The sequence below is a fragment of the Lepidochelys kempii genome, chromosome 9 (assembly GCF_965140285.1).
Source record: "Lepidochelys kempii isolate rLepKem1 chromosome 9, rLepKem1.hap1, whole genome shotgun sequence".
Taxonomy (NCBI): domain Eukaryota; kingdom Metazoa; phylum Chordata; order Testudines; family Cheloniidae; genus Lepidochelys; species Lepidochelys kempii.
This window is the reverse complement of record NC_136388.1, coordinates 16,632,434-16,735,773: the sequence shown is the minus strand read 5'-3', so window position 1 is coordinate 16,735,773 and position 103,340 is coordinate 16,632,434. Positions and strand designations below refer to the sequence as shown.

General features: G+C 43.6%; 1 protein-coding gene and 1 long non-coding RNA gene across 3 annotated transcripts; one reads left to right on the top strand and one right to left on the bottom strand.

Moving 5' to 3' along the window:
* Positions 1-5,325: 5,325 nt before the first annotated feature.
* On the bottom strand, positions 5,326-69,879 carry SLC7A14 (solute carrier family 7 member 14). Of its 2 annotated transcripts, none has more exons than XM_073359405.2 (8): positions 69,413-69,879; positions 44,614-45,070; positions 25,914-26,150; positions 22,227-22,444; positions 18,489-18,635; positions 17,333-17,541; positions 16,088-16,965; positions 5,326-8,688 (listed from the first exon to the last, which is right to left on the bottom strand). In XM_073359405.2, the coding sequence occupies exons 2-8, from the start codon at positions 44,912-44,914 to the stop codon at positions 8,366-8,368; spliced, it is 2,313 nt and encodes a 770-aa protein (XP_073215506.1). In that variant the 5' UTR covers positions 44,915-45,070; positions 69,413-69,879; the 3' UTR covers positions 5,326-8,365. The 2 variants fall into 2 exon arrangements, with proteins under 2 accessions (XP_073215506.1, XP_073215507.1); XM_073359406.2 differs by having other exon boundaries at positions 69,799-69,875.
* Positions 69,266-101,617, top strand: LOC140917178 (uncharacterized). The gene is made up of 3 exons (XR_012160734.1): positions 69,266-69,381; positions 100,134-100,210; positions 101,160-101,617. It is a non-coding gene; the product is annotated as an uncharacterized LOC140917178 (long non-coding RNA).
* Positions 101,618-103,340: the final 1,723 nt, after the last annotated feature.

The window sequence follows — 103,340 nt, the reverse complement described above, 5'->3', positions numbered from 1 at the left end:
TTTCTGTATGAACGCAGGTGTTTGTAAAATCAATTAAAATTAAATATATTCTATTGGACCCAATCCTCTAATAATTAGTCACATGAGTGATTCTTACTCACATAAGCAGTTCTATTGACACTGAAAGGCTAGACTCTGATTGCAGCTATACCAGTATATAACTGAACTGACAGGAACTCTACTGAGATCATTGAAGTTATTCTGGATATTTACTGGTGTAACTGAAAGCAGAATCTGGCCCCCAGGGACTACTCATATGAGTAAGAACATAAGAGCGGCCATACTGGGTCAGACCAAAGGTCCATCTAGCTCAGTACCCTGTCTTCCGACAGTGGCCAATGCCAGGTACCCATTGGGAATGAACAGAACAGGTAATCATCAAGTGATCCATCCCCTGTACCAGGGATGTAAGGGTTGCAGAATTGGTCCCATTGGTTTCATTGAGGAAGTTGTTGTGAATGAATGTGTATGTGTGTATTAAAACATGGCTCCCATGCACTTCGAGTGCATGTATCCAAAATCCTTTAGGGTTTTTATATGAAATTTGTTTACGGTGCAAATACAGCAACTTTCAATTGCCTAGGTGAATTTGGTACAGGATACAGCACTGAACTGAGCCTGGCATAGCATGGGCAAGTGCTGTGCAGCCTTCACACACATCTGCCTTTGAACCTCAATCCTGCTCTACAACCCCCTCTCCTGGCATTCTAGCTCTGGGACTCTGTCTCCAGCAGTTTGTCAGTTGGGCTGTGGACAGATGCTGAACAGGGACTTGGATGAGACCACCACATTCACTTTCCTTTGTTACCTATCCCAGGATTTTAACCTAGGTCTCAGGAGGATAAAGGCTAGAACATAAGATTGTCCATATTGGGTCAGACCAATGGTCCCAATATCCTGTCTCTGACAGTGGCCGGTACCAAATGCTTTAAAGAGAATGAACAGAACGGGGCAATTGTCAAGTGATCCATCCCCTGTCGTCCATTCCCAGCATCCGGCAGTCAGTGGCTCAGGGACACTCAGAACATGGGGGTTGCATCCCTGGCTATCTTGCCTAATAGCCATTGAGGACCTATCCTCCATAAACTTATCTAATTCTTTTTTGAACTCAGTTATAGTTCTGGCTTTCACAACATCCCATGGCAATGAGTTTCCTAGGCTGACAGGGCATTGTGTGAAGGCTAGTGCATTAATGCACTGCACCATTTCAACCTTTCTGACATACACACCCTCTCTCCCCCACTAACTATGATTTAAACAACATCATCACCACTGCAGTGTGGTTACTCAAAGGCACTTACCCACATTATGGCAGGAGCATCAAAATCTGTATCTGGAATTCAGCTATTCCACCAAGGCTTTGTCACTCACTAGGTAGTTGAAATTGACCAGTTGAGGGTAAGAGCCTGTTATATTGGAAAATCTCATACTTCGTTAATTTTTAAAGGCCTCTCTGAACCGACAAGTGAAAAGTTTTAGAGGGTGAGTAAAAGTTTTGGCAAGATCAGTTAGTCAGTTTTGCCCCCAGAGTTTTATTTTTATTTATTTATTTTGCTAAAAAGTAGCAAAGTAACTAAAAGAAAGAAAAGAAAAGCTGTTGTGTCCCAGAGATACCACCCAGAGACATTTTTATGACCAGTTGTTGAAATAGGGGATTAACACAGAAGCTGTAACATTCAAATTCCACCCAAATTTGAAGATATTTGGACACTGAAGGAATTTGGTTGAAGTCCGTCTCTGACAGAACCTTTCATGGTGCTAGTGAGCTCAGCTGTGCAATTGTAAAGGTAACATTGGAGGCATATTTGGGCTTCTAAAGTTAGAATTTGGCCTTTCTAATAAGTTCCTTGTCCTAGTTACCTTTTTCAGTGACCTCTTTTTGCTTACTAACTACAGCTGAGTCCATAATTGATTTTTTTCAGTTTGGTGACCGGTGTTCAGTGTAGCTCAGTTTAGTTCATTTAGTTTTCAGGGTTTTTCTTAATTATTTTTTGGGGTGTTTTTGTTTTTTAAATAACTAGCTAAATTTCTAAATGAAATGGAAAATCCAAACATCATTTTGAAAATGTTGAAACAAAATTCCTATTTTGGGGGGCCAAAACTATTCACCTAGTTCAACCCAAATTTGTGAATCCATTTGGTTGACCCGAACCTGCATTTTTCAGTGAATAAACTATTTGCTTGAAAATTTTTACCTAGTTCTACTCCCTACTGTTTGATCAGCCACTTATAACTAATGGACCAAACCCTGAAGACCTTCCTTAGTTCTCATTAAGTCCTTATGCCAAGAAAACTCCCTCTGACATCAGTGTTTTTTCTGTGTGTAAACTAAGGGACACAACCTCCCTTCCTTTCTCCCTGACCTTGTGGAAGCCAGTGGGTGTTCTGCAGGGTTCCAGCACCACAGAGTTTATTATTACTGTGTATAAATTGTTTGTATAGCACCCTGAGCAAATTGGCCGGGAGTCACATTATAAATAAATGTGTTCCTGTTTATGGAGAATACTAGTGTTATTTAATTTCTTCTGCCGCCATCAAGAAAGGATCTATTCCTCTTTGCAGTTTCTTGCAATGTGTCTTAAGTTTTTAAATGTGACGGCCGGTGGCATTCCAAGGTGTCCCATTTAAATTTCAGCTTAGCTGTGTGCTGATGTTAGAAAGTCATAATGGTGACTACAGTCTGTGTCCAGCTGGGCTTTCATCTCAGAGGGAAAAGAGAGATAATTACTGCAGTTTAACCTGGAGGAGTGGAAGCAAACCACATGCTCCACAAGAGAAAAGTGTGACTAGTTAGCTGACTAAGGTCTACCAGGAATGGGGTTAGAGCTTGTGCCACACAGTTGCGGAACAAGAACTTTTGTGATCTGTGCTGCATTGAGGCTGTGCCGCCTTATTGCATTGCATGGAACCTGTCATCTACTCTTGTGTTGGTAGCTGAGACAAGTGGTGTAAAGCTAGCTGCAGGATTTGCTGAGTGATCATAGCAATTCCTCTGCCTCTGTCTAGAACTCCATCTTCCTTGACAGGAAAAGGGGCTGGTTTTAGTGCCCAGATTTTACAATGTTCCTTTTTATCCTGCATGTGTAATTTTTCAAAGGGGGAGGGGAGAAAAATACTCTAATTAGACCCTTCCTCTGGCTTTTTCCAAGCATTCTGTGTTATCCACCTTTTCCAGCTGCACACTCTCTGGGGCAGGGACTATGTCTCCTACAGTGCTGAGCACAGCTGGTCCTTAACAAATCAATTATACTAACCAGCATGAAAATGGTAAGGAAGATTATTTAAAGTCCTATAATAAGTAGAAAGAACCTTCACAGCTGCATATGTACTTAGTAAGCTATTTAAGGTATGGATTTTGTTCTGTGTTTGTACAGTGCCTAGCATGGTAGAGTCCTGCTCCATGATTGGGGTGCCTAGATGCTATGGCAATACTAACAAATAAATAATAATGCAAAGGCTACTAATACTGGCCCAGATCCTAGGTATTTCTCTCGCCTTCAAAGGAGATCAGCCCTGGCTTAGGTCTGGGAGATCAGGCATGAGAAGCAGCTGATACATGTTTTGGAGCCCTGGAGCCACCAACCCCCACAAATGAGTTCTACCCATTATCCCCCACTGGTCACTTGTGGATCTTCTATCTCCCCTGCACATGGTCTGCAGAACCTGCTGCAGATCTGGGTCTGCAAAATGGTCTGTATCAGTGAAAGAGAGAAGGGCTCAGTCAGAACCCTTGAGCTACTGGGGATGGGATGAAGGGCTCTGTGCTGCCTCCTGGCCCCCACCCATGACCACCTGGGGGTATGTTTTTTTCTTTTGCTGATGGGCACCCTTCTGTTTTGGAGACGTCAGCCATCTCCTGTATGTGGGTGGAGGTAGGGGGGTGCTTAGTGCCCTCTGGCTGAGCTCCTCAACTGTTGGTCTGCAAGCAAGATCTGCCCTTTATGCAAGGACATGGCCTCTTCCTAGCACCCTTACTGCCTTACATGGCAGGAGGGCGGTGGAGTCACAGGCCTTGCCCCCAGAAGGAGAGGGTGGATCTGGGCACAGCTTTATATTGATCCGGAGGGTGCTCTGGGTGCAGTTCTCAGGCCAAGCTTCACACAATCAGGATCTGGTGCAGTGTATCTGCTGGGCATAAAATCACCCCTACTAGAGGGCCTGCTCCTAAACTCACCCCAGGAACCTCCCTGATTTCCATGGAACTACCTATGTAAGTAAAGACTGTTTACACACGTGTTGTAGTGTCAAGCCCTTACTTGTCTGAATTACTGTATCTCTCAAGCCCCAGCATCATTTACTCTGATTCCATCTGAGCGAAAATTTGCTAAATGCACTACGTTCATGCTAATGTGGTGCGAACGTCTTCCTATTCGAATGGTAAAGTGACAGGAGTAAAATTCACCTGACTATGCACCATGTCGTGACTTTGCTAAGCATTGGTAGGAAATAGCAAGGGGAATTGTGGTCCTGATTCTCTTCCTGATTACACCAGTGTACATCTGGAGCAATGCTAATGAGGTCAGTGGAGTTCGCTGGATTACCCTGGTGCAATTGAGGGGGCAGAAATTAGCCCTGTAGCTTTCAGCAGCTAAGAGACTAGTCATTCTCATGTATTTGATATGAGCTCTGTTAATTAAAAATAGGTTTTGGATAAAAATCTTTTTTCATGTATTGCAATAATTTAAAACCAGATCTGCTATATGGGCCATTGAGCTAGGAATGGATCATCTGTAAGGAAGTTGCTGATCAATAATTTACACTAGAGATGCCACCCCACGCTCTGAGTGTTTCTAGCCTGTTTGCCAGAAGCTGGGAGTGGACAACAGGAGCAGGGCTAGATTAACCTTTTGTGGGCCTGGTGCCAAACATAGTTGTGGGCCCCCATTGAGGCAATGGAGCATGGCGTGGGGAGATCAGTCCCCAGACCAAGGGGCCAGCCAGGGGCATGGCATAGCATGCTCCGCCCAGCTCAGTGTGAGGGCACTATTTACAAACCAGCAGTTGCCACACACACAGTGGCCCTGTGATGCCAGCATGCCCCTTCCTCTCGGGGGGGGGAAAGGGGGGTGGCCCATGCCACGCCACAGAGCCCTCTGCCCAACACCCCCCCGACTCCCCCTATGACCAGAACCCCCCCAGACCCACTATGCCCAGTGCCCCCCGACCTCCCCCAGAAATGCACAGCACCCTGCACAACACCACCCCTGCCTAGCACTCCCCTGCCCACAGCCCCATCACAACTGCCCAGCACTCCCCCTCCGACTCTCTATTGCCCCAATACACACTTGTTCCCTGCCCCCTTACAGCCCAGCACCTCAATCCCCCGGACTCCCCAGAGACCCACTCCCCCATGCCCTGCCTCCTGGCTGCACTCACCGGCCCTGCTGGGAGCGGACTGTGTCTGCTGGGCTGAGCTGGCAGCGCAGCCAGGGCTGGTCCCGGGGCCGGGAATTGCTCTGTCCCTTCAGGAGTGGTGCGATCAGCCAGGCCAAGGCCTGCCCCAGATGCACTTGCCTGGAGGGGCCCAGCCAAGCCCCCGACACTGTCTGCCCCTCCCCCCCAGGCTGAGACTGGCCAGGCGGCTCAGCTCTGGGGAGACAGGCTGGGCCCCACAGGCCTGGAGCCAGAGGTGCACTGGGGTCCTGCCAGGGGGCAGAAGGGAACAGAGAGGTGGAGTCAGGGGTCATGGAGGAGTCCTCGGCCAGACAGCAGGCCGGCCAAGAAGAGCAAGTGGTGGGTGTGGGAGGAGCGGGGTCTCAGGGTGCAGTGCAAGTGGAGTAAGCCGGGGTCCCTTCTGAGCATGGGCCCGGCTCCATGGAGCCACTGGTGCCATTGTAAACCTGGCACTGGACAGGGGATGGGTGACTGTGTGATTGACTGTGCTGTTCATTCCCTCTGAAGCACCTGGCATTGGCCACTGTCAGAAGACAGGACTCTGGGCTAGATGGACCATTGGTCTGATCCGGTAGGGCTGTTCTTATGTAAATACACAGTGTGATAAGAACCATAACAGGAGTTTTTTAAAGGGAAGAGACAATAAAACGTTTCTCCTTGGCTCTGAAAGTTGTTAGAATCCAAATATGTTAAGAAGAAGACATTAGTCCTATATGGTATGGGTGTGAGCTCAATCAGAGACAAATGGGTGAAATCCTAGCTCCATTGAAGTCAATGGCAATGCTCCCATTGAGTTCAATGGGGCCAGGATTTTCAACCAGACTCTCTGCTTCTGCATTCCACACCTCAAAGTCATCCAGGATGCTCCAGTTGATAGTTTTGTAATTCAGGGGGCTGGTGGCAGACTGTTCTCAGAAAGGGGGCTCTCAACCCTGGAATGTACTGCTCTGCTGGTCCCTGAGAGTTTCAAACCTGCCTAAGGGATTGAGAGACACAACTCATTAATTTCAATTTGAATTGTGCATCTAAATCCCCAAGGCTGCTTGGAAAATCTCTATCTCCGGCTTTGTTCTGGTGAGGTGAGTGCCAGTTTGGGTGGGTGGTGTTCCACTAGGACTCTGTATTGCTTTAGGGTTTAATGTGATTGAATATTGTGTACATGTGCCTAGTAGTACTGATAGGTGCATTGAGCATATTGCAATTAAATTACTAAATAAACAAAAACATGGATGGGAGAAAGTGACTCAGAAATGTCCAATTTCTTTGTCAGAACAATTCCTACCAGAGTTTAGTTAACTATGTTTCTTTTATATATTAAAAGGAAAAGACATAGCAGGCCAAAGTCATCCCTGGCTTCAGTGGAGTTACACCACAGGTGAGTTTGGCCCAGTATGCTTGTGATTAGATATGAGGAGGCTGTGTTATTCCTATTGGGTCTGATCCTTCAGTCCTCACTCAGGCAAAACTCCCATTCACATTGCTGGGAGTTTTGCTCAGGTGAGAGTGAGAGGATTGGGCTAGTTCTCTACTAGTAGCCAGTGGATTAACTCTCAATAAACATTCATCTCCTAAGAATCCCTACCTTGTGTTACATGAACTCCCATCTCCCTTTGCCTATTCCATCTGGTTTCAAAGTGAGGCGTGATCCTATGGAATTTCATTAACTACAGTCACTAGCTGCACTTCAGTATTTTTCATAGTAGCACCCAAGAGTCCATTGGTTAAAAATCTCAAAAACATATACAAGGTAAGGATCCTTAATACAAAGTATAGTTTACGGCAAGGAATGAGATTTCAATGGCCCCGTTATCTACAGTTGCCACAAATATTGTCCAGTGATGACCTAAAGTTAATGACTGAGGTGACATGAAGTAATAGAAACTTTATCTGAAGAACTGAAATCTGAATGACAATCTGGACTGTGCCCAGTGGGAACTATTATGGATCAGTGAATCAGTAGAAGACACACAATGATGGAAATGGAGTCCAAGCCTTGGTACCTATGGTGCCAAGAGAAATGGAGTTTGATATTTATGAGTATTTATAGAGGAATGAATTAAGTCTAGATGAGGAGTGATTAAGGATGGGCCCAAACCATAAAGCTTAGATCCAGATCTGAGAAATTCAGGTGTACTGGGATCTGAAGTTTTGATTTGGTCTGTCCTAGAGTGTGGTGCAAGCAATGAAGATTGCATTTTAATCCCAAAGCTTGTGGTGTTTGGATTCAGGAGGTTTGGTTCAGGCTCATCCCTAGTCATGATGTGTGCAGTGACTGCCATGGTACTGAAATGGAGGATGAAAATGTTGCTCTGTGAGACTAAGATCCCTGGATCCACTTTCAATCTACTCCTGAGATTCCCTTGGGAAATGTTTTACTGCTTCAGTGTGCTTACACCTCTCTAGCAAAGGTTTTCTTTCTATAGGTTCAAGGAAAAAATATACTTGCTAAGAAAATGCCAAATATGTTGCTTCATGCCAGCATAGTCATGGGATAAATATTCTCTATGGAAAGCACAGAGAATATGTCTCATGCCCCCACCAATCAGCTGGTCATGTAACTGCTCACATGAAACCCACCCTATTTGGCACATCTCTCATTTAAATCACATTGTCAGTGCTGCCAAAAGAGGTCAATAGGATGCTTAATAGACTTAGAAAGAATCTGCCAGTCAGCCAATCCATCCACGTGCTGGCCCTCTTGGTAACATTCACCAAGATAGGCCGTGCTGGTGGACTCGGAATGGGTCACTTGCTTGTTTTGATCAATGTGACAATCTCAGAATTCAGGATAAACTTTTTTATAGAACTATCCTGAAGAGTAAAAAAGTGAGTGAGTGAGTAAGTGATGTGATTCCGGGCACTGAAATTTTAGGAAGGATGGAATTTAAAATGAGAGCCAAAGAAGCCTTCACATTCTAGCCCAAGGGTTAGGTTAGTGAGAAATAGCATTGTGGTTTTGTTTGTGTTACGCCTATTCTGGTGAGTAGTCGAGCTCATCATTTGCAATCAGGGCCTCGAAGTTCTGTTTGTGTTTGCCTTTGCTTTTCGATTTGCTACTCGTCCGACTGCTTTCCTTTGCCTCCGACATCTGCTGGTAAGAGAAGCCTTTGTCTTCTGAAGGCTGCCAGTCCTGGTAGTTGTCACTCTCATTAGCATAGGAAAAGCCTTCTTCGACCGAGAATGGGTCAACATCCACATCATAGCGCTGGTATGTGCTCTGATGAAGGACCTCTTCCCGGGCGCTGATCTCCAGTGTGCTGTTCCACATACCGTAGCCAAAGTAAATGAGCAAGCCTGAGGGAGGTGGGGGAGACACAGAGGGGTACAACTGTTAACCATCTGAGAAAGGAAACACTGTGGAATAAATAAATGGTGTGTTCTAGCTAGTCAAAGATTAAACAGTTAAACACAATGATCTTATAAAATTGATACTGTGATGTTACTGCACAGCTCTTTGTCTCTCTATTAGCAATATGGAATACATATATTTTAGGAAAAAGAAAAGGAGTACTTGTGGCACCTTAAAGACTAACCAATTTATTTGAGCATAAGCTTTCGTGAGCTACAGCTCACTTCATCGGATGCATACTGTGGAAAGTATAGAAGATCTTTTTATACACACAAAGCATGAAAAAATGGGTGTTTACCACTACAAAAGGTTTTCTCTCCCCCCACCCCACTCGCCTGCTGGTAATAGCTTATCTAAAGTGATCACTCTCCTTACAATGTGTATGATAATCAAGTTGGGCCATTTCCAGCACAAATCCAGGTTTTCTCCCCTCCCCCCCACAACCCCACTCTCCTGTTGGTAATAGCTTATCTAAAGTGATCACTTGTTAAACCCTGGATTTGTGCTGGAAATGGCCCATCTTGATCATCATACACATTGTAAGGAGAGTGATCACTTTAGATAAGATATTACTAACAGGAAAGTGCGGGGGGGTGGGGGGGAGAGAAAACCTGGATTTGTGCTTGAAATGGCCCACCTTGATTATCATACACATTGTAAGGAGAGGTTTCAGAGTAGCAGCCGTGTTAGTCTGTATTCGCAAAAAGAAAAGGAGTACTTGTGGCACCTTAGAGACTAAATAAATTGGTTAGTCTCTAAGGTGCCACAAGTACTCCTTTTCTTATTGTAAGGAGAGTGATCACTTTAGATAAACTACTACCAGCAGGAGAGTGGGGTGGGGGGAGAGAAAACCTTTTGTAGTGGTAAACACCCATTTTTTCATGCTTTGTGTGTATAAAAAGATCTTCTACACTTTCCACAGTATGCATCCGATGAAGTGAGCTGTAGCTCACGAAAGCTTATGCTCAAATAAATTGGTTAGTCTCTAAGGTGCCACAAGTCCTCCTTTTCTTTTTGCGAATACAGACTAACACGGCTGTTACTCTGAAACCTGTCATTATGCAAGGCAATATATTTTAGAGTGGCGGGAAGAGAAGAATAAGAAATCCTGTATAGTTGTAAAGACACAGTCACTAGAGTTAGGCACCATTGCTTCCCCCTGGGATATGTAGGTCACATATTTGGGCCAGATCTCCAGCTGGTGTAAATCAGTCTAGGTCAAGGGACAACATTGAAGTCAATGGAATTACACTGATTTGCACCAGCTGATGATCTGGTCTATGCAATATCAGACCTCCAAAACCATGAGATGGGTTTATAAATCATGAGATTTTAAAATAATACAATTTGGATTCTTTTCATTTGCCTTCTGGTTTTTGAACCTTTGGGGTTCATGTTTTCAAGCTTCTCTCTGCAAACACAAGGGCTAGAACTATATTTATTGTTTTAAATGCAAGGTGAAATTCTCACATAAACACTCGACTCCAGGATCTGGGACTTGAAGAAAAACATCAAATATCATCAGACTCATGATAAAATCCCCAAACTGCATTTTCATACCTTTATCCACCCCAGCTACCCTTTCTCTTCAGTCTGTTCAGTGTTCCCTGCATTCCCACTGTCTCTCTCATACCGTTCATTGCACAGAGCCAGTATGCTTCACAGTCATAAGGTTAAATATGTTTGATGCTAAAATGATACAGAAATCCTGCCCTCCTGTTGCTGATAGGAGTTTCTTTTCAAGCTTTTCTTTCTCACTCTCTTCTCATGTGACAGTACACAATCTCTGCATCCCACCTACCATGAATGTTTTTTCCAGAAGCCAAGGTATATGGAGATTTAAGATCCTTAATTGGTAATGGATTCAAGAATCTATCTACTGCAGATGTGTTCCTGCAAGAATTTCATCGGCTCAGGTCTGTCTCAGCTCTGGCAGTGGTTGACATCACCATGTGAGATAACAGAGTTCACACACCACTACTGCAAGTCTCACACAACAGCAGAAGTAAAACAAACTCTACCCACTTCAGCTCTTTACCATGGAAACTGCAGGGGAAATAATTAAATTTAAGAGAAGCTGCCTTTCTTTAGTAATTGCCTGTGGCTGGTAACTGAACTGATGCCATGTAAGCCACAGGGGAAAGTTAATTAAATCTAGCAGACTTTGTTGCTGTTTTGAAGTCACCCTTGATTTAAAGCTGCAGAAGGAAGTCATTATATTCCACAGCTTCTTAAGTGACAGGGTACAGTGTATGGCTATTTCTCCTGAGAGTCAACGAACATTTGTGTGTGTGACCTCCAGCCTCAAAATCATGTGTAGCAGCTACTGCAAAAGAGCTATATTTTGTAAAACAGGCTCCTCTGAGATAGATGTCTCATGTTCCAGGGTGTGAACTGCCTGCAGAGGTCAGGAATAAATTATCTCCCATGAACAACTGAATATGATCACAGAATTTCTGAAGCAACTGGGTGTTGGCCACTGCCAGAAGTAAAGTACAGTAGAGTAGAGAGGATTGCCAATCATAAGTGTTCAAAAACAAGGAGTCAAGTCCATGAAAAAAGAAAAGAAAAGAAATCATACAATTGACAATCATACACTAGACTTAAAACTTAATAATTTGGGAGTTCTTTTTATTTGCCTTTTATCTTATAATTTTTGAATCTTTAGGTGTCATATTTTCAAGCTTTTCTCTGCAACTCTGAGGCTAGAATAATAAATCTTGTGATATTTGGTGTTTTTTCTTAAAGCCCCAGCTCCTGGAGTCAGGTGATTATGTGAAAAGCTCAGCTTTCATTTGAAAAAAAAAAGAAAGTTTCTATCCATCATGACTGTGGAGAGAAGCTTGAAAATGTGAACCCTAAAGGCTCCAGCACTACAAGGCAACCCAAAAGACCCCAGAATATATTATTTTTCTTAAATCTCATGGTTTTTAAGCCAATCTCATAATTTTAGGGGGCCTGACTCATGCTTGGGGTAGGTAATACTTAAAATACTGAAAATTCCACTGACTCCTGCTTGCATAAGCTCAGAATTTGGCTGTTTTTACTAAAATGCTCACATGAAGCAAAAAGGCTTTCTGTTCCTGCCACTGAGTTCCTCATCCCCAGTCAGTCTGGAGTATTAAAAAATAGATGAGCCAGGGTCCTGGAAATCTCCTGATATGGTTTAAAATTATGGATCCTGCACCACCAGATGGTCTGTTTGTTCATAGAAATTTAATGAAGCTGCAGGTCTGAGCCCTGGGAAGTGCTAGTCTGCACTCAGTCCAATTAAATCCTAAAAATACATCTTGTGAAGCTCTTTTGTGAAGCCCTCTGCTTACTTTACTGCTCAGCTGCACAGGGCTGCTTTGAAATAAAAAAGCCAAACAAATTAAATTGTTTATCACTATTTAGATTCTGGGTGAGTGCTGTGGAGCTACAGAATGTACTGCACTATTTCTGGAGTGCAACAATTACTCAAGTGTGCCTGATTGGGAAGTAGGGAGAGAGAGCACCTTTGGGACAGGACTGCTCAGTTCCCAGGGCTCTCAGGACTCAGGGGAACCTCTGGAATTTACGTAATTGACCTCTTTTCCAAAGATTCTGTACAGTTCCCCCTTTCTGAAGAGTACAGAGCAAGAGGGCGCTCTCTCTGCACAATACACTCCAGATCCTTAGGAAGAAGTTGAGGTTTTAGGATTGTCACCTGCCCTCATCTTGGCTTTAAAGCTGAGGTCTTTTTCTTTTCTTTTTTTTAAACCAGAGCTCAGCTGGAATTCCCATCCAGAAGCTGAGAGCGCAGGTCAATGCTCCATTGGCTCTGCTGGGCCTGAAGAGGATGACACATCCTCATCTGATGCCAGAGAGAATCAACTTCATCCAGTGAAACTGAATAAAGTCTCACATTGTAATTAGGAACATAGAAGACACAGGCACTGCCGTATTGGATAAGACGAGTGGTCCTTGTATCCCATTAGAGATGCTTCAGAGGAAGGTGCAAGATACCCCGTCTCAGAGAAATCATGGAATAACCTGCACATAGGAGAAGTACTTTGCAAGCCCCAGGCAGTTAGTGGCTGTGTTATGCCCTAAAGCATAAAGAGTTATATCCCTTATGCTTATTTTATCTTAATGTAAGGTAAATGTGGCTGTTCTTGTTATTCATACCAATGTCTCATTCTTTTTAGATACTGTTAAGTTCTTGGCTTTGGTTATGCACTGTGTAAAGCAAAACAAGTATTTCCTTTCCCAGTTTTAAATGTGTTTTCAATTATTTCATTGGTGTTCTTTGTTTGAGTGTTATGCGGGAGCAAATAGGAAGCATCTAATGCCCTTCTCTGCACCTCTCGTTAAATGCTTCTATAACGTTACCTTTTATTTGTCTGCTTTCTAAACTATAACGCTGCACATGGCGGTCTTTCTGTTCCTCTAGCCATTTCTGCTGTCCTTCTCTGTACCCCTCCTGTTTCTGTTACAACCGTTTAGAAATGAGTGACCAGATCAGAATACAGCATTTTCCTATATCAAGAGCAGAAGGGCTTGTCTTCACTGCAGAGGTAACTTGAGTTGTAAGTTGAACGGAATATTACTCCTCACTTGAGTCCTGTCCACACACAAAACCCCTTAGATCAAGCATGGTGGTGCTTTCAGCTCTAACTGCCTGGCCAGTCAGTGGGTATAGGCTAAAATGTCTTAGTGCTAACTTGACTCCTTTATAGCACGGATGCAGCTTAGCTCCACTTGAGTGCTGCTAGTCCTCCAATGCCTTCCAACAAGTTCTTCCCCGATTCATCAGGAAAGGCTCAGGGTCCTGCAGAACCATGGGATGTACCCCCAGGAGTCTTAGAGCCATGCACAAGTGATTGCAGCATCAGTGGAAACACAGCAGCATGAGCGTTGTTTTGCACTGTGGCTGCACTCCCATGAGCCAGGCTAACTCAAGAGGAGAGACTTGAGCGTAGCTAGCTCCCGTTAACTCTGCAGTGAAGATGTACCCTAAATGGTGCAGAAGTCTGGCCTGAGATAAGGAATGTTCAATCAACTCCTGATAGCTTGGGAGTGGGCAGAATATACTATTGGTGAAGCTAATTCTTTGGCTTGTTACTTAGGCCTTTTGGAAAAATTGAACCCAAATCTGGGTTCAGTAACTCTTGTGCTGACTATGGTCCTGATCCTGCAATTTGACCCACATGATCCCTTGCGCCTATGGAGAGTCCCACTGAAATCAACAGGACTTTGCAGGCACAAGGGGCCCATCCACGTGGATCGGGGGCTATGACTAGAAATGTTGGAAATGAGCTGTTACACTAAGTAACACAAGCTTATCAATTCTGCTATGTGAGTTACCCAGCTATTCTGCAATGAAGAGATCAGGACAGTGCGTAGAGCCAGTTTAATTTGGCTGTGCCCTTCAGCAGCTATACAAGGGAGAATAATTCATTTCACTGAATAAACCAATTTATCTCTAGCCATCTCTCAGGTGCTCTTCTCCTGCAGGACATTCCATCAAACAACTTCAGGGGTTCATTTATGAGAAACCAAAATTTGAACAGGTACCCAAATTATTTTTGGAAAAAACTATTAAAAACTGGATTTAGTGCAAGGTCTAACTCCTAAAACAGGCTTGGGAAAGCAGCCTCCAAACTATGCAGTGCAGGTGAAAGATCAACTGCTGAAATCTGCCCTGGCCCTGCAGTTCTGTGATGACAGATAAGGGAGTGAGACCCACACAGCTTTCATGGTGGGTGGGACAACCGGTCCCTCTGGATTCTTTTATAAACAGGAAAACCTGCCTGCTGCTGATAACATATGTGGAGGGGGTTTTCATTGTTGATTGTTTTTCACTTTTAGTCAAATGGAGTAAATTTCTACCAATAAGAGCCGTTGATGAGGCCAGGTTTTGCAGCTGCCAGCTGGAATGGAAATGTTCAAGTGGCACCCAGCGGCATCACTGTGGTAAATGCTGAGCTGCTCTTCTTTCCCATCACAACCCTTGGTAGGGATGATGATGATGAGAAGAAGACTACTTGAATTTGGATTGGGCTGACACATGGCGGACAAGCCATTGGCTCGGATGTCAATCATTGTTCCTCTTTAAAAAAGGCTTAGTCTTGTAAGCAGAATAACACTTAGCATACAACTTCCCAACTCTCGCCCTGTGCCATATGGCCACAGTTGCAATCAAAGTAGGATCCTGAGCTCTGATTGGATTGGGAAGGGGCTGTTGGCAGGACATTTGGGGCAGGAACAGTCTTTTTGTTCTGAGTCTGTACAGCACCCTAGCACTATGGGGTCCATGACTGGGCCTCATAGGCCCTACCACAGTACAAATAATAATATTCCCCATGAGGGGACCTTGACTCTGGTATTCTTATCCTGCTTTGGTTCTCTATGGCCCAGATTTGTTAATCTTCTGGACATGCTATATGGCCTGGTTTTTTCCCCTGGACATTTGGAGAGGGTGGGCTGGTGGATGTGGGACTGTTCTTTTGATTATGATGATAGTCGGGGGTACTTATAGGGGGGACAAATGTAAATATTTCAGTGGTGGGAGAGGAGTTTATTGCAGAGATGATCATTTTAATGTTGATACTGAATGTCTGAATGTTTGTAGATGTGCCCGGACACAGAGTGGGAGGTGGAAAAAAGCAACCATAAATAAATAAATACAAACATAAACATGAATGCTAACCTTTAAGTGCTGGCTTTAAGAGAAGGTGTTGTACGATGGTTAAAGTGGGAGACTGTGAACCAGGTTTCCTGCCTTCTAGCCTCCAGCCTGACACTGGCTCACCCTACAGCCTGCATAGCTGGAGTTGCAGTGTGGTTGGCTGCATAGATGGTCGGACGGCAAGTAAGACCTGGATTCTATTCCGGATTGTGCCTCTGCCCTGTAGGGTGACCATGGGCAAGGCACTTCACCCCTCTGTGCTTCAGTGTCTCTGTTTGCAATATGAGGATAATGATGCTAGGCCACTTCCCGGGGGTGCTGAATTAATTTGAGTTTTGAAAGTGTTTTGGGATCACAGCTGAAGATGCTGCAGAGAATTGTACTATACCCTAGCCGCAGCTCAGACTGGTTAGAATGACAGCGTGGCCCAATTTTTCTAATTAGTAAAGTTCCCTTTTTGGATTTTTTTGGGGGGAATTTATATTGTATTCCAAAAATCTCCCCCAAATAAGGGGAGAACATGGAAAAAAGAAAAAATGGGGACAGAAGAACAGAAAGTAAAGAAAAGGAGGGGAGAGGCAGGAAGAGTGGGAGGGAGGAAAAAGGAGAGTGACATCTAGGTTTCCGTCTGCCAGAGAAGTTACTTTTACAGCTCTTTTAAAACAGAGTTACTTAAAAGATCCAAGACTTACCCACAAAACACCAGACAGCAAATCGGAGCCATGTGATTGTGGAGAGCTTCAGCATGAGATAAATATTCACCAACATGGCAAATGCAGGGACGAAAGGGAGACAAGGTGCCATATATGGCAGCTTTTTGGGGTTTTCTGGCTGTTGCAAGATCACAAATACCAATGCAATGATGAGCAGGACCATCAAAACCACCAGGAGAATAGCCCACCAGCTCTCGTCATAGATATAGTCTGCACCGAAAATTATGAAAGAGCAGAAGATGAACATCAGGATGAAAAGTAGGAGCACACAGGTGGTGACAGTGCGGCCAGTAGCTGCAGTCGGGCGATCCATTTTCCCTGGCAGTCCCAGGTGAATCCTCATTGTGTAATAACGTGGCCCTATTAATTTCTTCAGCTTGATGAGATAAATGTTTTCAGACTCATCTGCCTCGATTCCTGAGGTCATGTCAACTGTGCCATAGTTGGGGTGGTTGATGTTGTAGGTGGGTTTATCTGCTTTCCCAATTAGCATCTCATTGTCACCCAACGACGGCAGATTTTTTGCACCGCACGTGTTGGTGAGTGGGCCAGTAAACTCCTCCCCTTCGCTCACTGGAGAGCAAGCCTCCTTCTCACAGTCAGCTAGAATCCCTTCCTTCTTCTTGGTGTGTTCCTCAGAGAGGAATTTGACAAAGCCGTCAATGTCGCTCTCTGGCTGGTATCGGAGAAGCAAGACACAAACAGAGACCAAAGTGTAGGCCAGGAGTGTGCCGATGGACATCATTTCTATCAGGTCCCTTAGGCTGACCAGCAAGGAGAGCAGTGCTGCTAGAAATCCTGAGACAATACAAGCCACCACTGGAGTCTCCGTGTAAGAACTCACATGGGACAAGAATCTAGAGTGTGAAACAGTCACAGAACGTTAAAACTGCACACAGTGGAGGCTCCCTGTGACAGTAACGCTTACCTGGATGCAAAGCCGCGGTACTGGGGTTTGGAGCTAGACTAAGCTCTAGTATAATTGCTTCTCTGGGTAAAATTCCAGTGCCTGACCCTCCCAAAGAAGTGGCTATAATGACAAGGGAACTACCCTGAATTTTGGGTAGCTTGTAACTCCAGGCAATCTCAGTATAATCTGAAGTGCACATCAGATAATTTAGGGTGAAATTCCCATTGACTTCAATGAGAGCAGAGCCTTTAACTTGAACTCAAGTCACAAAGCATCAGGGGGCAAAAATAAATGACAGCAAAAGCATGACTCACCTGAAGAGCAGCCCATCACCAGCCATGGCATAAATGACTCTAGGCATTGGGAAAAGGGAGCCCAGCAAGCTCACTGTCAATCCTGCTACAGAGCCAATGGCAACGATGAATTTAGCGGCATAGAATCCGTGGGCTACAAACATTTCCATCAAGGGGGATTCAGAATCAATGGCAGAGTATGGCACCATCAGAGTTAAGATTACACTCACCTATCAAAGACAAAAGAAGACACCGAGGTAGGAGTGGAGGAGTATAGAGGGTTGTTCTTGACTGCAGCTTATATTTCTGCCGAGGACCCACAATGGACGAGATCAGTTTCTCAGTGATGAAAGTCAGAAATATTTAAAATGTGGTTTCAGAAATGGCCACACATCCTATGTTTCTTATATAGCATACTTAAACCATTATTTGCAAAGGACAAAATATGGCCTTCACTGCAGAACAATTATCCAAATGAAAAATAAATGAAGGGACTTGGCTGGTAACTGCCATGATTAAGGAAAGAGGATAGCCTGGTGGCCTTTGGATAGGTTTTAGGTAAACCAGTTAGAACAATATTTTCCCCCTATGACTCACTCAGTTTTGTTCCATTACCCTGAAGACAGATGTGTGTTTATTTGGATGCCGAGAAGCAGAACAATGCTTCTGCCATTTCTATGCTTGCCACCCACACCCGTTACTGCCTATGATCTATGGTCTATGCTGCCTTGGGCAGTGTCCCAAATTTGTAGCAGTGGAAGTGGTTCCTCTTCCAAAGATGCAGCTTGGGAAATGTGTCCTGCATCTCTGGTGCTCTTCTTTGTTTTGCTGCAGTCTTACACACTGAGCTCCCCTTTGTATCGGATGATGTAGATTATGCATGGGGAAAAGACAGGCTGTCACATGCTGTCACATGCTCCATGTAGCTGGCACAGGAAATGGGATCCCCATCAGAATGAAACTATCTGAATCCTCCGCCTGGAAACAACAGCTTGGGAGGTCAAAGGGCAGCCACAGAAAGACATTGATATAGTTAGACACATCCACAGCTGATGTAGTCATGCACATTCACCAGAGAAGGAAACATTTGTTACATGATCTCACTGGCACGTTATCTCACTAAAGAAAGCAGCACAGAAGCCACAGTAGAGAAACGTTGTATGTATTTGGTACTTACAGATACATATGCTGTCAGGCACGTGACCAATGAAGCCGTGATAGCATAGGGAATGGAGGTGTTGGGACTCTTAGCTTCTTCTCCGGTGGTGGCGATTATGTCAAAGCCAATGAAGGCATAGAAACAAGTAGCTGCGCCTTTTAGCACCTGCACAAATAATTGATTTAATCAGACACATGAAGGAAAACTAGTAGAATGAGAGATGCCTCCTTGTATTCCCCTCCCCACCCCCATCAAGGGCTGGAGGATCCACTGTACTTTTACATAGGGGTGAGGACAGAAGGGTCACCAGGGCCATGGAGGCCTCCAGTAGCAGCCATGGAGAAGTTCCATTACCAACCCAGTGGCCTAAAGGGAGGCTTTCCCTTAATACTTCCTCCTACAGAGTTTCCCAGCGCCGAGCCGAATTATTCCTGCTGGGGAGTGGATTTTGGCTTCTGTGAGAACATTGAAATTAGTGCCTATTGGACCAAATCCTACCCCCCTTTAACGTGAGTGGAAGTCAATAAGCCTATGTAAAGCAAGGCAGATGTGGCTCAGAGCGTATCTAAGTTTTCAAACATGGATGCTTAAGCTAAGGAACCCGGTTCCATTTCAACTGGACTTTTGGACACTTAAAGGCTGATCTGAGTGCCCAAACTGAGCCTTCTAATTTGGGGCCTGCACCTGGGAGAACCAAGAATCCAATAATTTAATCTAGTGCTTCTCTTTCAACATGCAGCTTGAACATCATGCCATACAATGAAATATCTAGAAATAAAAGAGCATTCAATAAAATTAAAACAAAAATGTTAAACCAAGGCTAGGAGAGCTACTGGATTTGAGAGTACTCAGATTGTTCTCCACCCTTTGAGGCAGGAGGCCCTGTGCTGTTTGCAGGCTGGTGGGGTTTGGGTTTTCACTAAAAGAGAGTCATCTGCAACTGACTAACGCTTGACACAGATCTGTAGTTATGCAGCCCCTGAATCTATTGACAGATCCTGACAGTGACAGATGAGACAATTAACCAGTTTTATATAGTCACTTGCTTTCATGCTATTAGAATCCAAATCTGATTAAATTAATAGGGATTTGTAACATTCTCACACAGTACATATTAGCAAACTTTTTAATGTGACAGCAAAATGTGCTGATAGATGGACCAGAATAGATGTAATCAGATGTGTGGAGCTTTCAAAATAACTTCTGTTTTGTATGGAAACTGCAGCTGGGCTAGCAGCACCCACTGGGAACCCTTGGATGAAGAATTATTTTTACTGTTAAAATATTTTGTGTTTATTTTCTTTAAATATACAATATTATCAAATCAAGGAAACAAACACTGAAGCTTGTTGAAACATTGCAAGCTTGTGCAATGGCTGAAAATTACAAATAAATGGCGAGTTGTGATTCAAATGGAGAGCAACTCTTTATTTAAATACAGACATGGAAAGAATTTGCCTTGGCTTTCTGTAAGGTATTTTATGCAAGACTGACAAAAAAGGTAATGATTTTAAAGTGTTGGTATCTCAGATAGACACAAGAAGCGGGTTAGTTTGCAATGTCTATTTATCTATCTATCTATCTATCTATCTATCTATCTAGCAGTGCACTAGAGGGTAAAATTCACCTCTCTGCAGAGGGCCTCTGCACCACTTAAGCCTCATTTAAATCCTATTTTAAAGGACTTAACTGGCCTCATTGAGGCCTCATTGTGGCCCTCTGCACAAGAGTGAATTTCACCCTAAACACAGAGACTGCATGATTATTTTTACAAAATCTAAATTGGGGGCTCAAATTTAAGCTGATCCAAAACCCATTTAATGGGAAGGTTCCCATTGACTTCAATGGGCTTAGATGAAGCCCCTTATCCCTTTAAATTCTGTACTTTTGCCTTGAGTCTTTCATAGGTTTGAATACAAGAGAAATGGCTGTTTTTTCTGTTTCTCTTTGTTTATTGTTCCTAATATGTGGTGTAAAAAGGCCAAGCAGCTTCAAAAGATAAATGTAATATATGCTCTCAAGGGGACTTCTTTCTTCTCTTTAGGTTTTATCTAGCAGAAAATATTGATTTATTTAAGAGAAGAGGGAGGAAAAACATCAGACAGCCCAGGATCCTCTCTGATAACCAAGAATCTTGGTTTACTTTACTTTCTTGCTTATTTTTCTGTACAAAACCTTATGGAGTTGAGCAGTGTAAATCTGAGAAATTATCTTGGCCTTAGTCCAGCTGAGATATTTTCAGTCTCTGCTCATCCTTGGATAAAAAACAGTTCAAGCAGGCTGAAAAAGCCAAATCTGTCCAAATTCTCAGTAAGCTGTGAGCTAACATCCATAAAATAAGAACTGGCAGGTGGCATTATGAAGTGCACAAAACAAACAGCTTAGAACATTTTTACTAAAGACCAACCAAAACAAATATCAGTATGTTTCCCCCTCTTTATAGAAACTGCACTAGCCCTCCCTTAACTCCTTTTCTATCCATGGCTACTGTATTTTGGAATAACATTATAACAACATATCACTTCAAATGGCTGGCTCTCGAGCTTAGAGTTATGAAAAAGTTCTAAGCTGATTCTGATGGAGTGGGGGAAGACTGGACCACAAGTGACTTTTTCAAAGACAGGCAAAGGTTGTCATTTGGGATTTGGTTATGCAGATACAAAGAGGGTTTGGATCTAGATCCCAATATAGACCAACTCACCACATTCAGCTGGGAGAGAGCAGGGCTTCAGTAAAACACCTTGGGTAAAAGGTTCAAAAGCACTTAAGTCACTTGGATCCTGATTTCCATTGGAAAAAAAAAATCAATGGGATTTTGGTTCCTAAACCACTTAGGCACTTTGGAAACTCTTACTCTTCAGTTTATTGCTGTCAGTCTAGCAGTTTGAGGTGGGTCAGGGTTTGGTCTCTGGATCAGAGCTGGGACCTGGATTCTGTATGGTTTGGACTCCCACGGTTTGAGGGGGTTTGGAAGAATGGTCCCCGTTTTGGCTCATCTTTTTAATCTTTTTGAAAGTCCTTCAGTTATTGCCCTGTAAATCTGTCTCTGGGAGTTCAGTATACAGCAGCGCTGGCACTCCCTTTAGAGAGCTCAGACAGCTCCCTCCCCACCACTGACCAGACTTCCCCTCTTTCTCAGATGTACCCACAGTGCACAGAAACTACCTCAGCTGCTCCTATTTACCTGTGCTCTACCCCCTCTGACTGTGGTGGCCCTCCCCAGACTCCCCAGTTTATCAGGCCTTGTGACCTCTCTCCATGGCCCAAGGAGCTAGGAGATGAAACCAAAGTGGTGCTTTCTAAGAAGGAAGCAGGGGAGGGGAGGGTGGCTAAAGACTTCTGTTGTTACATAGTCTGAGGAGCAATATGGGCCAGTGACTAGAGCCCTGGACTAGTTGTCAGAACACCTGGGTTCTGTTCCCAGTTCTGCCACTGACCTGATGTGTGTGACGTTGGGCAAGTTGTTTCTCCTCAGTTTCCTCTCCCAGCTTTTGTCTGTTATATTTTGTTAGTGCCAGCTCAGAAGAGCTGATAGTCTACCCTGGGGCTCTGATCTAGACTACACTGGGGCTCTGATCTCAGTTGGGGCCTCAATGTGCTATGTAATACAAATAAATAATGATGACCTGCTAGCACAGCAGATGGGAATTGGAGTGGTGTGGCTTATATGGTGCGGGCACTATATGACCAGCTAGGATGCTTCAGTTGAAGGCCACTGATGACCATAGCATACCAGATTGTGTGTAAGACACTTACCCCAGACCATCCAAATGGCAAGAACTGCCCTTCAGACCAGTTGTCGCCATTGACAAAGAAAAGCCCAGCGATCATGATAAAGATCCACACTACCAGATTAATTGCATTGAGCATGTTGTTAAATCCCACAGAGTTCTTCACCCCCATGGCCACAATGATGGTTACAATGACAGCAATAACCAGAGCGAGAAGATCTGGATATGATTCCTCTCCATTCCCTGGACAAACAAAACAAAATACATGTGTAACTTTTCACGCACAGTGAGAGAGAGAGACAGAGACAGAGAGAGAGAGAGAGACAGCGAGGACCTCAGGAAAATCCCCTCCCCTGCCTTCTGGATTCTGGAGCAATATAAAAATGTGTAGAGCTGCTCTGATCCTAATGCAAAGGATTAACGGTTATCAGTAATTAATGTGCAGCAGCACCTCGGCTTACATTAGCTATGATACGTTTCAAAGGCGTTCACCCCCAAGCTTATAAAATGATTACTAGCTAGGGTCAGGAAGACATTTACACCATTTCATAGAATGGCACAACAACCAGGTGTCTTGCCGTGTTTTAGAACCTTCCTGGGAAGCATTTTGTAAGAACCAGGATACTGGCCTATTGGTTTCTTCTAAGTACAGCATTTCCCAGTGCTTTCAGTCATGTGTCAAATTGTTTACTGTGAATGGATTACCATTTTTCATTCAGGATAAAGGACACACCTCCATTCCTTGCCCTGAAGTCAAAGGGAATTGTGGGTGAGCAAAGAACGAAAGTTCAGATCCTAAACTGTATGACCATGCCTCCATTTTCCAAAATCACCTAGTCATCCACTCTGCGAGCCTCCAATTAAAAATGAATCAAACATTAATTTTGTATGAAACATTTATCAGAACTGTGATCTATTGCTACTCATTAGCATCTGCCACAGAGTAGTACTGGGTCTGCTAGACAAATAGCGAAATCACTGAAATTAACAAGCAGTTACTAGATTTTTGTGCTCCAGGCAGCTGGTCGGTCCCTGTAGAAGGAAATCTAGAAGGTGATGATTAAAAATGGCTCTGCAGCATGGTTCCTGTCTGCGGAAGCCAGGTTGCTGAATCCCTGAACCCTGAAAGCCCTCCACTGGCTTCACAGACTGCCATCTGCGTCTGGTGAGTCACTCGGCATTGATGATAACAGGGGAATGTAAAATTAAGTAGCATAATGTATATATTATGATTTAGCTTTAAGACTGCCATTGGCTGGGTGCTCAGAAGTGTTTGTTTTCATTACCTTACAGATGCAGCCCATCTGATTAACCAGGAATTGGGGTTTGGAGCAGTTGCTTTGATTGCCAGTCTACTAACACTGCATCTGTGTATGCACTTTCTCACCTGCTGCTGTACTAGATTGGAAGTACACTGCTTCAGTTAGCAGTTATCTTCATCAACGTGTGTGTACGTGTGATAGGCACCCCCCTGAAACCATGTAGTGTTCTTATACCAGAGTAATCAGAGAGAACTTTAGCAAATGCAGAGAATAAAACACAGGTTGTTTTCCATCTGATGGGTATAAATTAGAGATGGGCTTAGACAGAAGCCCCAAACCTGTTTCCCGCCCAAATTGCAGGGAAGTTCCACTCCAGATGCAGTTCCCAGCTTCACCCCTTGAGCCTGTCTCTAAGACAAGCTGAACTAGAACCCTGGATTGGAACAAGCCAAGCTTTGAGACTGTTTGCATTTAGAGCAAAACATGCTGCTTCAAACCCATTGCTAGTACCAATAAAATGATTTATTCTGGCCCCCTGACTGCATCAAAGAATGCTCCCTCCTGCCAACGAATGTTTTCCAATTGTGTCACCAGATAGAGAACTCCTCAGGGGTGAGTGAGCCAGGCTACGAATTCCATCACTAGCGCAGGGCAAAGCAGCCTACAAAATGCTGTGGAAAGAGTGGAACGGTGAGCACTGCAAACATCAGCTGTTGATCAAACGGGGCAGTGAGAAGGATCCAGGATGAGTGGCACTTGGATCACGTGTTGTGTATTTCAGTGGGTGTGATCATGAGAGTGCAGCACTGTGCCTGCTTGTGGGTCAAGAGGACCTTTGCTATAGTCAGCCTGAGCCTGTGGATCATGTTCCCTGGAGGCACCTTCCTCAGTTTATCCAACTCTTCTTGTAATCTTTAGCATTCGGGGAGTTTTGGAGCTGGAATCACTAGCGACCCCAGGGCATTTGCAAACACCAGACTCTTTTGAGAGGATCCCGGACTGTTTGGCTTTTTAAATACTGTCTCCACTTTTACACTGTGTTTTGTGACTTTTTAAACTGCCCTGTGTCTGAGCAGCATCCCATGTATATCAGCAGGAGAGAGTCACTGTGTGAATGAAGGGATTAGCAGCAGTATTTTGACATAGTCACTTACGAAGGTCTTTAACTCCTGGATTAAGGTTCCTCCATCATGAGCCAGTGAAGAAACAACAGGCTCCCACTTCCACCTGTTTATCTGCATTAATCAGTAAGGGTCTGATCTTGCAAAGTGCAGATTTCAGTGGAAGTTGAGGGAGCTCAGCACCTTGTAGGATTAGGCCTTAGGTGAGGAGGGAACACTCACCAGGATTGGTTGGCCGTTTCAGACATTCCCTCCTGAAAACCCACCTGTCACAAGACAATCTCAAAACCAGGCCAGGATGAGGCATGGGACAATGTCAGGGTCAGGCCCAGGCCCAGGTTCCATCTGTGCCTGGTTTTTCTCCTAGGTGACTCTATGCTACAGCAAGGCCTGATGGGAAGGGTGAGACAGAATAAAAGACAAGCCCTCCTTCCTGGTGTAAAGAGGGAATGGGACTTGGGTGGCTCCCCCGTACTTAGGGCCTAGTGGTCCCCTGCTAATAGGAAGGTGAGGAGAGTCAAGGGAAGGACAGCAGTGGGGTAAGGAAGCTCTCCAAGGCTGGTGACCTGGCCAGTGCTGGTGTCATTCCCTGCTGAGAAGAACTGGGAAGGGAGTCCAGGAAAGATGCTAAGAAGGTCCAGGGTGAGGTAGGGAAAGTTGGATGGAGGAAGCACTGGGAATTGTGAGCAGGGCAGTTTGGAGCGGACAGGCAGTTTGCATGGCACAGGGTCACAGGGCCTGAGTCTGGAGTAGTAGAGAGCCTGGGCTCCCTTACAGTGCCCTTGGGGTGATGGGAAGCCCCTGAAATGAAGGGAAAGGATTCAGAGAGAAGTCATGGCCTTGTGAGAATAAAGGATGGGTCAGCCCCTGGTACAAGAGGAGAAAGTGATGCCTGTAATCAAGGAACAGGACTTGCAGGTGGCACAGACCCTAGGCAGAGGGCTGCTGCCCAAGGAGGGGGAGGGACTTGTTTTGGGCAGCTATTAACTGGGCTTTCTTTTGAAAGACTTGTGCTTTAGCTATGGTGCCAAAAGCCCAAAAAATAGCCAGAGGAGGGCTCCCTCTAGAGGAGAGAACCAGAACCACAGAAGGAGGGGACCTTGGGCATGGCAGCACACCTGATGTCAGAAAGGTAAGCTGCCACCTCACTCCAACTCTACTGGGATGCCCGCAAGTAACTACAATAGCAAGACTGCCATTGACAGAGGTAATAGTGAACAGAGCATGCGATCCTTGTCTGATTTCCAAGGAGGTTCCAGTTGCCTTTTAGGTCCCGATTAACACACGTAACTACACATTACATGACAAGAGTATTAGTCTAATTCTTACCCAGTCCATTTAATGTTCCAACGCTGTCAACCATCCAGCGGCTGATGGTGTGATTTGCCAGGGAGTCAAACATGCTGCTCAGGGCACTTGCGCCAGCTGCTGTGCCAATCAGGTACTCCAGGATCAGGTTCCAGCCAATGAAGAAGGCCACAAACTCCCCAACGGTCACATAGCTGTAGGTGTAGGCAGAGCCTGTGGTTTTCGGGACACGCACTCCGAACTCAGCATAACAAACACCTGTTCAGAAAGCACAAATGGCCATGAGAAAATACAGAGTGCTGGACAAGAAGAAAGAAGTTAACTATGGGCTGGGCTGTGCCCAGCCCTTACATGGGTATTCAGTGTAGGGTGGGGAGGGAAATGAGCATAGCCTGCGTAAAGACCGTGGGCGCAGTTATCGTCCCTCTGTTCTGCGGAGTGCAGGGACTACTCCTTCCCTAATCCCCTCTGGTGCAGAAAGGAGTAGGAAGGAGGTTGGGCCACAGCTTCTGGCCTGCAGAGCAGGAACATGCTTAGCATGTTCTGGGCACTGTCACACGCTACTAATATAACAGAAATAATCCTCCTAGGCAGCTCAGTCTGGCCTCTGAAAGGGTTAGGTGCAATTTTGTGTGCATACTCTCAGCAGGCTTTAAGGCCAGAAGGGACCAGCCAGTCTGACCTGCTCCGAACACAGGCCAGAGATCTCCACCCAGCTCCTCATGATCTCAGGGGCACATGAATTTGGATTGGGGTGGGCAAAGCAGGAGGCTGGCTAGCAGCTGAACACCTGCAAATGCAATCTGTGCGTACATATCCCGCATATGTGTGCATGCCAAACGTGTCCTATCTGAGAGAGTGTGGCAACTCCTGGGAGCTCAGAACTGAGTCCATCCATAAGTGCTGCTGGTAAACACACAGCATGGAGGGTCAGGGTCCTAGGCTGGCTCCCGAGACAGATAAATATTTCCACGCATGTTATTCAACCAGGCAAAATTAGATTAAAAAAAAAAAGCGAAGAAATCCAGTGGTAACCATCTGCTTCTCCCTTTAACTGTGGGCTACAATAGCTCTGAGAGCTGGGTAGTAATTTACTATGCTGTCTATTGCTTGTATTGAGAATGAGTATCTGGGATAAAGGTCCGAGGAACAGTCGTCAACCCCTACCATCTGCGAGGAGCTGAAAGAGGATATGGAAAGTCAGACGTTTGCCAAGCCCAGGTCTTGGCTGCTGCTGTTAGAGTAATAATAGCCTTAGGCTTTTTAAATCAGATGCTTCTCATGCAGCTTTGGATATAACAGGGATCAGTCAGTCAACCATTTCTTGCTGTGTCTCAAGAGGACTAATAATTATGTTGTGAATAAGGGAGAGATGAGGCGGGGAAGAGGGCAGTGGGAGCGACTGAGCAAGTCATGCTAGAACTGCATGACTGTGTATTCCCGTTATTTATTGCGTGATGACGGAGTGCTAGCCCTGTAAAAAACTGGCAGAGGACATGGTCCCTGCCAGGAGCTTCCAGTCTAAGGGCCTGATACTCAGAAGTGCTGAGCACCTCAGACCTGATGACGTCAATAGAGCTGGGCTCCCTTCTAAGCAGCTGTGACTCCCTTTGTGCTTGTTTATGAGCATCAGTAAAAGACAATGAGTGAGAACAAGGAACCATTTTACTCACTTTCCATGCAGCTCATGTGGTGATGGATCTGGAACTGCAGGGGCAGGCTCTTTAAGAGAGTCCTTGCTCTTGCCGCAACTATCTCTATTCAGTCAGGATGGTGTAACAGAGGCAAGGAAAGTCTTTGTCTCCAAGGGGTGTAAGCATTTTTAGTTAAAAATCCATTTTCCATTTTTTTTTTAAAAAAGGGGAGGGGGAGGGAAATTCAATGGAAAATTTTCAGCCAGCCCTAATAAACAGTTCAAAACACCATCAGCAAACCCATAACTCCTCCACAAGCACATTACACATGCTGCCAGACCTTGGTCACATGGTATTCTACCAAAGACTATGATGCTCTGAGGCTTGTGGAGGGTTGTTCTTCAGTTCCTCTAATGTGGGTAAGATATTACTGACATGCTGCACTTTATGTGCAGCAGCCCGGCTGTTAATTGTGGGCTATCTCAGATGAGCCATGTACCATGCCAAAGAAAACAGAGGTTTAAAGACCAGCTGCCTTGTAACCCAGGAATGGGAAGTGCTATATAAAAGCACTTCCCATTCCTGGGTTACAAGGCAGCTTTATATATATCTAAAGCGGCTCAGTGGTGTCTTTGCATGAACCGTATGACAGTGTAGTCGTTTTGGTGGAGATAGAATTCTCCCTTCTTCCTCATCCAGCCCCAAACCATGTGGATTCTACCTTCCCCCCAAAAGTCTTATTCCTAGACTCTATTTCCTAAGTTCTTTTCTGTATATTACTAACCTTAGCAATATACTGCAATGCTACCAGTACCTGTGGGCCTTAAATGTGTACACAAATACTAGTCAAGCTAACCGGTGTCCTGTTTGTGCACGAGGGCAGAAATGGTTTATTTGTATTTCTTACAGGCCTTTACCACCATGGTACTGGAGGTGCCCTGTGTACGGTTAAACAGAGACCAAGGCCTTAGACAGATCAATATTCCATGAGAACCAGCATCCCCTTCAGAAGGAGGAAGAGGAATGCCATTGCCAGCAGGCTAGGTGAGAGGGGAGGCAGATTCAGAAATTATGAAAAAGCCTGGACAAAGCAGTGCACTTTATGGTTCTGTCTGCAAGTGGCCAGGTTTGGGCTCAGATCAGTTTCTGAAGGGAGCAAATTCCAGAGAAGAGGGCTTGCTGCTGAGGATGCCCTAGGCCCATCCGAACAAACACAGGTTGAGTGGCGGTCTCTGACATTTAGGGCTTTGTAGACGGTGACCAGAACCTTGAATATCGATGGAGGGGTTTAACTGTCAGCCACCAATGGAACTCTGAGCACAGACATCCCCCTCAAATACATGTACAGGCAGACACAGAGGGTGCATGTGTGTCCTCTATGGCAGCAGATTACTGGGGCTATCACCGATTCAGTGCTATTCTCTCTCTGTTACAATGGGCAAGCTGTTATTAACTCTTGCTGCCAGAACCTTACTGCTGCAGAACATACTTCCAACTCAACTGTTTTATTCCACCGTTTACTGTTTCATTAGTAGTTACATGCCCTTGGCCAAACACTGGCCAGGCTGTCTGTCACAGGGTACTCTTGGTAGCACCGGGGGCACTGAAGAGGTTGCAGTACTGGGAAGACTGTAAGCTTGAGTGAAATTAATTGACCAGTTTCTCTTGGCATTGCTGACACCTGGGTGGTAGTTGCTGGGCTAATGAGACAAGTGACTCAGTAATTGGGAGAATATATAACGGGGAGGAACAGGCAGTAAAGGGGGATATTCTGAGGAAAGAAAATCATGTGGTGGGTCCCTCTTGTGCTGTACTCTGTGCTAAGTCCTGCTGGGAAACTAAGGATTAAAGGTACCTATAGTTGAAAAGATACAGTGTGCTTGTGACAGGCTAGGCAGGGCTGCTCAGTGGATAGCTGATGAGATAGTGTTGTATTTGGGCACCTGCTAAGGACCCCAGCCACTGGAAAGTCAGCAGGGAGACAGAGGCTGGGATTTTCAAATATGCATAAGAGAGTTAGGAGCACAAGTCTTATTTCATTGACATGCAGGCTCTCTTGAGAATCCCACCCAGCAGTTTCTGCTTCCTGTCTGAGTTTTCTCCAAGCCTGCAGAAAGGCCAGGCCAAAGAGCACTCTGTAGTGGGAGCCAGGGGGAGAGGCTGAGATTAGGGGGCATGGTGTATGACCTTGCGTATGCCCAGGACCTGGCAATAACCACTGTGTGCTGCACACCCAGGCAGGCAATTATTCCTATTGAGCAAGAATCTGCCCAGGCTGGAGCTGAGTGTGAGAGGAGTGTACAATAATGCTGCTTTTGCAGGGTTGTGTTCTATTGTGCTTCATGCTAGAATGAAAGATAGTTGCTAATGGTTCTGAGATTGCTTAAGTATCCCAAGGTGAATTTTGTCAGGCCCTCCTGAGTTGAATACATCTAACGTCTCTAATAATATTCTTTAACCTGTTCTTTCCCTGCTTTCGCTTGTTCCTTCCCCCTTACTAATATTTGTTTCCCACCCACCCCCATCTGTTATATCTAATTTGACTGTCAGCCCTTCTGGGTAGGGACTGTCTGTGTTTATACAGTGCCTAACACAAATGGGTCCCAATCTCACCTGGGCCTTCTAATGCTCTACTACAACTAATAGTAATAACTAGACCCTGAATAGGGTATTTGCATGAGTGTTCTTCAGGTCTGACAAAACTGCAGTTAAGATCAGTGAACAAAGGTCTCCAAAGTGCACCAAAGTTACACCCACTGGAAAAAAAAAATCCACAGACCAGAATCTGGTGGATTGCCTGTCTGAAGGATTGACCTCTGTAGTCCTGAGAATGCCTAAAGTGGCTGGATGCTGATTGGTGGGAACTCTCTTCAGCATCTTCCCAAAGTGTCTAGACCCAAGGACACAACTTATTTATTTTTTTTTATTTGTACTACTGTTCTGCCCTCTGTTTAATGGGAGTGCCATGGTTGTGTCAAGGGCCAGGGTCAGACTCCAGTGCAGTGGGGACCTTTTCCAGTGATCAGAAGGGATTTTCCTGCACTTTACAACTTCCCCCAAAGTAATTTGTACCAACTTAACATTTGAGCATGACTTTATTTCTGTTTAGCATGAACTTTCCTGCATAGACCTTGCCAGGTGTGCAGCTGCTTACAGCAGTGATTCATTTGAAAGAAATCTCTTGGAAGGAATGCTTTATCACTTTCATCCATCACCTCCATGAATGGAAACAGGGCTACCTCCATATAGGGTCATAGCATTTAAAATCCAGAAAGGCACAGCTGCTGGAACGAGGGGTTCTGGGAGTGCTCCTGCACCCCCTGGCTTGGAGTGGTTTCCATCATCTACAAGACTTGCAGTTTGGTTCAATGGCTTTCAGCACTCCCACTATACAAATTGTTACAGCACCACAGCAGAAAGGACAACTGGATCTAGCTGGGCCTCTGATATATCACAGGCCATTAAATACAGTACTACCCCTGCACGCAGCCTCTCAACCAGAATTTTAGAGCAAAACATTACAGCTGTCAGGAGATTAAACTATTGTGTGCCACAGGCAGAGAACAGGAGGGACGAAACTGCGTCACCGCCTGAGGCCTCTACAGTGCCAGGGAGCTGAACAGGTTTTGGCGAAGGCCAGTTGCGTAAAGGGGCATGTGGAATTGTTGGCCAATCAAGTACAAGTAGTCTGATCTTCATAAGGGATGAATTTCCAAGTCCGCCCCACTAAAACAGCTCCCCACATTCTGCATATCCAATGACAGCCCAATCCTGCAAGCCCTCAGTTCAAACACTTCTTGTTGACTAGAATTGGCGTTCTGAGAGCTTATATGGTCAGGCCCCAAGTGCCCATCCAAATTACACAGAATCATTTTAGAGCTTTCCCGTATCTCTTTAATGTCACAGCTGTGAAATGATACTGCTGGCTCTGGAAGGTTACACAAGAGTGGTAGGGCCTGGGGGCATTTTGTCTGACCTGGTGCTGAGACGGCTGGAATGCCTTTGCTGGCATGGGAGAACCACTGCTAAAACCAGAGGTCAACACCTTTCACAGGAAGGAAGTTACCCTTTGTGTCCATAGCCCAAAAGCTAGTACAGATGGGAACACTGTCTTCCCTGAGGGCAGCTTGGCTTCACTCCCACTATGAGCATTAGGAGCCAGTGGCCATTGTGAAAGAGGACAGTTTTGTTTTCCACAGAAGAACATTATCTGTTAACAGAGGCTGAGGAACAATAAGCTTTCAGTTATGAAAAATAACTGACAAATGGCCATTAATCACAAAAAGCAAAAAATCTTCAAATGTAGCCAATGTAGGAGACTTCAGTGAGCTTTCACATATTCTTCAAGCTTCCCATATTATTGTTACATTAAGATCACTGAGGACCAAAAAGAGAGAGACCTGAAACATGGTGCTGAACTTTGTAAAGAACTCATTTAAAATTTGTAACTCTAATTAACAGATTTACTTTTAAATTCTTAGAACATTCATTCTGTACTTAGAGTAAGTGTTGTAATTTTAGGAGGGATATGCTGTATTCTTCATATTTAACAAACCAAGTTGTTGCTTTAAGTGTAAAATTCACCCCCCCTTAATTGTGTAACTGCCACCTGTGCTTTCATAATAATTGTAGTACCATGTTTTATTTGAGCAGTTTAACAAGTAAAACATGATGTATAGCCATTATTGAGCATTGTGTAGGAAAAGGTATTTAATGTTTTACCAGAAATTACTTTTCTTTGCAAATTCAAAACAGTGTTCTGTTTTTAATCAGTTTGGGATCTGAAATGAATTTGTAATTTTATAAAGCCAAAGCTCTTATAATATGTGCAGCTTTTAAACATTCAGTGTGAACAGAAAACTCTTGAATCTTTAAGTTACATGCAAGGCACTTGTTCTTGCTATTGGCGTTCTTGTATGTTTCATACGCTTTTTAACTTGAATAGATAATAGTGCTTTTGAAAATGACACTTGGTTTTTCTGAAATGCAGGCCAAGTTGCAAGAACGAGAAACCCTAATCATCCATCCACATATAAAAAGTCATTATTCAAAGCTGATTAAAAATGCATGCAATCTGCAAATGTAAGACATTAACAGATTACTACATGCCTGAAAGGTTTATGAAACAGATGAGTTAATGGGGCAGGTATTCTGTTTTGCTCTTTGATGGCTTTAAAAATCATAATCCTTCTTTGAGGTAAGCCAATGAAAAGACAACATTCAAGGAAGATTGTGCCAGTATGAGTATGTATCAATAGGAGTGATGACTTCTTAAGATGACTAGATTTGAGGTTTCAATTATTCCACTAGAGTTGCCATATGGAATGATGAGAGATTCTTCTATGCATTAGTTGTAGGCATCATAGATATACTGCCATTCATAAATACCACCCCCCCCACACACAACTCATTGATTTCAGTGGGAGCAGGACTGGACCTATATTTATAGTATATGATCTAGCGGATAAGATACTGGAGTGGGATACAAGATCTGGCTTTGCCACTGGCTTTCTCGGTGATCTTAGGAAATTACTTCACCGCTCTGTGCTTCAGTTTCTCTGTGCATAAAATGAGGCACATGATATATTTACCACCTTTATATGGGGCTCTGAAACCAGTGGAGGAAAAGAATTAACTTTCTATTCTGATTTTGTGCCTCTACCTTCTACTGGATAGAATTGGAACTGATCAAGCATGTATCAAAAGCCCGAGGCTGCCCTCTGGCTTGAGAGGTAGAATCCTGTGCATTGAAGCAGAAGGGTCTGAGATCTAACTCTGGTGTGCAGCAGACTGGAAATGTCAAAGTCCTGATTGGGTTCATACAGAATGTCAGCTCTAGTAGGTGGATGAGGCAGCATTAGTGTGATCTGTTGGCTATTGCCAACCGCAAGAGATCAAAAAACATGAGTCAGGCCCCCTAAAGTCATGATTTAGCCCAAAGAATCAAGAATTTTTGTAAAGATCATACTTTTGGTCATTTGATTAGATTTTTTTAACCCCCCCCCCATCCTCAGCATCTGTGTGACAATTAGTATTGCAGCATGGTCCCCTCTCCCTTTGTAGGCTGGGTGTGGCAGTTCTAGGGGCTCTTCATCCCCCTCTGCCCCATCCCAGGCAGATGTGGGAGTGGGGAGGAGCAGCTGAGCTGTCCTGCTCCTCAGAGGAGGGGCAGGAGCAGAGCTGCACTGGGCTCTCTGCTCCTTCCCCCTGTGAGAATGGTGAGCGAAGGGGAGCTGTCTGCTGGCTTCCAGCAAGGCTGAACTTATGAGATGCTCCATGCCCATCGCAGTCATCGCCAGAAGAGCTCCAGCAATCTCTGAAACCCTGTTACTCATGGAAAAAATCACAACAGTTGGTAATACTGTGTGTCACCCGACGCACAGATGGGCGTCGGCAGCCAAGTGGCTCATATGTTTGACCATATCTGAAATATATGAAAAATGATGGGGACCCCAATATGTGCATGACTCCAAACACACTCTTCTTGCCACTTGAATGTAGGGTGTGAGCACTGGCAGTTCCAGAGGAAGTGGAACTAGTGCCCAGGGGAACCTTTGGAGTGGGGGGAACCAATTAAAATCTGCTGTGCTCCAGAAGAGGCTGCCTGCAATGGCTGATGTTTAAGGAGTGGCCTGACTGGGGACCATCTAATAAAATGGTTTCTAATAAGCTTCTTAAGAGAAGTGCTGTGCAAAAGTCCTTAACACCCACATCTGTTCTTTCCACTAGGAAAGAGCAACTATAAAAAACGTGCTCCTCTACAGGTTGTCCTGCCCCCCTTCCACTGATGCCATGGGAGACGATGTGTCAGTAGGCTTTCCTGCTGGCTCCCTCAGCAGATGGAGTGGGTGGGTTGGCCAACTCCAGAAGATCTTGGCAGGAAAGGATTCAAGCCATAGGCAACCCAGAAGACAGCAACAGGTAAGCGAAAGTCTCTGGGGCTTGGCGAGAAGATCAGGAGGGGAAGAAACGGATGAGGAAGTGAAATCGGGGGATGTCATCAGGTTTGTTAGGAATTATTGGGGTTCTTATCCCTCTAAGTCTCCCTCCCTGCTAAATCTCCCAGTGACTGTAAAGAGCTGAGAAGTCAAGTGACCCAAACATGCTACTTCAGCTTTGCAAAATCTATTGCAGGCAGAAGTGTTTTACATAGGAGCTGGGTCTGCCAGTTAAACATTGTGCAGTGTTGTTCTTCCCCCAATGTAAATCAAGAGTAACACTTCTGAAGCTAGTTGAATTACACTGGTGCAAAAATGGTGTATAAGAAGATTGGTTCCCCAACTTCCCCTAGTAGTGTTCTCTCATTGCACAGGAGGTCATGAAAGTTGTGTTTAGAAGCATTCTATCAGGACAACTTAAGCCGAACACTTCAGTTTTGTAAAATCCGGGTCTCATAACCCAATTTCTACAAATACATTAATGATTTTTTCAGTTTGTTTTTTTATTGTACTTAACCTAGACATTGCAACATCTTTCTAATGCAGGAGAGCCAGAAAGTGAAACTGACTAGAAACAAAAATCCTTTTAGATCATGTGTTCCATAAATATACTCAACGAGAGGATCACTTATGCCCCAGTCTTCCAGACAGTTGCCATATGGTTAACTTTACTTGCATTAATAGCCCCACTGAATTCAATAGGACTCTTAAAACTGATTCCCAAGTGTAAGCATTGGCAGGATTGGAGCCTTGTTGTTTGGCTTTTTGTAAATCAAAACAAAATTACTCTGTTACTAAAATAAAAACTGCTCTTTGCAAAACACCTCCCTGAAATCAACCTAGTATCTCCATTAGATGCTGTTTCCCTTCTCATTGCTAAACAAGGTTCTGAGGGTTCCCAGTACTGGTGGATTAAAGACTTTCCACAAATCCAATTATTTTGCTCCTAAGCCATTTTGTGTACGTGGCAGGAATACAGTACTTTGTTTAGTGACATAGGAAACATTCATGCAGACAAAGCCTTACTCCAAATTTGTAAATGCTCCAAATGTTTGCAAACAGAAGACACGGTACATCTCCCTGCAATATTTCTTTGAATTCTGAATTACATTTTTTTCCAATGGGGAGTGATTGCTGGCTTTCTACAGAAAACCAACTCACAAAACAACTGGTTGGGAGAACAATCTTTTTCACAGAAGACCATTTTTCTTCCAGACATTTTTTCTTTTCCCCTTGAATCTCAGCTGCAGCTTGTAATTAGTATAACAATCATTACACTGGTATAATTATATGGTTACTAATATTATTCAGGAGCAAATAAATACAGCTGAGTGGTTCTGGTTTTCAGCAGACAGGCTATTTAAATAAATTGTATAGCTTTATTTTAAACCTCCATTCTTTGACTTCTTGTTTGGGCTAAACCTTACATGAGGCAGCCATCAGCTTCACATTGAGCATCAGAGGTACTTGGCCTTGCAGTAAACAGTGGCTCAGGATGGATCTGAGTGCCTTGAGTAAGAGATAGCATCCTGCTTTGAGATGTTGAGGACAGGATGTGTCTGGCACAGGTGACTTCCTGCTTTTCAGCACAGAATGGCTCAGGGATGGGCTGTCTCAGGACTCAGCTAAGGTGCTATCCTGCTTCTGAGTTGGAGCTGTTTGACACACTGCTTCTGTTGCTAGCAATTCCATGTGGCTGCTGGAAACAAACACGTGTTTAGCTGGCTTGTGGGCTAGACAAGTAGATGATGCTCATGGATCCTGCTGCCTTTGAAATGTGTCCGCCTTCCTTGCTTTGATATGGGGGATGGCCTGAGTCAAACAGTCATTCAGATCTAAGCACTCTGAAGAAGTCACCAGATAGCATCCTCAACCTGAAGAATGTCAGGGGATTTACTGTACAGCTTCCTGGGTGGTTGGGATATGTTTATAAGCTGTAAGTGAGGACATAGGGATAGCCACTCATCATGACTTACAAGGCACATGATTTACAAGGGGAGGCTGAGGGAACTGGGGTTATTTAGTCTGCAGAAGAGACGAGTGAAGGGGGGATTTGATAGCAGCCTTCAACTACCTGAAGGAGGTTCCAAAGAGGATGGAGCTCGGCTGTTCTCCGTGGTGGCAGATGACAGAACAAGGAGCAATGGTCTCAAGTTGCAGTGGGGGAGGTCTAGGTTGGATATTAAGAAACACTATTTCACTAGGAGCGTGGTGAAGCACTGGAATGGGTTACCTAGGAAGGTGGTGGAATCTCCATCCTTAGAGGTTTTTAAGGCCCAGCTTGACAAAGCCTTGGCTGGGATGATTTAGTTGGTGTCGGTCCCACTTTGAGCAGGCGGTTGGACTAGATGACCTCCTGAGGTCTCTTTCAACCCTAATATTCTATGATCAGCTATCCCACCACTCTGCATGACAAAAGATGCATCATAACTGAGACTTACCTGATTTTAACTGGTATGGATGCTGAGAGCTGAATGCTCAAAAGAAATTAGGCTCCTAATTTCTATTTAAAGTTCAGAACCTTGCTTATTAGAAGGTGGTAGCCTCTGTTGGCGCTAGTTAAGGGGTGTGTGCACACACTTTCTGGTGGTGTCCATACTAGCAGATTTTATATACACATGAATCCCGTGGAACCTATTACTGGTTCAGCAGATCCCATGTTAACATTGGTGAGAGCCCTAGGAGTAGAAGAGGTTCCTGGCTTCCATGAGACAGTGGCAAAAAATCTACACCCTGTGTATACACCAGTATTTATCTGGTTGCTGCCCTCAGTGCAACTGCACTATTGCTGATGGTGGCTGTGATGTGAGCACTAATTTTTCCAGTGTACAGAAAGCCTAAGACAAACTCGTTGGCTCTGAGGCCAGGCGCTGACTACTTTTGATATGAAGAAAGCGATGTTTTGGACAGTGCTGGACATGTGAACGCTTTTAGAACGTCTGCTTTTGCTCACCTGACAGTTACTCCTCTTGACAAATGGGAAGACCAGCCACAGACACTCATGGTTCAGTATGAATTTATTGCCAGCAGCGATGGAGGAAGCACTGAAGTATTTATGCTACCATATTTGTTTTGTAATTGGTATGTCTTTTAGCAAGCAAGTGCAATCCTGGTACATATGGCTGGCTAAACACTTAAATCCTGCTGTAAGGATCCATTCGAGCAACTCCTAACTTACTCCTATCCAAATGGTCACTGCACTCTGATTCCCAAGAGGGAACTCTATAAATAAGAAATGCATCAAAGAGATCTCCATCCTGCAAAGACAGGACAAGTGTTGCTAGGCATATTAATACCAATGCAGATCCGTCAGATAACTGGCTCTAACAGCTGCAGGTAAAGCATGATACAGCCTAAGTGGCACTTGGAAGTATGAAACTCTTCCTTACTTCTGAATGCAGCAGAGTACCCAGCTGTGTTGAGCCAACACTGGCTGTTAGAAGTCTTTGCATGATGCAACTTTATGATGGGTTTGCTTTTATGGGGGTATTGGGTAGGAACCTGCATAGTGGAGGAAAGACTTTAATATGGCACAGTGACTGCAGATACAATTAAATCTCACTCAGTTTTTAAAAAACTAAGGCCTTAAAAAACGAAACAAAAATACCCCAATTATTCTCCAAGTGCAACTGAACTCTGAGCTAAATTCTACTCTCCCTTATATTCTCCACTCAAGTTCACAGGAGTTACACCAGTGTAACAGAGAGAAGTTTCACCCTACATTGTAAGGTGTTCCTAGAACCACCAGAGAGGAATAACAGACCTGGGTTCCGGCTTCTTAGCATCATTAGAACCAAGTTCTACTCTGTCCCTCTGGTTTAAATCCACAGTAACACAGGTGGTGATACATTTACTTCTAATGTACACTCCAGTCAGTGTGGGGTCGTCTTTTGTGGGGTCGTCTTTTGTATAAGCAAAAGGCTGAACCATTTGCTCTAGCAGGCTTTGCAAACTAAGGGGTTGTCTACACTAGGGATTGTTGCACAAGTGCCGCTGCGCTAATATAGATGCCTAGTGTAGGTGCGCTGCATTGATGAAAAATAGGCCTTGCAGGGGTGCGATTTATTTTAGTGAGGGAGAACCTGCACCTTTTGTCGCAGGACTGGCTTGTAACTTGAGTTACTGTTGGTTATAGGAAGCCATTTAGCATCTGTTGGAAACAAATACACTCAAAACCCAGCAGGGAGCAGCCTGCTGACTAGAGGATGAAATACTAGAATCATAGAATTTCATTGCTGAGCCAGCTGATCCACTTCACTAGCACATACCATATTTGGGAAGTGCCTTGAGGTCCCTGGATAATACTGCTCTATATGGGCAAAATATTACTATTATTTATCTGTCACCCATGAACATTAGGAATTCTGCTAGATGGGACTGGGTTCAAAACCAAATCAGTCCTCTATCTAGAGAGACCTCAACCAAATCCCTTGTATCTGATCTGACCAGCCTCCGCCTTTGGAAAAGTTCAGATTCTACCACTTTGAAGCTGAACCAATGACTTTGTATCAAGTGGAACTACACTGATTATGGAAGAATTCAGGGACTTTAGAAGGGCGCCAAAGAAGAGGAAAGTTCCATGAGATATTTTCAGAGATCCTTCCAGTCCCATGAACAAGAGAGGAAAGCAGAAAATACTGGAGATGAACCATTGGCTGTATGACTGGCGTAAAGCAGAAGGTTTTGGTTTTGTGGTGCATTAGGCCCTTTTCCAATGGGAGAGAAGGCTTTTTTTTTTTTTTTTTTAACCTGCACCTTGTAAGTAGGGGGTGGGTAATCTTCTCAGAGGGAGAGTAGCAGGGGCAGCCAGAAGGGTATTAAACTAACAATACCCATGGAGGGTGTGAAGAAGACAAATGCAGTTCAAACTCAGCATGTTCCAGACAAACTGATTCAATGTGACAGAATGTGAAATGTTTCAGTTGCTTATTCACCACTGCTAGGAGACTTGGTAACAAGCAAGAAGAGTGGACCATTTCACTGAGAAGAAATCTGAGATGACTGGCATTACTTAAACCTGGTGGGACAATTTGCATGATTGAAATGTTAAAATCATTGGTTATAACCAGTCCAGGAAGGATAGAGTGCATACGGGGTGTGTGTGGTGGGGGCACTCTGCATTAGAGTACCTCTTCTAGAGTTTCTGATAACTCAAAAGTGCAGGATCTTGAATGCATATGGATCAATGTACTGACTAACAAAGCCCAGGAGGAGTACTGATGGCAGTTTGCTACAGATCATCTAATCAAGCTGGAGAACAGGATAAGTTACTACTTAGACATCTGTCCATAAGGTGTGGAAAGATACTGTTATTGGGGGGGGCTTCAGTTTAGGAGACATATGCTGGGGCCCTCATACAGCCCATAGTAAAATATCAGGTTTTTAAAAGTATAATTTTCTAGCATAAAAGGTTTTACACCCAACATGAGGTAACTATTTTAGACCTTATGATGAATAAAGATAGTGGCTGCTTAAGGACCAGTGATCATGACCTCATGACATTCAATAAGGGCAAAGAACAGTCAGTTCCAACAGTAATATATTTGGTGCATCAAAAAGGGTTAACCTCTCAAAGCAGAGGAAAAATTTCAACAGAAAATGAACAAAAATTGGCAGCTCTTTAAAGAGTTGTAGATGGTCAAAAAGCCACAATTTCTAAATCACAAAGGACAACTTTGGCTTAAACCCTATCTTGATTCAGTAGTGAAGTGAAGGCAGCAATTAGAAAAAAGTAATCTCTATTTTCCCCCTTTGTTATATAGCAGTTGATATAAATTTCAAGTTAAGCATAGAAAGTTGTTAAGGGAAGCTAAAGACATCGGGGGGGGGGGAGGAATCTATGGTTAGTATGGCTAAGGACAAGAAGAAAGCTTATGTATATTGGTAATAAAAATCCTAGCAATGGTATAGGCCTTGTATTGGATTGAAATGACAATTAATGATGCAGAAAAGACAGCAGTGTTTAATGTTTCTGTTCTGCATTTGGAAAGAAGCAGGAATGTTGTATTTGTATCATATGAGGATGATTAAGTACATGCCAGTCAACTGGTAACCAAGGAGGGTGTTAGACACCTACATTAAACATTTTAAAATCAACATGTCCAGACAACTTGTGCCAAAGAGTCCTAAAAGAGTTAGCCAAGAGTTCTGACCTACTGATAACTTTCCCAATATTCCAAGATTTATTCAGAGTTCCAGAAGACTGGAGGAGTGGTAATATTCAAAAAGGGCAAGCAAGATCACCGAGGTAACTATAGCCCATTTAACCTGACATCAATTCTAGATAAAATAATGGAACAACTGATATTGGATTCAGTTAATAAAGGATAGGAATATAAATAGTTCACTGAAAATTAAACACAAATGTCTGAGTGCAGTACCTTGTACATTTAGAGCACTGCTAAATGTTAAGTGAAAACTGAACCAAAATAACCAGCTACATGTACAGCCCTTTCTAGCTTCTTTGCCCTGATGCAGTTTTACTTTCCAAGTTTGTGTTGCTGTTATAAATAACAGAACTGTCAACAATCAAACAAGGAAATGGCTGAAGAGACTATCAAAATATATTCATATTAAGAAAATGTTTTCCCAGGGCTACAAAAGCAACTCAAGAAGAACAGCAAATATGGCAGACTACATGCAAGTAATATTAAGGTTAAGACATAATCCCCCAGAAAGTTGCAAGATGCTGCACTCTTGTACCTAGGGGAGAAAACCCACTTTGAAGCAAGCATTACTTTCACTCTCCAAACAGACTTATTTCAAGCTCTCCAGGCTTTTAAGTTTACTGTGGCTGAGGCAGCATAATTGAACAAGTCCGAAGAAAATGTGGACGTCAGGAAATAATAAAAATGTCAAATTCTAGCTGCTATCTCTGAGAAAAATAGGTAGTAAGCTTGTTGTTTTGTTGTGGTTGGGGGAATTGGAGTCTTGTTTGATCTCCGATAAACATTCAGATCTTCCAAGCAAAAAGCCTGCATTTAATCATGTCTAGTTTTATATTTGTTCTGGAATCCCACCATTTATTTATTTATTTATTTGGTCTCCGCTTTCCATTTTTAAGGGAAGGAGAAATGCTAACTTCCAGAAAGCACTGCACTTGAATGGAAAGTTTTTATTCACATTAGTATCTTGTAACTTTTTGTCAGCAGACAGGGAGATAATAGAAATGAAATCTGCATTGATGGTATATGTGAAATGAAATGGCTGACTTCAGTGCAGTTTCTAGTGGGACAGAGTCACAAATATCTTCACAGCAAAGGGCCTTAAGGCTAGACTTTCAAAAGAGGTCAGCAGGGTGGGTGCTGAGCTCTTGAAAAATCTAGCTTCAACTATGGATATAAGGCAGCGGTGGGCAAACTATGGGCTGCAGGCCACATCTGGCCCATGGGACCGTCTTGCCTGGCCCTTGGCCTCCTGGCTGGGGAGGCTAGCCCCTGGCCCCTCCTCTGCTGTCCCCCCTTCCCCACAGCCGCGCCATGGTGCGGGCAGCGTGACTGGCTCTGGCCAGGCAGTGCGGCTGCCAGTCTTGCTGCTCTGAGTGACATGGTAAGGGAGTGGGGGGATTGGATAATGGGCAGAGGGTTCCAGGGGGCAGTCAGGGAGCAGGGGACGGTTGGATGGGGCAGAGGTTCTGGGTGGTGGTGGTCAGGGGACTGGGAACAGGGTGGTTGGATAGATGTGGGAGTCCCAGGGGGCCTGGCAGGGGTGTAGATAGGTGTCGGGACAATCAGCGATTGGGGTGGAGGGTCCCAGGAGGTGACGTTCAGGGGACAAGGATCAGGGTGGGGTTGGATGGGTCGGGGGCTCCAAGGGGGGCAGTCAGGGGGTAGGAAATGGGAGGGGGTGGGGGCCAGACTGTTTGGGGAGGCACAGCCTTCCCTACCCGGCCCTCCATACAGTTTCACAACCCTGATGTGGCCCTCGAACCAAAAAGTTTGCCCACCCCTGATATAAGGCATTTGAAAATCTGTTCCCTACAGGGCCTGCTTGTTAGTCTCCGTATTAAGGCCAAGGAATGGATGAAGTATGAAAACTAAGGAAAAAGGGCACTTACAGGGGTAGTGCTGGTGAGGACTGATATACATTGGCAGACACAGTGATGGGGGATATTGCAGGAAGTACCCATGTGGCTGTCCTTCCGTGTTCAGGCCTGCCAAGCTGACACCCTTCACGAACAGTAAATCCACACACACAATTTAATACTGATATTGTTGTTACATTTCCATGACCAATAAGAGTTCAATTTGTGGTTCTTATTTTGGGGGGCTGGGGTATGTGCATGTGTCCACAACACTCCCCCCTGCAAGATGGAATTGTATCTGCTAAGTGTGCATAATTGTTGCCTGCTTGAGTTAGACTCCCAAGGGGGACTTAAGTATTGCAATGCCTAGCTTTTAGGTACCCAATGCTTGTTGGCATTCATCACCCCAAGTTAGGCACCCAGGCTCTCCATATGCTCTGTGTGTCTAAAAAAGAGACTCTCCAAAGCTGGCATGCTGAGTATGGTTAGCTTGGGCAGCTCCCCAAAGAAATACTGAGAGAGGTGCAGCCAAAGCCCCACTCCTGAAAAGGATTTAGTCCCCTCCATCTGGCCCAAATTTAGATGCTATCTCTAGTCAGGGTTCACAGCTGTGAGTCCTCATCTAGAGCTAGACATGGAAGTAAGGCTGTAGAGGCCTGTGAGTTCAAGTGTAATTTACATACCCTGGTGTAAATCAGCAGTAAATCTGTTATTGTGGATTTTAACCAGGGTGACAGAGAGTAAAACTTTGCTGTAATGTTAAGAAACCAGAACTCAAATCTGCTATTCCTCTATAATGGTTCCAGGAATGCCTGACAACATAGGGTGAAGTTCTTTCTCTAACATTGGTGTAATACCCATGGCCTCCAGTGGGAGCTGCAGTCTTATAAGGAAGAGGAAAACTTAACTCAATGTGTAGTTGTAATGGAAGAGAATAAAGCTATTACTATATTTTCTAAGGCTTTAGTTTTAAAAGCTCAGTGAGATCACTTTAATATGACAGTAACTGTAAATACAATAAGCCTTTGCCCCTTCTTGCCATTTTTAACGCAACACCCATATAAAAACAAACCCATCAATATCCGATTCTGCTATTTAATGCAGAGACTTCTCTTAACAGCAAGTGTTAAAACATCTTTACAGTTCAGTGGTACTGAACAGACAAGGACAAATGCCAAAAATAATGAGATCATGTGGAAAGCACAGATCAATCCATATACTTGGCTGGATTCATTCACTTCGTTCTCTTCCTCCTTGGAAGTATCCAGCCTTCTTTGGAAGTGTTTAAATGACTTATTATGGGTTTGTTTCTGCTTTGTCATTAGTCGGTGCTTGGTTTATGAATTATGACATGTAAAATTCCAGCTGGTCTTTTAAATGTAATGGCTGAGGACTTCAAGTCTACTGTACATACAGGCCACCAGCCACGTATCTAAAGGGAATTAAGGTTGGTCACTACCATCTTATTCAGAATGTACCCCAGCAACCTAGAGATTAGATGAGACGATCTCTTCCTAGCAATTCCCCTAGCTCTTCAGCCACTCTAAAATACTTTCAGCTTGAAAGTCTGCTTTTGTTACAGAAAAAGCCTAAACATAAGGGTTAGTATTTATTTTCATGTGGTTCTTGTCCCACACATGGGGAGACAATGGATGTTTTTGGTCAGATTTTCAGAGGTGTATGCCTAATTTGCATGCATACCTGAGATAAATGGGCATGCAGACACATACCAAACAACCCATAGGCTTGTGCAGTTGCCGAGATGGGCCCACGCTCCTAGCAACTGTACGACAAATGCATGGAAAGGGTTCTCCCCCCACATGAATTCTGACAATCTGGATCTTTATCTCTTGGTGACCTGATCCTACAAAGTGAGATGAATGCCCTCATTTGCCAGTGGTTTCAGTGAGAGTTATCTATGCTCAGCACCTTGCAAGCTTAGACCCTCTGTTAAAAATAATTGCATCCTTAATGCGGAAGGCAAAACATGCACCATTAAATTAGGGGATCAGCTCTCCCTGACTGACTTCAATGGGACTACACACAGGAGTAAGGGTTACAGGATAAGGTCCTAAGTAGAAGCCACCATTTATTTTTATCTCTTACAACTGATCTGAATGACTCACCTGACAAAATGGAGGCAACTGCTGCAATGATGAAGGAAACAATGACCCCAGGCCCAGCCATCTCCTTAGCAACCAGCCCAGACACTACGTACATTCCAGTGCCAACGCAGCTTCCAACTCCGAGGGAAACCAGGTCCATTGTAGTGAGCACCTGGGCCAGCTTGGTCCCATGAGAGGTGGTGGTGCCCGTCCCCTCCAGCATTGACTCCACAGGTTTGGTGCGCAGGATCCTGGAGTGCATGGCATTCCATGTGGCACCCCACTGGATCCTCCTGGGGTCCAAATAGGAGAAGAAGCTCATTGTAATGGTGTGGTATTGAGACAAGATAGACTTCAGCAGGGTTCAACAACAAACTTCAACAGCATCAACTTCGGCTAATACCAGCCCTTTTCAGAGAAGGTGTAGCACAACTTGAAACCGCATTCTTGCATACAAAGCTTAGTTTGCTTTTTGGGTCTGCAAAAGAGAAGAAACATGTACTCGCACTAAAGTTTAGGGGAGCTCCTATTAAAACGATAGGATCAGCCTTCTCTAGGAGTCAGATTGGGATTCAAGAAATTGTAGTTCAACTGGAAGCTGTGCTATAGATTTCCTCTGTGACCTGGGGAAAGTCATTTAGAGGGGGAATTTCAGAAGTGCTCAGTGTTGGCCTAACTGCTCCCATGGAACTCACTGGGAGTTTTACAATTCACTTTCATGAGAGCAGAGTTAAACCAACACTGAGCATTTCTACAAATCCCACCCTTAATGCCTCTGTGTTGGTTTCCCTAATTGTAAAATGGGAACAATACTACTCCCTTTATCTGCCCTGTCTATTTAGATTGTACACTCTTACTGTGTATTTGCAAAGCACCTAATGCAATGGGGCACTGATCTCATTTGGGACCTCTAACTACAACTGCAATACACACTAGTCAGTGCCTGAGAATATATTTTGTGGACCGCTGCCTTCCAGTGGATGGAAAAAGAACTGCTCAGCTATGTTTCCTAGATCCAGTTCTGCTAATAGAGAGTCTCTCTCTCTCTTAGCTCAAGAGGTAGAGGCCTGTGCTTTTGCAGCAGGTGTTTTCATCCATGTAGTCACTGTGAAAATTCCTAGCAGCCACAGAATGGAGCTAAGTGATAACCGAGCATATGTAGCTGGCTATGGATTTGGTACACCATGCACCAGGTGGTGAAGAGGATTAATAAATGCTGCATCTGAACATTATGATGTTGTGTCTTTGATCATCTCATGGGGTGCGATTCAATATCGTGTGCTCATGACCCTGTAAGACTGGAGATGGCCAGGAGGTGTCTTTGCTCCACATATGCCATATTTTATACTGATATATGTGACTGGCTGAAGCTTAGTAATGTGTCTGAGCCTTAAATGGACAGAACATGAGTTTGTTTTCCATAAAATAAAGAACTGCTCCTAGAAATTGGACCGCTATCCAGGCATGAGCATTCTTGCTTGGTCAGCTTCACTCAGATTTGCCTGCTGCGGCATCCTTACTGAGCCTAAGAAGAAAATATTTTAAGTGGACACTGCTGGATCAGCTTAGGCCCAAAATTTAAGTTTTGTAAAAACAAGTTTTTACAAAACCCGTCACTTAAAAACCTCTTCCTGAAACAGTTTATTTTTTAAAAGGGATAGTGTTCTCTTGCAAACCCAAAGATTGCAGCATCCTGCATATGGGACTCTGCAAATGAAACTGAGTATAAACAAAAGTGAAATTAACTATACTAGTTCTGATGTCCAGCCTGAGAGTAAGCAAAGAGCACCAATGATGGCTAATGACATTTTTAAAACTGCGCAGTGTTGCCAACCCCAGGTGCTCAAAACTCATGAGTCAGGCTTCTAGTTTCTGAGCCTCAGGTTGTAATTTAAAGCTCTTTCCCACAACTGTGTGTGTAAAAGCTGAGATTCTCATGCAATCTCAATTCTAAAAGCTCAGACTTCCAGAAAAACACCACAAGTCACGAGGCTTATGATAAAATTGTGAGTGTTGGCAACTAGGTTTAGTGATCTAAGGTGTTGTTGGAAATCTTTTTATAAATATGAATTTTAACATGATAGTGTCCTTAAATGTGCTCAGGAGACAAGGCAATTGTGTTTTCTTCTACATATCCAAAATAAACTTTTTCTTTAGACAGCCTATTTAATAACACCACATGGCTTATTTAATAAACATAACCCAGCATTCATTTTATTTTTTGGTTGATCTAAATTCAGAATTTCCTCAAATTTTCCCTCTAGCAATAGTGACCTGAAAAGAACTCTCTACACAATCTAAGTAAATTAGATTTAAAAAATCACCCCTCCCACACTTGAAGAAATTTTGTCTTTTGGGATGGGAGTTAAAATTGAGGTTCTGGCCCTGGTCATTAAAGAAGTTGTCGCTACTCTGTGTGGGCCAGATTCCAGGCTAGGTAATTACATTCTATCTGAATTCCCCCTTCAGTTTCTGTTGGAAATGACGGGACAGTGCCTCAACTGGTGTAAGTCAGCATGGCTCCATTGACTTCACTGAAGCTAGACTGAATCCACCAGCTGAGGATCAGACATAATCTTCTTCTTTCCTTGTTGTCCCAGGGTTTGATCCTCAAACTGCTGAGAACCTCCAGGTCTTCTCTCAGGAATGGGCTCCTGAACTAAAATGTTGCTGTGTGACATGGAACAGCTACTGTGTTCCACCAGGCCTGCATTTCGGTGATGGGTGAAATTATTCCTGTAAATATAGTAACTGCTGTTAGAAAGTCATTTACCAAAAATCACCACTCTGCTTTCTCAGAGAGACAGCCATAATGGCCTATAAGTTCAGCAATATATAGCACCCTCTCGGATACTAACGTGGTAGGAAACACACTGACTTATTACAGCTACGGTCTGTAGCTTGTACGGTGCTTCTGCCAGGATTTACCATGTCTGCCTGGCACAAGCTGCAGAAGCAAGTCCTGTAGGCCTGCCCTGTGTGTCCTTCTTGTCCCCATGCCCTCTGCCCAGAGCCAATTTTTCTCATGCTCCTTCTTCCTATGGTTCTCTGTCTCCCACTGCCTCCCTATGCCGTGGTTTTGCTGTCTACTTCCCATTTGTATTCAACCACAGTGGACCCTCCATTTTTTGGCTGCCCTCCATTCACTTTGTCCCATATCCTGCTTTCTTCTCCCCGCTGCTCCCTTACCAGGTCATTGTTTCTCAGGAGCATGGAGGCTGCTCAGGGCTCCTTGCACTGCCTTACATAGTACTTCCACTCACTGGTTTCTCTCTGAGACATTAGCTGGACCTGCTGCTGAAGCTGGTACACGTAGTGATTGTTGCTTCTGCACATAGGCAAACACAGCCCAGGCATGCTGCAACTCAGACCCACCATAGAGGCCATTGCCTCCAAGTTTTCCCATCAGGCTCAGGAACAATGTCCTGTAATGTCCCACCCTGTTGTTAGCCCCGTCTTTAGAGCCATCTGGGCTCCTTTGGGCTTATAGACTCCTTGGTTTTAAGGCCAGAAGAGACCATTAGCTCATTTAGTCTGACTTCCTGTATAACAGAGGCCATAGAATTTCATCCAGTTACCCCTGTACTGAGCCCAGTAATTTGTGTAAGAACACTGTGTACATCTAAGTTATGTTGTTTATGTAATTTTTCCTTGTCACAGACTTTTGAACGCTGTTCTTGGCTCAGAATAGATGCCATGTTCCACCCCAGAAATTGCCACACTTGTATGGTGTGGGGGAGGTGATGCCTAGTTGAAGTGCTTTGGTATCCCCAGGGTGGAAAAGTATTGCTATTATAAATGTATACACAGCTGGCTCTTAAATCCAGTTATACCTTCAGGTATTTTTTTCTGCACTTCTCTTCGCCCATTGTTGCTGTTTATCAAACTATTTTTGTATAAATAGAGGCTGTTTTATATCCCCAGCCACCGCCACCTCCTGCCTGACTTGAGGCCCAGCTATGCAGAGTGCTGAGCACCCTTGGTATCTATTGAAGCAAGAGGGGTTGAGGTGACTCAGCACCTCACAGGAGCTCATCACTTCACTTGATGAGGTCCTATTTTGTAATCCACAATGCCAGGGTTGCCTGTATTGCAGTTGGGAGAGTCCGTGCCCTCTGCGCTGTGAAGCATAGTCTCTTTGTTTATTTGCACTGCTGTGAGTGCTGAAGTGGGCTCCTAGTCTTCAGATAACTTTTAAAATCTGAACTGGGTGTTTGTCTCTCTCGCTCTTCAAATGAATCTTCTGGTGGTCTTTGTACAACTCACTCAGTCCACAGCTCTCCACGCCTTTTATTCATATTGAAATAGTAACTAAAGCCTGCTCTGCACAGGTAAGTTGCACCGTTTTAACTGAATCGGTTTTCAAACTGGTGCAATCTCTCCTGTGGACAACTGTATTTTAGCTTAAGAGTGGCTTATTTTGGTTTAGTTTATGCTTGTTCCTAATTAACTTAAGCTATACTGAAAAAGAGACTCTTAAACTGAAATAAGGGTGTCCACACAGGGTTTTAGATAGTTTAATCTAAAGGACAGATTTAAACCAGATGCAGTTCTCATGTAAACAAGCCCTCAGCCTCAAAAAATCCCCTCTGGGTAAGTAAATACTGCTATGCCCATTTTACAGAGAGGCAGATTGAAACACAGAATGGTTATATTTTCAAAAGTGACCACTCATGCTCTGTTCCTCAGTTTTGGGCATCAAACTAGAAGGTTCCCAAGTTGGGTACTCGAAAATGAAGCCATTCAAAATCAAAGGCCACTTTTGAACTGCTTGGCCAAAGTGACTTGGCTCAAGATTGTACTTCATACCAGTGGCAGAGGAGGGAGTAGAATCCAGGAGGTAGGCTTCAATTTTCCCCTGCCTTAATAATCAAAAGTGCTGTTAACAGTAGAAAAACAATTAATTGCTCAAAATACATAGATTCTGCATGTGAATTGTTTTAAGACTATCTTTCAAAGGATTGGGTTGGTTTTTTGGAAACACAAAGGTTTAGTAAGAAAATCGGTGAATAATAGTAACTGATTTCATTTCCTTTTTATAACACTATAGTTGGATTTAGTTGCCGAAGTGGCTGTGTTTAATATTTCTGCAAAAGTCTTCCTTTTCAATGGTTTATAAATCTTCACATAGACTAATTTTGACTTCCTGTTGCCCAAGAGAGCTTAGTTCCTTTACAGGACAAAAATTTGGTTCTCCATGAAGGAGCAACTTTTTCTGTGCCCTATTAGTTAACTTTCTGCTGGATAAATATTGATTTTTTTTTCTTCCCCCCCCGCCCCATGCACAGTTTGGATTTCCAAACCATATGCTTTGGCAGACTTCTGGGGGGGGAGGAATAATTAGCTAAGTAATTTTTAAAGTCAACAAGCACTGCCTCCAGCTCTAGTTAAGTTTTGTTTTCTCTTTTCCAAATGCCTTGCTGCTTTCATGCTATAGCCTATGCTGAAGCCAAAGAGGCTATAGGGATATTCAGTTATAGACTGGGAAAGTACAGTTGGGCCTAAAGTTTGGATCTGAGCCACCCTGTAAGACTCTGAGGAAGTTTGGATTCAACCTGAGAGTCAGACTGTGCAACTCTTATTCATGAGTGGCACCTTGCTCCAGGAAGAGTCCTATTGACTACAGAGGAAGGTGCTATTCAGCATGAGTAAGGATGGCAGAATCTTGCCCTCACTGGCTGACTTTCTCTCTCGGGCTGAATGAAACCCCTGAGACAATATCTTCAATTTGTAGCAATGTTTGGATCTTGATCCCAACTTGCAGACAGGCCCATCATTACCTGAAGGTAAAATACACGAGACTGATTCAAGGTCACAGAACTTACTGGGATACCCTATGAGCAAAGGATTGCACAATGACTTGAACAGAAGTTGGAGAGGGTGAAGAGAAGAGCCACAAAAAAGATCTGAGGGCTGGAAAAAATGCCGCCCAGTGAGAGTTCAATCTGGGGAGCTCATCAAAAAGAGGATGGAGGGGTGACTTGACCACAGTATAAAGCACCTTCACCAGGAGAAGAGTGCCACAAGGACTCCTTATTGTTTTTTCTGATATCAGCAGAGAAAAGCATAAACAAGAACCAGTGGCTGGAAGTTAAAGCCAGACAAATTCAGACTGGAAACAAGGAGCACATTTTTAACCGTGAGGGTGATTAACCATTGGAACAAAGTACCAAGCGAAGTGGTGGTTTCTTCATCCCTTCATGTTTTCAGACAAAGACTGGATGTCTTTTCTGGAAGAAATACTTTAGTCAAGTTATAGGGTTTATACAGAGATAACTGGGTGAAATTGTGTGGCCTGTGTTATACAGGAGGTCAGATCTAATGTTCCCTTCTGGCCTTAACATTTCTGAATGTTAGAGTGTATTTGTTTTGGGCTGGCCAAAGCCCCTAAGCTGTGAGTTGTAGCTGCATAGGCTGCTCTTCATTCCAAGGTGCAAGTATCCCCTTTCTAACCAAAACAAAATGCCGGCTTTGGTATCTCCTGGCCGCCTGGATCTACCTCCTTGTCTGGGATGGGGTCTGTGATTCTGTCCAGCCCAAACACAGTATATTGCAAATGGGTTTTTGGGAATGTCCATGGGGACACAGTGAGCATGCTCCTAATGTTAGGAGCAGGTCCTTCTGTGGCTGAGAATTTTAAGGGGGCTATGACTGAATATGGCTTTATGTAGTCCCTTTCATACTCAAGAGAATTACATACAAATTTGTTACATACTAATGTTGCAATGATCTCCTAGGTGGAGACAGTGGCCTTGTCCACAAAGTGTTTTATGTTGTTACTATAATGAAAGTCCTGATGAAATTATATTCAAGTGATATATATACAGACACTGTAATTAGCTGTCTAGTATATCTATGTTGTGTTTGTAGGTCTACACCTGGCTTTTCCTGGATGGAATCAGAACTTTTCCACTGTGTTTCATAGGCCCCATAGTGATTTCAGCTAATAGTAATAGCAATGATAGAATTTAGGAGAAACTAAGTCTCAGCCATGAAGTTCTACACAGCATCAGATTTTTTATAATCCTTTTAAGAATCATTAAGGAAGGAAGTCTCAAAGTACTGAAATGCACTAACTTTTGATAACTGCAGTTACGATATTGAAATATCTGGAAGCGTTTCAGATAAGCACTTTAATTAAACTATATCAGTACACTGTTTCTTTGCAGATTTAAAAGCTTCCCTTTTGTCCTACTTGAAAGCCTAGGGAAAAAAAATCTCTTGGACGTAAAACACTATACGAAGCAGTGACAAATAGCTCATTTCTGGTCTGCTCTGCTAATTTCTTATAGCCTGCTATTACACGTTAAAGTAACAGTCTGGGAAGGTTTGCTTTGCTCTGTGTTGTGCTTTGATCATTTCTGACTGGCAGAATCCCCTACCTCCAAATAAGGCAGATCAGCATACTATATATATTGGGTATATAAAGCTGTAGGCCTTAAGAGACTTCTCTTCATCCAGAGCCAATAGGAAAGATAACAGCCAGGAGTAAAATCCTGCCATCTGAGCATCTTTTCATTATAAAACCTGAAAGCTCAGGAGAGCCTCTTTCAGTGTCAACACCAATAACTTGCAGCAGAAAGCAAACTCTCATTCAGTGAGTTCTAACTGGATTGCCAAGCCATACGCCATTAAGCAGAATGTCTGCATTGCCAACCAGTCTGAGTCAATTCTTCCAGCCTGCATTCTTATGAGCTAACATTTACTGCTGCAACCACATGCTTATTAGCAAGTGGTGTTTGTACTGCAACACTCTTCTTCATTAGGGTAAATTGACTAAAACAGCAATCAAATCAGCACTATCGGTCTAGGTATTTACAGGCACAAATCTTCTTTACCTTATGGATACATTTGCTGAATTATTCATAATGCAAACCTCATTGACACCCTCATTAACTGTCTTGTCTGTCCTTTAAACGCTTTTGATCTTATCAAAAGGGGTGGATTGTGCCCCTATGGGCCCCTTCTACATATGGGTCTGTCCCTCTCTGGCAGAAAGGGGTTGCTGGTTTCACAGCACCACCCTTACCTTTGCCCCATGCCAATACCCCTCTATGGGAGCTCTGTGCAGACTGAGTTCACAGTTCAGGGGATGGGGTATTTCAGGGGAAGCTGCTCTTTTTGAGGGCCCCAGTATTTGTGCATGAAAATCGGGTGGTAGTGTAGAATCTCCCCCTGGGTTCCTTCTGGAGCTGTATTGCTCAGCATCAAGGGGACCCACCCCATGGTAGCAGTCCGCTGAAAGGGACTGTAATGCCAAAGAGCAGAGGAGGCAGCAGCCATCTCTGATGAGGGCCTCTTGTTACAACATGGAAGGGAAACCCCTTCCTCATAAATCCCCTACATTCACGGGGTTGGGATGTGGAGAAGCCACCAAAACCTGCAGCCTCAAACCTCTCCCACCAGAGAGGATGCTTTAAGGACCATGCCAGGAGCTGAAACTTGGAGTCTTCCCATGTTCCCGGCCCCATGTATTTTGCTTGGCGGGAGGAGAGGCAGTCTGAGCGTGTGTGACAAACAGGTTCAAAGGAACTGGTACAGAATGAATCTAAAAAAGAGAAACTCAACAGCAATAAAAGCATCAAAAAGCAAAATCATCGGGGCCTTACTCAAATTTTTTTTACACTGAAGCCAATTTTGAGTTTGCCTGAGTAATGTTGGAAGGTGGGTTTATTTTCCTCCCTGTCGCTTCCATGAATGGAAGGGACCCTCTGCACATCTCTCCTCCCCATCCTGTGCAGAAGTGGGGCTCAGTTACCTCCAAGACACCTTCCCCTCTACCACTCTCTCCCCCTGCAAACTCCATAGAGGGTGCTCTGGGATCTGCCCTGTGGGATGAGGAGGGGATGGGTTGGAGGCAGAGATGAAAGGGTTGGGGGCAGGGATGCATATTCTCCATCTGGCCCTGTGGAGATTGCCAGGAAAGATAACAAAGCCTGGGGCTCTATTTCTTTTCTTCTGGGCTTCTTCCCAAGGTATGTCCACACTAGGAAAAAGGGTGGTTTTTACCACCCTGATAACTAACACGAGGTAAAATCCTAGACAGCTTGCAGTTTTAACATGTATTAATAGGTTGATGTAAAGACTGGGGCAGGGCAAGGGGAGCCTGGAGTTTGCCTCAACCAGCTAACACATGTGAAAACTACAACTGCCTTGTTCATACTAGGAGTTACCATGTGTCAGCTAATATGTGGTAAAAATCCAGCCTTCTTCCTAGTGAAGACAAGGCTCAAGTGGCCTTATAAACAGTAGTGGCCAGGGAGAGCACATGGTAGCCTGGCTCCATTTGAATCCCATTGTGCGGGGCCAGAAGGGGAACCACAAGGGGCTACAGCCAGTGCGGATAGATGAGGCCAAGTGCTATGTTAGCCCTGGCATCTCACGGATTCTGGGAGAACGCTGAGTGTTAATATCCCCCAGAGAGTTCAAATGGACCCTCAAATAACTCTTCTGGTGGAGTTCTATAGAATGTAGTAGAAAATGATAACCGTCCTGTAGAATTTTTTGAATCACCTACTGCATTTAATAAGACTTTTTTCTAATCCCTGCTATAGAATTCTTTAGGATGGTTCAGTAGTTGACTAGAAGGATATAGTTCACTAATGAATTCTAGCCCCTTTTACCTTTGATTCTCTGTCTCCTGCTCTCAGTTGGGAATGACTGGGGTTTCAATGCCACGCTTCCTATGTTTCCCTCGTCCCAGTGGGGCTGTCAAAAAAACGACTATACTCCGCACTTGTGAGAGCTGGCTTCCATAGCCCCGCCCAGTGCTGAGCGCTGGCCTGCGGACCGTGGAGCGAATTAGGAAACCGTTGTCTCCGGCACTGAAGGAGGCTTGGGCTTCCAGCCCTGAGCTAGCTGGTGCAGACAGACACTGTTCCGGAAAAGAAAACCTGTCCACTTCCCTGCGCAAGAGCAGGCCAAGCTGCTCAGCCAGGAAAAGCCCTTGCTTTCTGCCATGCTTTATGTCAGCTACTCCATCTGTGAATAGTCACAATAAAATCAACTTGCTTCCCTTGCTGGGGGAATGTCTGCTAATGTAAAGCTTGATATATTGTAAGTGCGCAGCTTCATTATTAGTATCCTCCAGTTGTTTGTGATTCAAGAGGTAGGGAAACAGCAACGTAGGGACTTAGACCATAGCAGGGCAATAAATATGTTCCCCCAGCGTGGCTGGGGCAGGGGTTGGATCACTATTCAGGCCCCAATCCTACAATGAGCTCCAGACAGGCAGACTGCCATTGGTTCCACATGGGGCAGGGACCTTACTCATTGCAGGACTAGAGTCTTTAAATTACTAAGACAAGAGGCGGACCGTATTTATATTGTTTTTCAAATCTAAATTCCCCACCTCTCCCTTAATGCTGGTGATTCAAGGAAAGTAGAACGTGGATCCAAACTGCCTGGTTCTGGTTTTGCAAAACTACCTGCTAGTCTATCTCTGGCCCTATTAACCCTGCCACATCGGCTGCCATTACAGTAGTGGCTCGAACAGTGGCTTCTCAGGGAGAAGTGCCAAAAAAAAGGAAGTTCTTGTGTGACTTTGAGCCTCAAGACGACATGTAAATATGAGGCAAGTGAGAGTCTTCAGTGCCTTGCGGCTGGCTAATAGCAATAGCCCGATGAGAGCTCTTTAAGGCTGGGTCTCTGCTGGTATTTTACTTGAACTCTCCCACTGTTGCACTAGAATTAGTGCCACACCACCAGTGGTAGCATTGGTGGGAGCACTAGTATAGACCAGGCACTGGCATTTTTAGCACCAGGTCATCTAGGCCTCCCCACAGCAGGTTTAAACGCCACAACGGTTAAACTACTAGCAGCCCGTCCATCCGAGCGCTTCCTTCGTTATTATCATCAGTGGAGCTGCAACAATGGGAGATTTTAAGGGGGGAAAGAATAGTGCAGACAAGGTTGTTAGTTCCTGTCACAACAGGCACTGAAGTAGAGGGGCTTTAAGAGGACTTTTTTGTTGTTTTTTAAGTGAAAAGTATCAGGGATGCAAAAACAAAGCACCAAAAAGAAACCCACTGACGGTAAACTAAACATGACAACTCTCACTGCAATTTCCCCACTAATCCTAGCAGGGAGCCAACCAGGGGCTCGCTTTAAGATAAAATGGGTTGGATTTCCCCTGGGTTTGCACAATCAATCGTGTTATTACAAAAGTAATTATAAAAATCCCAATTGCACTACACTGTAGCGAGATCACCACCACAAACACTGAGTGCTTTTTAAAGAGAGACAGCTATGCCACAAATATTACCTGTAGTCTTCAGACTACCTAGTATCAGAGAGAGATGTGCTCTGCACCATGGTATGTTGCCATTTTGTCATGTGCGGGGGTTTGCAAAACTCATCTAAAAACTCAGAAAGACAGCTCTGAAGAATTTGCACAAAACACCATGTCCGTATCTTAGGGCTATTTTGACCTCTGGTGCTAGCAGCAGCTGACCGCATTTGGATGAAACAGATGGTCCAGCATTAAGACACAATGGACCCCAGTTGCTACGAAAGCACTAGCCCTGACATGAGGCGCATCAGAACACAGGAAATGGAATTAGCCGGAGTCGATAATCATAGACTCTGGGCGTGCCCCTGACATAGGAAAAACTCTCCCTCCTGCCAATGGGCGTTTTGCCTGCCTTAGGACTACAGGAGGAAGGCAGATGCTTTTCCCAGCCTGCTCTCAGACACAGCCTACACAGTCTGTTGAATTCAACCTTGCCCTTTTCCTGGATCCTAGTTTTATTAACAGAGATTAACACTAAAATAACAAAGTTCACCTCAAACCTTCTCCCTGGGCTTAGCTGGGAGTTGACACTAGCTACGGACTATCCATAAATTACAGAACACATTTTTTGGGGATTTTCAAGACCCACCCCCTTGTCAAATGTAAGAAATGGAGGAAGCCCCTCACCCCTAATGCATTACGTAATTTATGGACAGCCCCTTAGCATCTGACAGGATTGCAAAAATGAAACTGCTGAGGGGTAGTATTACCCTGATCACTTTGCTCGTATGTTGCAACACTACACCACCCTTTGTCTCTTTAGATTGTAAGCTCTTTGGGACTAGACCTCTCCTTTAGCATTGTAGTGCCTGTCTGCTTGTCTAGGTGCCTAGCACATTTTGGGTGCTACTAGAATATAAATATTAATAAGGGCTTTATTTTTCCCTTGAGAAGAATGATTTGCTCTCATGGATGTCCCTTATAGCCTTATCTGGTGGGGTTTTTTTTGTTTGTTTGAACCATTGACTTCACAAGGAATGCGAGCTTGACATGTTAAACCAGACTACAAATGGACTACACACTGCTTGCTGAGTTAGCACAGCTAGGACCTGAGATGAAAGACAAGAGAAACAGACATGAAGAAATGCACCAGCTTGGCTGCTCTCCTCTCTTTATTAATTATTAGCCTGGTGATTGTGATGCAGGCTGGTTTGAATGAATAGAAGCTATTGATTTTAATACATCTCCTAAAGCAGGGAAAGTAATGACGTCAGTAATGCAATTCAGTTTGCCTACAATAGAATTAAGTGAGTCAGACAGCAGTTATGAGCCACTGTAGATAAGGTGGAATGCTCCTGTTGAAGGATCTCGTCAAGTTAGTATTTTCCCTTCTTACGTACCTTTTCAGTGTACTCTGGTTTGTTTTTTACCATGTCAGTGCCTCGCTGTGATACCACAATAAAAGTTGTGTCATTGTTTCCATTATAAACCTCTGTTAAATTAAGGTTTTCAACCTGTGGTCCACGGTCCCTTGGGGGTCTGCAGACTATGTCAAAGATTTCCAAAGGGGCCCACACCTCCATTTGAAATATTTTAGGGGTCCACAAATGAAAAAAGGTTGAAAACCACTGAATTAGGGATTTATAACCCAAAGACACATCCTTGAAATCAACAGGGCTCCATGCAGGTGTGGGGTTTCACCCATATAGTTCCTGTTTCAGGATCTGACCCTGAATGCTTAACATTGATGTGGGGCTGAATTTTGACATATAAACTCTCAGCCTGAGTGGAGTTGTTTGTTTTAAAATACAAATTTTGGTTGAAATCGAGCTAGTGATTTATTTTAAGCTTAGTCAAGTTTTCTTCTCCATCAACTAAACCTTTTTTTTTTTGTTTATAGTAAAATGAAATTTTGGGGGATTTAACAACACTTTGTGCTTCTATAGCACCTTTCATTTCAGTACCTTTATGTGATTTACCAATGTTAATGCTGCTGTAAGAGGATGAGTATTATCCCCATTTACAGATGGTGAAACTGAGGCACTGAAGATTTCAGTGACATGACCAGAGTCACAAGGCAAGTCAGCAACAGAACCAGAAATAGAACCAGAACCTGTTCTGTATTTCATGAGTAATCAAAATAACATGCATGAATTGCTAACTTTAGCAGATTCTTTTCTCGCTCTGTCTCTGTCACTGACTTTTCTCTCCACACCCCACCAGTGAGTTGCTTGGGCTAATCATCACTCTGTTTGAAGGAAGCTGGGTTAACTAAGGCAGATTTAAATAAGAAAGCAGTTTGATACCTCAGTACTAAAATGAGCACTAGGATGGGGAATTTGGGCAACTAATTACAATGTCCGAGGTTAAAACTGGCATTCTCCTTAAAGAGCTCAGTGGTGAAGGTCATTAGGTACCTACATCGATTGCTGGTTTAAGCTTCCATGCAATTAGATGCTGCCCACATCACAAGCAATTTGTCCAGACTACACTGGTCCCTTACAATAGTCTGCATTATTGCTGTAACAAAAATACCATGTGAGAAAGAGTGTAGGCATTGTGACATTCTGACAGAAGAGGCCAGAGCTGTTGGAGTCAGTGAAAGCTGGATCATTCAACCATGTGGGCTGAAGTCTCTGGGAACTGATTATAGGTGAGAAATTGCTTGAGGCCAGGATTGTAATCTGTTAAACTTTAGACACCAGAAAAGACGTTTTATTTTGTATTTGTTTGTAACCATACCTGTCTTTTTCCCGCTCTTGCTTAGTATCACTTAAATCTCTGTTCTTAATAAATAAACTTATTCTTAGTTTTATTATAAACGGTGTGAGTGCTGCTTTGTTGAAGTGAACTATGAATCTGCAGCTAACCTAACATGTACATTGTCTCTTTGGAGGCAGCAAATGTAACAATTTCTGTGAGGGACACTACAGAGAGATATCTCTGGGGAACTCGGGAACTAGGGTTCACTAACTGTTGCCTTGAAGGCAAGGTAAAGACTGTCAGAATCTCAAGGAGTTTGTGGGTGAGGTAGTCAGACTGGGGTGGCAGAGAGCTGACTGACAGTCAAATCTCCTGCCTCAATAGGAGAGTTTGGCAGAGTAGCAGCACAGTGGCTCACAGTTCTGGATGTCCTGAGTAGAACATCATAGGCATGAATATTAGTATAAAGTGGTATCTGCACAGACAACTCTGTCTGCAAGCCCAATTCTTTGAGCTGCTTTCTCTTAAGTGTCAGCTGTGGTTAACATATATGAGCTGGAGAATGTGCCATTGGCTCTTTGACAATTTGCTACTTTATTCTATCCTAACATGCTTGATGTGTTCTGAAGTATCAGTAACTAATAACTCTTACAACACCTGCCCAATAATATAAATTGACATTTATTTAGAGGCATTTCTTTGATGCTCACTCAGACAGTATCTTTACCTCCCAGTAAACCACATCCCATATAACTCTAGGCACCAGATTCTCTATTACCCTGCACATAGTATAGTCATTTACACCTGTGGAAAGCTTGTTTAAAATTCTGATTTGATTGCATTTTACACCAGGGTTCACACCCACTTTGCACAGGTATAAATGATTAAACAAAGTGTAGAGCCATGAAGAACCACATATAGTATACTTAAGATAGACTTAAAAGATTGTCTTAAGACTGAATATGTTCTAAGAAATGCACTATGCTTAAAACATTCCATTTGAATTTGCAATGGCATATTTAGTGACAAAAAAGGAATCAGAATGGCAGAAAAAGTGATATAGTCAATTTACACATTTGTTAAAAAGGTCTAATATGTCATTGCTGTCTGAGATTGCAAAATAAAAATCTTAAAAGAATAATAGTACTGCTAATGAACGTACATAAATAGCACTAGAATAGTGGTTTGAGTTTAGGATTGGGAACAAGAAACTTCTCAGTGCTACTTCGGATACAGACTCCCTCTTTGATCATAGGCAAGTCACTTTCACTTTTAACCTTTCAGTCTCACTTTTGCCGTCTGTACAGTGGAGACAATTGTTATCTTGCAGGGGTGCAGTTAAGATTAATTGGCTAGTGTTTGCAGAGGAGGTTGAAGCACCTCTGAATACTGTATCAAAGACAGTAAGGCTTTACCACTTATACTACATTCTATTTAGGAAATAATTAACTTTATACTTTCCAATTTTCATTTGCTGCACTTGAGCGAATTTGTATTCCACATGTAAACACTATTATAATTTACAACTGTCAAATACTGCAGCCCTATACTTCTCTGTGGTTAGGGGTTATAAAGAGAATGATATTTAAACAAACGGGTCAAGATTTTCAAAAGAACGAGTGATTCTGAGTACCTCAAGTTTGGTGTCTAATGTGAGATCCTTAAATGTGAGATTTCCAGAAAGTGTTAAGGGTAAGATTTTTAAAGGTATTTAGACACCTAATTCCCATTGATTTCCTTTAAAAATCTGTCTCTAACAGCTAAACTCCGAAAATCCCATCTCTCTAAGTTATCACATATGGGTCACCCAAATTCTGAGGCACTAGATTCAAACGACAGGTTTACACTTTGAACCCACCAGCTCTATTTGGGGTATTAGAGATTCTGTACCCGGTAATGCAGAGACATCTGAAAAAAATCAATGTGTAATATTTTCTCATTTGAAGTATCTTCATAGTAAGCAGTCTGTTTTCAATTAAACGTGTGTGTGATTTTAGTGGCACAATTGCCATTAGTATTACTTAGAGATGAGTAGCTAGAGATTTGTGTGTTTGGAACTGTGGGCCTTTAGCTATTTGTCAGGTTATACTTTTAGTAATTATTGTCTTGGTGAGAGCCAATTTTATATAACACATCTCACTATACCATGGTGGTCAGGCTGCCATTTAGTAGCACGGATCCAATCATTTTAATAGTAAGAAATAATTACTTATAAATGTTCATTTTTTAAATAATTGCATTTCCTTCAATATGCAGCATGAAGGCTTTATAATTACTTTGCTGCTCTTTTTCTTTGCAGATCCATTTTTTCTCCTCATCTTCAAATGAAAACCATTAAAATTTACTTGAGGCTAATCATGAGAGCTGTTTCATTTGACATAATTCACAAAAGTTTATTTATTAATGTGTGAAGCATTCTAATTAAATGGGATGGATTTTTACTTTTACAAAGTCTGTATTGGCAGTGCTGGCTGATACATCATAATGACAGCTTATTTCTTTCCTGGATGTCGTGAATTTCAGTGGCAACAACACAGTTTATCTTGTTCGGGAACGAACTGGCATGACACTGACATTCCACCTTCCAAACAAGAAAAGTAACCATCAGCATTTAAAACACAGGCCCGATATCAAGAGGGATCAAATACCTACAATTCCCATTGAAATGAATGAGATTTGCAAGTGCACAGCACCTCTTAGAATCTGATCAATACGACCAGTCTTATTTCTCCTCCCACCCCTTTCTCATGCTGACCTCACTCTTTGAGTAGCTTTATTGAAATTAAAGCCCGCAGTTATGGCCTGATATTAATACAAAATACCCAGTGTTGCCAACTCTTGTGATTGGAGCCTTGAAATATTTGGTCTATTTCTTAAAGCCCCAGCTCCTGGAGTCATGTGAGTATGTGAAAAATCTCAGCTTTCTGTTTTTTAAAAAGTGAATGTTTAGTTCTTGTGGTTGTGAGGAGAAGCTTGAAAATGTGACTCACCTGCATCCAAAAGGCTCAACCCAGAAGGCAAATAAAAAGAACCCCATATATATTATCTTTAAAAAGCTCCTTTATTTTAAAGCCAATCTCATGATTTGGGGGTCCTGACTCATAATTTTTGAACAACTGGGGTTGGCAATATTGTGTATCTGTGGCCTTCTGGGGAATACAAGCTCTAGAAGATCAAGAATGCTGGAGATGGGCAGAATTATTCAAAGGAAAGGCTGATCTGTTGTGCATTATTCAATCCTGAATAACCCCACAATGGTGATATATGGAAAAAGCACATGCAAACCTGCTCCCTGTATTCAGGAGTTATCTGCAATTAGTGAAAGGGGAAAATGCTATTTTCCTTTATCTTAGCAGCGTTTACCTAGGGCAACTTTTGTGCTTCAGAAGGCCTGTCTGCCACACAAACTGTCAGTGTCCTGAGTGGGCCTTTTGCTTCCCTCTGACTCTTTATCATTGATTCTGTTCTTTCAGTTTTCAAATGCATTAGTCTTTTTTTATGCAGGGGTGGGGGCTGATTCATTGGTTATCGTGTTCTATCATGGGTTATACCACTGTAATTGATTATGCCTTGCTGCCCTATTTCCATGCTTTTGCCAATCAACTAATTAATGCAAGAGATGGCTGAAAAAAGGAAATTCCTGAAAACATAATATGAAAATGCACTTTTTCATGTATAGCCTATTCATTTCTCCAATGCAATCATATAATACATGCTATATTGCCGATGGTTATGCATTTCATACAAGAAAAAGCAAGCCTGTCTCTATCCCTGTCTCTATTTCTGCCATTCTGTAAGGTCATGGCTGTTGGCCCTGATATGCCATTTTTCATCTGAGATTGGCACTGGGCTGGCAGCACTGGACATGAGTATATGAACGGCCACTGCAAAAGGATGTCACAACACTAGTCATGGCAAGTCAGCAGGAACTGTAGGAGTAGTTGTTTTCTTCTGGAGGCAGGCAGATCTTCTTATAGGAAGTATACATTGCTTATTTGCACCTATTGGAACCATCGTCAGCCTTGTGTGCAGCAGGTACTTTTAATCCGTCATAAGGGTATTGGCATCTCAGTGAAGTTTTGAGGGAGCTGAAGTCCATAGTATCGTATGACAGCTGAATTATCTCCAGTATCTCAATCCCATCACATAGTAATGAGCTGACTCTGGACCAGAGGCAGAGGGTCAAATATAAGGGCTTGTCCACATGGGGAAGTTGCCCATAATAGCTATCGCAGTCATTACAAAATAACAGTAGATGTGTCCACATGGGGAGCCATTCCAGAATTGTGCTTTAAATTCACACCCTAGCTTATTTTGGAATAACTTCCCCTTGTAGACAAGCCCTAAGACGCAGTCCTTGTGGGAACTTGTGTACTTGGCTCTGGCTTGCTAGGAGACTTTATTGCTTCTCTTTTTGGACTTTGCAAATATTATTGTTTGGGGTTTTTCTTTGCTTGTGTTATTCTTTTGCACAAACGGAGGCTGCTTTTTGAAAGCTTTGCTCAGTTTCCAGGAAACTGTTGCCCTGTTAGGGAGTTTGTGCCGTTCATGCAGGGTGGAATTCACTTCACTCGCATAAAGCAAGAATAGCTGAGCTCCTTGCATGTGAGTTTGGGGGTGGTGGAGGTAAAATCCCCTCCCCCCAACCTGGCACTGTAGCATAGTCTCAACCTTCACACAGCAGCTGCTACAGCCAGTGGGTTGGAGTCATAGCTGGAACCTCTCTGCAGCACTTGTGCTGGGTGTTAGGGTCACTGGCTCTGCAAATTCCATGGCCAGTGTTGCACTCTGAACTAGCTACTCTGGGATTCAGATACACACACAGCACACAGCTTCCATTACAGAGCCTCACTGCTCTGTTTAAATAGTGTGGACAGCCTAACACTAAAGCCCTCTTTATCCATGTAAAGAGGTTGAGGACAGACAGCAACAGTGCAGGCTTGCTTTCCTGCCAGAATAGCGAGCTCCATCTCTGATTTGGAGGGACGTCTTCTAGACATGAGATGGCTGGCTGTTCTCCATACTATTATGGTCCAGTTCAACAAAGCACTTAAGCATATACTTAAATTTAAACATATGCAAAAGTACCATTGAAGTCTGACATAGACATAGGGATCATTTTGCAGTCTTTACTCTGGCAACAGTCCTTTTGAATCTAGTGGAAGTTTTGCCTCCATTAAGGCCAGGAGGATTTAGCCTTGCTTTCAATTTAATATTTTATTCAAATTCAGAATGCCACAGAGCTATCTTTGCATTTTAATATCAGTGATGTCTCCTTAAAGATTCAGTCTTGGAGCTCCATATACCTGCTCTGCTCTACTGAGCTTATTTGTGGGTCAGTTACTCATTTTGAAAAACACCTGCCTAAAAGATTCAGCAACTAAATCCCCCCTACATGCCTGTAACATAATACCAATAACTATTTTATTCAGCAATAAGCTACTTCCCTGCTAGGAACAAACTAACTTGCCCTGTAATTTTAGAAAGGCTCATGAATTAGAATGCAGTGTTTGAAAAACAGTACTGTAAAAGCTGTTCTTTTGTTCACCTGCCAGGTAGAGTTAATTTATGGTATTATGTCTTTCAGTAAATTATTGATATAAAAGTAATGCAGAATGACAATAAAACAATAGAATCACGTGGCTGAATGTAGGTCTCCTACATGGCTCCATCTCACTGTTTTTATTTTCTACAAATGCCTGGGCTTCACTTTGATGGTTTTATTGCAGGGAAGAACAATGGTCTCATAACAACATTCCAGTCTAGCCAATACAGAAGAAAGAAGAAGTGTCAGCATTAGTAGGGCCCACAGCCTGTGTTGAGATCTCGCTCAATAACCTCAACTCTGGGCAATATGGTTAATGGTGAGATGTAGGAACCACACGTCATGAAAACATTTACTGAATGCTAGCAACATTGTTCTCAATTAACGTTCATAACTCCGCAGTATCTCATGGCTTGAGTGAATAATATTTTATGAATCTCTTCTGTTTGTGTCACTAGGTCAGAATCTGCTCTCATTTATACTAGGAGTAGCTCCAATTATTTCATGGGAGTTGCTCAGAGTTTACATTGTGGTAATTAAGATGAGTATCTGGTCTACTACCCATTTGGATTCTGTGAGGCTTTCCATTATAAATCTTATTTTCAGAAATTAGCCAAAAAATTGCCATAATTTTGATTTTGCACCTTTGCATGTCCTTAGCTACCATAAAGAGAGCTTTACTCACAAAAGGATTGTACGTTCAGGCCTACGTAGAGCCTTAAACTTTACAGTGATGGATCCAGTGTGGGAGTTAATTTCTTTAACCAAGTCTGAAAAAACACAAAAATTACTCTTTTAGCTGGAGGAATCCTACCACCTCGCCCAAATGAGAAATGCTTGATTCTTGTTAGCATTCTTATTACTAAAGAAAATATTTAATAATTTAAACAGAAAATTTCCAGGTAGTTTTAGTTTTACAATGGACAGATGTGTTCAGGTATTTCAGGGCTGGAGCTGGGAGGGTCCGAGTTAGTTCATTCAACTATTTTCATTAAAATGTCATAAGGATTTTTAGCCTGGAGCCCAAGGGTTATATTCAACGCTATGTGACCCTTTGCCAACCCACTAACTTCCGAGGAGCTGCACCAGTTTACAAGGAGCAATGAATTTGGCCATTGAGGCCTGGTCCTGCTCTCACTGAAATCACTACCAAACTCCCATTGTCCTCAAAGGGAGCAGGATCATGCCCTTATCTGGCATGTGCAACCTCTGGATTAAGAAAATGCACTGTTTTGTATCCAAAGAAGGAAGAAGTTTCTTGGGTCAGTAGTCTGAAATGTGAGCAGGATTTACACACTAGAATATGAGCCACTATGATCTACAGTGTCCAAAATAAACTCTGCTTCTAAAAAAGGAAGACAAGCTTGTGTATATACCTTTACAACAACTTCTTCCCTGCTGCCCTGAAATCAATGAAGCTGCACAAGGGATGAATTTGCACATTGGTCAGATGAGCCTAAAGTTATTTAGATCAGTTTAAAATGTGTGTTCGCCCAAGAGGCATACAAGTTTTTGTTTTTGATGCATACAAAGAAAAGTTCCTTTTAGGCAAAGTTAAAGTTTTGAGGCAGTCTGAGGGGAAAAGTAAGGTATTCAAAGTTGAGGTGGCTTCTCATTCATTCTCCCCTCAGAGTATGTGCTGAAGCTCCCACTAGGAATGGTGTGTGAGCGTGCAGTGGGGATTTTTACCTTGGGGCCTGATTCATCAAGTTTAAGCCCAGAAAGGACCATTAGATCATCTGGCTGCCTGTATATCATAGGCCTTTACATTTCACCCACTTACCTGTGTATTGACCCCAATAACACACGTTTGACTAAAGCATAACTCCCAGAAAGACATCAAGACGTCATGATAGGACGACATCAAAGATGGATAATCGACCTCTTTCCTTTGTAGTTTGTTCCACTGGTTAATCACCCTCACTGATAAAAATTTATGCCTTATTTCTAATTTGACTTTGTCTGGCTGCAGCTTCCAGCCATTGGTTCTTGTTCTGCCATTCTCTGCTAGATTATTTTCTACAGTATTTTCTCTCAGTGAAGATATTTATACATTGTAACAAAGTCACCTCTCCATCTTCTTTTTGATAAACTAAACAGATTGAGCTCTTTAAGTTTCTCTCTCACTGCAAGGCATTTTCTCCAGCCCTTGAATCATTTTTTAAAATTCTTTTCTGCACCCTCTCCAATTTTTCAACATCCTTTTGAAAATGTGGGCACCAGAGGTGGATACACTATTCCTGTATCAGTCTCATTATTATTTACTGCTCTGACAATCTTTGTGTCATCCACATACTTTATAAGTGTGATTTTTACATTGTTTTCCACATTATTGATGAAATGTTGAGTAGTGTTGGGTCTAATATTGATCCCTGTGGAATCACACTAGAAACACCAACATTCAGTGATTCCAAATTTACATCTACTTTTTGAAACCTGTCAGCCAGATCTTTGTCCATTTAAGGTATGCTTTGCTGATATTGATAATGCTAATTTTTTAATCAGGCATTCCTGCAGTACTAAGTCATATTTAGACTTTTGTAAGGCATTTATCACATCTTTATCAACCCAACTTATAGTGTCAAATGACAAATTTTGGCCCACTGAACAAATATCCTGCCATGGTAAAATGTACTTGTGTACTGTTGAGGGATATTGAGAGGATTAATTCATTAATGGGCCAGATTAATGCAGTTAATATGTGTCAGAGGGAGGGATGCATCCCTACGGAAGACAGCTGGGGCTATTCCCATTTGCCCTTCTTAGAGTTTCTGCAGGATTTGGGGAGCAACTTTTAATCCTACTGGGGGAGCAACTTTAATTCTTACTGCAGGAGTCCTGCTGACACAGCCTCAATGGGGATGCACTAAGTCATGGTATGTAAACTGACATTTAGCAGGCAATGTAAGTCGCAGGGGAATGTGGCCCACTGCTTGTAAAGCGGCCTAAAGATGGTTGGATATTCAAAAGTGCCTAAGCGCTTGTCTACACAGTGATGTAATGTGGTCTACAGGGGTGTGATTTCTAAAGGGCACTAATGCGTTGCACATTAATTGGGCTATGTAGACCCTGCTAGGGTGTGCTAAAGGTTCCCTAGTGCACTTTACCATAGTGCTGTTTCAAGCAGTACTACTTTAAAGTGCAACAAGGGTCTTTATGTACCAATTAATGTGCAACATGTTAGTGTGCTTTAGAAATGACACCCCCGTAGAGCATATTACTCCACCATACAGACAAGCCCTAAGTGACTTATGAGCAGTGGCTTAAGTGCTTTTGAAAATTCCATCTGAAAAGTGGTAATAAGTACTAAATAATATGGAATCATGGAATTACCCCAGGCTTGAATGTGACCCTCTTATAACTCTTAAAGTCAATGGGAGTTATGAAAATTGATGGGAGGGTGTCAAGCCCTAAATTTGGGAAAATATCCTTCTCTGAGTGATGTCAATGGGTTTTGCAATCATAGGTCAAGGGTAGTATGTGATAGTCATAATGTTTAATGCCTTGATTTTTTTTCCAGCTTCAGTCATAATGTTGTTTAATGCAAGGTGTTTTTTAATACTTGCATTGTCGCTATCTAGTTGATCCTTTTGCTGATCCAGGAATGGAGATTTCAGCACCTTGAACAGCACCCATGCTGCCTCCTGTATTACTATATAGAACTCCTGGGTTTTTCCAGTCATTGGCGTTTGTTAATAATACTTAGCCCTTCGATAGCCCTTTTCCCTCTTCAAAGTGCTGTGCAGACATCAACTAATCTTCATAACACTGCTCCAATGTAGGTAAATATTATATTCCCATTTTACATACCCATAAATAGACAGAGAGAGAACTCACAGCTAGGATGTGAATAGAGTCAAATCCATCAACAAAAAACATCTCTTAAAAAATGGATGAATCACTTTCACAACAAGAAAAATTAGCCCCTTTGGCTAAGGTTCTGTGTTTCGTCAACAACACCTAATGTGATGATGACGTCCAGTTCCTTTCTCCAGTAGAGACCTGTCTGATGGCAAAGGAGATCACATTGATCCTGCCAGATATCTGCAACCAGCTACTCACTCACTTAATTTCCTTCCTTACATTTTCTCTTCCCCTCACCTGATTTGCATCTTTTATATCCCCCACTCCCTTTGGTCCCACTAGTCCCCTGTGAGCGTGCGCTCTCTCTCTTCTTACAAGTTCAGAGAGAGAGAGAGAGCGCGCGCGCGCGCACTTTTTCCTGGGTACATATTATTTAATTCAGATCAGTCTGTGTTTATCCTTTCACTTTGTGCTCTCTTACTCTCTGTTTCCTATTAATCCTGAGCTCATCAGCCTTAAACCCATCATGTCCTCTACTCCCCTTTACAGTACAGGCTACTAGCACTTTTAAAAATACACATTTCTCCTCTTTAATCAATCAGTCTGGCTAGGTCATTAAGAAGTCAGTTTGGTTTTCATCATTTTTGTTTCCTCCTAGCTTGTAGCAGGAGTAGGTACCAAGGCAGCACCTTCCCTTCTTTAGTGTTCTGGCCAAGGCTAGGAAAAGCTACGCCGGTGAATGGGAGGCCAGGAAAACACTATCCCAGGTGAATTACTTCTCAGCTTGTGCTGGATTCTCATTTCCCAGCAGTAGGGAAGCCTATATCCAAAGCCCTGGCTGTCTGTTTCTTATCCAACAGTGAGGCTGCTCTGAGCCAGGGGTGCAAGGCCTCGGCATCCCTTTAGTAATTGGCAGTATCTAGGGCAGCGCTTACCAGGGGCAGGAGAGGCGAGGGGGGTACCTTGACTTCCAAACACACTGACCCTGTTCCCTCCCAGGCCAATGAGCACCCAGGTGGGGGCAGAAGAGGAGGGGGAAAGAGCCCAGACATCACCCTGCACCCCCCATACACACCTAGACACATACAAAAACAACCCCCCCCACAAAAAACCTCCATTTGTGAATGGCTCCTCCTCCTAGGATCAGGCTGTCCCTCAACTTCCCATGGGCGGGGAGGAACCAGCATAAAGAGAGGGGACCCCCAAACACCACAGCACTAATGGGCGCCCCCTCCCCTCCAGGGACATGGGCAACCTCTGAGCCTCTTATGGAGGGTGAAAGGGACAACCCCTACCCCCTAGCTACCAAAGCATCAGGAGTGACGCCCCATCCCCCGTACTTCCCCCTCCACCCAGGAGAACGGGCAGGTCAGTCCGGCTCCTTCCATCCCCTGTTCCCCCCACCTCTCCCTGCCAGCATAATCCGAATCCCAGGCAACGCTGACGGGCAGCCGGGCCGAGGGGAGGCGAGGTGGGACCCCGAGGAGAGCAGGCCAGGAGCCGTGCGGTGGGTGCCCAGGGGGCTCAGCAGCACTCACCCACTGGAGGAGGACGCAGGAGCTCGACTCAGCCCAGCTGGCGCGGGGCGGGCTGGCAGCTCCGGGCTGTCTCCGGAGGAGGATGCGGGAGCTGAGCCCGGCTGGGGCTGCGGGGGGGGGGGGGGGGGGTTGCAGCACCCGCAGCTCAAGGAGCCCGAGGATGAGCTCGGCTGGAGCAGGGGGCGCGGGGGGGCGGCTAGGAACGGCAGGTTTGCAGCTCCGAGCTCCTGCTGCCCTCGCAACCAGCGGGGCGGGGGGGGGGGAATCCAGGGGAGAGGCGGGGAGGGGGCCGGGCTTGCACAGCGCCGCCCGGGCTGGAGGAGGCTGCAGGCGGCTGGAGAGGGGCGTTAGCCGCTCCTCACTCCCGCGGGCGGGGGGCCACCTACCGCACCGGCAGCTCCAGTCCGCCTCTCGCCGGCCAGCAGGGAGCGGGAGGCCGGGCGCTGCAGCGCCTCAATTATTCAGCGCTCCCCAGCCCCTGCGCCGCCCCGCCCCGCCCCGCCCCGCCGCCGCCACGTGATCCGGGGAGCGCCGGCGGAGCCGCCCGCCGCCCCAGGCGTGGTGCAGCCGGCGCCCCCGCGGAGCCGCAGCTGCAGCGCTGGGTGAAGGGTTCCTGGGGGCTCTGGGCCCGGGGGACCAGCCTGCTGCCCTCGTGGGCGGCCCCGGAGCCTCCCCTGGGGTCCCCCTGCTTAGCCCCCCATCTCCAGGGGCGTGGGGGTGGGAGTCCCTGCCTGAGCCACCCGCGCGGTGGGGGCTGGGAATCCCAGTTGATTCCCATCTAGTGGGAGTCTGCAAGGGGGCGTACTCCTGCCTCTGTCCCCACCCCATCCGCCTGGGTGAAGCCTGGCGATGGGGCTGGGAGGAGGGCAGAAGGGAACAGGTCCAGGAGTTTTACTTGTCTCTGAGTCACGCTCCGATCTCCGATTTCTCCGCTCACCCCCTCTTGTGGGCCAACCTCCTAGCCCAGGAGTGAGCCGTGTCATCACTCAGGGTTGTAGAGTGCCCCTACCAAGCCAGCGCTACGCCCTGTATCATCTCTTCCCACGAAAATGGCCATTCATCATTTCCCCCACTCCAATCACAAGTGTCTGGGCAGCATCCGATTCCGCTGAAAATGCCAGTGAGAACTAATGCCTGATACATTTCCCCACACACGTAGATATTTAGGGCTAAATCCTGCAGGTATGTAGTGTAAACTCCCACTGAAATCAATGGAGGATCTCCTGGGTAAGGACTGCAGTTTTCCATAGCTGCCAAGGTGTGATGGGTCTGGCATGACAACTATGGTAGAGGAAATCCCATAGCCTGCTGCAGAAAGAGCCTTTTCCAAATTAGCTTGCAATTGAAAAATGGGCTATAAAATGTACTTCCTAGAGATTGGCTAAAAGTAGACAACTCAGATCAAGATTTTGAACACCTCAAACCTGGGGAAATGTTTGGTGAACATAAGAACATAAGTATGGCCAAACTGGGTTAGACCAGAGGACCATCGAGCGCAGTATCCTGTCTTCCCACAGTGGCCAATGCCAAGTGCTTCAGAGGGACTGAAAAGAACAGATGATCATCAAGTGATCCATCCCCTGTCGCCCATTCCCTGCTTCTGCTGTTTGTGTAGCAACTGGCCAAATGTGTCTTTGTCACCTCTGGTGCCTGTAGTACATGAAGAGGTTTAGCAAGTCTGCTGCTACTTTATTATCTATTTATCTATTTTAAAGTTAGGGGCCTGTCAGGGTTCCCTTCCCACTCTGAACTCTAGGGTACAGATGTGGGGACCTGCATGAAAGACCCCGTAAGCTTATTTCTACCAGCCCAGGTTAAAACTTCCCCAAGGCACAATTTTTTGCCCTTGGACGGTACGCTGCCACCACCAAGTGATTTAACAAAGAATCAGGGAAAGGACCACGTGGAGTTCCTATTCCCCCAAAATATCCCCCCAAGCCCTTACACCCCCTTTCCTGGGGAGGCTTGAGAATAACATCCTAACCAATTTGTTACAAAGTGATCACAGACCCAAACCCCTGGGTCTTAGGACAATAGAGAAATCAGTCAGGTTCTTAAAAGAAGCATTTTATTTTTTAAAAACGTAAAAATCACCTCTGTAAAATGAGGACAAAAAATAACTTTACAGGGTAACAAAAGATTCAAAAACACAGCAGAGCTTCCTCTCGGCTTAGTTTCAAAGTTACAAAAAACAGCAATAAACCTCCCTCCAGCAAAGGAAAAATTCACAAGCAGAACAAAAGATAATCTAACATGCTTTGCCTGTCTTTTACTTACAATTTGTAATATGAGCGACTTTTAGGATGGTTTATAGGAAAAGGAGTTTTCTGGCCTGATGCTTCTCTGCTTCCCAAGAGAACACACCAAAACAAAACCTTCCCCCCACCCCCAAGGTTTGAAAGTATCTTCTTTCCCCATTGGTCCTTTTGGTCAGGTGCCAACCAGGTTATTTGAGCTTCTTAACCCCTTATAGGTGAGGAGGAATTCTAGACTACCCTTAGCTGTATGGTGATGAAAGGGCCATATGCAAAATTATATTTTGAACACTTCCACATTTGGAGGTGTCAAGATTCCTTCGCCACTCTGAACTCTAGGGTACAGGTGTGGGGACCTGCATGAAAGACCCCCTAAGCTTTTTCTTACCAGCTTAGTTTAAAAACTTCCCCAAGGTACAAACTTTGCCTTGTCCTTGAACCGTATGCTGCCACCACCAAGCGTGTTAAACAAAGAACAGGGAACAAGCACATTTGGAGACGTCTTCCCCCAAATATCCCCCCAAGCCCTACACCCCCTTTCCTGGAGAAGGCTTGATAAAAATCCTCACCAATTTGTACAGTTGAACACAGACCCAAACCTTTGGATCTTAAGAACAATGAAAAATCAATCAGGTTCTTAAAAGAAGAATTTTAATGAAAGAAAAGGTAAGAGCATCACCTCTGTAAAATCAGGATGGTAAATACCTTACAGGGTAATCAGATTCAAAACACAGAGAATCCCTCCAGGCAAAACCTTAAGTTACAAAAAGACACAAAAACAGGAATATACATTCCATTCTGCACAACTATTTTACCAGCCATTAAACAAAAGGAAATCTAACGCATTTCTAGCTAGATTACTTACTAACTTTACAGAAGTTCTGAGTCTGCATTCCTGATCTGGTCTGGTACCAGCGAGGTTATCTTGGCTTCTTAACCCTTTACAGGTGAAAGGGTTTTGCCTCTGGCCAGGAGGGATTTTATAGCACTGTATACAGAAAGATAGTTACCCTTCCCTTTATTTTTATAATGGGGGTATTTAGGGTTATGGCTCAAGCTTCTCTCTAATATTTCCTTTTGCACTTTTCTTGATCTAATTTTTGAACTGAGTTGTCTCCACTCTCCTCGGGTCTCTCCATAAACTTCTACTTTCCATTATTCATAGCCTTGCCATTTTGACCTAAAATCTAAGATGAGGATCAGTGCTGATGCTGGGAAGAGGAGCAGAACATAAGAACGGCCATACTGGGTCAGCCCAATGGTCCATCTAGCCCAGTATCCTGTCTTACAACAGTGGCCAATGCCAGAGACTTCAAAGGGAATGAACAGAACAGGTCAATTATCAAGTGATCCATCCCCTGTTGTTGGGTCCCATCATCAGGCAGTCAGAGGCTTAGGGACACCTAGAGCTTGGGGTTGTATCTCTGACCATTTTGGCTAAGAGCCACTGATGGACCCTATCCTCCATGAACTTATCTAATTCTTTTTTGAACCCAGTAATAGTGTTGGCCTTCACAACATCCCCGGCAATGAGTTCCACAAGTTAATTGTGCATAGTGAGAAGAAGCACGTCCTTATGCTTGCTTTAAACCTGCTGCCTATTCATTGGGTGACCCCTTGTTCTTGTGTTATATGAAGGGGTAAATAACAATTCCTTATTCACTTTCCCCACACCCTGCATAATTTTATAGATCTCACACTCTATTCAATCCCCTTTGTACTTTGGGAATGTTTACAAATTTCAGTTTGCATCAAAATGCTCTGAAGTGTAATGTTGTCCATTCCCAGCCACATATGTTGGAGTGGTGCCAGAGATAAGGAAGTGGAGAGGACTTGCTCTTCTTCCTCCAAACTCTGAAAGAAAAATAATTCATCAGTAAACCCAAGAATGTGGCCTTTCTGCCTCACCTCCCTTTGGGAAGCCAGGCCCTTCCCTGGCTGAATAAGACCTGCTGGAGGCTGACTTAGTGCCAGTGGCTCTCAGCAATTATGCTACATGATCCACTGGCTATAGATACAGCTTTCTCGTGGTTTTACAGGTTGTAACACCATCAACTGAGCAGTATTCCCTGGGCTGTTCAAGTGAAGGCCATTATTTCACAACCCCCCACCAATCCCACAGCTCATGTCTCCCTTCATCAGTCCTGAAATTCCCCCTCTTCTTCCTGGCTTTATCTCCCATTCCCCAAACCCTCAAAGATTCATATTTCAGCCACCCAACTACGGAACACTAGGCAGGATTCCCTTTCAGGCCACTTGGTCAGCTGGAGACGTCATCACTGAGTGACACGAATCATTCCTTTCCTGCAGCACTACCAAAACCTGTGAGATCAAGATGCAGAGAAGTGTGGAACACAAATTAGCCCACTCACAACTGGCAATTTTGCAAACACTGGTGGATTTTGTTCTCTCCCTTATTCTTTGGTTGCACTAGAGCAAACTTCAGAGCTGGAGTTGCCACTCTTTCTGCGTCTCTGTTGTTTCCCTTGCTCTCCCATTCTATGTTGCGTCCCTTCCTGTTTGTTTATTGTTCATACTTACACCTCCTTTTAATGCATCCCTCCTGCCCCAGCTGTTTTGCTCAGTGTGTGGACAAGAAAGAGAAAATAGACTGTATACAATTGCTGATCCCTGATCTTGTCAGTTACACTTCGCTGCTTCTGCTCAGACTAGGGTAAAGCAGGAGAGGAGCAAATCCAAGTGAATGAATTTTACTCCTTCTCTTGGTACTCTGTATCAATATGCAGCACTTCTAGCGGTGTTGTGGATTATAGCTCATGGTGTGCCTTTTATGCTCATGTCCGATTCCTTTGTGGCTGCTCAGTGTGTGACTAAGTGCTACTAGGGTATGTATTTCTTCAAAGATTATGTTATTGTCACCAATTCAGGCCACATTCTGCTCTGAGTTTCCCTGAGTATAAAGCCAGAGTAATTCCACTGAGTTTAACTAAATTTCTCTAGATTTAGGCTCATGTAACAGAGAGCAGAATTATGGCCTCAGAAGGCCTCTTGGTAACAGTATACTTTTTTCACCTTTGGTACATTTCAGCTTGGTATGTTACAGTTTGGTTGAAGTCTAAAAAGAGAGACCATTCTATACATTTTAGGGCCAAAACCATATAACATGTGAGTTACGGATCATTGTCCAATATCTGATCATTTTTAATCCTAGTCCTTCTGTGCCTGCTCTCTCCCATTGCTTTCACTCTGTTGCATAGCAGTTCTCCAGTCTCTCTATTGCCACTCAGTTCCTTGTCTGTTTCCTGTATCTTTGCCAGTGTTTCAACCCACACTAGCTGTGACTAGCTATCCACACCACCACCGTATGCTGTTGAAGGGGTGAGGGCTTTGTCTGAGATCTGAGGCCCAGTTAAGATCTTCCTGATTCAAATTTTGAATTCCTCTAGTTTTTTCACTTCAAATTTCTTTGGAAGCTAGAATTTCTCTGGCTGCCTCTCAAGGCTGCAGTGGTCCATAAACTACATTTGGCTCCGTCAGGCAGATAAGAATGTCCATGCTAGCTCAGACCAATGGTCCCTCTAGTCCAACTTTCTGGCTCAGAGAGTGGTCAGTAAAAGATCCTTCAGCGGAAGATACAAGAATTCCCATAATGGCCAATTATGCAATAATATGCCTATGGCAGAAGTTTACTCTTAACCCCAGGTAGTCAGCAGTTTATGTCCTGCAGTATGATTTCTCTTATACATTTTTATCATACCTACTGTAACAGTGGATAATATTTTTCCCATTCACTGAAAATGTCTAATTCTTGTTTTGAATTCTACTAAACTCTTTGGCCTCAATAACACCTTGTGGCAGTGAGTTCCAAAGGCTAACCACACATTTTTTCTTTTTGTTTATCAGGTTTAACCATATTGCCTTTTTAATTTCATGGGGGTGGGGGCCCCCTTGTTCTTATATTGTGACATTGAATAAGGATAAACCTGAACATCCAGTTAATGTTCTCTCCTTCATTCATTATTTTGTTTACCTCTATCATGTCCCTTTTCATCTGCTCCATAATTGAACAATTCTAATCTTTTTACATCTCTCAGTACCATCAACTCTCTGGATTATTTACTTGTTTTATTAATTTAGGGCCACACAAATTATCTTAGTATGTTTACCTTCTACCTCCTCAAGGCCTTTCGATATCCTCGCTTCCCAGAGCCTCTTTCCCTGAAGGAAATTCCTCAATCCAAGGCCTAGCCCTGATTACTTCATCCTGCTCTCTCTACCTTGGAGTGGTTGCTTTGATTTACCTGTCAGCATCAAAGCTGACCGGCCGCTCCATATTGGCTCACCTCTCTGTTCATTGAGCTCTCTCTGTTGAACTCCACTGATATTTTTTCTCTTTTGGTGACAGCTCCTCTCAATTCCATGTGCCTTAGAGTTGTTTTCTTCAACCATTCATAATCCAGACCAGTCTCAGAACTCGATGCCCTGATAATCCCTTTGCTACTGTCCTGGCCTGCCTCACCTCCCGCTTCTTTCTGGCGAAGCCTGATGCAAGGAATGGCCTAATAACATTAACTCTGATCTACTCCCAGTTCCAGGTTGAATGAAATGCTCTTCTACCTTATTATAAATAAACTGGAGGTTGGGGGAGTTTTGCATTGGGATTTGAGACCTGCTCCTGTGGGTGCCCACTCATGGTGGCAGTGTCTTCTAAAATACCAATATTCAGCACATGTAGATTTCTTTACATTCCCAGATCTCAAAGCATATTTTGGCTGGGAGTTTCAAAGAAGCCTAAATGAGTTAAGTGCTCTGTTCCCACAGAATTGCAATCACCCCGTGTGCTTTGAAAGTAGGTTGGGGAAAGGTGCTCCATGAAGAACCCTCTCTGACTGTTGGTTTTTATACTGCCACCCACCCCCATAATATCTGTTTCAGCACAGACACATTTGCACCGCTTGAACATATTCTCATGAGACATTTTAAATGAGCACAGAGAAATAGTTCAACCATGGGGCCAGGCCTTGTGACAATTTACACCCCATCTAACCCCACTGATTTTGATAGGGTGGTGAAAACATCACTGCAGAGGTTGCCACTTATTCCATACTTGATTGCAACCTTTTTGTCCTCAATATAAATGATATCAGGGCTGCCATAGTAAATATTTATCCACTCTGTTTGAATGAAGCCTGCACACTTAGCCACAAGGAATCATCCATGCTATGTAATAGCGTCTGTGCAAATATACAGCAGAGGACAAGGCAGAAATAGCGCGGGAAAGGGCGATTTGGGATCAGGACTGCAGCACAGAGGAAGGCAAGATGACAAAACAACAGGCAGAAATGTAAACAGATCATTACAGGTGTGTGTGTATGCGTGTGTTTTTTTTGGGAGACGATTCAGGGAGCATGGTTGGGAGGACTGAGCAGAGGGTTGGGAGTTAGCAAGTTCTGACTCTGCCACTGAATCTCTGTATGACCATGGGCAAGTTTCTTACGGCTTGTCTACATGGGGACATCCAGGAAAATTAATCCAAAATAACTGAAGGTGTGAATTTGAAGTGGATTAGTTAAAATGTATTAAAACCCAGTGTTAGCACATTTATCCAGAATTAAAGTGGCCTTCTATGTAAGTGGATTGGTGGTAATGGGATAAATTAAACTAAAACAAATTAAGGCCACTTTAATTCTGAAATTCAAACTTTTAGTCAATTTGGATTAATTTTCCAAGATGTCCCTGTGTAGACAAGCCATTACATTCTCCACCTCATTTCCTCATCTGTAAAATGGGAAGAATAATAATACTTCCTTTATTATCTTATGAGGATTAGTGAGAGAGTGACTGTTCCAAGCTATGAATGGATAAAGTGCCATATAAATGCAAAGTAGTATAAATATGCAAGTCAACAGCATCTGAGGGAGATTGCTCTGGGCATTTTATTGTCTAAATGGGTGAATAGTACAGGTCTGGTATTTTCTTTTTTATTGCCAGCCTTAATAAGCCAGTTGATATTTATCTGAAAAGCAGAAGAGGCATCTTAAATATTTTCTCATCTATTCAAGTGCTTTGAAAGGGTCTACAATTAAACTGAATATAAAACCTAATAATAATATTATGGGAAGAGTTATTAGTGAGACTGAATACCAGGTTACCGGCTGTCTTACAATGCTATTGGATCTATTCTTAGTGAGCTAAGGGAGAAACTTCAGCAGCCCAAGATAGCATATATGTGATCATATTACGTAGTGTCCAGTCATCTGGGGTGGCATCCTGCCCTCCTGGAAGTCAATGGGAGTTTTGCCATTGGCTTCAGTGGGGTCAGGATTTCACCTCTGAGCTCCTTTGGCCACAAACATGAGAAAGCCATGGACTTTTTGTTAATAATGATGCTAATGCCTTATTATTTATAATTGCTATCTATCACGCTACCTCGTTGCAAGTATCCACTACTTGCTTCCTGCAAGTAATTACCACTAGAAAAAGCAGGTTTGAAAGTACAAACTCAATCACATTCTTAATTTGCATTTCATTTAAAACATACAGGACCTGCCCCCTATTGCTTGTGTAAGGGGACTGTTGCCCCCTTACTAATATTCAGGGGCAACAGTCCCCTTACACAAGCAATAGGGGGGCAACACTGAGAAGAAGGGTCCGACTCCTACCACTTAGAGCCTGAGAGCATGTGGCCACCACCAGAGCGAGTGTCCAACCCACAGCAACCCTGCAGCACAGCCAGGGCCTGAGAAGAAGGCCTGGGACTTACAAGGAAGAGACTGGGAACTGCCCTGACATTCCGAAGACACTGTTTGTGATGTTCCCTGCCACAGAGTGGGTTGATGTGTTTCCTTTAACCTTTCCCATTTTTCCTTATTCTTTTTAAAATTAATTGTTGATTAAATAACTTGCATTTGCTTTAAATTGTATGTAATGGTCCGGGGGTCAGAGAAGTGCCGAGTGCAGAGAGAGTACCCCGGAGTGGGGACACCCTTGCCCCTGTCCTAGGTGACCACAGCAGGGTTGGGGGTCGAGCCACCCAGGAATCCTGGGCCCAGCCTTGTTGGCGCTACAAGGACTCTGCCAGACAGGAGAGTGGAAGGGGAGCCCTCAAGGGCAGGGAGGCCATTGGGTAAAGGAAGTGGGAGCGAGGACTCAGATCCTTTCGCTAGCCCACTTCACCGGGGTAGTGCAGAAGCCAGGAAAGTTCCCCACAATAGCGGAACTATTCCCCCGCTTACACTTGGCTAGTGTTGATTTGCTCTGAGGAAAGATTGACATTTTTAGAGAGAACTGTCTATTAGTGCAGTGCATTCACTCCATGAGCACCGATCTGTTTATGCAGAAATCATTTATTATGCAATCACTGTGAAGAAATGATCAGAAGCAATTAGAATGCCAGTGACTGATTCTTTATGTTTGATGAGTCAGGCCACTAGTTTGACAAATGTTCTTACACTAATTTGGCCCAAAACTTACTCAGCAGGATAATTCAATGAATAGCAGTAGCTTCTGGACATCTGTTGCAAAGTCCAGATAGCTATGCCTTTGAATAGAGACCAGATGGCTGCCTTCATAGTAACAAAAAGAAAAGGAGTACTTGTGGCACCTTCGAGACTAACAAATTTATTTGAGCATAAGCTTTCGTGAGCTACAGCTCACTTCATCGGATGCATAAAGTGGAAAATACAGCGAGGAGATTTATATACATAGAGAACATGAAACAATGGGTGTTACCATACACACTGTAACAAGAGGGATCACTTAAGGTGAGCTATTACCAGCAGGAGAGCGGGGGGGGGGGGACCTTTTGTAATGATAATCAAGGTGGGCCATTTCCAGCCGTTGACAAGAACATCTGAGGAACAGTGCGGGGTGGGGGAAATAAACATGGGGAAATAGTTTTACTTCGTGTAATGACCCATCCACTCCCAGTCTTTATTCAAGCCTAAGTTAATTGTATCCAGTTTGCAAATTAATTCCAATATAGCAGTCTCTCGTTGGAAGAGTATCCAGTTTTGAGAGCTCATTCTTAATCTTTCCGTGTGCTGTAGAGGATGTTGATCAGGTGGTTCTGCAGTTTCTTTGAGAGCGTGTGGCACAAGCTGTCAGCATAGTCTGTGTGGTATGTAGATTGTAATGGATTTTTTACCTTCAGTCCTTTTGGTATAATGAATTGGAATTAATTTGCAAACTGGATACAGTTAACTTAGGCTTGAATAAAGACTGGGAGTGGATGGGTCATTACACAAAGTAAAACTATTTCCCCATGTTTATTTCCCCCACCCCCCACTGTTCCTCAGATGTTCTTGTCAACGGCTGGAAATGGCCCACCTTGATTATCACTACAAAAAGTTCCCTCCTCCTCCCCTCCCCCATTCTCCTGCTGGTAATAGCTCACCTTAAGTGATCACTCTTGTTACAGTGTGTATGGTAACACCCATTGTTTCATCTTCTCTATGTATATAAATCTCCTCACTGTATTTTCCACTGAATGTATTTTTCCACTGAATGCATCTGATGAAGTGAGCTGTAGCTCACGAAAGCTTATGCTCAAATAAATTTGTTAGTCTCTAAGGTGCCACAAGTACTCCTTTTCTTTTCGCTGTATGCTGTATGTAGCTGTGTTATGGGCAGGCTTGGCAAAATTGGATTTTTTTAAAATATAATTTTGATGAATAATAATGACATTCATTTTAAGCATTTTCCCTATTTTTTATCTATTTTGAATTTTCACAGGTTTGGAAAATTATCATGGGGTCAGACAATAATTATTGAATAACAGCAGATGTTGAGATTCAAAAAGTTAAAGCTTCATAAATGTTAATTAAAACATAAACTGTCAACATCACATGTCAAAATATACAAGGTAAACATCCTTAAATCAAACTCTAATGCATTTTCAAGCAACATTTTTCTTTCTTCGCATGTATGTAAATTTTGATTATTATCAAAATATTTTCAACAGTTTGTGTGTGTGTGTGTGTGCAGTGAAATCAATGTTTACCCACTTTTACCAAGAAGAATCTAATTCTTCGAAGCTTAATTACGGGCATGTCTGGGGGAGTGTGGCTCGAAGGCCCATTCTGGGGACGGCCAGGGTCAAGGCCAACAATGGAGGAAGGGGCAACTCCCAGGAATCAGAGAAAGAGTGATATAGGAAACACATGAAATACATAGATGGTTTTTGCTTCCTTTTGACTCTGCCATTAATTTTGTTATGACTCTCTGGTCACTTGGATGCTGTGTTCTGTGGCTTTATGCGATGCACAGGGATATTAGATCTGTCTGCTATATTTGGCAGCAAAAAACTACTCAGCTACAGGCTTGTGGGTTTTTTTTTTTTGTTATTTTTTTAACTACTTGCCCCTAGCTGGGGTGGATGTTGGACAACATATTTAGTCTTGACTCAAGGCAATGGAAAGGGTTGATCCATCCTCGGTGAGCAGAATCTTTGACAGACTGTTTGCTTTTTTTTATGTGCATTTTAAACCTGCAATAGCAAGAGGCTCAGCTGCATAGAGGAAATGGAGATCAGACCTATGCAGAGAAAAGGTTAGGATCAACCCTGTCTTAAAAGATGACTCAGAAATCATGACCAGATGCCCTTTGTGTGACAGACGCTAGTATTCATAGGACCACGGAGACTGAGGAGACTTGCGGTGACACAGCCTGTCTGCCACACCCGGATGAAGTGATGTACTACTGTATTCTGTAAGAGGAAAGGGAGAATGCTACATTCAGTGTTACAGCACCTGGGCTCCTCTCTAGATTTGTAGGCTGAGTACAGGGTAGTTTAAAATGAGCTGTTTTATGTTCTTATCGGAGGCTGCAGTTGGTTAGCACTGTGTTAAGTGTCGTCTGTTAAATGGCTTTCCCTATGTTAATAATATTTAGCACAGTGTTATACAGCACTGTGCATCTGGAGATCTCAAAGTGCCTTACAAATGTGGGTCAGCATTGTCACCCCCATTTTACTGACAGAGAAAGAGAGGCTAAGAGACAGAGCTATTAATAGAAACCAGGTGAATCCCTGGCCCCATTGATTTCAGTGGGAATTTTACCATTGACTTCATTGGGGCCAGGGTTTTACCCCAGATCCCCTGACTCCACTCCTGTGTTGAGGCTACCATATCACATTACTTGGAGAAGGGATTCTTCATCCAAACATGCCTGAACTTCAGCTTCAGATCCAAATGTACAGTTCAGGTCCATTTATAGTATTTATTTTGGCCTCTTTCATATCTGGAGGGGAGCTGGTGATGTGTGTTTAAATGAGTGGTGGCCCTGGAGTAAGATAGCAGTCACCTTCAGTACTGCTCTTCCTGCACCATATAAACATCTGAGTTAAGCTAAGGGCAAGTTCAGATAATGGCCAGTGCAATATGAACCTGAATGTCTGCATCATGTGATGTGGATGAGGTGGATATGAGGGGGGGACGTGATCTCACTTATCACCAGAATCTGTAGGGCTGGGTAGTCTCGGGAAGGAGCTGGTGCAGCCTGGTAGTTATATAAAAAAAGCATCATATTTTCCAGCTTGACTCTCCCACATGTATTCAGACTCAGAGTGCAGCAGGGATGCGGATAAATGTTTTGAGGAAGCTAGGATATAGTGGCTGCTTAAAGAGAGCAAGAATTAGGGGGGGATTAAATGAGTCAATGTTATGATGCTGCAGAGTGTAATTTAAAAGATCAGATACCTTCTTTTTCCTTAGGCACAAAAACAGCTTTAAAAAATGCAGGAGTCTATTTGTTGCATATCAGTTTTCTTCAGTAAATGGTTTGATATTAATGTATTGGTTCATTGTTTCTGTTCATGGTAGCAGAAAAACATGACCTGTCAAAACGGTCACATATACACATGTCAAATCGTCTCCTTCAAATGAAGACTTTTTAATCAAGTGAAACGTGGACCAAATCCTACCATTGGATATATGTATTCAGCTCCCACTGACTTCAGTTAGAACTGCAATGGTGTAACTGAGGGAAGAATTTGTTCATTTATGTTTATTTGATTTGAGAATTAACAGTTTAGGTATCAGAGTAACAGCCGTGTTAGTCTGTATTCGCAAAAAGAAAAGGAGGACTTGTGGCATCTTAGAGACTAACCAATTTATTTGAGCATAAATAGATGCATCCTATGAAGTGAGCTGTAGCTCACGAAAGCTTATGCTCAAATAAATTGGTTAGTCTCTAAGATGCCACAAGTACTCCTTTTCAGTTTAGGTATCAGACCACAAGGAGGATTTCTATAAACATCACAACTTTTGAAGCTTATAGGAACTATCTCACTTCTGTCTAATTGTGTAGCTATGGATAATGCCCTTAAAGGAATTATTAATGCAAGTCTACTCCCAATGATCTTACAGCAATCTGCTTTGGATTTCATGGACCATACAATCTGCTTAAAGGGACACATTAAAAAGAAAGCAAACATTTTCTTACCAATAATTTTAGATAAATTAAAGTGAAAACTTTGCAAATCTAATTTTCTTGCTTTTGGTTTGACATTTTGCACAATTAAAAGAGATTAATTGGTTTCACCTCCCCCACACCCCTGCAACATGCTGGGTTGCAAAATTGGGGTTGCACACCCCACAAGGAGGTGTTTGTTTAACACCTAGCGAGATGGGGTCCTGGTCCATTGCTTGGGCTCCTAGGTACTAGTGCAATGCAACGTAAAAAACCATTTCACTTAAATTAACCCCCCCCTGATTTTTAAAGGTTCTATTTATTCTTTCTATTTTAATGAACACATTTCAAATGTTGTATCAAATCTGCCAGGCAGTATTTATTTAAATGGTTTTGCATTGATCTGTCACTTAGAGGTTTTCAGGATTTGTTTGGCGGAGGATGCATGGGATATGTTTTTGGTTCTAAATTCATCCGGGGTGTAATGCCATTGAGTTCTGTGGAGTCACAGCCGGGAGAAATTTAATCATAATACCAAATCAGTGTGTTACTTAAAATATTCTAAAATCTGAGGTTCACATCAAATTTGAATTGATGTAAAACATATTCTGTAATTGTTTAATGGCAGCACTGGATTCTGGCAACTGAGTGTTTATCCAAACCAGCATTTATCTGCAAGTACTTGTGTACACTGCAGGTTTGATGATTTTTCCATCCAGAGAAGATTGTTTTGCGTATCATTTTAGTGTTATCTGTATAATCAGTAAAGATGGGCAGAGAATTAGGCTTCAAATTTCCACTTTGCAGCATGCACTGGAAATTATTCTATTTCCTTTTTTTAGCTTGCATATGATATGAAAGTGGCTCATGGCTCTGCTGCAGTTGGTAATTGTTTCATGTCTTGTGGAAACCTGTGTAATTCTAGAGGGAACCATTTGAGTTGATATTTAAGCAGAAGCTTGTCAGATGTCAGCAATGACTTCAGAGAGAATCTTTCCACCCTGATATCAATGTAGCTACTGTAAATCCTTTAGTTTAAAAATGTGGTAATGCTTGAGGGCTCAGTTTTGACACAAGGACTCATTCCAGTGAGCCCATAGTAAGTGGCAGCATATAGCTGTCACACTCCAGCAGCCTCCCAGGGAGGAAATTGTAGTTCAGTGAGTTACAATTCTTCCCTGCTTCCCCCTTGCTTCTGGCAGTAGTAACTTATTGCTAGCCTATATTACCAATAAATTACTACCCTCTTCTACCTCACAGTGGTTCATCTGTATAGGCCAATGAATGTTGGGGGGTGGAGTCTATCGATTACCCACCCATTCCTGCCCACATCTTGCTTAGCTGCTCTGGGGCCAGAATAAGTGGTGTGTATCTCACCATACTCTTGCATAGTCAGATACAAGTTCTACGTCGTAAATCTAAGACTATACGGTGAGTTCTTACTCCCCTGCATGAGTGTGTATCCAACTTACAAGCTAGCCCTTAGAATAATGATTTTATCACAAATATTATTACTAATGTAGACTTATTGTTTATTTTTCACCTTTCATATGAAGACTAAACTCATTCAGCATATTTTTTGTACAGGGTAAAGCTGGTTGAATACTGTAAATAAATGTGTTTGGGAACACTGATTTGAATTTTGAATGGCTGACTCAGCTCCAGTTATTTTTGCAAATACCTACAGGGATAAGATGTTAATACCTGTGTTTGGGGAGTAGCTGTTTGAACAAACACCTGGTTTTTGCATGCAAACAAGAGGTCATTTGCTGTTCATTTTTCTCTGAGTGTAAAAATTTTCAAATATCTAATCAGGAAGCAGAAACACTAGCGTGTGACTCAAGTAACCAATCGCACACCATGAATAGAAAATAGTAGAAGTGAATGGTTTGTGAATAGCCCATAGGCTGAAATTTGTTGGCATGAACTAATCGGCAAGTCCTTAAGAACACTGGATCCCTGTTCAGAAAATAGGATGAGTCTGTGAATTGAGGGGGATTAAAAGGGCTATATTATTTTGATAGTTTATTTGCAATTAGTAATTTTACAAGCTCCAGTAAAATGATCACTTTCCCTATTGTTGAGGGGTGTGTGTGTGTATGTGCATGTGTGTAAACAGTGCACAACAACATTTCAGGACAGAAGGAGAAGGATATTTTATGCAGTTGAAACTACTGTGGAATTTTGGGTAGCCTGAATGTAAATTCACAGTTGAAATTCAGCTAGGACATACTACAGAGGGCTCTCCACTTCTCTGGGTCAGGGGCTCAATACTGATTAAGGAGAACGGTTTCACCTATTGAATTACCCACGGCATATTGGCTGAGGTCTAGTATGCAAGAACTGACTTGGTCTGATGCTGCTTAGCTTATGAGAGATCTTGATAAGATCAAAGCCTCTGGCAACATAGGTTTAAGTTTCATTTAGTATTCATTATATCATTATCAGAGATAAAGGAGCTGGATGGCTGAAGGGGCTGTTAATAGGCCATAGAGCACTTCACTACATGACCACTGGTTCAGACAGTATCTAGCCCAGGTCAGTAGTGAGTAAAAATCACCATGTGATGGGCGTACAGTGGTTTATGTGAAATGAATTGCTGCTCTGTCTAGTTCCTCTTGGATAGGTTTCCACATCACAGAATGATTATCACAATTGTCACCCTTGTTGCGAGGCCAAAGATTGAATGAGAAGGAAAAGTGGCCTGCCCCTATTACCCTAGGTAAGGAGATGATCCCTGTAGAAAAGGGCTGTGGCACATTGGTGCAGCAGCGTGGAGAAGCTTACACTGCAGCTGCCCTTGCTTGACATGGTTGAGGATAAGCAGAAAATGAATCTCCACCTCAGCCAGTCTGGCATCGGTAATGAGTTTTAAAATAAACAAGGAAGTTAAGTGTTGAAGTCAGTTTGAACAAGGCTGTGGTTGCTGCTTCCTCAGCTCTGGAATTTGCTTTCCCCTTGCATCCACACCTGCGATTTCTGTCAACTTAGGCCCTCATCTCTGTAGTGTCTGAGCACCTCTCAGTCACTAATGAAAGTATTCTGACAACACACCTGAGCCTAGGCAGGTGGTGTTATCCCCCTTTAACAGATAGGGACCAAAAGCCTGTAGAGACTGAGGCCTTGTCTACATGGCCACTTTACAGCGCTGCAACTTTCTCGCTCAGGGGTGTGAAAAAACACCCCCCTCAAGCGCTGCAAGTTTCAGTGCTGTAAAGTGACCATGTAGACAGTGCACCAGCACTGGTATCTACTCCCGTAGGGGTGGTTTTTTAATAGCGCTGGGAGAGCTCTCTCCCAGTGCTGGTGCCGCGACTACACAGCCACGTTAAAGCGCTGGAAGAATAAATAACTAAATGAGCCAGATGTTTTATCTATAAAAATGAAATCTTAGGTTGCTGTGTATTTCTTTTAATAACTTAAAGTAATACAAACTTATGGTGCCTTTTCTTCTTTTTTGTATATTGAGGCAAATAAGACAAATCATTAGCATGCTAAAGCAGAGATGCAGATCATGGCTATAAATATACTTCAGGTGAGCTTATATGGCTTTGGAGGGGTGGCATCTTGCTCTGGGGGATCTCCGTGCAATTTACCTTACATTACGTATGTCATCTGCCAGTTAACAGTAAGAGACTGATGTTTAAGTAAGTGGGGGGGAAAAAAGGGAATGCTGAGGACGTCAGGGAGTTATTTTTTCCCCAGAATGTGTAGATAGCGGTGAGAAATTATCCAATATGCAAATTAAATTAAACTCTTCAGCTGGATCTCATACTTGGAGAAAAAAAAAGCGCAGGGTATTTTAAGAAATGGTTTCTGAGGATGGGTCAAATTTATCCCGGGTATAACCATTGAAGTCACTGGAGTTGCACCTGCTTCCATCAGGGCTAGATCTGACACATTATGATTTTGATTATATTATTATTTATTTATGTCCTGTAGATTAACTTTTCACCTTTTCAAAGCTGCCTCTTAAAAAATCACATCAAAAAAAATCAGCTGGGAATTTTCAGCGGATGAGTTAATGTCTGTTGTGAAAAGTTAACCTTTATTTCAGATGATGTTTCCCAAATCACATAACTAGTAACAAATTGAGCTGGAAACATGGTTAAACAAGCAGCCACTGCAGCCTTCTCCATAAGGAGCATGTAGAAAATTGAAAAGCATTTTTTTTTTTTTTAGTACAGTGAAAATGGGTTTCAATTAAAAACCATGAGGAATGAGTGAGTAATTTCTTAATGCATTCAGGCTGTAAATGAGAAATGAAAACATAAATTAGACAAACCAGATTAATCCTTGGTGCATTCTCACTATCTATAGAAAACATACACAGTGCTGCTTAGGTTTTTGTTTGTGTGTTTTTAAATGGAAACAATGGGAGATCTACGTTTACCTCCGTGACTTAAGAGATCAGAGATCAGCTTACATCATGAAGCGTGAGATTCGATTACCCTTATCTTAGTCTGTATAAAGTATCTACTAACTGCTTGTCATAAAAATTGTCTGCTGCTCCAGTTCAGAGGTGAATGGAACCCCATTTCCATCCCTCTCTCTATTGTAGGTCTACAATAATCTCCAGGACCCAGCAAGGAGTGGGAGAAAGAGAGAAAGATGATGTTCATTTACATAAGCTTCATTTCTTCTCAAAGCAGCTCCATGGCTGCTGGCTGTGCAGTGAGCAGCTCCCTGTTATGTACCTGCTAGAAGAGTAAAGGAAAGGTAGGCACAGTTGAATGGCTTTGAGCTCTTCCTTTGGAACATCAAAAGTAGACCTGCCAGTCAGCCATCTGAGTTCTGTGAGCATGTGGAATCCCCCTGAGATCAATGGCCATATGCTGAGGGGTGGAAACTGTGTGCAGAAACCTAGGGCAGGGTATATAAAATACAGGAGCAGTAAAGGCAAAGCAAAACAATCTAATCAGCTGAGGTGGTGCATAATGTACCACACAGTTATGGGGAGAACCTCTAATTTATAATGTTCATCATTATCTCTTACACATACATTGTCACAAGCAATTAACATATGACAATGCTATGTTATTATCATAGATCCTTATAAATATTCCTAATTTTTACCCAATTTTTTTTACCCAATTTGTTCCTTTCTTTGTTGTAGGTGAAAACTAGATGTTCAGCCAGTGTGTATAGTGTTGGTCTCTATTTGCATTTCTGCCAGTTAGAGGTATTTCACTGCAACGCACAATAAAAATTTCTTACAGCAAGCACTGGAGATTATAACATATTAATCTGAAATCAGTGTGTTTGTATTGTGCTAGGTGACGGCACTCTAGCTAATATCTGAAAGATTAATGTGCAACAGACCTGCTCTGTGTATTAAGGTCAGAGGGGGGAAAACTTGCATGGTACTATTTGAAAATGGCACCTATCAAGTGCCAAAGAATATATGGGGTCGCCCCTGACCTCTTTATAACTGCACCAATCAAAAGTGACATTTCTTTTTTTGTGAACTGTCATTCAAACATTTCTGCTCTTCCCTGGTTCTGAAGTAACATCCCCTTTGTTTGACAGTCCTGTTTTGAAAGTGTTATGGTCTTGTTTTCAAACATTGGTGCTTAGCTTGCACCTGAAAAATGTGCCCCTTCACTTGTACAAATGGACAGTTATGCTGAAGAGCGAGTAACTGTCTTAGTTTCCTCATCTTCAAAATAGGATTAATAATACCTGTAGCGAAACACAGGGGTCTTGGGAGACTAAATTCACTAATATTTATAAAAAGAAAAGGAGTACTTGTGGCACCTTAGAGACTAACCAATTTATTTGAGCATGAGCTTTCGTGAGCTACAGCTCACTTCATCAGATGTTTACCGTGGTAAACATGTTTTCCACGGTAAACATCTGATGAAGTGAGCTGTAGCTCACGAAAGCTCATGCTCAAATAAATTGGTTAGTCTCTAAGGTGCCACAAGTACTCCTTTTCTTTTTGCGAATACAGACTAACACGGCTGTTCCTCTGAAACCTAATATTTATAAGGCATTTTGGAAATCCTCAGATGGAAGGTGCTATATAAGGGCAAAGCATTATTGTAATTTAATGACTGTCATTTTAAAATATGGTTCTCCTCTGAAAAGTGACTATGCAAAAATGGCACTTACTTATACATAAGGGATTAGACATCCTTAGTATTCAGAATCCTATTACTTTTTACACCTGCTAGCCTTGGAGAGCAAACACAGCTAAGGGAGCGTGAGCTGGATTCCATTCCTATTTTTGTATCAGCAAGAGAATTGTTCAATAAGCTTCAATTGGTTACCCCTGTGTAAACCCACTGAAGACAATGGCACAAGTGACAGAGGGGGCATAATTTGCTGTGTACAACCTTTATTACTAGTGGTAATGTGTGGAAAGGAAAGAACTGAGCTTGACTCGGAGACCCCAGGTTGAGTTTGTAGAGCCAGCAGTGAGAAACAAGATCTGTTCACTTATAAACTGAGTATACTTGATTTGGAATTTTTTGAAACAATAAATATGGATCTCTGCGATGCCAATGTCATTTTTACTAAGCCACTTTTTGCAGTAGAACTGCGCTTCAAGGACACACTGAAAAAAATCACATTAGTTTCATATGATCATCTCTTTATGTTGCCATATCATAGATTATAGTTAACAGACTGAACACAGACTGTCAGTTCATTTTAGTTTTTTGTGTATTTAATTTCCTTGAATGTTTTCATAACACAAGCAGTAGTAACAATCTGCCAAAAATTTGCCATTGTATGTGTACCATGTTATGACTTATAGCACTACAGTCCTCCTTAACAGGTGGCATTTATTAAATAAAACTAAAAATATAGACACAAACAAGTAGGCTTCCACTCATCTTGAGTTCCAGCTTTCTCTGTCTTGTTTACCAGGGATTACATTCTTCCTGAAACTCTATTCAACACACAGAAACATGTAATGACTGAATAACATAATGTAAGTAAACATGCCAGTGTAGCACCTGCTGTTGAATTAAATAGGTTCCATGTGCATATATCTAAGGACAGAATTTTATTATCTTGAAGATGAATTAAACCCCAGAGGTGTCTACAAAGCTTAAGCTTTTAGAGCTGTAACATGGAGGTTAGAGTCCAGGTTGATGGGAGGTTTGATGGGGAAGCTGGTTTACGCTGTCTCACAGAAATAAGGTTAACATCGTGTATATGTAACAGTAACACATGGAGTAATCTCTCTTTTTCTAGCTGGGTGCAAGCTGCTGTCTGCTCAGAAGATGGAGAGTACAATTTGATTTAGTTTTGATATTTCATACAGTTTAAAAAATTCTCTTAGATCTTTGAAGCAGTGAAATTGATCCTGTTCTTTTCATGTATGTGTCTTTCCTAGCTTGAGGTTATTGCTGATTGTTTTCTTCACATACGGTGTGTAGGTGGACTGAAATCCTTCCAGTATCAGGATTATATTGTTGACAGCCACAAAACTAAGCAGGATCCATTTCCAGGGTTTGCTACAGTAAGAATAACTCTATTCAAACCTTCATTAAGCGAGCAGAAATGCCATGTGCCCTTGGCACAGTACACTAATCTCTAATAACACGTTATTGGATTATTATTTTTGTTGGTATGCTGTGGTGTTCACTGTACCATTAGAGTGGTACCTGAGTCTATCAGTACCATATGCTGTGTGCCTAATCCTGCATAAACTCATTCATTCACATCTCACCAGCAATCTCCCCTGGGGTTATATATATAATCAGAGTTCAAAGTGAGACGTTTACTAGGTTCTTTCATTCTTGATTGAAGAGCACAAGAAATACCATCTGAATAGCTAACCATGTTGGCAACCCCTAAGACTGAGCTGCGCTGGGGACTGAACTAACCTCTCATCCTTCAAGGCATGTTGGCGAGGCAGTGTAGGGACTATAGAGTTTCTCATAGTGTATGTCTTGTTAATTGTTGTTAAGCCCTACGTAAAGAGCCGAATCCTGCAGCCCTTTCGGACTTGACTTTAATAATACTACAGTAAGCACATGACAAGGGCTGCAGGACTGGGCCCTAAGACTGGGGGTGGTGGGGGAGGGAATCATGATTTGGCCACTTACAAAGCTATAGTTATTTGTAATGGAAAAAGTCTGTCCATTTCAGAGCATGCATTGAATACTTAGCTTTCATAGAGAATCTTTCTCTACCATAGAGCTCAGAACACTTTTATAAAGTAAGTATCATTATCCTTACTTTATAGGTGAGGAAACGTTGGGTAGGTCTTTTCACCTCACTATTATTGGGAAAATTAGGAGTAGAAACCTGGTCCCCTGGCTCCCAGTTCAGTGCCCTATTCACCGGTATACGCTGACTTCCAAGGTGTGAAAACGAGGAGGATTCAGCCCCTGTAAAGTGCTTTCATTGTAATAATGGACGTTCAAAGCACTTAGCCAAGCAAAGCAATTAATGGTTGATATGTGAGGTTAGCCTGAGTGAGGACTTCTAGCATGGGTGGCGGGTATCATAGGTAGGGGGGAGGCTGTACCTCCCCAAACAGCCTGGCATGGCCCTTCCCTTGCTCCACCCCCAGGCCTCCCTCTGCAGTTCCCCCGGGTGGTGGCCCCAGCTGGGGCCATGCGGGCCGCCCTCCTGGCACTCCAAGGCTGGGGCCGTGCAGCCCGCCCTCCCAGCACTCTGGGGGCTAGGGCTGCACCGCCCGCCCTCCTGGTGGCTCCAGAGGGATCGGGGAGGCCAGCCTGGGGCAGGGGCTGTGGCTGCTATGGGCTCTGGCAGGGGGTAAAAGGGGCAGGGCCTCAGGTGGAAGGGGCGGGGCTTGGGCTAGCCTCCCCCAGTGGGCGGTTCACACAACATCCTTGAGTTCTAGCTTTGGGCTGCTGTACCAAATTCTTCCCTGATTTATCAAGCTATCCCATTGGGTTGAATGGCATAAATCAGAGCAGGATTTGACCTACAGGTTATTGCATAACAGAAAACAGATAATTTGCAATTCCTAAAATTAAACTAAATTACCCTTAATTTATCGTGAATGTAACATTTGACTGAGTCCAATTTTCCTAATGCTGGCACTTGGCCGGATGGATTTTGTTTTTTGTTTTTAAATACAATGAACTGACCCTCCAGAGTTACCATTCATACACTTTAAATCTAGAGGAGCCTCCATGTTTTACTTGGCCATATGCATTTATTAAATATTACTTCCCATCTGCTGTGGAATTGTCCAAGTATTTGCAAGGGAAGCATTTGGGAGACAAAAAAGAGCCTATGCTATATCTTAATATTTAACGTGTCTAAGTATTCAGACCTGGTATGTTGCTCGTCAGCTGCATTAGTGCACAAGAATACCAGAATCTGTGGAGCTCCTTGTGTGTTTATTTATGAAAACAAATGTGCATTTTAGCTAAACAACAATCTTACACCTTAGATTTAAAGGATCCATTCTTCCTTCTGGTAATTAATGATTTTGAAAGCAGGCAGTGCTGGACAGTCTCTGTTAATTAACATCAAATCTCATAGAGTGAAATTTGCAATGAATAAGTGATGTTCTCTCTGCCATGCTATGCCTTGGTAGTAAATTCACTGCTGTCAGGAACTGATGCTGCTCTAGCTTCTAATCCAAAAGGTAGCAGATGTCTGTGAGGAGGGGGGAGGAACTCTGAGAACAGAGCTAAGGTTGGCTCAAAAGGTTGTTGCTGAATTACAGCCAGGCCTCTGCCTTTCCCAATGGAATATGTAACTTCATGTTGTCTGCTGGAAAAGTTAGCGGGTAATTCATATCTGCTAGGACATACAAAGTGACCAAATTCAGCTGTGGTGTAAGCAGGCTGCCTCCCGTGAAGGCAGTGGAGCTGTAGTCACTTAAATGAGAGCTGAATTATTTGGTTTTATTTGTGCCTTTTCCTGACACTTTCCCAACAGAGGTTGTAATTTTTAGTCAAAATGTAAATGTAGAGCTGTCCATTTTAATCCCTCTATAATTACAGTCTTCAGTAACCCGATCATCCTGTGCACCACATATTTATTTTTGCACATTTACTGCTATAGAAATCTATTAAAATTCGATTACAAGTCAGCCTGGGGGGGTTGCTTGGTTTAAAAGGGTTTTCTTTCTCCTACCACTATTATTTCTGATACACTAACTATGGATTTGTAACCAGCATGATAACCTCTCCCCTGAGCTTCCACTCCAGAGGCATTATAATATTACAGGCAAGCAAAATGTCTCCAAACACCAAAGCACCTGTGACTCAGACTGCATGAGGGGGAACAGAGCTTTGGATTATTCAGAAATTGTTGTTTAATCCAAAATACAGTGAATCACAGGAGACTCTGGGCCATATCCTCAGGAATACAGTATAACTCCATTGAAATCAGTTGATCTATGCTGATTTGCACCAGCCAGCTGATCTGGCTACCAATTACTACTGCAATTCCACACTGGTATATAGGGTTGTGCCACAAGGGGAACATAAATACATCATATGCAATGATTCTGGTGGGTACAAAATACAATAGAAGTATACTGTAATTTTTAAAGTAAAAATTAAAAAAATGTCAATAGCCAATTAAATTTAAATGACTAGGAACAGGAATGGTTCATAAAAGAATTCTCATTGGTGGGCTTCTGCCCTGGGGATGCTTTTGAAAACATCACCTTTTCCCTCAAGTGGGAAGAATAAACAGCATTCATGTAAGCATCTCGCCTGCAGCCATACCATGGCAGCCTGTGATCATTTCAGACAGCACATGCTAAGCAGGGTTTGGCCTGGTCAGTACTTAGAGGGAAGATCTACAAGGAAAAAACACAAAGGACCTGGTTCTCCTCCACTTTGTGTGATCAGCTACACCTGTACAAAGTGGGTCTAAAACGTTACCAAAAGAATAGTAATACTGTTGCATGGGTCTAAATGATCATACAAGGTGTGGGCAGTGGAGAATTGAGTCCTCTGTGCTGCCGGAGGCAAGTTTGGTTACTCTGCAGGGGGCATTCTGTCTTCTGAATCTGTGGTAGATCAATGCCCCAGGAGTAAGGGGGTCACTGTGTTGATGCAGTTGTGCCTAACTTGGCATCGCCAAGGAGTTATGCTGGGGGGTCTGGCCTTCTGTCACTTAGTAACTAACTTCTAATGTGTTTTATTAAACAAAATGGTTGAAAGCCCAACTTATTTTCTTAGATAAGTATGAAAGACGAGGGTGACAGATACAATTTTTAGATGAGGTGTCAAAATAAAGGATCTCCTGATTGTGTATGGTCATTGTTTCCAGGACACTTTTTGTAAGAGTAGCTTTTTCATCTTACCTGGTTGTCCAGTTTGGGTAATGCATTCTGCCTTCTTACTACTAAGGGCTTGTCTACATGGGGACACTCAGGAAAATTAATTCAAGTTAACTAATGGTGTGAATTTAAAGTGGATAAGTTAAACTGCATTTAAACCCCTGTGTGGACTCTCTTGTTCAGAATTAGAATGGCCTTAATTTGCTTTTAGTTTAATTCACATCCAGTCATTTAGGATTAACTTTTCTTATAAGGGTATATCTACACTATGAAATTAGGTCGAATTTATAGAAGTCAGTTCTGTAAAAGCGTTTTTATACAGTTGATTGTGTGTCCCCCCAAACAAATGCTCTAAGTGCATTTAGTTGGCGGAGTGTGTTCACAGTACGGAGGCAACCGTTGACTTCCAGAGCATTGCACTGTGGGTAGCTATCCCACAGTTCCTGCAGTCTCCGCCACCCATTTGAATTCTGGGTTGAAATCCCAGTGCCTGATGGGACAAAAACATTGTCGCGGGTGGTTCTGGGTACATATCGTCAGGCCCCCCCCTTTCCTCCCTCCCTCCATGAAAGCAATGGCAGACTATCGTTTTGCACCTTTTTTCCTGGGTTACCTGTGCAGAAGCCGTACCACAGCAAGCATGGAGCCCGCTCAGCTCACCGTATGTCTCCTGGATGCTGGCAGAGCGGTACTGCATTGCTACACAGCAGCCGCTCATTGCCTTTTGGCAGCAGACAGTGTAGTGTGACTGGTAGCCATCGTCACCTTACTCCAGGGTGCTCTTTTAGCCCACCTCAGTGAGGTCGGTCAGGAGCGCCTGGGAAAACATGGGAGTGACTCAGCCAAGTTATTTCCCTTTTAAGTTTCGTCTCATGGTGATTCAGTCCTGCTGGCAGTCGTACTGCACCGTCTTCTGCTGAGCACCCAGGAGATGACCCTGGCTAGCAGTCGTACTACACTGTCTGCTGCCAGCGAGATCTATAAAGATAGATGAAGTGGATCAAAACAAGAAATAGACCAGATTTGTTTTGTATTCATTTTCTCCCCCCTCCTCCCCTCCATGAAATCAACGGCCTGCTAAACCCAGGGTTTTGAGTTCTATCCTTGGGGGGCCATTCTGTTTCTCCTTGATGCAAAGCCACCCCCTTTGTTGACTTTAATTCCTTGGAAGCCAACCCTGGAAGCCGTGTTGTCAGTTGCCCCTCCCTCCGTCAGAGCAATAGCAGACAATCGTTTTGCGCCTTTTTTCAGCGCAGACACCATAGCACTGGGAACATGGAGCCTGCTCAGATCACCGCGGCAATTATGAGCACTATAAACACCGCGCGCATTATCCAGCATGATATGCAGAATCATAACCTGCAAGAAAAACAAAACCAGGCGAGGAGGAGGCGACTGCAGCGCGGTGACAAGAGTGATGAGGACATGGACATCGACTTCTCACAAAGTATGGGCCCCGGCAATATGCACATCATGGTGTCAATTGGGCAGGTTCATGGTGTGGAACACTGATTCTGGGCCAGGGAAACAAGCACAGACTGGTGGGACTGCATAGTGTTGCAGGTCTGGGACGATTCCCAGTGGCTGCGAAACTTTCACATGCGTAAGGGCACTTTCATGGAACTTTGTGACTTGCTTTCCCCTGCCCTGAGGCGCAAGAATACCAAGATGAGAGCAGCCCTCACAGTTGAGAAGCGAGTGGCAATAGCCTTGTGGAAGCTTGCAATGCCAGACAGCTACCGGTCAGTCAGGAATCAATTTGGAGTGGGCAAATCTACTGTGAGGGCTGCTGTGATGCAAGTAGCCAACACAATCACTGATCTGCTGCTATCAAGGGTAGTGACCCTGGGAAATGTGCAGGTCATAGTGGATGGCTTTGCTGCAAAGGGATTCCCTAACTGTGGTGGGGCGATAGATGGAACCCATATCCCTATCTTGGCACCGGAGCACCAAGGCAGCGAGTACATAAACCGCAAGGAGTACTTTTCAATAGTGCTGCAAGCACTGGTGGATCACAAGGGACGTTTCACCAATATCAAAGTGGGATGGCCGGGAAAGGTACATGACGCTCGCATCTTCAGGAACTCTGGTCTGTTTCAACAGCTGTTGCAAGATACTTACTTTCCAGACCAGAAAATAACCAATGGGGTTGTTGAAATGTCTATAGTTATCCTTGGGGACCCAGCCTACCCCTTAATGCCATGGCTCATGAAGCCATACACAGGCAGCCTGGACAGTAGTCAGGAGCTCTTCAACTACAGGCTGAGCAAGTGCAGAATAGTGGTAGAATGTGCATTTGGGCATTTAAAAGCACGCTGGCGCAGTTTACTGAGTCGTTTAGACCTCAGCGAAACCAATATTCCCATTGTTATTACTGCTTGCTGTGTGCTCCACAATATCTGTGAGAGTAACGGGGAAACATTTATGGCAGGGTGGGAGGTTGAGGCAAATCGCCTGGCCACTGATTACGGGCAGCCAGACACCCGGGCGGTTAGAAGAGTACAGGAGGACATGGTGCGCATCAGAGAAGCTTTGAAAACCAGTTCAGGAATGGCCAGGCTATGGTGTGAAAGTTCTGTTTGTTTCTCCTCGATGGAACCCCCCTCCCCCCTGGTTCACTCTACTTTCCTGTAAGCTAAGCACCCTCCCCTCCCCCCTTCGATCTTGCACAGGCAATTACGCCAGTGTTGCTTCACATTCATGCATTCTTTATTTATTCATGACACAAATAGGAGAATAATTGCCCGGGAGGGGTGGTGGAGGAGGGAAGCACTGGATGGGGTGGTGGAGGAGGGAAGGACAAGGCCACACAGCACTTGAAAACTTTAAAAATTATTGAATGCCAGCTTTCTGTTGCTTGGGCAATCCTCTGGGGTGGAGTGGCTGGGTGGCTGGAGGCCCCCGCACCAAGTTCTTGGGCGTCTAGGTGAGGAGGCTATGGAAATTGGGGAGGAGGGCGTTTGGTTACACAGGGGCTGTAGTGGCGGTCTGTGCTCCTGCTGCCTTTTCTGCAGCTCAACCATACGCTGGAGCATATGAGTTTGATCCTCCAGCAGCCTGAGCATTGACTCCTGCCTTGTTTCAGCAAGCTGACGCCACCTACCATCTTCAGCCCACCACCTCTCCTCGCGGTCATATTGTATTTTCCTGCACTCTGAGATTGTCTGCCTCCACGTATTTTGCTGTGCTCTGTCAGTGTGGGAGGACAGCATGAGGTCAGAGAACATTTCATTGCGAGTGCGTTTTTTCCACCTTCTAATCTTCGCTAGCCTCTGGGAAAGAAAAACATATGCAGCTGGTGGAGGAAAAAAAAAGGAGAATGCTAGTTAAAAAGACACATTTTATAGAACAAGGGGTACACTCTTTCATGGTAAACCTTGTTGTTAACACTACATAGCACATGTGCTTTCATTACAAGGTTGCATTTTGCCTCTTATTGAGGGTATGCCAGTTTGGTGTGAGAGATCACTCACGCAGGGCCGGGCAACAGAATTCGGTTTGCAGGCAGCCATGGTGAGCCACAGTCTTTTGGCTTCTTTAACCTTTATAACAACATGTGGGAATGGCTTCAAACAGCAGCACCCTCATTTCCTATACGATACAGCCGTTGGGTTGGCCATTAAAAATGGGTTGTCAATTTAAAAGGAAGGGCTGCAGTTTCCGGGTTCACATGTAGCAGAAAACCAACTAACCCCCTCTTCCGCCCCCCCCCAATTCTCTGGGATGATGGCTTCATCACTCCCTCCACTGCGTAGCTAACAGCAGGGAAGATTTCTGTTCAGCCACACGCAAACTGCCCAGCAGGACCAGGCACCTCTGAATGTCCGCTTACTAAAACTACCCTATTTCAACCAGGTGACCATGAATGATATCACTCTCCTGAGGGTAACACAGAGAGATAAAGAACGGATGTTGTTTGAATGCCAGCAAACACCGGGACCATATGCTGCAATGCTTTGTTCTGCAATGATTCCCGACTACATACTACTGGCCTGGTGTGGTAAAGTGTCCTACCATGGAGGACTGAATAAGCCTGCTCTTCCCAGAAACATTTTGCAAAGGCTTTGGGAGTACATCCATGAGAGCTTTATGGAGATGTCCCTGGAGGATTTCCACTCCATCCCCAGACATGTTAACAGACTTTTCCAGTAGCTGTACTGGCTGCGAATGCCAGGGCAAATTAATCATTAAACACGCTTGCTTTTAAACGATGTATAATATTTACAAAGGTACACTCACCAGAGGTCCCTTCTCCGCCTTCAGGGTCTGGGAGCCCACCTTGGGTGGGTTCAGGGGGTACTGGGTCCAGGTCCAGGGTGATAAACAGATCCTGGCTGCTGGGGAAACTGGTTTCTCTGGAGCTATCTACAACCTCCTCCTCATCATCATGTTTCTTGCCCGCAAAACTCATTTCCATGTTGCCTCTCACTCCTTGGACAGAGTCAAAGTATAGAGTTGGGGTAGAGTTGGGCTGCACCCCCTAGAATGGCTTACAACTCATCATAGAAGCAGCATGTCTGGGGCTCTGAACCAGAGCGGCCGTTTGCCTCTCTGTTTTTTTGGTAGGCTTGCCGGAGCTTCTTAATTTTCACGTGGCATTGCTGCGGGTCCCTGTTATAGCCTCTGTCCTTCATGTCTTTGGAGATTTTTTCAAATTTTTTTGGCATTTCATCTTTTCAAACAGAGTTCTGTCAGCATGGATTAGTCTCCCTATACAGCGATCAGATCCCGTACCTCCCGTTCGGTCTATGCAGGAGCTCTTCGGCGATTCTGGGACTGCGTGGTCTCTTGTGATGATGGGCTTTGCATGGTGACCTGTGCTGGTGAGCTCGCCACGACGGCCAAACAGGAAATGAAATTCAAATGTTAGCAGGCCTTTTCCTATATACCTGGCCAGTGCATCTAAGTTGAGAGCATTGTCCAGAGTGGTCACAACTGAGCACTCTGGGGTAGCTCCCAGAGGCCAATACCGTCTAATTGCATCCATGGTACCCCAAATTCGACCCGGCAAGGCCAATTTCAGCTCTAATCCACTTGTCAGAGGTGGAGTAAAGAAATCGATTTTAAGAGCCCTTTAAGTTGAAAAAAAAGGCTTCTTCGTGTGGACAGGTGCAGGGTTAAATATTGATAATGCTGCTAAATTCGACCTAAACTCGTAGTATAGACCAGGCCTAAGTGTCCCTGGGTAGACAAGTCCTAAATTTCCTCTGCTGTTTCAAATGGATACGGTATTCCTCTTCCTCTCAGACTGTTGTGTAGCACTGTTAAAATAATTGCTGCATTCCACGCCTGAAGAGTCTGCATTTTCAATTATCCTTCTATGTATCTAGTTTGTTGAGCATTTTTGGGACCTTCAAGATGAAAGGCGTGTTTTGTTTTTCTTTTTGATTGGGCCACCTCCAGCATCCTTCCATAAATGAGAACATAAGAATAACCATACTGGCTCAGACCAATGGGCTACCTAACCCAGTATTCTGTTTTCCGACAGTGGCCAGTGCCAGATGCTTCAGAGGGAATGAACAGAACAGGGCAATTATCAAGTGATCCACCCCTTCTTTCCAGTCCCAGCATCTGGCAGTCAGAGGCTTAGGGACACTCAGAGTATGGGGTTGCATCCCTGCTAATAGCCATTGAGGACCAATCCTCCATGAACTTATCTAATTCTTTTTTGAACCCAGTTATAGTTTTGGCCTTTGCAACGTCCCCTGGTAATGAGTTCCACAAGTTGATTGTGTGTTGTGTGAAGAAGTACTTCCTTATGTTTGTTTTAAACCTGTTGCCTATTAATGTCATTGGGTGACCCCTGGTTCTGGTATTATGTGAAGGGGTAAATAACACTTCCTCGTTCACTTTCTCCACACAGTTCATGATGAGAGAACTTGACTCAGTAAGCAGCTGACAGATGAGCTTTCAAAAAAATTCTTACCAGTAAAATATCACGTAAGTAGAATCCCTTTCATTCTCATGGTATGCTTCTTACCAAATAGTGACTCTGATGTGAAATGAGCTGATGTTTCCAATTCACTTCCCAGTCAAGCTTGACTACTTTGACATATTTAGATAAATGAATAAATGGGGCAGAGTTGGATTGTTGAGTAATGATGCTAATTTATATTTCTATAGCACCTAAACTGACAGTACTAGCTGAAACTACTAAACTCCAGTTTGCAACCACTAATTTAAAATGCATTGCCTTGAACAACAGATTGCATAATATAAATAAATGGAGCATCACATAAAGCCCAAGTAAATCAGCATCATGGTAGATTTTAGTATTGGGGTAAGTGGTTGGGAGACCTGCATTGAGACCAGACTTCTCACACTAGGATGATTAGAGTTAGGCCTTTAAATAGAAGTGGCCTGATATTTTGGAAAGGCCGCGCCCTCCCCCCACCCCCCGCCACAGTTCTCATTTGACATTAGTGGTCAATCTGTCTAGACTTCAGCTGGAGGTTTAGGTGCACAGCATCTCTGAAAGTCAGGCTACTTGCATGTAGGCACCTAGATATGGATTTGGGTGCCTAATTTTAGGTGCCCTACTGACAACATTCTGGCTCAAATGTCAAATTGTAGTTTTGAGCTAAAAAACTGGAGGAAAATTAGCAGCCAAAGGATGGATAGTTTAACAAATAAGGCACTCATCACATGTGTGCTATCTGATCATTTATTGTGGCAGGATGTTAATATTAAAGCCCAGCACCAATACACAATAAGCCTCGTGAAGCACAGCACATTGTTAGAGATTACTTCCCCCCCCCCTCAACTGCGTACACTGTGTCTTTGTTGGACATGTCTAGGTAAGAGGTGAGGCAGTGGCCAGTCAGGCCATGCTACACATTCTACAGGCAGGAAGCAGATACTTCTTCCTGAGCATTTAATTTTTCCACAGGAGAGCTGCCCAGTTTCAGCCAGAGGCTAGAAGGAGATGTGGATTTTGTTTCTTCTCTTTTGCTTTCTTCTGTGCCTCCTGAACTGCCCACCTTTTTCCCCTGACGCTCACCACCCTCGGTCCTACTGGGGCATTTCAAAGGACTTGAAGAATGAAGGAGATGCAGGTCAGGATGAAGTGCCTTGGCGGAGGTATGATGGAAAATGCACACTGCACTTGCCCAAACTGTCCTTTGTGTAGTCCGTGCAATGAGGTCCAGGGTCTGCACCACTGAAATCAATGAATTTTCTTATTGAATTCAACAGGAGCAGGAGCAAGCCTCTTGACTCTGAAACAAAGACTATTGACTTCACTGGAAGCCTTTCCATTAAGTGGGATGAGATTTGGATCAATCCCTTGCTTTCATTAGCACTAGTTCACCCACAAATACATAATAATCATGTTTTTGTGCCCAACCTCTGAGCCACTTCTGTTTGTATAAGCTTCATTTCTATAAGCCTTTTGAACATAAAGGCTTTTATGGCTGTAGAAACCTTTCCCATAACACTTGTTTTCCTTTAATGTTTTGGCAGAAAATAACATACTTTAGGCATTACTTAAATTTTGACTGAAGACCTCATTACAGCCAAAAAAGAATGTTACAAGCATAATTGCTGGCCTTGCTAGCAGGGGTAAAAAGTGTAAGGATCATGGCACTGCATGAATAAAAACAAATTGCAAGAGATCATGCTGTCAAGAGTCCAGTATGTTCAATATTGAGGAGCTAGCCCATGGAGAGCATAGTACATCACTTGCAGAATTCTGCACTCCGTTCTGTAAGGACCTGATCCAAAGTCCAATGAAATCAGTGGAGACTCCCATTGATTTCCATAAGCTTTGGGTCAGACCCTAAGTGAAATAGGAAGTGTAAATTCATTAGCATAGCTTGTTAACATAAGCCATACATTCTGACAACTAGCATCAGTAAGAACATGTTAAAGAAAGCACTGCAAATGAAGTTAAAGTACATTGTTTAAAATATTGGCTGTGGCAGAGGGAGATCTCTGAAGTTGCTATCAAAGGGACCAAATGATTCATAACAAATTAAAAATAGTTGAGTCTGCTTCAGATTAGGCACCAGTTAGTAAGCAAACATGGGTAGCATTTAGTGTGTTTTAGTGGCCTACATGAAATGAGCCAATGGCTTCAGTCCATTTCCTAGTGGACAGGTGTCCCAATCACAAAACCCACCAGTAGAAGTGGCACAGCTGGCACCCTTGTTGGCAGTTTCAGCATAAAGACTAAGAATGGAGAATTAACCACTCTTTCTCACCAGAGGTGATCCTTCCAGGACAGGGTTTTGGATCGTTGCTGGCTATCTGAAGAAGCTTGGACCATTGCTGCCCATTCAGAGGCCTTCAGATTGTTAATGCCAATCTGGCACCTAGCTGAATTCACTTGAAAGATAAATTTTAGAATTAGAAGTCCAGGATGCACTTTTAAAAGTGCTCTGAACTAATCTGATGTTGCCAGCATGCATCTCTTTGGCACTTTGAAAACAAAGAATTGATCATAGAACCCTGACTATGAGGTGCTTTCCATTTTCCAGAAGACTTGCAGTACTTTACCACCACAGCTTATTCTCTGGGATAGAAGAGGTCACAGACAGCAAGGAGCTGGCAGGGAGGAGGTAATTTTTGGCAGAGCAAGTAAAAATGGTAAAGAGCAAAATTAGAAAATTATAGAAAGATTGCTAGCTCATTGTGAATTTCTGCTGGGTAAAGGCGTGTTGACTGGCAGTTCCTCCCATCCCCTTCGGATCAACATTTCTAGTGTGTTAGGTCATTTCCTTTTTAATTTTATTTTAAAAGAGATGGTGCTGAACCAAAACCCTGGCTCCAAACATTTTTGAAATCGGGGTAGAGGGGTTCAGAATCCAAATCTGGATCTAAATTATGCACTTGGCCTCTATCTCTGTATTGGGCCTGTCAAGGTTCCCTCCCCACTCTGCACTCTAGCGTACAGATGTGGGGACCTGCATGAAAAACCCCCTAAGTTTATTTCTACCAGCTTAGGCTAAAAACTTCCCCAAGGTACAAATCCTTCCTTGTCCTTGGATGGGTACTGCTGCCACCACCAAGTGAGTTAGACAAAGATTCAAGAAAAGGACCACTTGGAGTTCCTGTTTCCCTAAACTATCTA

Bases quoted from the DNA above. Each gene is read 5' to 3' on its own strand.
- SLC7A14 (XM_073359405.2), bottom strand. From the start codon at position 44,914: ATGAGCTTCTTCTCCTATTTGGACCCCAGGAGGATCCAGTGGGGTGCC. The intron at 26,151-44,613 runs GTGAGTCATTCA...CTTTCTGAACAG, and splicing joins AGTTGCCTCCATTTTGTCAG to GTGTTTGTTATGCTGAGTTC. The intron at 8,689-16,087 runs GTAAGTCTTGGA...CACCTCCCTCAG, and splicing joins TGCTGTCTGGTGTTTTGTGG to GCTTGCTCATTTACTTTGGC.